The following is a 141,899-nucleotide window of genomic DNA, read 5'->3' as shown; positions in this document are numbered from 1 at the left end:
GTGTGAGCTGGTCCTTTCCAGCTTTGGGTCCACACTGGCGGTATCAGTCTTCCTTTGAGGCCAAAACAAGCGCCCATATGATTTATTGAGTATCTACTAAGTGCCCTGCACTGTGCGTTCTTCAGTCCTCACAACCGCTATGCCACACGGAGGCCACAATCCCATTTCCATCCCACAGACAGGAAAGCACTTTAAATGAGTCCTCTGCAAAATTGCCAAGCTCAGAGAGCTCCCACAGAGCAGATTTTCCTCCAGAGGGGTGCTCGGAGATCAGGACTGTGGCTGGGGTCCTGGCCGCCCCCTTCCCTCCTTAGATCTCTCCACGTGTCCCTCTCCCTCTCTCAGGGCCCCATTCCCGGGTGTCCCCCTGAAGGGCTGCAGCCAGATACGGAACTCCCTTCCAGCAACAGCAGTTACTGCAGCGGAAGTTAGTTCCCACCAAGTGCCAGAATGCAGTAGGGTTTTAAAAACAAGCCCGGATGCCAGGAGAAATTAAGGAAGACATCCATGGATGGAGCGACACACCATGCTCCTGGACTGGGAGACTCCATTACAGGTAGTGCCGATCCTCCCCAAAAGGATCTGTAGATTCAGCAGGAGCCCAGTCAAAGGCCCAGCAGGTGTCTGTGGAAATCAACAAGCCTACTGCAAAAGGCATATGACAATGCAAAAGATCTAAAATGACCAAGACAGTCATGAAGGAGAAAGAACAAAGATGAACAGCTTAAGCTACCTGATTTTAAAACTTTCTATAAAGCTATGGCGATTAAGACACTGTGATATCCGGGGCGCCTGGGTGGCTCAGTCGCTTAAGCGTCCAACTTCGGCTCAGGTCATGATCACACGGCTTGTGAGTTCGAGCCCCATGTCAGGTTCTGTGCTGACAGAGCAGAGCCTGGAGCCTGCTTCAGAATCTGTGTCTCCCTCTCTCGTTGCGCCTCCCCTGCTCACGCTCTGTCTCTCTCAAAAATAAACATTAAGACACTGTGATATTGGTTTAAGGGTAGACAAATAGACTAATTTAATAGAATCCAAAAATAGACCCACACATACATACATGGTCAACTGATTTATGACAAGGGCACCGAAGGGGAGTAGAATACATGACCCCAAAATATGCCACTTCGGCATGCAGATGATAATGAGCTGGAGCAATCAAGACACCGCAGACTCAGGAAAAGCTTTCACCTCTCTCTTAACTACCTGAAAGAATTTCATAGGGGGCCTGGCTCAGACAGAGAGCTATGACCAGAGATAACTTTCATCTGAAGGACCTATCTACATGGCAGGGTAAACATCTAATTGCCAAACACCTGCTTTTCTTATTGCCCTTATTACCCTCCTTCCCTCTGAAGCCTCAGGCCCCAATCCCATTCCTCAGCTCGGGATGGCATATAAGCCTCAAATGCTCGACTTGTCCTCAGGTCTTATATTTTTATAAGCCTCCTGCCCGTACAAGATTTAATTTGTTTTTTCTCTTGTTAATCTGTCCTATGTCAATTTCGTGTTCGAACGTGAAGCAGTGAGGAGCTTGGAGGGAGCTTCATCTCGGGGTTCACCCCGCACCTGCACAGCCTCAAGAGGGAGCGCCACCTTCAGTCCTGTGCCCAGGAGTCTATCTGAGCCCCTCTGGGTCACTCTAGTCCCAGCAAAGTCCTGGGCAAAGAGCAGGTTCAAAGTCAAGTAGAATTTAGATGCGTGACGGAGTCCCAGCCCAGCCAGAGCAGAAACTCCCAAGGTACTGCCCCTGAGAAATGATTCTGTCAACGAGGTGTCTGAGGGGCACTTAGCACAATGATGTACAGCGTGGCCTAATCACTGCTGTTGGGGGTCCGGGGGAGAGACCGAGGGCAGATGGACACCAGCACACATAAACACCGCATTACTACCTGTGGACAGTGTCCTGAAGGGAAGGGTGGCGTGGTCTCCAGGGGCGTTACCAGAATCAGGACCCCCTCTCCCAGGAGGTGAGGTTTAGGCTGGCCAGCCCCTCAGTGGCCTGGAACCTAGCACTGGTCTCCCTCACTTTCTAAATTTTCATAACCAGGCTGCTTCCTTTGTTCCTCTAGCCCTGGGCGTGGTAGCTACTCTGTGTCATTATTAACCCACAATACCTTTTTAATTGACCGTTCTTTACATTCTCTCTGTTGAAAAAGAAAAATTCTTTAGACTAGCTAAAGACTCTACAAGGGTAGAAAGAAAATTCTTCCTCCCCAATAACACCATTGCAATTCAGTGGAGAAAGGACTGTCTTTTCAATAAGTGGTAGACCAGTTGGATCAATTGGATCAAGGGGGTTGTGGGGGAAGTTCGACTCCTACCTCATACTATAAGCAAAAATTAATTCTAAATGGATCATAGATCTAAATGTGAACAGCAAAACAATAAAGCTTCTAGGCAAAAATATGAGAATACTTGCATGACCTTGGGATAGGCAAAGATTTCTTACACATAACACAAAAACACTAACTAGAAAAGAAACAATGGGTTTCATTGAAATTTGAAACATCTGTTCATCAAAAGACAACCATTAGGAGAGTGAAAAGGCAAGCTGCAGAGTGGAAGAAGCTACCTATGCACACATATATCTGACAAAGAACTCACATCCCAGGATGTATAAAGAGTTCCTACAAATCAAAAAAAAAAAAGACAACCCAGTTAAAAATGGGCAAAAGACTCTACTAGATACTTCACAAACAAGCTATCCCAAATATTCAGTAAACTACAACAAAATGTTCAACATCATGAATCACCAGGAAAATGTGAATTAAAACCAAAACGAGGGGTGCCTGGGTGGCTCAATCCATTAAGCATCTGACTTTGGCTCAGGTCATGATCTCATGGTTCACAAGTTCGAGCCCACGTTGGGCTCTGTGCGGACACCTTGGAGCCTGGAACCTGCTTCAGATTCTGTGTCTTCCTCTCTCTCTCTGCCCCTCCACTGCTTAAGCTCTCTCTCTCAAAGTAAATAAACATTAAAATTTTTTTTAAAAAACACGCAAGGGGAGCCTGCGTGGCTCAGTCAATTGAGTATCCAACTCTTGATTTTGGCTCAGGTCGTGATTCTGGGGTCATGGGATCAACCCTGCATAGAGCTCTGCACTGAGTATGGAGCCTGCTTACGATTCCCTCTCTCTCCCTCTGACCCTCTCCCCCACTCACGCTCTCTCACTCTCTCTTTCTAAAATAAAAAAATAAAAACAAAGACAAAACGAGATGCCACCATAACCCACCAGAATGGCTAAGAGGAAGGGGAAAAAAAAAAACCCAACACACCTGACAATACAAGCATTGTTGAGGCCGCGGAACAACTGGACCCAGTACACTTACACTTCCCAGTACACCGCTGGGAAGGATGGAAATCAGTACAGCCACTTTGGAAAACCATTTGGCCCCATCTCCTAAACCTAAGCATGTATCAAACCTAAGACCCAAAAGTTCCATTCTGAAGCATTTACTACAGAAAACTAAAAACATGTTTCCCAAAAGACACCTGCAAGAATGTTCATGGCAGCTTTATCCAGAACGACCCAAATCTGGAAAGAACTTACATGGGCATCCAAGAGAGGAAGAATAAACAGTTGTGGTATAACCATTTGATGGAGTACTACTTGGCAATGAAAAGGAACAAACTCCTGCTGTCTATGACAACACGGATGGAGCTCTCAGATATCGTACGGCTGAAATAACGCAGACACAAAAGAGTGCATCTACTGTACGATTCCATTCATTTGAAGTTCAAAGCCAAACAAAAGCAATCTAGGGTAACAGAATAACAGAGGTTAGTTATTGGCTAGGAGGGCACGTGAGGGACCCCTCTGAAGTTCTGGAAATGTTCTATATCTCGATTTGAATAATGGTGACATGGGCATATACATGTGTAAAAATTCATCAGGCTGTAGACTTAATCTTTGTGCGCTTGACTGTTAAGTTTGTTTTACGGCAATTTAAAAAAAATAATAAAAAGAAAAGCCAAGGATGCTGGGGCTATCTGGGGCTCAGGCTGTCTCCCCATCAGGGCCTCAATGCCCAGGAAGGCTAGAGACCCCAGGAAATCCAAAAGGGGGTGAAGCGTATGCCTTTGATGAGCTGAGTCCTTGGCCCCGCCGCTGGGCCTTCTTCAGGCCACCTCTCATGCCCGACCCATAAAAAATGGTGGAAAACTTTGAAATGAGAGGAAGACCCCTCAGTGTCCTGTCTACTGCACAGCCCGGGCCCTCTGACTTACACCCACCTTGGGGCAGTTTGTACAACTCTGTAAGTTGTACAAAACTGATGGTAAAGCAAATGATTCTGTTCCATAGAAATGCAAGTGACTTTTGTCTGGTAGGGGTACCAATGATTACTAATCTATGGCTATTGACCAGTTTCTCAACTATTTGTAAACTCATTTCCTGGTGTCCCATATATGGATCTGCTCTTTGGACCCTCCTTGGAAGCACTTGTAACATCTTACTGATTTCTACTAAATGTTTCATACGTGTTTATTTTTTATTTATATGAAAGCTGTGATTTATTTATTTATTTATTTGCTTACTTATTTTTAAATTTTGTTTGAGAGAGAGAGAGAGAGAGAGAGAGAGTGAGCGAGCAGGGGAGAGGGGAAGAGGGAGAGAAAGAGAGAATCTTAAGCAGGCTTTACGCTCAGTGTGGAGCCTGATGCAGGCCTGGATCCCACGGCCCTGGGATCACGACCTGAACGATGAATCAAGTCAGACACTCAACTGACTAAGCCACCTAGGCGGCCCTGAAAGCCATGATGTTTTAATGTCCTCTTGCCCCAATTCCCTCTCTACCACCCTCTCCTCTTGGTGAAACACCTTGGTTTCTCTCTATCTCCCACATAAGTTCAAGCCTGGGCTCCCCGGAACCTCTGGTTTTTCAAATCCATCCACATTTATTAAGCACTTGGTGTTTGCTGGGCTCTGCAGACATGTAAGGGAGGGATACCCAGTTCTACCTTCCCAGGCCAGGAGGGAAGACCTAACCAGTTTGCGAGTTCCCTGGGTCTTATTTGATCCTTGTAATGACCTTTCAAGGCAGCAATCGTTATTACTAAAGTGCTATTCACATCTCCACTTTACTGGTAGAAAAACTGAGACACAGAGAAGTGAACCAGCTCACTCAAGGGTGGACCCAGGACTCAAAGCCAGGACCTCAAATTCCATTGGAACCCTGAGTGCTTAAATATCTATTTCACATAGGCCAGCAACTCCCCAGTCCTCCACTGGAAACCACTGAGAGCCCTCTGCCCCTCTGCCCACCTCAATACCTTTGTCCCTCCAAACAGCATGGTCCCATGATGGGCACCAGAGGGAAGAAGAGAGCTGGAAAGGGGGTGACCAGGGCAGGGGCTGGGGGGACTCACCCAGATTTTGGTGAGAAGGGCTGTGTGTATGTGTGTGTGTGTGTGTGTGTGTGTGTGTGTGTAAAGGGGCTGACCTTCCTGTTGAGGCTAGGTCCAGAGGGCCCACTTGCTGAGTTAAAGGCCTGAGGGAGCTCTAGCCAGCTTGGGGGGCCCCTGAGACCTGAACAGCTTTCTGACCCTTCAAAGGCACTTTTCTTCCCGAAAGGAAACCGGGTTGTTACCATGCCAGGCTGAGCCACACAAAATCAGTGGTGCTTGCTAATAAGGAGCCAGTGCCACCAGGGGTCCTGACCTGAGCACCACAGATCCCCCCCGTTCCAGATTCTGTTTTGTCCAAAACCCAGGCCAGCCCCCCGATCCTGCCTCCTAGTCTCACCCACCCACTAAGGCTCTCTTTGGAGACCAAAGCAAAGCAAGAGGCTTCAGAGGCAGCAAGACAGCTTGAGGGCAGAAATGAGGGAACGGGGACATCTGGGTGGCTTAGTCGGTTAAGGGTCCAACTCTTGAGTTAGGCTCAGGCCATGATCTCATGGTGCATGAGTTTGAGCCCCACATCGGGCTCTATGCTGACAATGAGGAGGCTGCTTGGGATTCTCTCTTTCCCTCTCTCTCTGCCCCACCCACAGGTATGCTCGCTCTCTCTCTCTCTCTCTCTCTCTCTCAAAATAAATAAATAAACTTAAAAAGAAAAAAAAAAAAGAAATGAGGGAACACAGCAGCTGAAGGTCTGGGAGACCAGAGGCTGGCAAGTAGCCATGGACTTGGTAACAAGAGGTGACCTCTGTGCCCACCCAGGTGTCCTAATCCCCAAAGACTAGAACACAGAAAGAAACCATGAGGGACTTTTGCAGGAGGCCAGGTGCTCAGGGGCTGGGGCAGAGGACCCAGGGGAAAGGAGAGACAGGGCTGGGGGCAGGCCCCCCCCCTCCTATAAAACCGTGGCATAAGGTTTGAAGAATAAAAGCTGACACTTCTTGAAGACTCACTGGGTGCCACCCCTGTTCTAAAACTTCCTATATTTGAATCATTTAACCCCTACAACAGCACTATGAGGTCAGTACAATTATTATCTTCATTTAACAGATTAACTGACGCACAGAGGTGTTGGCTAACATTCCCAAGACCACACAGTAGTTACGTGGAGAAGACAGGATTCAGACCCAAGTTGCCAAACCAGTCTATTCTCCAATTTCCAGCATGGTAGTGGGTGGGTCCCTCTTTCATCGTTGAATAGTCAACAAATATTAAAAGGCACACCAGTGTCAGCAGGGCATCAGGCCACAGTATACAGCAGACAAAGCTCCTGCCCTTACATAGATCACAGTACAGGGGGCTCCCCAATGCCGGGGGGGGGGGGGCTGTCTCCCATCATGTGTATAAAAACATGCACAGCATGTCTCCCCAAAGCAGCTCAAGGTTGAAAATATATTTCTCTGCCATCACCAGCATGGTTCCTCCTCCTCCTCCTCACCCTCACCCCAATCTTGCACGGAAGGTATGAGCATTGCCCTTACAGAGGAGGAAATGAAGGAGGACCAGACGGGGAAGTGATCTGCCCAAGGTCTCAGGGCCAGAGGGGACAAGCGGAATTTGAACCCCACGCAGGATGCAGCCTCTCAGAGGCCAGGCTGTGGGGTTCCGAAGGCTGTGCAACGATCACAGCCGGCTGAGCAGGTAGTGGTGGGTTGAAATCAAGTTTTGAGGTGCAGTTCAATCTATAAATCAGCCGCCTCCCTCACACACACACACGTGCGAGGTTGCGTGGTAGGTGTAGGTGAGCTAACCAGCGCTGAGTGTGGACGAGGGCCACGACAACAACGGGGGTGGGGCCTGGGCGCTGGAAGGTAGGGGAGCAGAGAGGCCAGCTGGAGCCTAGCTGGGCGCGGCGGCTTCCCTGGTCTCCATGGCGATGCGGGGGCAGAGTGGGGGAGGAGGAGGGGGGCCTCTGCGCATTGATCTCGCTCCAGTCAGATTCAATCCCCGGTGAAAATGGATTTTTTAATGCGTCTATTAGCTGCTTTGAAAACGCAAATTGAGTTCAGGAGAGATGGAGGCCGCCATCAGAAAACAATTTGGCGTCCGAGGCCCTGGGGGATCAGGAGCGCCCCAGCATGGGGTCCCCCCAAGCCTGAGCGTAGCCTCGATGGGGGAGGGGGTACTTTGGGCTCTTTACTCCTCTCCAGCCCCCAGCGTGACACGGGGATTTAGCGGGAGCTGTGGGGCCAGCTTTTCTCTAGAAACTAGCAAATTGCGGCCCCGGAGGAAAGCCAGTTTCTGGGAAGGGCACAATCCAGGAAGGCTTCCTGGATGAGGCAGGATTCTAAGGGGCCTTTGAAGAGGCACATTCAGCATATCCCTGCTCAGGTAAAAAATAATGCCCAGCAAGCTTTGACCCAGCGCTTTGCAATGTATAAAGCGCTCCCTCGCTGTCTTTTAGTGGAGTCGTAGTAAAGACTGCAGACAGCATTTTGAAGTTAAGGAACTCTGGGTTTGGGAAGCACGTTGCCAAGATCATTCAAGCAGGGCCAAAGCCAGACTTGTTTTGTGAGACGTACCTCTCTGGGAGGGAAAGGAGCTGCAGGAGCCGGCCTGGGCCAGGGGACTTGCAGGGCAGGGATCCGGATTGGCTGGGCTGCCTGCTGGCAGGTGATCAGCTTTCTAGAGAAGACTAAGTATGGGGCTGGAGGAGGCAGAAGCGGTAGGGAGAGATTGGGGTGGGGGGGAGTTCAGGTACACAATTATTTCTCTCCGTTGTCATTTGCTGTTTAGGCAGCCTTCTTTGCATATGTAAATGAGTTCATCCTCCTGCAATTACACAGTAATCAGGAGCAAATTACCTTCTTGCTGTTTACTTTCAGCGTCCTTAATTAATCTGGTTATTAGACGATTAATGAAGCTTGTTTGGTGAGAAATTCATAGCAAGAATAGAGAAGGGTGTGTGTGTGTGTGTGTGTGTGTGTGTGTGTGTGTAGGGGTAGGAGACATTGCATTTATCCAGGAATAGAGTCAGTCCCTGGGTTTCCCCTCAACCTTCTCAGCCTCTCTCCTGCGCTCCGTGGGGAGGGGGGGGGGTGGCTGCACACACCCCAGACCCACTCCTCCCCTATCTTCCTTCACCAAACCTTTGTGGTTTGGGAAGATGGTCCCAGTGTCCTCCAGAGTCCTTTAAGGACACTGGCCCCAAAATAGGCCTAGAGGTGGGCAGTCAGTTCCCAGAGCCCCTCCAGATACTCCCAACTCATACATACTCTCCTGTTCACTGCCCTCCCCAGACCTGCCCCAGCAGTGTTCCAAAAGTGGCCCTTTCCCCTCTCAAGGCAGAGGTAACCTCCAAGCTTCTGCCCAGAGTTTACTGAGTGCACCCCCCACATTACACCCACACATTGGGCTGTGCAACCATGAACCCCTGGCTAAGGGGCCATTGAGATTATATTTCTTTTAATATTTTAACCCCTACCAGATCCTGGGGCAGCACTCAGGCATTCCTCCTGAGGTACCCTTTCCTAGGTAATCCCTGGGCATCCCAAGGACAAGTGTTCACGTGCCACAGTTCCATCGTTCCATCCTGGGGCCATCTGTGATCTGACTTCTCCTATCTGGCTGCTGTTAAGGACTTCTCTTTGGATTTCTGCAGTTTCACTACAATGTTTCAAGGTGGATCTCCTTACTCTGCTTGAATTCTTCATGCTTCCTTCCCAGCATGTGTCTTTCTTTATCATTTCTGGAAAATTCCTTATCACCATATTGTTAAATATCGCCTCCCCCAATTCTCTCAACTATCTCCTCAGGAATTCCTAGATGACATTTGTTAAATTCCTCATTCTGTCTCCCATGTCTTTTTCCCTCTTGTTAATAGTTTTCTGTGTGCTGCATTATGGCTAGTGATTTCTTCAAATCTATTTTCCAGTTCACTAACCATCTCTTCAACTATATCTAATCTGTTGTTTAACCCATCCATTGAGTTTTAAATTTCGTCATTTTTATTTTCATTTTTTAGTCTTTGTTCACGTGCATATTTGCCTGGTTTTCCTGGTAGCATCTTTATTTCCCTAAACATTTTACACAAGCTATTTTTTTTTTTAATATTCTGGATCTGATCATCCCAATATCTTAACTCTCGAGGACTAATTAACTCTAGCATTTGCTGTTTTCTAACTCACTCATGATTATTTCCTTGTGTACTCTGTAATTTTGTATTGTAAACCCAAGCTCGGTTGAGCTCTATCCATCAGAATCCTGTACAGCAGGAGTTGAGGGTATGTCCCTCCCAGGAGACTTTGCTTTTGCTTCTGCTAGGTGCTCCGGGTACTACTAACATACTTGGAGTTAATTTCACCACTTGGAGTTTCCTGCAACCCATAGGTAATGCAAATGTTTACCCTAAACCCCTGTGTGGGTAGCCATGTGGTTACAAATTTAAAGGCTTTTCTTTCTACCTGAGCACATGCTGAAATAGACAACATTTCTTACCCTTTCTCTTTGCCACAGGATGGATTTTTTTCCCCTCTATCCTTTCACCAAAAGTGCAGTCTTTCAAAGCCCTGGTTTTTGTAGAGGGTCTCAATTACAACTCCCCACCTTGAGTGGTCACAGTCCATTTCCTTCCTCCTCTAAGCCTTTATTTCTGGACTTGGACAACTTTGTTTCCCAGGAGACATTTCTGGTTGTCACAACTGGAAGAGGGAGTTGCTATTGGTATCTGTTGGGTAGAGGCCAAGGTTGCTGCCAAACATCCTACAGGATGCCCGACATCCTACATCCTATAGGACAGCTCCCATCCCAACAAAAATTAATACAGCCCAAAATGTCAACAGCACTGCTATTGAGAAACACTGATCTAGGTCATGGAGATGTGTGTGCAAATGACCTGAGGTCTCCCTGCAGCTTTGGAGCTCCCTAACACCCAGGCTTCCAGCATTCTCTTTATGTTTGACATTCTAAAGATTTTCCTTGCATTTATTCATTCATTCTATACGCACGGCCATGCATTTCAAAGAATAGTTTGTCTATTTTATGGAGCATCTCTGGGTGTCTCATATATTCACTTGTCACTCCTGCCTGCATCCACCTCTCTAACATCTGCTGCTCTGGCTCACCTCTCATTGTCTGTTAGCCGCCCCTCTGTTTCACCCCTTCTCCCTGCTCCTGTGTGCACCTGGCTTGGGAGACAATCAAAAGAGTCATGAGAAGGGGCGCCTGGGTGGCTCAGTCGGTTAAGCGTCCAACTTCGGCTCAGGTCACGATCTCGCAGTCCGTGAGTTCAAGCCCCGTGTCGGGCTCTGGGCTGATGGCTCAGAGCCTGGAGCCTGCTTCCAATTCTGTGTCTCCCTCTCTCTCTGCCCCTCCCCCGTTCATGCTCTGTCTCTCTCTGTCTCGAAAATAAATAAACGTTAAAAAAAAATTTTAAAAAAAAAGAGTCATGAGAAGGCGTGACATGCCCACCAGCAGCAGTGATGATTGGGGTTCACAGACCCCTAAATCCTACCCCCGTGGCCTGACTCCGTGAGGCCGAGGCCCGATTCCTACAACCTCCCCCTCCCCAGATCTCCAGGTCTCTTCACCTCCCTGACCCACAGCCTCAGAGAGTGTCCTTTCTTCCCCCCAGCCCAAGGCCCAAGTGATTGCCACAGAAGGAATATTCATCCTGTCCTTGGAGTCTGTGTTGGTCTTGTCCACTCTGGTGTCTGGCCCACAGGAGATGCTCGGTATGGACTCCTCAAATGGATGGATGAATGAATGAATGAATAAATGAATAATGGATGAGGCCTGGTTTTGGGGCCCACCAACGCCATCATAGCAACTGAGCATAGATTTCCCATAGTTTGGATTATTCTATTCAAAGTGACACTGTGTTGGGACAACCATAGTTCAGCCTAGTTCCCTAAACACACATTTAGGGAAAAGGTGTCTCTAATGCTTCAAGGGCACAGCCAGGCTAGAAACACTCCCAATTTATACAACTTAGCACACTTAACCTCATAAACTGCAACAGCCACACCCCAATTTGTGGTGACATTATTGTTTCCTTTGAGAACAAATATGGGTGAGCTCTTGCTTGTTTGTCAGCACAGGGCCCAGCCTGGGATGAGGAGAAAGCAAAGGCAGACCAAAGCTGTTAGTTTTTACCTCCCGAAACCCAAACTGCCCCCAACCGGCCTCATCCTGGATAAAACAAAATGAGGTCTCTGTTGCCCTAGCAGTCCCTGGAATTTCAAGGTCATTCACTCCATTCACTCAGTAAATATTTCTACAACGTCTTCCATGTGCTGGGCACTGTTTTTGGCATCAGATGTTTAGCAGAAAAAAAGGGGCACCTGGGTGGCTCAGTCGGTTAAGTATCCGACTTCGGCTCAGGTCATGAGCTCGTGGTTCGTGGGTTGAAGCCTCGTGTCGGGCTCTGTGCTGACAGCTCAGAGCCTGGAGCCTGTTTCAGATTCTGTGTCTCCCTCTCTCTCTCTCTCTCTGCCCCTCCCCCACTCATTCTCTCTCTCTCTCTCTCTCTCTCTCTCAAAAATAAACATAAATAAATAAATAAATAAATAAGTTTAGTAGACAACAGAATAAAGTCCCTGCCCACTCAGCGCTTTTGTTCTCCTGGGGAGAGACACAATTAAATGTGTTATGTGATGCCGGAGTATGATGAGGTCCATGAGGAGAAATAAAGTGGGGGTGGTGAGTAGTGATGGGTGTGCTGTTGAGGGGCAATCCAGAAACACTTCTCTGTGAGGACAACTTAGTTCAGTGAAGCTCACCAGCATTAGGAGAGAGAAGGTTCCATGGTGGAACAGCAGTACCTGAATCATGGGCAAGATCGGGGAGCCCCACCGGGTGACTGTGAGAGAGAAGGAGGGAGGGAGGGAGTGAGGGAGGGAGGAAGGAAGGAAGGAAGGAAGGAAGGAAGGAAGGAAGGAAATGAGGCAGGAGAAATACCGAGGGCCCACCCCGAATCTCCCCCGACTTAGCTAGAGATCTGAGGGGGAAACCCAGAGGGTTTTAAGCAGGCGTGTAAAAGAATCCGATGTACGTTTTCCCCAAAGCCCTCTGAGGTTTGGGGAACTGAGTAAGAGGGCAGGAGCTGAAGCTGAGGGCCGCTTAGGAGGGCATCTAAATAACCCAAGCTAAGGATAATGGTTTGCACCCAGCAAGAAGAAGCAGTTGGATTCTGAGACATCCTCAAGGCCAGCCAACAGGATTTGCTGACACGTTGTGTGAAGGGTAGGGGTTAGGGGTCAAGGTTGAGCCCAAAGTTTCTGACTGTGAGGAGGGGGGGGTCTTTTATTGAGAGGGGAGAGGAAAGAGGAACAGGGTGATGAGTATGCAAAAGTCTGGATCTGCTCACGCTAAGGTGGAGGTACCCAGTAACGGGGTTCAGGACACGCTACCCCCAAATATGGCACCTTGGCGTATTGAATATTTTAAACTTGAATGTGTTTGAGAAAACGGCTTTCTCCCCTGAAACAAGTCATGAAACTCTTGTGGGAGAGACACCCTTCCCATACCCGGAGGAAAGGGGCCTCCTTATCTCTGAAGACAAAGCAGGGACCAGAAGAACCCCAACGAATAGATCAGCTAAGTTCCCATGGCTCCCCTGGCAGTCTCTAACCCGTATTTCTACAGGACTGCCTACTTCATCAAACCTAGCATAAAAATACCCAGTTCTGTTTCTTTGGGTCTCCATTTCCTTATGAAGGCTCCTGTATCGTGTAAAACTCGCATTACATCAACCTGTATGCTTTTCTTCTGTTAATACGTCTCTGTTTTAATTTTCAGACCCAGCCAGGGATCCTAAGAGGGTGAAGGAAAACTGCTCTCCCCTATACTGGCAGAGCTGAGGAGTACCCAGGGGGACACATGGATTGAGTTCTGGTGCAAGAACAGGGCTAAAGATACACATCTGGGAGTCAAAGCTACAGGACCTGATGAGAACCCCTGGCGTGAAAACAGTTGGAGAAGCAAAGGAGGAAGGAAGGGAGCACCTGAGCACTGGGCGTACAAACATTTCAGAAGTCATTAAAGGCACAGGTCAGGCCCTATCGTGCTTAAAGCTTTCCAGAGGCCTGCTGACTGCATGCTACAAGGTCCTGGGTGATGACGCCTTTGGGCCTCTCTGTCCCCACCTCCCTCACAGTCCCCACAAATCACTGCACCAGACTCAGCCTCCTTAGTGTCTTAAACCTGCTAGACCCTTTCCCACCTCTGTGTCTTTGCACATGCCGTTCCCTTTGCCTAAGAAGTTCTTCCCCTGCCCTCATCCCCTGACTTCCTCTTTCTTTGGGTCTCATCTCAAAGTCAGCCCCCTCAGAGAGGACTTCCCTGACTCCCCATTCTCATATAGACAGACAGACAGACACACACACACACACACACACACACACACCATTATTCTCTTTCGTGGGATCCCATTCTTTGCTGGGAGAGCACTTACTACAAACTGTAATTATATATATATGAGGGTGTTGATTAGAGAAATGTCTGTCCCTCTTCCCCCACTTGCCCATAACTCCATGAGACAAGGAACATTACCTGTCTTTTGCCACTGTATAGAGTGAAATACGTGTTGAATGATGAATGCCTAAGGAGTAAAAACAAACACTGGTTGATCATTGGACTACATTCTCAATACTGAACCAGACCTTTTACATCACTGACTGTGGCAGATGTCACCACTGCTAACCAATATTTCCAGTTCTCTTCTTCTAGGCACAGGGTTACAAATCCTCATCCCCTTGGAGTCATATGGGTTTGTAGCATTTTTTTTTTAGTTTATTTATTTTGAGAGAGACAGAGTGCAAGCAGGGGAGGGGCAGAGAGAGAAGGAGTGAGAGAATCCCAAGCAGGCTCCACATGTGGTCAGCGTGCAGAGCTGGATGTGGGGCTCGAACCCATGAAACCATGAGATCATGACCTGAGCTGAAACCAAGAGTCAGTCGCTTGACCAACTGAGCCACCCGGGGGCCCCTATAGCAACTTTTTCTTAAATTTTAAGTAGGCTCCATGCCCAACATGGGTCTTGAACTCATGACCATGAGATCTAGAGTCACATGCTCTAGGGGCACCTGGATGGCTCAGTCGGTTGAGCATCCGACTTCGGCTCAGGTCATGATCTCACAGTTTGTGGGTTCGAGCCCTGCGTTGGGCTCTGGGCTGACAGCTCGGAGCCTGGAGCCTGCTTCGGAATCTGTGTCTCTCCGTCTCTTGGCCCCTCCCCTGCTCATGCTCTGTGTCTCTCTGTCTCTCAATAATGAATAAATGTTAAAAAAAAAAAATTTGGAGTCACGTGCTCTACCAACTGAGCCAGTCAGGCACCAGTTATAGGGGTTATAGACCCTGCTGTGGCCAATGCAATATGAGCGGAAAGGATTGTGTCACTTTCAGATGGAAGCACTTAAGGGCTGTTACGTAATTCTGCCCGTGCTCTTCCCCTGCCAAGAAAAACTTGTGTGGAGGTGATGACATCATAAGATGGAGAACCTCCATCATCTGCAGTCCCCGAGTAACTATGATATGAGCAGTGCCCATTTGCCCTGACCTGCAAGCAACGTACAAAATCTTTGTGGTTTTAAGCCCCTGAGAAATTGTGGTCATTTGTTACACAGCGTAACCTAGCCCACCTGACTAATACAGTGAGATCACTGAATTCTCCTAAGAGCCCCACCATGTGCTCTCTACGCCCACTCCTCAGAATCATTCAACCATCACGTATTGGTTGAGTCCCCACTGGAAGAGGGCGTTGGCCACATGCAGAGGAATGAGTCATGGCCAGCCCCTGAGAAACCTGTGGCCTTAGATACAGAAGTGGTCAAGAAAATACAAGTGGAGCGGAGTGGAGGCACAGCAGGACTTGTCCCAGAGGAAGAAATACAAGCTAGAATCTTCACCTGATCATGCCCATTGTCCAAGCAAGTGCAGGGAGAGGTAGCAGAAGGGATGGCATCCCTGGTTATAGGGACCAACTTAGGCAAAGGTTAAGACAAGGGTAGAAAAGTCAAAACAGCATGCTGGAGAGTCAGCAGAATATAGGTGCACTCATTCAAGAATATGTAAGCTGCTGTTATAGAAACAGCAAAATATAATGGTTTGAAAATAGAAGTTGAGTTCTCCCGTGCCTAAGAGCCCAGAGCTGGGTGCCCCTAGGCTACAATGTGGTTCTGCCATCCCTTAAACTTGACTCCAATCTCTGAGTTCAGAGTGGCTGCTCCAGCTCCTGCCATCACATCTGCCTCCCAGCCATAGGGAAGAGGAAAGCATTAAATGGAGTGCATGTCCACTCCTTCTAGAGATATAACTAGGAAACACAAGTCGTCATTCTTCCCTTCCAGCAGCTCCACCAACCAGTCATCCCAGCCAGCCTCAGTCCCAACTCTTTCCCCTCTGCATCTAACCAAGTCTCTCCTCTCCAGCTCCTCACCTTTCTCCAGGTCCTCATCTCTTGCCAGGCCCAAGGCAGTGGCCTCCTAACAGGTCTCCCAGGCTCCAGGCCAGGCCCTCCAAATCATCCCCCCTAAAATGGCCATCCCAATTTGCAGTTCTGACCAGGCCACTCGGCAGACCCTACAAGGCCCTCCTCCCCTCACCCCTGCCCACCTCTCCAGATCCCTCTCTAATTCCTGGAGTGTTCATCTCCATCTTCCCAATGCCCCTCCTTGGCTCCTCCTCCCAAATGTCATGTTATTTATCACCTCTGTCTCTTTGTTCATCCCTGAGATAGCCTTTCCTGTTTCCAGCTTGCAGATCTCACATCCTTCTGGGGGGGGTGGGGGGCTCAGGTATTACTTCTTCAGGAAATGGACTCAGAGCCCCTGAGCTCCAGGCCGTGGACCTAGTCTCCACTTCCCCATTATTTCACAGTTGTTTCTTCAGTTGCTCTGCCTCTTAGTAATCAGCAGTGAACCTGGGCACATAGCAGTGCTTGAGAAGCAACTGAATGGAGAAATGAATGGTGGGCTAGTTGGGGCATCTTGGAGAGGCAATGCAGATGGGGGGCTAAGGGCGAGCACAGGAGCTAACCGCCTGGGTTCAAATCCCAGCTCCACTGCTTCCTGGCTGTGCACACCTGAGCAAGTTACTTAACCTCTCTGGGGTTCAGTGTCTCCGTCTGTAAAATGAGACTAAAGCTAGTACTCCCTTCATCCAGTTGTGGTAAAGATGAAACAAGCCAATACATGTTGAACTTGGAGTGGTGCCTGGCGCTGAGTTAGCCCTTCTCGTTATGAGGCCAACCTCACGGGGGAACCTCTGATAAAAATGAGCAGGAAACAGCCTGAGCGTGGTTGCAGCTTGGAAAGACAGGAAGACACCTCCACTTCCGGCCAAAATGAAGTAGCAGGGACCAGATTTACCTTCCTGTCTGAAACAACAACAAAATGCATGAAATACACGAACCCAGGATTCTCCAACACTGGACATTAAGCAACAAATGACAGTGCTTCCCGAGACATGAGAAACAAAGGAGGGGAGCCCTACAATTGCCATGCGTATGCCCAGAGACAGCTTCCAGGCTCTGGCACAAGAGAGGGGACCCAGCCAAGAGCCTGGAGTCTCCCATGCTAGGGCAGACAGAGCTGGGGTCCAGAGAGACCAAAGCGGGTAGAGTTTGCCAGTCAGAGGCCAGAGAAGAGACAGCTATGCAGAGAGAATCCCAAGGAATCTTCCCTCGAGAGCCCAGCTGCATAGCAATCAGGTTCCAGCAGGAAGCAAGCGGAAGCTGCTTAGAGGGCACGGATCACCAGGATTACACATGACCCACCAACCAGAGGAGAAAGCCTAGAGGTTTCGCTTTGCCAGTGGGGCGAAATGAGCCCTCACTAAATGCTGCTCTGGCCCCACCTAACAAAGCTTGAAAGCAAGACCTGAAAGGATTGAACCGTTTCCAAGTAACTTAACCACATTCCAGACAAAGCTCAAGAACCTTTATATGTATACAAAAATAACCAGCACCCTGTGCAGTGGAATTCACAATATCAGGCATCCAATAAGAAATGATCAGGTCACGCAGAGGAAGGATATGCAGCTCATAATGAGAAGATCAATCAATCAATTGAAACCAGCCGGGAAATGACATGGCATGAGTGAGCGAGGGTATTCAAACAGTTATTGTAACTGTATTCCACACGTTCAAGAAGCTGGAGGAAAACAAACGCTTAACTAGAGCCATGGAAGGTATGAGAAAGACCCACTTGAGCCTCTAGAGATGAAAGTTACAGTGCTGAGATGAAAAATGCACTGGAAACAATTAACAGCAGTTGGAAACCACAGAGGGGGAAAAAAGGTTAGGGAACCTCAAAACATAGTAATAAAACGTACACAAAATGAAACACAAAGAGGAAACAGACCCAAAATGAAAGAGTAGAGCATCACTGAGTTATTGGGCAACTTTGAGGCCAGATACATGTGTGCAGAGGTCCCTGAAGGAGAGAAGATAGAGGGGAGGACAGAAACAGTTTCGAAGAAATAATGGCCAAAAGCTTTCCAAATATGAGAACAGTAAACCCCCAGATCCCACAAGCTCCACAAAACCCAAGTGCAAGAAACATGAAGAAATGTCACACTGAGGCACGTCATAATCAAATTGCTTAAAACCGGCGATAAAGAGAAAACCTTAAAAGCAGCCAGAGAAAAGGGAGGTTATATACATTAGGACAAAGATCAGGATGACGACAGATTTCTCGCGGGAAAGACACAAGCCAGAAGGCAGGGAGCAGCATGTTTAAGGAACCCAGATGAAGACTGGAAGCTTGGGGGAAGGGCGGGGGGCGGGGGGGGGGCAGAGGGGGGGGGCCAGAGCCCACCGTCCAGGGCGACAGGTGGTGACGGCATGAAACCCAGGGATGGCAGAGAGAGCGGCGGAGACTTAGCCACCGCCCTGGGGTGCGAAGCGCAGTGTAGGGGAAGCTGTGGGTTCTGGCTCAGGTGGCTGCCGATCACCAAAACGGGGGACGTGGGAGAGGAACACATTTAGGAGACGCTGTGGCTTTCACCACGGATGATTCTGAGTAACTAGCAGGGTGCACGGAAGGAGGTTTGGAGGCTGGGAGAGATACATAAATTTGGCACTTGTCTGATGATAGATTAGTCAGAATAGGAAAAGCTGTAACTCAGAAACAAATAAATCCTGAAATCTCAGCATCTTAACAAAAAAGCTTCTTATTCACACAAAGTTCACAGCGGGTTGGCAGAGGAGGTGCTGGGGCCAGTGATTCGGGGACCCACCAGCCCTCCATCTTTTATGCCAACTAAACCCGCGAGAGGAGGGGCCTGGCGGAGGAACACCATAGGCCCCGGCGAGAAGTGATGGGCGTGGTCGCTCCCCACAGCTCATTGGCCAGAAATGTCACGTGGCCTCTAGCCGCCTGCAAGGGAGGCTGGGAAACGAAGGGGGAGGACGCGGAACTTTGGGAAAGCGCTGAGGCCGTGAGTTTAGGTGGGAGAGAGCCCCCGGAACTTTTGAGGTAGAAGAAAAGAACTAAAGGGCATGGGCCAGGAGCCCCAGAGGGAGCTCTAGCCTTTGAGGAGTGGGGGGGAAGAAAAGTCCTAAACCACAGAGGAGGGCGAGCCGGGTGGAGGAAGAAGAGAAGGGCACACACACACTGTCCTGGAGGGTAGGGCTCCAGGGCAGGTGCAAGACCTATCCTGACCTGCCCGTGTGTCCTTTGGAGTCTTGACATCGTCTTCAGGAGATAGTATTATCTCTGTTTCACAGATGCAGAAAGCGAGGTTCCGAGGGCTGAGTGACTCAGGTGCCTGAGTCACAGTGACCTGGCAGAGACCAAAGCCAGGGTTCTTCCCCCCAAGCTCTGCTCCCTGCTTTCCCAAGTGCACCCTCGGAAGGGACAGTGCTTACCAGGGAGAGCTCTTACTGGGATCCTCTGAAAACCGTGCTTCTCTGATTTTCTAGGTTGATCGGGATGGTGGTGGGGAGGGTCTTTCTGGGGCCTCTCAAATCCTCACCAGCTTCTCGGCCCCCCCGGACCTCAGGTTCCTCCACCACCTCCGTTGACCTGCACCCCGAGCACCACACTGTGGTAAGAGTGCAGGGCTGGCCGGCCCACCTGGACTGGTCCTGCCCCAAACAACCCACACCCCTTCTCCGTCTTCTCCCCCTGCCCCACAGTATTAACAAAACCTCCTCCCGTCACAGATCACAGACAGACAACCGGGACTGGGGATGCCAAAGCAAGGGCCTCATTTGCATAGGCAAGCTCCTCCCCCACCCCTTGATGTGTGCACAGTTGCCATAGCAACATGCCCCCAAAGACTCTTCTTCCCAGTCACCTCCCCTTCCTGTGCTGCTTGGAATGCTGGCTCCCTACCCAGGCTGCGAGGGCTCAGAACTCAATCCCTCATTTTATGGATGAAGAAACTGAGGCCCAGAGAGGGAAAGCAACTTGCCCAAGGGCACACCGCGAGTCAGCAGCAGGTCCTTACCTAGAATCCGGGTCCCCTGATACCAACTCCAGGGTGTCTCTCACCCTGGGGGGGGGGGGGGGGGGGGGGGGGATCAGCTCCCTTTCTAATCACCAGCTTGCTACATTCAGGCTCACCTTGGGCCTCTAGGGAAGACCTTGGGCAGCTACAATGAAGAAGTGACCACTGGGCTTTGGGCAGAGACTCAGGGTCAGAGCCAAGCACGGGGCATTGTGGAGGTGCGGATACAGCTAAATAGGCCCCTCTGGGTCTCCAGCCCAGACCCTCCCCCACAACTCACTCATTCCACAAATATTTATTATATGCCTGCTGTGTGTCAGGTGCTGTTCTAGGCCCCCGGGGTTCAGCTGTGATCAAAGTGACAAAACCCCCTGCCCTACGGGGCTGACATCCTTGTGGGAGCAGGAAGATGATGTGCAAACCACGTGGACGTAATATGATGTTGGGGTGAGGTGGTGTTCAGAAAGGGGTAGAGGGACACTTGCTACTCGAGTTAAGGTAATCTGCGTGTTCTTTCACAGCTTACCTGTCCCCTGTCCCACACCCCAGGGCAGCTGGTATCTTCATACCAGACTCCGATATGATTGCCAAGCAATTGATGTGTTTTGGGCGAACGCACCTTGGCCCAGGAGACTGAGGCTTTACCGGTAGAATTTTAAGTAGCACAGGTGGCAGCTGGGAAGATGTTTGGGGGCAGCGGGCTCCCTGAAACGCTGCGGGCAGCTGCCCTTCCTGTTCCTAGCATGGCCTGCAGGCTCAAAAAAATCTGCTATCAGAGGCCCAGCAAAGATCACCTACCACCACGCTCCAGCATCAAAATACTAGACTGCAGTATAGTTCCTGCAGAAAGACGGCCCTTCACCTCATAGTGAGAAAGAACAGCAAGTCACAAGTGCCCCTGGAAGCGGACTCCAGATGCCAGGCTCTGTTAGCAGACCCCTCCCTGGGAGGGGGGTTTTATTCCACTTCCCGTGGAAATCTTCAAACATGTAAGTGGAGAGTAGTATAAAGAAACTCCCAGGTGCCTGTGTGCAGCTCAAGAAACAGCAACTCGAGGCTACTCGGGTTTTCACCCGACCCCCTTCCTGCCCACTGGAACAGCAAACTGAGACTGGTTTTATAAGGAAAGGGAAGAGCAGGAAGTCCCTCCCACCCCAACCTGGAAGAGGAGGGCTCTCCAGAAGTTCCAACAAGGCAAGCCAACAAAGAGGCATTCTTGGGCAGGGAGTGCCCAGGGCAGACCCTGAAGCTGAGGGAGCCCTGGGGAGCCACAGCCAGGATGGGGGCTCCTGGGCCAGCTGATGGGGTAGAGGAGCCTGGCTAAGGGAGCCAAGCCCCATTTCCTGCCCCAATTTCACCTCTTTGTTTTCTTTCCCTCCTCTCTCTTCCCCCCTCCCTTGCAATAAAAACATAATTATGGGCTTTATAAAAAAAAAAAAAAAAGGCAAATTATGGTGACATGCTTTAATTATCTGCCGAGCAATGGCGGGCTGAATTACACAGGCAGGGCCTTGGAGGTTACCTAAAAATAAAGCAAGAAGCCTCATTAAATGCTAATTGCTGCTTTTGCCAACTGAAGTGAGATTTGGGCACCATGTGCCATTCAGTGCCAGGCTGTCTTCAGGGAGGTCCAAGCCCTGGGAGGCTCCGAGTGCCAGGGCCAAGCTCTGCTGGGCACCCAGGGCAGTGCAGGGCAGGCGGTGGGGGCAGAGAGAAGCTCAGATGTCAGGGAGAGTGCCTCAGTCTCCTCTCGCTGTTGAGTGGGCAGATGGAAACCCCAGGCTGGGAGGAGGAAGCTGCAGGCCTTAGTAAGAGCCTCTAAAACAAAGGGCCTGTGGCCTGTCCTCTGGCCAGAGAGGAGCCACATGGCCTCCTGAAAGGTCAGCATCTTTCTGTGGGCTCCCAAGGACCCCTCCCTGGGCCTGGAAGCTGAGATGGTGTGGGGGCACCTGGCATGGTGTTCACAGGCCACTTCCTGGTCCTTTTTGCCTCTGCCACCAGGGCCTGAGAAGGCAGGACAGGAGAAACAGACTAGGAGACACTGGAACTTCGCATCTGCGCTGGAAGGGACACAAGCTTGTATACTGCCTCTGAAGCTGAGTCCCCAGGGACCTAGGAGTTCCACAAAGGTGTCCTGTGTGCCCCGCTGGCTTGGTAGCTTGGTGGGCTTCTGCCCAGGGCCAGTAGTTGCCTAGCCTTGGCTTTGGGCCTCCACGAGCTCTCAAGTGGGCGTTGTTCCCTCTTGTCTGCAGAACCCCAAGGTCCAGTGCCACATCCACCTCATTCATTACTGCACACCCGCAGCCTGGCCCGTAGTAGGTACTTAGTACCTGTGGATTGGATGCGTAAAGAACCAGGTCTGGGTGGGGCCCATTATTTGCTTTTCTAACAAGTTCCCGGGGATGCTGCTGCTGATTTAAAGGAAAGGTTCTGCCATTGGAACAGCTTGAAAACCACCGAGTTCCCTGGCCCACTGGGCTGCATAGCAGACACCTGGGGAGATTGTAAAATGTATTGTCACCAACCCCACCCACAAAGGAGGAGGCTGCAGCCCTGGGGCCTCTGGGCCTCCCCCTGGGAGCTTGTGGACACCCCATCACCCTGCTTACCGAGCAAAGGTCTCTGGGGGCCACCATCCCTCTCTCCAGGGAACCAGGGACACTGCAAAGCCAACCCCCATCTTTTTGAAGTGTAAAATTCCAAAGGCACTGCTCATCTCTCTGCCTCTCTTGGGTGTCCCACATGAGCCCGGGGAATTAACAGCATGGCAGAGGGAGCAAAGGTGAGCAGCCACCGGGCTTTTCCACCCATGCATCAGAGCACATCCCAGTGGGGCCCACCTGTGGGATCCCAGGCCCGGCTTCACCGGCTGTGCCTTCCAGGTGATGCATGGCACCCACCCTCCCACACCCCTGCGCCGGGTCTGCCTCCCGGAAGTGCTGGGGAGACTAGTCCCTCCTCTCCACCCCTGACCCATGGAGCCACACACTTCTCCATTTCCCGGACACGGCTCCTTGGAATTCACACCCCACCCAAGGCTTCCCCTACCTACCCCACCCTATTCCTATAACTATGTTCCTTTGGGATATTCGGCATTTCTAGGCTGTAGAAATGCTGAGGCCTAGATCTTCCCCATCAGACGGGAAGCTCCCTGAGGGAGAGGCTGTGTTTCGCCCCTCAGACAGGGCAGTCCCTGAAGGTGGGGCTATGTCTCCTCCATCTGGCACCCCCCTGAGGCCGGGGCCTGGGTGCCTCCTTTCCACCTGCCCCTTCACAGAGTCCTAGGCAGGCTGGACTAGGCCGTCTCAGGAATGCCTGACGGGTCTAAGGCCCACCAAGAGCCCACCCCTGGCTCTGGGCGCTGAGGGGAGCAGAGTGGGCAGCACCCCACTTGGAAAGAAGTTGATTCTCCCCAGTGGAACCTAGAAGAGGGGCTCCACAGATATGGGGGGCTCCACAGATGTGGGGAGGGCGCCTGGGAAAGGCCTGTGCTGAGCATCAAATCCTGCACCTAGCCTTGGGCTTCAACACCGCAGTCGCCTTGGGAGGGAAACAGACCAGAGAGGGGACAAGGTGCCCGGGCTGGAGATGTCATTGGAGGACTGGCTGCACTCCCCTTCATCCAAACCGCCCCCACCACAGGCACGCGCTCACACACCCCGCCCTGGGAGCTTCTGGCAAACACCCTTGGTCTGACCACCTAGTTTTGCCTGATTAGGCTAGAGCACTGGGTAGAATCTATTCTGGGGCGCAGGAACCATCCTGCGAAAGCAAGACAATCAGTGACAGACACCCTCTTTGCCCTTCCTTTCCTTACAAATACTGAGCATAAAGTAGGTGCTCTACACACACACACACACACACACTCTCTCTCTCTCCCAGGCCCTCCAAGGGAACAGATTGCCTGAGCAGAGATGGGCGTGACACCAGCCCTCCCGAAGGAGTTAGATGGGCTTACTTACATAGGGGGCACTGCCCAGGGCACCATTTAATGCACCAGCCTCACCTTTACACACCCAGTCCCTGCCTGGCCCCCACTGGGGTCCTTCCAGGCCCTTGGCCCTCACGCCCCACACTTCAGCCAGCCAAGGAGGTAGGAGGGGGTGTGGGGCCTGGGGCGGGCCAGAAAGGGGCGGCACAGGAAGCCTGGGCTTCAGCTGCCGCTGTGGCCTCATTGTGTCGCTGGCTCTGTAATTTACCCCAGGCAGGGCCCAGCCCCTAAGCTGCTTCCCGCTCCCTCCCGCCCAACCTGCCAACGAAGCCAGCTGCTGTGAACATGCACACTTGCCGCTGGCCAGGGACAAGCATCGTCACAATGTGGGTGCAATGTGGTTTTACCCCCACTTGGGCCTAAACAGACACACTAGACAGACAAGCATGCATATGGAGGTACCAAGAGCACACACAGACGTGCAGCCAAAACAGACACACACACAGGGCTGGGGGAGCCACACGCACATACCTGTGCCACACACCTGGCCCACGCGGACACACGCCACACTCCAATCTCTAGGACAGAGACACACATCATCCTAGCACCTGTCACCTGGAGACAGGACAGGCGGGAGGGCAGGGCTGTGGGTGCTGGGAGCCCTGGAAGCCAATTTCTCAAGAGGAGAGTTTCCGGGCTAGATGCAGGAGATGAAGAAGCTCGTTATGGGGCGGGGATCGGAGGCCAAGGTGTAAGGACTGTGAGAGGAGAGGAAGGGCCAAAATGGTACCTTCCTTAGGGGCTGGAGGGCCAGGGACAGGAATAGAACATCCCCCTTAGGGGACCGCCAGTGGCTGATTTCTGGAATCTGCTGCAAAGTCCTGGTCCCTCCCTGCCCAAGGCCTCTCCATGCTCCCACTCGATGCCAGGCCCGGAGGCAGCCTCCATCGCCCACAATCCCTAGGGTCCATGACCCACTTGCTCCTTGCCTCTAATTCCAGGCTCTCTGGCTGCAGGTTGAGACCGGGGTCCCCCTGCAGGGCCCTCAGTGGATGTGGAGCCAGGGTGCAAAACCATGTGTTTATTTTTATTAGAAATGTTCTTGGTATAAAAACAATCATGCGCTACACATTGTCATCAATAACCATCACCAAACACCCAGGCACTGAACTCCGTGTCATCAGCAGGACGGGCAGGCGGGCAGGCGGGCAGGACACACAGCAGACGGGAGGGGGCAGGCGGGCAGGCTGCGGGCCACAGGGACACACACAGAGGCCACCAGGAGGACGCGGCACTTTGCAACACACGCGAGATTCGTTTTTGTTTTGGCTTTTTTGTGTTTGGAATTTTTTTGAGCTTTTTCTCTTTTGCGACATGTACGGTTTGGTGAGTTGGGAGGTGGTGACGGGGAGAGAGCAAAGGCGGGATGCGATGAAGGTGAGGAGGGGGCGAGGACAGGGAAGAAAAATGCACGAGACCTGGGTGGAGCACAAGAGAAAAACCTGGAGAGACCTGGAGACAGAGAATGCATCAGGGAGAGGAGGCAGAGGCCGAAAGAAAGAAGATAAGAGCAGAGCACACAGGTGAAGACACAGAGAGAAAAGGCAGTGATAAAATAAAGACAGGGATGGAGACAGACTCGGACGGTCACCAGTGGGACAGGCAGAGACGAAGGGAGAGAGAGAAAACCAACACTGGGGCCCACACAGCCTGGGCCCCTGTGATTTGGGGCCAGGAGGGGCCGTGGTCCAAGATGCAGGCTCTTGGGGTGGCCTGAAGCTTCCCCAGCCCCTTGTCCTCCTCCTGTCACCTGCCCGGCTTGCCCAGGCTGCCCAGCAGTGACCGCCGGGGGCTCTGCTGTCCTCAGCACCAAGCCACATCCGTGGGCGCCCACGGGCAGGCAAGACATCAGCTGGGCCCCTGGGAGTGGCCCTGGCCCGACGCATCAGCCACAAGGGTCTTGGATCCTCCTCTTGTTCGGCTCTGGCGGCCTAGCTAGATTGCATGGTTGGTGTAGGTGACGTAGGTCTGTTTGGTGGCCAGTGCTGGAAGGAGAGAGACCGGGGGTACCCAGGCATCAGGGGCTGGCTTCTTCAAACCCCCCCTTCCACTCAGGCATTGCCCTGCCCACGGCATCAAGTCCAGACCCCTGAACCAAGCAGTTCACAGCCCCCAAACCGCATGGTGGCCCCACCCCACCCATCCCATCGCTTGCCCCCCCTTTCCTTCCACCACCCTGCACCCCCCACCCCACCTCACTGGACTCGCCCAGTCTCTGAACATCCTTCCCACCTCCACATCTTTGCTGGGGCCAGGCTGCTTGCCTGGAGTGCCCTGCCCTCCCCACACAGTTGTTTTAGTTAAGACCCCTCCTTAGAACACTCCTGCCCAACCCCCCCCCCCGACAAAGCCCCTGCCACCTCCCGACTCCACCACACTTGAAGAGAATTGTTTTTATTTGTAATATAATTGTATAGCCTTAAAGTATTATCAACAGAAGTTTTCAGGTCAACAGCACACGTTCTAGAAGAACACATGCAAAGAACAGACATTAGACATAGCCTGGCAGCCTAGGGGACGGGAGTGGCAAGTTGGGACGGAGGAAATAAATGATGGAACCGGAGCAGGGGGGGCTCATGAGGCTAGAAACTGACAAGCTGACCAGTTGGCCCCCGTGCCACACCCAAGGGAAGTGGAAGGCCTCCAGGTCCCCTTGGGCCTTTGTCCGGCTACCCTTCCCATTTCTAGGTGTCCCTGTCTCACCTCAGCCTCGAGGCCTCCTTATCCGCACCCATGGCTCTGGCCCTCCCTCAGCCACTCCTGGGGCCCTCCCCATCACTCACAGCTGGGTGACAACATCAGCTTTTCGGGGCAGCACGAGCCTCCCCCTGCCTCTGCCCGGCCAGGGTTCAGACCTCACGGCAGCCTAGTGAGGAGGCTAGGTAAATGCCACCCTCATGTGAAAAATGAGGCACTGGGGTGAGGACCCTGGCCAGATCCTTGGTTCTGTCCTGTCCGGATCCAGGGTCTCCCTCCACGGCCTGGGACAGCTCAATGGAGAGTAATCAAGGTCAGCCTTGCCGCTTGGGGTGGGAGTTGTATGCTGGTGCCCAGAGGAGGCTGGATGGGAGACAATCAGAGGGCCCTTGTTCGCAAAGCTGCCCTGACACCCCATCAGGGTCCTGTCTTCTCGGGAAAGGAGTGCATGGCTAAGGCATCTGGCCTGGGGCAGAGGACACTGAGGGGAGCAGTGCGGTGGGCTGCCCACGGTACCCCCCAATCCTCTCTACCCCGTTTTCCCAGGGCCCATGACTGCCAAGTAAAGACTACATTTCCTGAGCTCCCTGCTTAATGGCGTTCCTGCGAATGACACGTGAGGGTCGTGAGGGCTGTGTGTGACTTGCGTGTCATTTGATTAAAACAGATGGTTTCTCCTGTACTTCCTCTCTTCTGCTTTCCACGGGCAGAACAGACACTGAGGGCAACTAGCCTCAGCACAGTCCTCTGGGAGCCAACAGAGCCAGATGGAAGAAACCCGGGTCCCCATTTCTGCCCATCTACCACACCAGTGTAGCTGGAAGCCCACTGACATGGGCCAGATTGCTGGGTCCAACTCTCAGAGGGCCCATCAAGTGTGGCAAGAAGCAAACTCGTTGGGGGTGGGGTGAGCAGAGGACAGCACCGTAGGACCAGTGGGGAGGCACGCGGGGTAGAGGGCAGGTGAATGAAAGGAAAGGAAGAACTTTCTCCCGGCCAGAGCTGAGTGGAGAGGATGGCCTTATGTGGTCGTGGAAATATTCAAGCAGAACATGAACAATCACTTGGCTGGGCAGTAGCCAGGAAGTTTTGAGTTTTAGGTGCCACCGGGACAGGTGACGGGGCCCATGACTTCAGGAAGAGAGTAAGAACACAGCACCTTACAGTGTGCCAAGACTTGCCACCTTCGTTTCTAAAATGACCCACCCATATGCCTCCTGACCGGCGCCGGCTGACCATGAGAGAAGAAGGACCATGGACAGCACCCGTGAGGCGCCTGGCTGGGCATACTTGGGGAAGGAACCCGCCATGAGGCCAGAGGTGCTGAGAGGGAGGTATGAGGGTGCACAGATCTAGGGACAGGAGCCTCTAATTGCCCCCTCTGTGACTTCCGGAAGCTCTTCCCCCACCCTGCTAGGCCTCAGTTTCCCTACCTGTTACATAAGAGCGGTGGCCCTTTTGCCCCAACTGCTTGTCCTGAGGGGCTCCCCCAGCCCCAGGCTCCACCCTCCGCTATCCAGCACTGTCAGAAAATGAGCCGGCAGCTTAATCACGAGCTGCAGGCCAGGCCGATGAGAATCAGTTCCCCAGGGCTCCATCACCCCCTGGGTGAACTGATAAAATTGAGTTTCCAAACCTGTAAACCCGTCAGCAGCCATGGCTCAGGGGTGAAGGAAAACTGCAGCAGCAGCAGCAGCAGCAGCAAAACCACCAACCGTAGGGAAATGGGCGCCTGAGGGCGGCCGTGGGGGCACCGAGGCGGGTGAGAGGGGAGCAGGTGGTGGGGGAGGTGAGGGACAGTTGGGCCCTGCTGTCCCTCTAAGACCAGAGCTGTCTCCAATAGAAAATCCAGTCCTTGGGTTCCAGAACCTGGAAGCGCATTCGGCCCTCAGCTACAAGCCAGGGGCCCCAGAGTCCTTCAGCGGAGCTTCGGTCTCACCATCTGGAAAATGGGAGCAGTGAGTCTGCCCGGGCTCCCGGGAGCTAACTGTGAGGCTCAAAGGGAAGCGCTCTGGCCAGGAGTCAGGAGACTTTGGGTCCAGTCCTGCCCTCCCCAGGACAGGGGATCTCAGCACCTGCCAAGGAGCGCTTCCAACAACTTGAACCTCTCGAGTCTCAAGTCCCTCATCTGTAAAATGGAATAATAAACCCTTGGCTGGCTCTCAGCCACAGGGTGGATGGAAATCCTCTTTAAACCCTGCAAAGGGACAGGGCTGAAATAACTATAGCAATGAGGACAGGGCGGGGAGAGCGACACTCCAGGGGCATCCTCAGCATGAAGGGAGGGACGGGGTGAGGGGTGTGCACAAAGGTCCCCAAACCCATCCCTTGCCGATGACAGGCTGTTGCTGCTGGTTTTCGGTCCCTGCCACCTCAGATAACAATTAGCTGGGCAATGGCAAGCACGAGCTGACAGCCCCCATTTGTTGCCCCATGTCTCTGTGCCCAATCTGCCCACAATCAGGCCCCTGAATTATTTATTCTGTTGTTTGTTTAAAGATACGTGGCCTGCCAGTGACAGAGTGAAAAATGTCCCTGTTTCACAGGAGTGACATCTCCCCACTTTTCCCGCTCATGCCCCCTCGGTCTGGCATCCCCAGAATTAATCACCTGGCTCCCACCCAACACGTCTACAGCCCCTGCTGTCACCGAGCTAAGGGGTAGTGGGGGCAAGGGGCCCCGGCCTCTGGCTTCTACAGCAGCTCTCACCCTTCCCCTGCAGGAAGCAGGGGGCTGGGAACACTGTATGTCCCCTCGCCAAGCCTCCGCTCCCCTCCTTGTCTGGTGGGGGGTGGGGTGGGAAGGGGTAGTAATTGTACCCTGTCCCCATGTGACCAACCTGAAGAGAGGCAGAAGGAACAATGTCTATCACAACTGTCAGGGAAGGTCCCACACTCTGCTTCCCTCCTTTGGAGTCGGGGTGTTAGCTCTAGTTAACCGCCCATGGTCCCTGGAGGGTTAATGCCCCACTCTGATGAGCCCGGGGGCCGGAGCTCGTTTGACAGACCTGCTCCTGCCCCAGCAGAGTAAGGTATGAGGGATGGAACCCGGGAAGGGTAAATCTCCATGGGAAGGAGGAAAACAGAAGTCAGGAGTGGGGGGTGGGGAGCAGTGAGGGGTCCCTGCTCGGGACAGAAGGGCCTGGCTAGGGGCCGCACGTGGGGTTTCTGCAGATCTAGACACGAAAGGCCAGAGGGGGGGAGTTCTAGGAGGACAGTGTCCCTTCCCATCTCAGAGTGGAGGGCCCACGTGGCACCTGAAGGGAGGGCTGTAGGTCCCAGGGAAGCTGGTGTTCTGGGAGGAAGAGCAAGATTGAAAAGAACCAGAGGTCATTTGGCAAAAGATGGCGGGGGGGGGGGGGGGGCAACACAGAGTCATCAGGATGTCAGTGAAAGGGGTGTGCCAGAAGCCAGGTATACTGCTCTGCCCGGAGAATGGAGACCCAGAGATAGGGAGGCCATGTGAAGTCAGGGTCAAGGGAAAGACACTGTGTGGGGCCAGCCAGCCACCACCATGCTGTGTGATCTCAGGAGAATCCCTCACCCTCTCTGGGCCTCGGCTGCGAATCAAACCTCTAGTGCTACCCAGGCCTCACAGGCCTCCTGTCGAGATCACGGAACAGGGGAGAGGGCTTTGGGAGTAAAAAGTCCTGTTTGCATGTAGGAAGGGACTCTCCTTCTTTCCACAGGTGGCAGTCACTCAACAGGTGGAAGCCGTGCCCAGAAAGGAAGGGAGGATGCTTCACCCGGAGCCACAGGTGGGGAGCCTGTGAGAGGCGCTGCCCCGGCCAAAACACACCAGGGAGGCCAGGTCTCCTATTTCTCCTGACCTACTTGCGGATGACAAAGGGCCTCCTCTCCGGAGCCTGTGCTCCAGACCCTCCTGGAGTCTAGCCCATATCCCTCCTGCTGCCATGGCCGATGTCCATTTGGGGCCTCTGCCCCAGGACTAGAGGCAAGAAGCTGAGTGTTAACTCCCAGGTCCCTCTGGGACTGAAAGTCTCCTGGGCGGGCGGGGGGGGGGGGCTCTGCTCCTCCTTCCCCACCAAAGGGAGCCCCCCAGGACTCTCAGAGAGCAGGGGAGGCAGGAGATGCTACCATTTAAACTATTTGGGCACTTGCAGGATGTCCGGGGAGGGAGCCAGCATCTCAGGGGGGCAGGGTGACCATAGCAACCCCTCTATCTCTCACCCCACAGGTGGGAGACCCCACGGCTCACCTCCCAGGGCAGAGGCCTCCGTCCTTCTGAGAAGGGAGCAGTGATACTACCGTGGAGGTCAAGTCCAGGCCGGGCGCCTGCGGGCTGCGTGACTTGGGTGAGTCCCTAATCTTTCTGAGCCTCCCTTTACTCTTCAGTATTACACAGATGATAAAAATACCTGCCTTTCAAGGCTGCTGTGAAGACGAAAACTGGTACATGGTAGGTGTGATACACAATCAGGGTTTAGGAAATGGTCACCACTATTACAGGTGCCCCCAAGGTCTAACATGTCCCTCACACGCTCTGCCTCTCTCTCCTCTCAATCTCTTCTCACAGAGGGCTGCTGCAGGGGGACCAGAAAAGTTGCCAAAGATGGTGGCCTTGCTCCCTCCCATGTACAGTCCTGCCCAGGCCGAGACCTTGGGCCTGCCCCTTAGATGCCAAGGTCCCTGTGTCCTTCTCTCTCCCCATCCCCCTCTACTGCCGAGGTCTCCTTGGACAATCCCTTGGGAACACCCTACTACCTGAGAACTGAGGCCTCTGAAGGCCTTCTGTCCAACTCACTCCTTCCCTTACCCTTCCTGGGGACCCACATCCTGAGGTCCCACACCCTCAGGGCCCTGGTAGAAGGTGGCCAGGCTGGCACCAGAGCCTCTGTGCCCAGGTTACTTAAGGGCCAGAAGGCAAGGGCCCTCGAGACAACCCCTTGACCAGAGAAATCCCAGAGTCCCCCATCGTTCTGCATGAACCACATTCCCCCATGGCCTCACCACAGGTGGGCAGATATCCCTGGAAGGGTGTAGCCAGGGCTAGGTGGTGGGGGGGACCTTGAGGTTCTCTCCTGGTTACTAGGATGGGGTGGGGCAGGGGGGCACTAACCTGGTGCGTCAGGGTTCTCCCCAAGTTCCCACTCACCTGTGGCTTCGGGGCTCTCCCAGTACCCACTGAGGACCCAGCTCAGGGAGGGGCGTGGCCTGGGTCCCGGGGGGGGGGGGGGGGGGGGGGGGACGGGCCTTGTTGAAGGAGGAGACTGGCCTGGGCGGGCTCAGAGGGAAAGGAGCGGGGCTGGGCACTCACCTGGGGTCTCCAGGTTCTCGCAGAGCTCAGACTTGGCCTCACCATTGGGCCGGAAGCTGCCCTTCTGCGTGAACTTGTTGGACATGGTGGCGGCGGTGACGACGGCTTTGAGGCTGCGCTTGCGCTTGGGCACATTCTGCTCCGGGTGGAAGAGGATGATGTAGACCTTGGGCATGTAGAGCATCCCCAGGGACACCGAGGCGCTCAGACTCACCGAGACGGTCAGCGTCGTTGTCTGGATGTACAGCTGGAGGGGGGCCAGGGGGACGGCGTCAGAGAAGGCTCCGCCTGGCGCCTCAGGGGCCCTGACCCCAGAGACAGACACACGGAGGACAGACCCCAGGAGCCCTGTGTCCCACTGACATTGGGCAAAAGGGAGTCAAGGTATAGAGCCGGGACTTTAGACCAGACCAAATCCTGGCTTTACCACTTCTAGCTATGTGACCTTGGACAAGTCCCACCTTGTGCCTCAGTTTCCTCACGTATAACACTGGCATGATATGATAGCACTTACTTCATAGGGTGGCTGTAAGGGTGAAATGACTTGACAAACAGTGAATGGACGTAGAACGGTGAATGCTACGTGCACGGAAGGGTTCCCCACTCCTACGTGCTATAGGGAGGTAGGGCCCTCAGGGGACCACAGCTGAGCCTCCCAGGAGCAGTCCCCTGCGCGGGGCCAGGAAGGAGAGGAACATCTGTTGGTGCAGTAACTCCCAGTGGGTGTGCCACAGCCCCTTGACCAAGCGTCCATTCAGTGACGCCCCCCCACACACACACACACGCCACCCTGTGCAGAGCACTGGCACGGGAGCCACAGCGCCTGGCAAGATATGGCGATGGCAGCATTGGTCAAAGCTCATTTCACGCTTACTCGCCAGCACTAACGGTGACAGATGTTTAGCAAAATGAAAGTCCATTAATCTGGGTGTCGGCTAATCCATTCTTCAATAGTGGGGCCTTCCAGGCAGGGCCTGACAATTCCCACCACCTACGCCTGGGGTCCCCTCCCTGCCTCCTCCTTCCTTCCCAGTCCTCCAAGCCTCAGGTGTCCTTCTAGCCGCCCCCTCAGCCTGGGTGGGGCCAGAGGAGGCCGAGGTTGTGGCCCCCAGGTCTGGACATAGGGAAGGCAGGAAATGTTCTGCCCCCTAAATCTGCTGTTTCTAGGCCTGGGTCCCCTCCCCTAGGGCCTGGCTGATGTGCCACCTCCTCTAGGAAGCTCTCCCTGACCCCTGGCTTTATCCGACCCCCCCCCCCCCCATGACACCCATTCTCATATCCCACCCCATCTCCTGCCCTTCTCCAGAAATGCCTCATGACCTGGGTCTAAAGGCTATTGTTCCAGCTCCCCTAGGGAGAGAGGCTGGAGAAGCTCTAGGGTCTGAAAGGAGGGAGGGGTGTGACCCTGAGGAAGTCTCAACCCCTCTCTGGCCCTCAGTTTTCTCATCAGTGCCATGGGATGAGAGCATCTACCTCTCCCAACCCACAGGGCCACCCAAACACAGACCGAAGCTGTGTGATCTTGCACAGAAGCGTGGGGAAGGAGGATGGGAGTGTGGAGAAGCTGTTTCATTGTCACCGTTCAGGAAATTCACAGGCCCAGGGGAATAACAGCCTAGTCCCCAGGGAGCACACACCTCTCTGGACACAGTCATCCCCACTCTACCCTACCCCTGCCCTTACACTCCCACCCTCCGGTGACAGCGTTACCTCCAAGCATGACTAGCCAGTGGGAGGGTGCTGGCTACCTCTTCTATCTGCTGAGGTGGCCTGGTGGCTGGGGCGGGGGGGGGGGAAGGGGACAGGCTTCACACCACTGGAGACAGCAATGAAGGTCTGGGCTAATCAATATCTTCACCATTGGACTGGATGAGGGTATGTCTCCCTCATTAGATTGGGGGCTCCCTGAGGGCAAGGGAAGTCTTGCCTCTCACACTGGGGGTTCTTGGACATAAGGGTCATGTTTCCAAGTCAGATACACCCTCTGCTCCACCTTGTTGATTGGGTGGGGTTAGGAGGGTGCAGTTGGGCCCATGTGGAGCTGGTGGGACCAGGGACAGAAGCCCCTCTCTGAGCCCTGCAGTGGACACAGCCCTGTGCTGGGGACCAGAGGCCTGGGGGCCAGACTCCACTCTGCCCTGACCCACTATGGGATGCTAGGCCCCTCCAGTATCCCAGGCAGAGTCAGCTCCATGGGTATACACACTTGGTTTCATGCCCTACTGCCACCATCTTGAATGCTGAATCATTTTTGAACAAGGGGCTTTCCCCTTCTTTTTTCACAGAGCCCTGAAAACCATGGAGCCAGCCCTGAGCAGGCGGGGGGGGGGGGGTTGTGGGGGGGGAAGAGCACAATCCTTGGTGTTCTATTTTCTATTTTGCTCTTCAGCCTAGGAGCCTTTCTGCAAACAAAATACAAGATACAGTGTAAACAGATCAAAGCTAAGCAAAGCTGCTCCCATCTGCTGGGGGCCCACCCTCCCAGCCTGGGCCCTGGGGGCTCTTCTGGCCATGCAGGCTGGGAGTGGCCCCCTCTGTGTAAGCAGAAGTGGGGCTGCACGCCCCCAGTCCCTTTCCTTGCCCCAGCGTCTGGAATGCCCACCCCACCCCCAGATCAGGCACCATTCTGGGGCCTCCTGTGTGAAGGTGCACGTAGCATGCTGATTCTCTCAAAGAAGCAGTGGTCCTCTAGAACCTCTAGAACCCAGCAGGCACCCCCAGAGGGCAGGGGCCCAGGCACAGATGCAGCTCTCAAAGGCAGATGGGGTGAGAGGCAACCTCCGGGATGTGCTTTCTTCTCCCACTCGCCCATCTCCCAGACAGAGGTACCTGAACTCCTGCTCCCCTCTCCGGTCGGGCCCTTGCCACACTCTGTCCTCTGCAAGAAGTCCTGCCTTAGCCTCACAAGTGACCGCTCCCCAGAGTGCAGGCTGGGTTTGATGGGTGTCGACAGAGGTCACCCTGGGGGTGGGGCAAAGGACACAGAAAGGAGCTGCCTGGAGGTTGACGATGTGTTTTCCTGTTTCTGTGCTAGGCCTGGGGGGCATATGGTACAGGGGGCTCTGCTGGGGGCACTGAGGAGTTCTGCCTGCTCCGTGCTTCTGCCCAAGCCGACCCTAGTGGCTACTGAGATCCCCAGGATCTGTTCAGGCCAGATCGATGAACTTCCCCACAACCTGGCCAGCCCCTGGGGCCAGGTCCCGCCCAAGGCTGACTGAGCAGTAACCCCACGCGGTAGAGAAAGCACACTCCAGACGGCTCAGTCATGCCACACAGCTGCAGTGATAACCCCTGGAAATCCGGGCTAATGCTGGGAAATCCGTCCGCCTGCTCATCGGAGCAGCACTGACAGCTTCACTCTGCGCCCGCACCTGCACGTGGGGGAAAACGGGCACCTGCTGGGCACCTGCAGGCGTGTGTGCACACGCACCTGGGCACACACCCGTGCCCGCAAACGTACACACCCATACACACACGCATCTCTGCATTCACATGCACACACACCTGAACTCACCCCTGTACACTCATGCCTGACTCAGACCCCTGCCTGGGCGCGTACACACACACACACACACACACACACAGCAGCCAAGCCTACAGCTTCCACTGGGGCACCTTGTAGTGCTGACAAAACACAGCACAGATACAGCCCCAGGACTGCCTATGCCTCTAGGAGGTCTGGTGGTCTGAACCCGCAGGGACTTCAGAGCTCCCCTCCCCTTCCTCATTCAGAAGCCCAGAGGGGAGGGTCGTGTCCCCTGTCCCACCCCTCAGGTGCAGAGCAGGGTCTTAGGCCACAAGTTGGTGTGAGGCCAGCCTGCTGTGTGACCCCAGGCAAGTAAGTCCCTGCCCCTCTCTGGGCCTCAGAAAAGATCATTTCAGAGGCTCCTTTTCATAATCAATACTGAGGGGAGCCTCCTAAAAAGGGAAAAAAGAGAGGCAGGCAGGGTGGCCTAGAGAGATGTGGGAGCTGAGAGAGGGGGCTGGGCCTTGGCCGCTGGAGGGTCTGACACCCCGGGAGGGTGTGGACCCTACGGGGGAGCACTGTGCTGGCAAGCAGCCAGAGGAACCTACGGGAAGTCAGAATAAGGGGCTCACCCACCGAGTTGTCTGCCTTCCAGCCCTGTACCGTTACTCCCTGAGGAGGCAAGGGAAGGAGCCTCCTGGTAATGCCGAAGGTCATTTCTCAAGCCGCCAGCTTCCTGGAGTGGGGCGTGGCTTCCCCTGCTGGCTCTGGAGTCCCCTTGGGCACTGCAGGGCAAGGGGCTTCTGTCTGCACCTGCATCCCGCAGGCCAGTGGGGGGGCTGGATACCTGACTCACAGCGTGAGCCGGGCCCAGTGGCCGCTTTGACTCAGGTCAGAGTGCAGGGTGACCTGGAGCCAAACCGGAGGGCTCTGACCTCAGGGCACTGACGTCTGCTTCTCAGGACCCCTCAGCCCACAGCCGCCATAGGAAGACAGGCCACAGGCCTCCCTGGGCCAGGCCATGGGTTTCAGAATGGAGGGCACAGCTCCTGCCCTCGAGGAACCGTTGGAGAAGTGGTACGTGCCAAAGTAGCCCCAGGGCAGGGAGGTGTCCCGGGGCTGCAGGGGGCAGCATGGACTGGGCTCCTGAGTTAGGCGGAGCAGGGTCAAGTTCAGCCATGCCACTTACTGGCTGTGTGATCTCAGACAAATCACTTCACGTCTCTGTGCCTCTGCGTCCTCATCTGTAAATTGGGATGGTGACATCTACCCTAGCCTGCTTCTGTGGAGCCTGCTGGCCATTAGGCAGAGTGTTTGGCACATGACAAGCACCCCATCCATGGCAGCTTTCACAGCAGCCTCACCGAAAGCCAAGCATCCCTAGGAGTTCACACCTGGGCGGGCTCATGGCTTCAAACGCCATCCATGGGCTGACGACTCCCCCGGCTACATCTCCAGCCCAGCCCTCAGCCCCGAACCCCGGACTTGTAGCATATTCAACTTTTGGCTCAACGGAGGCACTTGGCCCTCTAACAGGCATCCCAAACTTAGCACATCCAAAGGACTGCCCGATCTCTGCCCCCAAGCAGGCTCCTCTGCCGTCAGATTCCCCACCTTAGGGCTGGACATCCCTTCCTTCCGATGATCCGCACACCGAAAACTACAGAGCCATCCTTGATTTTCCTCTGCACTTCTTGCCCCACATGCAGTCCATCCAAAATCCAGCCAGCTCCACCTGCGGGAGCCCCCGCTTCCCATCACCCCTGCTGCCAGCAGCCCCTTGTTGAGATCACTGCAGTTACCCCCACGTTGGCCCCGTTCCTGGCTCACTTCCTCAGGGCTCTGCCCAGCAGCAGGAGGGATCCTTCTAAATCTGAACTATGTTCCATTCCTCACCGCTCAGAACCCCACTGTGGCTCCCTTCTCGCTGACGGTAGAAGCCAGCATCCTTCCCACAGCCTCCAGGTCCTCCGCCATCTGCCCTGTCATCTTTCTGACCCTGTCCCCATCACCCTCCTCCGGGTTCCTCAGCCCCAGCCTCCCCCCCCGCACAGTGGGTAAACTGCCTTCACACCCATCATGCCATGTGACTTACAACACCTTAAGGACCGCAAGAGAAGGATCATGGCCCCAATCTACTGATGAAGAAACTGAGGCAGAGAGGCCAGCTGGCTTGCCCAGGATCCCAGACATGGAGCTCAGACCAGGAGCTGGGGTCCTCGGTCCCCACAATCCCCCCTGTCTCTGGCCTCTGGCTTCAGTGACTCCCAATCCTTTAAGATAAAACCCCACAGAAGCCAGGCAGTGCTGGGGCCGGGTTGTGGGCAAAGTACACAGGGTCCTAGGGTGAGTCCAGGCCCACAGGATGGCATGACAGAGCCAGCAGGACACAACCTCTCTGCAGCTCTGGATGTTGGAGGGGATGACATCCCCGGCTCCCGGGGCATTGGAGGCTTGGGGACCAGGAAAGAAGGAGTGAGTGCCTGATCCCTCCCTCCCTCACCTAGGGATCTGTGGGGATCCCGTGAAGGCAGAAAGAGGGGCAGACAGAGGAGAAGGAAGAGAGGAGTGGAAGGCAGGGAAGATGGGGCTGGGTAGGGACAGAGGTGAGGGAGAGTCTAGAAGAGAATGAAGGTTGACAGAGGGTCAGCGTCCAGGGCTGACAGAGAGGAGAGAGGGAGGCGATGGGAGGAAGAGAGCAAAGAGGGAAAGAGCTGAGGAAGACAGGAGGGAGAGGAGATAGGAGGGAAGGAGATGCAGGAGAAGAGAAAGGGTGGGAGACAGGAGAGACAACCTGGAGGCTGGAGAACAGACTGGAGACAGAGAAGGCAGCGGGGAGTGGAAGAAGGCATCTCCAGAGCAGGGTGAGAGGCCGGGGAGCCCCCGGAGGCTGCCCCCGGGCTCACGGCCTCTCACCCACCCGCACCCTCCCACCCCCGGGGGGCTCCGCCACTCACCTTGTCTGCCGACTGCGAGGTGCCGAAGAAGATGGGGATGAAGGCGAGCCAGACGATGCAGGTGGTGTACATGGTGAAGCCAATGGGCTTGGCCTCGTTGAAGGTCTCCGGGACACCGCGTGTCTTGATGGCGTACACGGTGCACGTGACCATGAGCAGCATGCTGTAGCCCAGCAGGCAGATGAGCGACAGGTCCGAGATGTCGCACTTGAGCACGCCCCTGGCGAAGCGGGGGTCGAGCGTCCGCTGGTCCTGGAAGTCCACCACCGAGTGGGAGGGGTCCACCACAAACCACACGCAGATGCCAAGCAGCTGCAGCGAGATGAGGCTGAAGGTGATGGCCAGCTGCGAGGCCGGGCTGATAAAGCGCGGGGCGCTGACCGACCGCTTGCCCTGCTCGAAGATGCGGTAGATGCGGTTGGTCTTGGTGAGCAGGGCCGCGTAGCTGATGCTCATGCCCAGCCCCAGGAAGATTCGGCGCAGAGAGCAGGTCCCCAGGTCAGGCTCGGCAATCATGAGGAAGGTGGTGGCGTAGCACAGGAAGATGCCAGCCAGCAGCACGTAGCTCAGCTCGCGGCCCGAGGCCTTGACGATGGGCGTGTCGTTGTAGCGCACAAAGGTGACCACCACAAAGAGCGTGGCAGCGATGCCCACCACGGCCAGGAAAAGGGGCAGCACGGCCCAGGGCGAGTCCCACTCGAGCTTGATGATGGGGATGGGTCGGCAGCCCGTGCGGTTCTCTGTGGGCCGCATGTCATACGGACAGGTCTTACAGGTGTAGCGATCCACCTGGTACTGGTACCCCGTGCAGGGCTCACAGTGCCAGCAGCAGGGCATGCCCTTCACGGTCTTCTTCCGCTCGCCCGGCTGGCAGGGCAGGCTGCAGATGGAGCGGGGCAGCTGCTGCCCACTCCCCGGCCACTGCATCCGCTCTATCTGCCAACGACAGCACAGGGGAGCCGGCCTCAGGATATGCCGCCCGGTGCCCCGGGCCACCCCACTGGCCCCACGCCTCGATCACCCAGTTAAATGGGGAAAATGCAGCCGCCCAGCCCCACCAGGACCCGCCGGATCCAACAGCTCGGTTTAAATAAGCCCCACCGCGTGATTCAGACATAGCTGACCTGTGGGGAATCCTAAACTCTCAAGGACCGTATGGAGACACGGAGCCCAGAGAACAGAAGTGACAACCTAGAGTCACCCAGGGAAGCAGAGAGAGCTCAAGAGTTCTGACCCCCAGCCCCTTATGCCCTTGCTGGTCCCCAGACCAGCAGCAGCAGCATCACCCAGGAGCTTGCTAGAAATGCGACATTTTGGCCCACCCCAGACCTACTGTCTTAGGATCTGAGTTTTAACCAGACCCCTCAGGTGACTTATGTGCATGCTGAGAGATGCGCTGCCTCATGGCTTAGCCCAAGGGGCCTCCTCTGGGCGGCTCAGGAAGCTGAGTTCAGCAGAGAGCAATGAACAGAAGTTTTCCCAGAGGATATGTAATATGTGCCCAGGGGTTAGCGTTTCTTTACATCTTGCTCTAAATTCGTGCAAGTCACTGTCATATGTCCCCGAAGACACAATTGCTGTGAGCAAAGGAGCCACAGGCGTGTTGGCACACCCTACTGAACTCAGGGTTACAAAAGTCTGGAAAGTAGGGGAGAGGCCCAGAAGAACTCTAGGCCCTGAGCAGAGGGAGTCTGACTACACTTGGGAGCCATATTCAAAGCATCTGTTCCAGGGGTGCCTGGGTGGCTAAGACAGTTGAGCATCCAATACTTGATTTCAGCTCAGGTCATGATGGAAGAGCTCCCAGGGTTGTGGGATCAAGGAGATCCCAGGGTTGTGGGATCGTGCCCCGCGTCGGGCTCCGTGCTGAGTGTGGAGCCTGCTTAAGATTATCTGTCTCTCTCTCTCTCCCTCTGTCCCTCTCGCCCACTTGCACTCTCTCTTTTTCTCTAAAAAATAAAAAAACAACAACAACAAAGCCTCTATTCCAAATAAAGTGGCCCTTAGGAAGAGTTCACACTTGGAGAGCAGCACGCCTGGCCAGATAGGTGCTCCTTTGGGCTGGGTACTCGCTCCCAGGGAAAGATTAACTGGTTGGTCGGGCGAAGGGAGGGTTTCAGAGTTGAGGAAAAGGTCGGGGGGGGGTGTCAAAAGATGGCCTCATGGGAGGCAAGAAGGAAACCTCAGGGGAGCAGCTTGTCCTGTGGCTCTGGGCATGACAGGGCCACGTGGTCCTAAAAGCCCAAGAGCACAGCAACAACCCGGTGCCACCGTCCCGCAGGAACAATGAGGCAGGACAACCCCTGTGCACTGGAGCTGTGAGACCTCAGGGGGACACAGGGCAACACTGGCTGTGCCAAAAAACTCTGGCTCCGGTGGAAAGAGCAACGAACGTGGGTGAATCCTGGGACCACAGGTGTATTGCTAGCCAGTCATGAGCCCGGCAGCAAACACCTCAACCTCTCGGAGCCTTTGTTTCCCCACCTGATCCAATGATAGCAAATATAAGGCCACTTTGCCCTTTGTTACTTATTGTGGCTTCCATCTGGGAGTCATAATGAAATTCTTAAATCTCCCCAGAACATCAGTGCCATGGGCTTTGCGTCTGTTCCCTGCGGCACAGCCAGCCCCCAGCACGGAGCTGGCACACAGGGGGCGCCCAGGGAATCTCTGCGGACTCTGTCACAGAAGAAGTGAGGTCCGGGCACTGGCCACGAGAGGCCGCCTCACTTTCAGACCCTGGGGGGGAAGACAGTGGCAGGCAGGGTGAAGTCTTTTCCTCCTTTTCCTTTCCCCACAGCACAGACCAAACTGAGCACTGGACAAAGTGGGGAAGATGAGACGGTTGAGGTCCCCTTCCCCCTAACGTTCCCCCCCCCCAACCCTGGCCCCAACTCCATGCTGGTGGAGGGGCCCTGTATCATCCGGGACGAGTCCACGGACCCCCCACACCGCGGCCCTGCCTTCACTTACCACGTCTGTGGAATAGGATAAAAATAGTACCCGCCTCACGGGGCTGCCATCCCAACAGCCAGGTCGCGGGTTTACAACAGGAGCTGTACACAGCAGGTGCTCAGCAAGGATTAGCTGCTGTCGCTGCTGCTGCTGAACTGAATCACTGGCCCCCACTGCTCCTCCCACTGCACCCAAATGAGACACGCCCCCATTTGGGGTATTGTCCCACTTTGCCAAGTGCCCCCACCTGCCCTGTTCTGTCTGTCTCCATTCACCAACCCAAGGAGCATTGCTGTAGGAATGGGCTCTGCCCCCCGCCCTGCTGTGTGGCCTTTGGAACATCCCTCAGGCTGGGTTTCCAGAGATATTTTCTCTGGCTTAGAAGATTGTCAGAGCTAAATGGAATCACAGGCAGAAAGTGCTTTGAGGAGCTCAAGGGGCTCATCGCTGGAAGATTCTTACACGAGGGGACAGCAGGGGCACGATGCAACTTGCCCAGGGTCTGGTACAAAGATAGCTGAGGCCAGACATGGGCTTCCTGCGCCTCTCTGGTCCATCTGACTGTCACACCGTGCCCACCCTGAGCACGTCTCACCCCTTCACCCTGCAAGGGAGGGGCCAAGTCTACAGGCATTTCCTTGGGGGATGAACCACAAGTCCTCTCTCTCCAAAAACATGGCTCCATTCTCAGCCAGGTACACTGAAGGCCAGAGGGGGAAAGCCACCAAATCCCTGGGACAATCACGAGCCGGGAAAATGTATTTAGGAGGACCCAGAAGACCCCCACCCCCAGCCGCCCATAACACCCAGAAAAATGACGACCTTCTAGTGCAGTATGATAGCCGTAGGAAATGCTCTCAAACAGCTTTCTACCCACCACCAGAAACCCCATCTGACTGCGCCCTCTGCCTTATGCCACTGTCCTCCTTTGTCCCAACGCAGCCCTCCCCCTCCTCATCTCCCTTCCCCACAGCAGCCCAGCCCTTGAGCCATTTCACTCCGGGGTCTTTCTCTGCCAGCAGGTGGAAGGCAGGATGGCCCGAGGCCAAGGGAAAGGACAGGGGTCCAGCCACCAGAAGTCCAGCTGTCCTGTTCCTCCAACTTCAGGCTGGGGTGGCACTCAGGGCTCTCTGAGGCCTGGAAAGGGGCACAGAAGGAAGCCCCCACTTGGCAGCAGCAAACCCTGGGGTCAGGACTGGTCGGGGCTCCACAGTGGCTGCCTCCCCCTGCTCTTCTCTCCTGGGGCCCCTCCCTGCCCTTGCCAGGCGCTTACTCTGAGGTGTAGGTGGTCGGTCCAGGAGCCGATGACCTTGTACTCAGCTGAGCCATTGTGCAACTGGTACTGGTAAATGTCGTAGCGCCCGGGGGCATCTCCATTCTCATTGAAGGTCACGGGGTTCCCGGCGATGCCTGTAGGGGCCAGGGAGTGTTACGCACTCAGTGTCTTGGCTGAGCTTTTACTAAGAAGCAGGGAGGATCACGAGCCTAGGGCAGAGACACCTCTGGGGAGGCCCCTGTGTGGAACATCTTGAGAGGTTACACCCCCTGGAAACATCTGAGGAGACACCCCCCCCCACTCTCCTACCCCCACAGAACCCTGGGAGCCCTTCCCCTGGCTGCATGGCCCAGGACACCCACCTGAGAAGTTGACGTTGCGGATGTACTTGAGCAGCTGGGTGCCGTCCACGGGATCCATGCGTGGGCAGAGCCCCACGCGGCCCGGACACAGGTCACGGTGCATGGCGTGCAGCGCGTGGCCCATGGCATACACAGCATCAATTACAAACTGCACCTTCCCCTCCTGCTCATATGCCGAGTCCTGCCCAATGCGCTCTCGGTCTGCAACGGGACAGCCAGAGTGGGGGCGTCCGTGAGGCCCACCATCCTCACAGACCATGTGGTGGGAACCAGAGCGGCTCCCCGGGGCCAACAGAGGTGACGCAGCCCTTCCCTGCACACCTAGGCCTCCTGGCTCCTAGCCCAGCGCTTGCTCTGTCACCCAAGAGATGGTCTTATGGAAGCACCTGGGGGACGATCCCAAAAAGTGAAGGGGAGGGTCCACTGCCCTCACCACCGTACTGCCAGACCGTGCGCCCTGACGCCCCAGGACAGCCAGGACAGGCCCGCACGTCCTGATCGCCCTCAGAAAGCAGTCAGCCAGGGGGTCTCCCTGTGGCTGCGGAGCCTGCCTGACATCCCCCAGCCTGGCCTAGACTAATCACGCCAGCAGCTGGCCCTCGCCCAAGCTGGGAATCGCCAGAACAAAAGCTATGACAGTGAGGGCAGCTCACCCATGGACAGCCACTCCAGCCAGGGGACGCTGCCCCTGGCACAGGATACAGATGGGAAAACTGAAGCCCAGAAAACATGAGAGCCTGGCTACAGATCCCTCAGGGTTCGGGACCCAGGCCACCTGGTGCCCCCTCAATGGCTTCCAGTGGCCCCAGACACCAAAAGTCACCATCATCCCTCCCCAGGGCACCGTGGCCGTAGGGCTCCAGTCTCCCATCCTCACCCCCTAGGCCCTGGGCCCTGTGCAAGCTCCTTGGCTGCCTGAGGCTTCAGTGTCCTTTCAGTACAAAGGGGATCATAATCCTGCCCCACAGAAGCTTATATGAGATGAGGCACGGAAAACACTTGGCACTGAGTAGGTGACTAATCCACATTATCATTGTGCTAAATTGTCAGAATGGGGGGCGGGGGGGGGTGGTTCTGAGGTGGGCAACAGAGGACCTTAGGCCAGAGCAGGCCAAGAAGGCTTTCTGGAGGAGGAGGCGCTTCCTAGCCTGGGCCAGGGTCACAATCAGACGATCCTAATCACTTCTAGTGAGCATCTGCTCTGTGCTAGGCATTGTTCTAAGCTCTTTATGCATAATAACTCACCAAATTCTCACAAGGGGGCTATGAGGTGAGTAATTATCCCCATGGTTCCCCACAGGAAAGCCCAGCAACATCCCAGAACCACAAAGTGCTGAACCTGAACTCAGTTACTCTAGCTCCAAGCCTGCGCACCACTCTCGGCCTGACAGATTGTTAAGAGCGGCATCAGGGGGACAGGAAAGCAGGGAGGGGAGAGGAGGGGGCTGGAGGATGCAGAGTGGAGGCAGGGAGAGGATGGGCAGAATGCTAGAGAAGGTTGGCTTCCGCTCCTGAGGCCACAGCCCCTGCCCGCATCACGGCCTGCGACTTCCTCCCTGGAGACCAGGACAGAGACATTAACCCTTGCAAGCCACGCCCCCCATCCCCTGCCACATACACCCCTGCCTCCCTGCTAGCGGGCCTCCCATGGGCATCACTTGCAGAGGTGATTCCCCAGTGGCAGAAGTGGCTGCACCCCAGCCTAGCCCCACGGGCCACAGCTTGGGCCTCCCATGTCTATTGTGCGGGGGGCCAGGTAGGGCTGGGGCAGCGCCAGGCCCTGCTCCCCTGGGAACTCCAGGGGTCCCCACGTCCATCCCTCCGCCTTAGACACCTCAGAGACAGACACAGGGTACAGAGAAACCCACTGCTGTCCCCGTGGGCTCTCCACCATCTAATCCCCTCCCACCCAGAGGACAGTCGCTGCCCCACCAGGATGTGGGGATGACCGGGCTGTGCTTCTGTGCCCCCTCAATTGGCCGGACCAGGTGGCTGGGACCCCACCCCATCCTCAGCCTAGCTCAGGGCTGATATTCCCCACCTGCTGAGTGGATGACAGAAATCATGGGATCCCAATGCTAGGAATGGCAGGACCAAAGGGGTCGTCTGCTCCAATTCTGTCATTTTACAGATGGGAAAACTGAGGCCTTGAGAGGAAAGGCCCAGGTCACATGGCCAGTGGGCCAGGCCTCGTGATGATAAGATGAGTGTCCCCAGCTACAGCCCCTCTCCCCCGCTCCCTCCATTCCAGACTGCATTCGACCTGAGGCCTCAGGAGTCCCCAGCTAACCCCTTGGGTTCCTGCATTTTTAGCCAGTAGACGGTCACTGTGCCCTACCTGCCCAGGGCTCCCACAGAGCTGGTGGCACATTTCATATCCCTGCCTCGGCCACCAAGACCCTGTGACCAAGGGCAGAACCTGATTCCAGTTACCCCAACCACAGGGTCAGAGATCAAGAGTCACCAGTACTCAGACTGGACAGTTTGAGGGCAGATGCCCAGTTGACTCTGGGGACACTGTTCAGTCCTGACAGGCCCACAGCTCCTACAGTGTGGCCTCGAGACTGGGGGCAGGGTGTACCTCGAAGCTGCCTCCCTGGCTCTCTCCTGGTCAGCTAAGGCCCTCACTGTCCGCTGTCACTGCCCTGCATTTGCAGGAGACTGGACTCGAAGTCCAGACCATCTGGGCTAGAACCTTAGCTCTCAGACTTCAGTTCCCTCATCTGCAAAATGAGGATAATGATGGTATTTACCTCAGAGGGTCAGGATAGGGTCCCTATGAGAATTAGCAGGCTAATACTCACAAGACCTAAAGAGAGGCCTGGTGTTTTGCCAAGTGCTACAGAGGTTTGCCAAACACCGGAGGACACAAAGAGGTGTAAGTCCGTCCCTGCCTCGGAGCTCCTGGGCCAGCAGAGTTTTGCTAATAGACGACATTATTTCTAGGCCAAGGCACAAACAGACGGGAATAAACACGAAAGACAAATTCTCCAGCTTCACCAGCCTGCCCTCTTGTCCGAGCGTCTGATCACAAAGTTCTGAAGACCAGGAGAGACGCAGAAGGGACAATCCTGTCCCGAAAGGGCAATAGAGGGAGGGGGCTGGGGCAGGGTTGCATGGAAAGCCCCAGCCCTGGACCCCACCCAGCCCCAGGTCCTGCTCCCCTCGGCCTGAGGAATGGAAAACATAAAACACCACTCAACAAACCCGCGCTCCCATCACACCCTCATTTCTTATGGGTGAGAGACTGAATTATTAACCACGATGGAGGGGAGGCTGTGGCTGCTGCAGAGAGCAGGCAGCTCTCTCCCAAAGTCAAGGACACACTGGGCCGAGGGACCCCGGCTGCACCTCCCCACCTGAGCTACCCTCAGCCTCTCCTCTCTCCTCCTCCAGGGGCCCCTCCTCACTGGGAGGGGGAGGAATGAAGTATCCATTCCTGGGCCTCTTGGGTCCAGGACCAAGTGCTCTCGCTGGGATCACGAGCCACCTGCACGGACACCAGACTGGGGAAGACCCTCCCCAGGAGAGTCCGCCTCTGCCTGGGGAAGCTTCTGCGGGAAGGGGTCTGGGGTCCTGTGGGCTCTCAGGAGCCCATCAGTGCTGCCCCTCCAGAATCTCCACCCCAGAGTTGTCAAAGGGCCAGCCATGCACTTCCAGAGACTTCTCCACACACTTCCGTCACATCCTTGACTTTTATCTCAAATCCAGCCCCAATTACAGATGAGAAAACAGGTCCGGCAAGGACCTTTATTCACAAGGGTACACCAGGCCTTGAGCGCATCCTCTACGACACCTCTCGAACCCCAAGGGCCCTTCTCCTGAGCTCCTCAGGAAGCAACAATGACAGAGCCTAAGTGGTTCACAGTGCTGGGGGCGGGGGGTGGACAGGAATCATACATACAAGTTAAACAAGGACAAGTGCTCTGTCCTGAATGTTTGACACTGTGCCCGTAACCAGCACGGCTCCCCGCACCTCCTGATTCCTCAGCAAATAACCCTACGGCATGGCTGGTGCTCACCGAGAGCCTTCACACGCCTGGCATTTTCTCTTCCCCGAGGGAGGCAGGCGGAACTGGCCCCCTCACAGAGGACGTAACTGAGGCTTGCAAGTGGTCAAGCGATGTATCCAGAATCTTACAGGAATCCTGGCAACTAGCACATGGGCATACACACCTGGGGACTGGCCTGGCTGGTAAGCGGCAGAGCTAGGATTTGAACCTGGATCTCTCTAGCTCCATAGGGGTTTCCTCCACCCTGAACAGTGCCTCCCCTTCTTCTCCCTCCATCCAGTCCCTGGTCTGCCTCCTTCCTTCCCTATGGGGAGGGGCCCAGAGGTCAAGGATCCCTGTCTCCAGGGCTAGAGGAGGTAGTGGCCATGGAGAGAAGGGGGAGTCAGGAAATCCCCTCACGGATAGGCGGGACCCCCAGGCCCAGGCAGTTCCAGAAGGAAGCATGACACACATTTCTGAGAGCTATCGGAAGAGACAAATCCCAGACACATGGTGGCAATGACAGCAGCAACAGTTTGAAGATGTCCTAATTGTGTCCCCGGGTACAGTGAGCCAGAGATGCGTTTGGCTCTGCCACGGGTGACAGCCAGCCGGGAAAGCATCGGGAGAGGATTTTCTCCGTCAAAACCCTGCAGCGATGGTTACTACGGTGACTGCAGCCTTTGTCTGCAGGTTGTAAATTGTAATTGAAATGAGTTTTCAAGGTTGAAATAATCAGAGTTCCTCCTCATCTCCCCCATCACCTCCCCACAACTCACCCCACCTAACTGCAACCCTCCTGAGTTCCTCCCTCACTCGCGTGCCACGCATTCTTGAAGCAGCTCCCTCACGTAAAGGAATGCAAAATCAATTACGTGTATACTCGTGCATGTACACGTCTATGCATGCACCTGCATGCATTGATACACAAGGTCTATACACACACCCGTGTTCAAACACATATAAGCACAGGTAACATATATATCGCGTGGCACTCATCCAGAGTCACCAACGGATTCACCCACTGTTGGGCCAAGAAGCCCGCAAGTGTTTTCTTTGGGAGGTGACACCCAGAAGCACCAGCAGGGGGTAGGAACCAGAAATGGGGAAGGGAGGCAGCTGATACCGGGTGGGCTCAACCCCGCTGGGGACCGCCAGGACACTGCGTCACAGACACAGTGTTGCCCATCTGAGGAGACACTCTAGCTCCTGCCAATCTTGGTCCAAGGGCTGCTCCCAGGGGCATTAATTAACTCCACTGGCAGAGACAGGGTGGGGGAGCACCGAGGGGACTGGGGGGGGAGGGGCTGGCACGTCCACAGTCACAGCCACGTGTAATCCAGCAAGGTGCGTGGGCACAACACACACATCTACACGTAGAAGCCTGAATTTACATACAAATATGCAAACATACACACCAGTGTTCATCCCTTGGGCAGACTTCCAGGGAGAAGCGTAAGAGGGTCCCAGGATCCGCCCAGCGGGGCCTGTCTCCTGGCTCCGCCATGGACCAGCTCTATGACCTAGGTCAAGTAAGATCTCCATTCCTCAAATATAAATTCGAGGTACTCATACTGACCTTGAGGGGCCAGCGGGAGGATGAAGGGGGCACAGACATAACACACAGCATCATACCTTATATACAGAAGGGCTTTGTAAACCTGTTTCCTGTCCTCCTGGGCCCTCCTCCCCCGGGCAGCATCCCACAGCCAGGGGCCTCTCCCCAAGCCCGGGCACCCCTTCTGTCCTGCCTACAGCCTGGCACAGGCTGGCTTTCCTTCCCTCCAGTTGAGATAAGCGTGGGGTGCCCACCCCAGGAAGACAGGGGCCCAGGTCAGCCCGCCCGCTGATACGCAGATGGGGAGACAAAGCTGCCACACTGTGCTTTCTGGCCATCCCCCTCTTTCCTGACCGCCTGTGGTTGAGGCATTCTCCCTGTCACTTCCCTGAAACACACAGGTTTCTCTGAGGGTCCCCTGAGTCCTGCTCCTGAGGCTGGGCTCCACGCTCCCCAGTCCTGCCCGCCGTGCCCCAAAATCACATGACAGACTGTCCCTTGTCCAGGGTCCCATTCCTATTCTTCAGCCTCATACCCTGGTTCCTGCTGAGCCCTGCCCTCCATCAAGACACCTGCTTTCCAGTCTGAGGTATCTCTAACTCAGCCTGGTCCCCTCTGTCCCTCAGCCTGTTTCCCCAAACCCAGCATCCACTCTCCCCTCTCTGTCCCAGGGAACCACCTCAGGTGTCTCCGGGATTACCGGTTGGGGCAGATGGGGATCACCACCTCAGTGGCACGAGATAAGGTGACCTGGCCAGTCGAGGAGGACTCCTGTCTCCCAGGTGTTCTCTCTGGCTCTGTGGTGGTACAGCCCAGCTGCAGGCCCCTTTCGAAGGTAAACGATTCTTGCGGACCCGCAAGAATATGACCCCAGGATGAAAATATTGACATTGGAAGTTGGTGGTCCCAGCTGTGACAGAGACTTCCAATTGCAGATGACCACAGCAGTGGAGAAGCTCTGTCTCTGAAATTGGTAAACATACCTTCTGGATGGCCGCTGCATGAAAAAGCAAAGTTCAAGTCTCGTCCTGGAACTCCTAGGTCCCTGAGAGTCTGACTTCAAGCACATGTCTCCAGATGTTCACAGATCCCCAGTTCGAGAAACAGGATATGTGTGTCGGGGCCAGATGGGAGCAGCCTGAACCTCCCCTCCCCCGTTCGGCCTCTTGCAGTCCTGGTGAGTTGCTTAGCATCTCTGAGTTCTGGTCCCCTGGTCTGTGAAAGGCACCCGGCACCCAGGACCACTAGACAAGAGTAATACCTGGAGAAGAGCAAGCAAGGCCGTTCTCTGCCCCTTGCCGATTCTAAGGCCTGTGCACCTCTGCCCAGGAGGAGAGCCTGGGCTTAACTCTCTTGGACAGGGTAGGACGGGACCGGGGGCAAAGGGGAGGCAGCTCCAGGGACAGGAAACACAGTAGCCCCACACGGTCGCCTCCTTTCCCCCATCACCCAGTCATGTTCCTTCCTCTTCCGGCAGAACCTGGCTTTCCCTCCAGTGGATCTTTCCCATCGGCGTGGAGATATGCTGTCATTCCCCCCATTTAAACAAACAAAAACCCTCTCTTGACCCACACACCCCGCCCCCAGCTAGCATCCCTCTTTCTCTGTGTACAATGGAACTTCTCCAAAGCATTGTTCCTACCCACCATCGTCAATTTCTCTCCCTTGTCTTCCTGATCAACTCCAATCCTGGTCTGGCACCCATCTCTCCAAGGAGTCTCCCCACGCTGCCAAATCCCCTCACCCGTTCTCCGTCCCATCTCACCTGCAGCGTGACAGTGCATGATGGGGACCGAGCTCTGGTCTCCACTCCTGTGCCGGCTCCTCTCCCCACCCCTTGACATCTCAGTGTCCAGGGCTCAGTGCAGGGACCCCAACGACACTCCCTCCCTTGGTGTCCCCAGCCAGCCCCATCCATGTGCTGACAACTCCCCAAATCCCAAGGCCAGCCAGGCTTCTACACCCACATCCAACAGGCATCTCAGGCCTAAACTGGGCTCCTGGCTCCCCCCCCCCAGCCCAACCTTCCTCCACCCATCTCGTGCACGCCCAAGAACCATGCAGCCACCCTTGATTTCCTGTCCTCTTTCTCTCACCTCAAATCCTCCAGTGAACTCCATGGCCACTCTGCCAAACGGACAAAGAAATCTGACCCCTTCCCACCTCCAGGGCCACCACCTGCTCCAGGCCCCATTACCTCCTGCCCAGGCTACAGCACTGGCCTCTGAACTGGTCTCCCACTCTACCCTCACCCCACCTCCTCTCCAGGCCGCAGAGTGAGCTTGTGAGAACAGGAATCGGATCACATCAATCCTCTTTTCAAACCCCGCAATGGCTTTGTCTCATTCTGCATAAAAGACTAAATCCCGACAAACTGCCTACAAGGCCCACTGGGATGGGCCAGCCAGCCCCGCGTCTCTAACCTCACCTCCTTCCTGTTAATACTCTCCGCTTCAACCACTGGGCCCTCCTCACTGCTCCCCAGGCCTGCCAGGTGTGAGCCTGCCTCCAGACCTTTGCACGCACTGTGCCCTCCGCCTGGCAAGCTCGTTCCCGGGTCTCCACACGGCTGGCTCTCTCACTACCTTTGGGTCTTGGCTCAAGCATCACCTTCTCTGCAAGAACGTCTGACCTCATGATTTAAAAGTGCAACCTCCCTGATCCCCCAGAACTTTCCATTTCCTTCCAAGTGACTTCCTGAGTCTGCTCTCTCCAGGCTCACGGTTCGGCCCTCCCTGGAGACCCGTGGCACTGACTGCTGAGGCTATCCTACCCACCGTCACCTTGTCTGAAAAGCTGTATTGTCTCCCAGCTGCAGTGGGAGCTCCCCGGGCAGGCCAGTGCCCCTTACAGAGCCCAGCACGGGGGTGGCATGCAATCAGCCTCCGTGAAAGCCGCTGGAACCAGTGAGAAGCAGCACTGGGGGCCGGGGGGTGGCAGGGAGCCCTCCGGCCACCAAGTGGCTGATGGCTTGAGTAAAGATGAATTGCTCTAATGGGTGGCATGGGCTGGCACCCACTGGAGATAATGGGTAATCCCAAATGTTGGTCTTCCCTCCTTCCCCCAGGAAGGAGGCTTTCTTGGGTTCCTTTGGGAACGTGCGAATAGGAAGATCCTTCAAAGCCAGGCTTGGAATAGCCAGGAAGGCCCCGGGGCTAGGACATCAGCTGCTCTGAGGCGGGATATTTGTGGAGCTAGACTGGCCAGGTTCAAATCCCAGCCTCTGCTACTCATGATCTTGTGACTTTGGGCAAGTCTTTAGCCTCTCTGTGCCTCAGTTTCCTCATCTGTAAAAGAGGTTGCCAGGAAGATTAAAAGCAAACCACTAGAACAGAGCTTGACAAGTAACAAATGCTATCTAACGACTAGCTGTTGTTACCATTGGTGGTGGTGTTGTGGCTGTTAGCGCGGTCTGCGTGACAGGAGTCTCCCCACACATCCCAGCTGCCATGAGGCCACCCTCCCTCTCGGAGTTCCCAGCCCCTGGGAACAGCAGGCAGTAAATTTCTCCTGTTTCCTCATAAACCGGGCCTTCCTCTGCTCAGCCATCACCTGGCTGGCAGGCTGTCAAAAAGATAGATGCTACATCTGCCTTGTTTACGGCTTTAATTCCCGAACCCTCTCTGCGTGCTCCCAGGGAGGGGCCCGGGAGATGGGGAGGGCTCCCCTGGGCCTTGACAGCTGCAAAGACTCGCCACTCAGGGACCCCTACCTGGCTCAGGTGCAGGGTGGTCCCTGGGCAATTTGCAAGCGCTCCCCACAGATCACTTCCATCCCTTCCCTGGGAAAAGGGGAGCGAGACAGCTCTGCTGGGACGGGGATGGCCATGGGTACCGTGATTCCCGTTTTACAGGTGAGGAAACCGAGGCCTCAAGAGGTAAAACGCCCTGCCAAGGTCCCACAGCTAGGAAGCGGCCGCACCAGGCCTCACACCCAGGTCTGCTCTCACCCTTACCATTTGGAGACATACCAGCCCGATCTCCAAATGCCAATATCTGCTGCTCTTTTGAGACTATGTCCGGTCACAGCCGTTCTCTCCCCAGCCATTCGGCACGCAGGCTGGAGGTGCTGGGGAAGTGGCGCCCTCCAGGAGCGGCATGTGGGACTGAAACAGGCAGAGGCCAACTGCGGAATCTGTTCGCATCAAGGGGACCAGAGTGGGCCAATAGGAGGCCACCAAGTGCTGAGGGCCAGGCGTCCTGGAAGAAGTAAGTGGGAAGCCAGACTCTGGAGACAGACTGGGGGTACGTAGAGAACAGAGAGCCTGCCTGGGCTGGCGGGGGCGGGGGTGGGGGGGAGCGGCAAGACTGAGGGGGCCTGGAGAAGTGGGAAGGAAGGACACAGGAGAGACAGCAGCACCAGCCCTAGGGCCGGGCTGCCTGGGTATAAATCCAGTTCTGCCAATTTTCTAGTGCTATGATGTTCTCAAATGGCCTCAGTAGCCTCTTCCCTAAAATGGGTGCTGCACCTGTGCCTTTACCAACTGTCCTCTTGCATCCGGGATCCTACAGCTGACGGAATTGGTACCAACAGACTTGGAAATCCCCCTCTCCCACTCACCCTCCATATCAACAACCATGGTACCAACACTGATCATACACATCACTTTGCAGCTAGCCTCTTCGTGCACGGTATCCCCCTGCCCCCATCCTCACCACAGCCCACAGAGATGGGCAGTGACTCCCCTGCCTTCTCTGACAATCGGAGAGGTGAAATGACCTGTCCAAGGTCTCACAGCAGGGAGGACACAGAGTTCAGATCCAGACCCGGGGATGAGTCCTTCCCCTGCCCTCCCCGCCCCCACCACCAGCTGTCCCGGGGCAGAGCAGTACTCCGTGGGTGTCACCCGGGCCCCCGGGCCTAAGATATTCTCCTAAGGGAGCGGCTCAGCTCAAACCTGGGTGGGGCCATGGGAAGCCAGAGCCGCCTCCCCCTCACCCAGGGTGGGTCTCAGGCCCCACGAACCAACATTCCTGGCTGTAGCCCTGCTCCTCACGTAGCCCGAGATAGACAGGCTCACCGTGCCTGACCTGGGGCCACGCCGGGACTCTTGCCAGCCTCTCCCGGGGCTTCAGCTACAGCAGGAGGGCTCAGGGTCAGCTGTATCATGCTGTCCTTCTCCTCACCACCTGTGTTCATGCCAGCCTCAGCTCTTTTGTTCATGCCTTCCCCCAATCTGCAGGTCTGGGGTGCAAGCCGTCCTCCCTCCCATCACCACCTCTCCCTCTGAGCCAGGGGCTGCCACATTTTACTGCACAGTAGAACCACTGGGGGACTTTTTTTTTTTTTTTAATTTTTTTTTTCAACGTTTTTTATTTATTTTTGGGACAGAGAGAGACAGAGCATGAACGGGGGAGGGGCAGAGAGAGAGGGAGACACAGAATCGGAAACAGGCTCCAGGCTCCGAGCCATCAGCCCAGAGCCTGACGCGGGGCTCGAACTCACGGACCGCGAGATCGTGACCCGGCCGAAGTCGGACGCTTAACCGACTGCGCCACCCAGGCGCCCCCGGGGGACTTTTTAAAAAAATCCCGATGCCCAGGTTGCACCCAGAACCAATTCCCTCAGAATGTCTGGGGGTGGGAGTCAGGCATCGGTAGCTTTAAAAGCTCCCACGGAAATTCACCGTGAACAAGGCTGTCCCCACCCCGGTTCCCAACCCTAGGTACACATAAAATCACCTGGGGGAGCTCTCCCAAAACCCGTAGGCCAGGCCCCACCCCTCAGGTTCTGATGTAATGGGTCTGGGGTGGTGCTGGTATAGTTTTAAAAGCTCCCAGGTGATTCTGATGCACAGTCGGGCCTGAGAGCCACCATTTCCCAATTCATCAAGTTCTTCCATTAATACTTTGTCACTTCCACCCCGAGATACTCTCTGACCCGGTTCACCATCAATCCCATTTCTCAGATAAGAAAGCAAAGGCCCAGAGAGGTCACAGAGCGTGCCTCAGGCTCGCAGGGAAGCTCTACACTCTTCTGGATTCTGCTCTAGGCCTCCTTCCTCCACCTGCTCCTACAGCCCAAACATCTCCCTCGGGGCTGCGGAGATGTACCCCTCTCCCCAGTTCACCAGCGCGGCGGCGGGAGACGTTTGCGAATCCTGACCCGAGACCTGGGCGTCTGGGTAGAGCCTACGGGGGCTGACCAAGGCCCTCTCCCTCCCGCCCCTCCCAGACCAAGAGGTGACTCCAGAAAGCCCCTCGCCTTTGGCAGGCTAGACACGGGAGGCCCCAGATACCCATCTTGCCCCCAGCTCCAGTCTCACCTATTCCCATCCTCGAGTCAGGCCTGGTGACCTATAATCAGGGTGAACTCACCATTTTCCAACGCCACTTAGGCGCTTTTAAGAGTAAAAGGGATGTGTTCAAACATTATACCAGGAGAAAAGGAGTGAACAAGAAGCTCGGTCACCCTACCCATGAAGGTTCAGTCTCCTGTGCTCAGGCATGTTTGTACTTCTTAAACCTCCTCCGTGATTGCTGCCTGATGAAGGCATTTGCTGTGCAGCCTTTGGCAAGTTGCTTGGCCTCTCTGACTCCCCATAGTATCCTGTATAATACGGGGATCACAAAAGTCCCTAGAGCTGTTTTAAGAGTGAAATGAGATAATGTCTGTAAAGTATCTGGAACACAACAGATACTTAACACACAGTGGTATTTATGGTTATTAGCTCATCCAGGAACATAAGCCCCCACATAAGACAAATACACACATACCCCTTCTCCCTTAGACATACCAACTCATGCACATACACAATCACACACACCCGTGTGTGCACACACACACTGCCACATACACCCGCACATGAGCTTGCCTGCTGGGCCCCAGGGGATACCCATGGTCCTAAGTGGCCAATATTCCTGATTCCCAGAGGGCCCTGGCCACCAGAGGGCAGCATCCACCTCACCTGCCCACCAACCTAATCACGCTTCCTCCTCCCCCAGCCCTGGCGATCTCCCCACTGCCTAACATTCCATGCAGCATGTCCCTGCACCCAGTCAGGTGGCCCTGTGCTCATCTGGCCCTCCTCCCAAGCTACACAGAATAGCCCAGAAGGGTACAAGAGGGACTTCACCATCCTCACATAGGTACCACTCATGTTGAAGACACCCGGAGCCCCCTCAAAGTCACTGAGGCAGGATCCTGCTACAGGACTGCCCAGACCAAGAGCACACAAGGACCCACACCTGAATGTATACAAATGTGAACACACCATGATGGCTACCCTAGGGGACTTAGGGCCTAGAGCTCAGACCTGAGTTCAAATCCTGCTCAACCACCCTCCATCTATGAGAACTCAGGTCCCTTTACTTACCTTCTCTAAGCCTCTTTTCCAATCTGTAAAACGGACCCATTGTCCCATCCTCCTGGGGCTCATTCCCTATCCTTTTCAGGACTATGCCCGAATGCTACCTTTACAGGAAGGCCATCTCTCTTTTTTTGGTTTGTTTTGTTTTGTTTCTACTGCACATTTTCTTTCTGACATATTCTATAGTTGATTTATTTATCTCGATTAAACGTTTTCCTATTAGGATAAAAATTCCAAGAGATTTTTGACTCTTTCATTCGGTGCTATATCCACAGCGCTTAGAACAGGGCCAGGCACACCCTGAGAATCAAACTGGCGTTCGTTGAATGGCTGAGGGAACCGAGAGGTTTCTGCACAATGCTCACACCGGTGAGCTTCTGGACTCCCACACAGGGCAGCTGGGGTCAATTCTGTGGGCTCGTCCTAGGGACATCCAGATGGACCCCGAGGGCTCGTCCTAGGGACATCCAGATGGACCCCGAGGTGGCCACAGGCCGGAGGGAAACTCTGCCGAGATCCAGGAGCCCCTTCCCCCCACCATCCCCAGCAGCATCAAGTATGCATGAGAGCATTTTCGTGTTTCTCGGATTCTGAGCCCTCCCACACCCAAGCCCTCCATCCAGAATGGCCCCGAACCGCCCCCTCAAACCCCGCCCCCAGGCTCCACCCCCCCCACGGCCCGCCCCACTCCTGCGGTAGGCCCACCCCCCACCCCCCAGGCCCAGCCTGGCCCCGCCCCGCGCGTGCTCACTGGTGCACTTCTTGACGTGGCTGCCCTTCTTGAGCGCGTGGCGGCTGAGCTTGCAATGGAAGTTGTCCTCCCAGAACTCGGCAAACCAGATGTTGCGCCGGTTGTTGTCCAGCGTGCGGCTGGAGAAGTAGCGGTCGAAGCCTGGCAGGGAACCAACCAAGACGTCAGGGCCTCGCGCCCCCCTTCCCCACCTGCCCCCAGCCCTTGCCGCCTCCACTACCCAGAGATTTAGGGATGCCCCAAGCAGAGGGAGGGAGGAAGGGAAGAGCATAGCCTCTGATCCAGGGCCCGGCCGGGGAAAAAAACAAAATGTGGAGCTTTTCATTTCATTCAAGATGAAAAGAGCTGTATTAAGTCCCAGGGGGAGCACGTGTAATCTTACAACTGCTGCCTTTATGGAAGAGAAGTGCCCGGTGAGGTGCTTTGCCTTTTAACCACCAGAATGCTAATATCGGGCCTCTGTGAGAAGGAGCCACCTGGGCGTCCTGCGATCAGAACAGAGAGTCTGGTGGGGGCTGACCAAAGCTGGGGGCACCTAAGCTCTCTGGTTCTGAAAAGACCAGACAAGAGAGGGGAGGGGATGACCCAGGTCACACAGCAAGACCAGGGCCTAGATCTTCTGCCTTCAAGTCCAGAACTGCCCCATCATTGACAGACACGGCTTCCTCCTTCAGATGTTCCAAAGAGGACTCACCAACACAGCTCTAAGCCCAGAACCAGCCCCCACCCCCCCCCCCCCCGGGGTGGGCAGGCTGGCGGGTGAAGAATGCCTCGGCTCTCCTCCCAGTGCCCCTTCTGTATTGATGACTGTTCCAGGTAATGTGCCCAGTTGACTGAGCTCTTTGGGGTGGGCCAAAAGTTCCAGAAGTTCAGTAGGGTCCACACCATGTGGTGAGCTTCCTGTCTAGGGCCGGGTTCAAGTGGAGGCTCAGTGGCTGTAGGAGCCAGCTGCTGGAGAAAAGCTGACATCGGTGAGGGACTGGGCTAGGATAGGGCCTCCCAGCCTTGGTGCTCTGGACACTTGGGGCCCCATCATTCTCTGTTGTGGGGGACTGTCCTGTGCAGTGCAGGATGTGAACAGCATCCCTAGACTCCACCCACTCGATGCCCGTAGCATCACCGCCTCCCCCCGCCCCAGTTGTGACAACCAAAAATGTCTCCAGACATTGCCAAAGGGCGTTTGGGGGTCAAATCACCCCCAGGTGAGAACCACTGCTCAAAGTCTTCTCTAATATCCCAGAGAGGAAAGGGACTTTGTCAAGCAAGTTCTGGGGTTCTAATCCCAGCTATGCGACTTAATAGCCACTATATGTCACTTAATCTCTCTGAGCCTTAATGCATTCATTTACTAAATGTGGATAAAAGTGTCCTGTGGGGTTGCTGAGAAGACTAAATGAGATGTCTACCAATAGCCAGAGTTACTGTTATTTTGTATTTACTATGGTTCGAGGCTGAGAAGGGTAATGTGGAAACTTCTGTGGCCTGTACTCCCTCTGCCTCAGGGCAAAGAGAGAACACTGCTGTGTGACCTTGAGCAAGTGCCTCCCATGCTCCGGCCTTGGTGTCTTGGAAAGTTCGGTAGAGACAGATGTCTGCAGGCCTTCCCAGCTCCATCAGTGCTGCATTCTATTTAACGAAGCAAGAGCAGGGGAGAAGGCTCTGGGAGTCTGCCTCCCCTGTGGTGAGGACAGTGAGATCCCTGCCAAATTGAGCCATTAATGGGAACTTCACGCCTCACTCACAGCGAGGTTCTGGCCAGGGCAGCCCATCCCTGCCCAGGGTAATTGTGGGTTCTGCCCCAAGAAGAAGGGATGCCGGGCAGGACAGGCCCAACCCCAACACCACCCAGGGCTTGCCAGACCCAGGCAGCCCTGCAGGGAGAACCCTGCCCCCCCCCCCAGCACAGCACCCTCTTCTTGTCACCTGCTGGGAGCTCCCAGCCCCTTCTGACAGAGGACTTGCCCCAGGCAGGGCGAGGGCCTTGCCTCTTCGTCCCAGATGAGAGAAGTGTTTGGGGATGAAGGAAAGTCCTTGATAAATAAGCTTCCTGTATGTGCCACACGTGCCCCATGTTCCCCACACCCAAAAATATCTGAGAAGGGAGAAGAAAGGTCCTGAATCTGGATTTGAATCCCAGCGGGGCTGAGTGTAGCCAGAAAGGCCGCGCAGCCTAGAACATCAGCACAAAGAAGGTGTGGGCCAAGGTGGAGGAAAGAGGCGGGAAGCGGGAAGATGAGGATTGGGCGAGGAATGGAGGAGGGGGACGGAAGGAGGAACAGCTGAGGATGACCCCGACAGTGGTGGCAGGCAAGAGCGGCGGCACGCGGCCCCCGCGGCTGCCGGGCCTACCTCGCACAGACATCCTCTTGGGGAGGATGGTGACAGCGCCCTCCGCCACCTCCTCCAGGTGCAGCACAGGTGCGCTCTTGGAGCCCCAGCTGTCCGAGCCCATCCAGAAGAAGTGGCCTGTCTGATTAGCCTTCCGTGCTGCCTCCAGCACATGCCTGTGGGAACACACGCCAGCCCAGCCCAGCCGTGTCTGCCCGTGCAACTGCCCCACCCTGGCCACACCTGCTTGGGGGCCCTTGGCTTACCCTGCCCAGACACACACCTGTCCCCCCAGGCCCATCGTTCCCCCTGCCCCACACCTGCCTACAGGCCCATGGCCGCCCCCCTCTCAATCCATACCTGTTCCTGTAGCCCCTGCCTGTCCCTTGGGCCCACCCCTGCCCACAGGCCTAGCATGCTCCCCCAGACCCACTCCTGCCCCCAGGGCCACGTCTGTCCCTGCACCGTACGTGCCCCGTATCTGACTCAGGCCCCTGGAACTACATCTACCCAGCCTGGATCTTCTCGGGTTCGTGTCACCTGGCCCTAATCCCACGACCACATCTCTTGGATCCTTTTCACATGTATATGTGTGCACATGCGGACACACACATACACACACACACACACACACACACACTTTACACCCTTACTCCTCTGCACTTGGGGCTTCCCTGCCAGCAGAGCCCTCTCCATCCCACCTCTTCCAGTGCCAAAAGCCCAGGGCCTCCAAAGAGCTGCTTTCCACACCCTCCTGGATGGAGGGTGTCACAGTCCTACTGTGACATTGGTCGTAATCAAATCAGGGACCCTAGAGCCCAGCACAGGGCACAGCCCACAGGAGATGCTCAGGGATGAGAAAACCAAGAAGGACTGGGAAGAATTCCCCCAACCCAGTGCTTCCCATGGGGGGCGGGGGGGGGGGGGGGGGGGGGACGGGGAGACTGGAGAACAGAGGAGGCAAGCAACTTGCTCGGGATTGCACAGCAAGTAAGAGGCTATGATGCTGGAAACGGGGACACAGCCACCAGGGCTTGAGAGTGGCTGCTGGGCCTGTGCAGGAGGCAGCCAGCTGGGGTGGGACAGCCTGGGGCTGCCAGGGACAAACATGTTTCCAGGCCACAGAGCCCATACCTTCCCTCCTTCAGCATCTCCCAACTCTCGATATTCCCGGTCCCCCAAATTTGCTGCAGCCCCCCACCCGCCAGGGCACATTAATCTAGCGGGGGGTGGGGGCTGCTCAGAAGCCACACCCACAGCCCTATTAATACCCACTTGCATTTGGCCAGCCAGAGATGACCAGAGCTCCCAGGCCTCCATCCCTGCAAAGTCACCTGGGTTTATTTTTACTTCTGTTTGCTTCTGAAAATACATGTGGATTTCCAGAAATGCCTCTGCACCCCCCACCCCACACTTCCTGCTACCGGTCCTTCTGGAGTCAGCCCTCCCCTCTGTGGGATACATGGCCCAGTGCCTTCATCTCTCCCTCCCAGCACATGGGTCCATCTGAGCTAAGCAGGGGGTCTAGAGCGGGGTGCACCCCTGGGTGGGGTATGGGATCTGAGCGCCAGGCTTTGGGGTGGGGGCGGGGACAGGAATGCAGGGACCAGTGATTTAAGTGAGGCAAAGGACCTCTGAAGGGGCCCTCCTGCCCCAGGAGCTGGCAGACCTGTGGGTAACAGGAATGTCCTGGGGCAGAATTTAAGGGGCTTTCAAGCCTTTCAAGGCTTTCAAGCCTTGAGGGGGGCAGGAGCAACTTCCGGGCTCAGCAGCCTGACTCCCCCTTCCCAGCCTTTCACTGCCTGAGATACCTCCCCCTTAGAGCTGGTCTTTTGGCTTTTGAGGCCTTGATGATCTTCCAGAACTTCCCCCTCCTTCCTTGCAGGGACCTGGCAGTGACTCCTGGGGGAAGTCTGTTTTGCTGCAACTCAGGAGTCCAGGATGGGGTCCTTACCGAGTGGGGAAAGTGTCGGAGGGAACAGGACCCAGATGGACACTGGGTAGCAACAGGGTAGGAGGCGCATGGGGGCAGGGGTGGACAGGGGGCCTTGGCCGGGCTGGAGGGCAGGGGAGGCCTGAGGGCACAGCACGCTATGACGCCTCAGGCCAGCTATCTGAGGGAGGAGGTCTGGGGAGAATCACTCCTACCGTCTCATCCTCCTCTACAAATGCAGGGCCATGCCTCCCCCACCAGACTCTGAGCTGCGTCTCCCCCTCAGGCTGAGGCTCCCTGAGGGCAGGGCTGTGTCTCCCCTCCCCAGACTGGGGCTCCCCGAGCTCAGAGCTTGTGTCTCTCCCCCTCAGGAGAATCGCGGAGGTCTGGCCCCCGCCTTGGCCTTGATATCAGTCTGAGAGGTAGTAGCAGGGGGAAAGGCAGGAAGAAGGGAAGTGGGTTAATAGGGGTGGATACTCAGGGGTCATCTTTGAAGTGCTCCCGAGATTCTGACTCAGGACGAGAGGCAGACGTGCAGACAGGTGAGCTGACCCAGCATTTATACTGTGTGGTCCTCACACCCAAAGCCCACCCATTTCCTCTGCAAATGCTCAGTGAGGGGACTGAGGCTCAGGGGTGAGTGTGTACCCAAGCAGGACTAGAACCGCAGCCCAGGCCTCTTCCCACTGCTCCAAGCTTTGTCCAGGAAAGGAGGCAGGGGCTCCCCACACACTGGGCACCTGCTAGGCAGGACTCTGCTCTAAGCCCTTTATGTACATTCTTGCATTCAGTTCTCAAACCTCAGGCAGGCATCATTAACCCCCCACCTTTTTTTAAGCAATAAAGAGGCACAGAGAGGTTGAGAAGTTTGCCTCAGGTCACACTGCTAGGAGAAGGGAGAGCAGGATTAGAACCTAAGTGCTTTGGCTCAAAGCCCAGGACCTTAACTCCTCTGTTAAAGTACCGGCTTACCCCAGTTGGCAGAACGGATGTAAGAAACAGAGTAGGGGAGGCGGGAGGGGTACCCATTAGCAGTAGCCTGCGCCCCAGCCTGAGGGGTCTCCCAGCTCACACACTTACCCACCCCACCTCTCCGGATCCTAGGTGGGGTCAGGCTTGTCTAGCAAGGTCTCTAGCAGGACCTGCCGCTCTCCCCATGACTGGCTCCCGACCCCCACCCCGCGGCCACCTGCCCTCACCTGATGTCATCCTCATTGGCAAAGATGACAACCGCCCTGGCATTTGAGGTCTCCAGGAGGCGCCGGATGATCTTGTCAAATTCCCCAGGCTTGGGCTCCCGTGGTATCTTCACCGACTGAGCAATGCACACGCCCCCTGTGGGAAGGGCACCAGTCAGCCTGGGTGGGGGAGGGGGGGCAAGGCAGCATAGGTCTGTCCCTTCTTCACCCCACCCCCTCGGACACACACTCACTCCAGGAGACAGAGGCCAGGGGCTGCCCTTGGTCCCCCAGCTGGACCCCTAACTCCAAAGTCCTGATTTCTAGGCACAGGCTGTGTGGTTAGAACAGCCACAGTACAGGGGACCTGGGTGGTTCAGTTGGTTAAGCGTCCGACTGTGGCTCAGGTCATCATCTCCCGGTTCACAGGTTCGAGCCCTGCAGCCGGCTCTGTGCTGACAGCTCGGAGCCTAGAGCCTGCTTCAGATTCTGTGTGTGTGTGTGTGTGTGTGTGTGTGTGTGTGTGTCTGCCCCTCCCCCACTAGTGCTCTTTCAAAAAATAAATACAGTGTTAAAAAATTTTTTTACAACGGCCACACTACAAAGTTCGGTTCCACCACTCACCAGCTGGATGACCCTGGACATGTCACTTAAGTTCTCTGTGCCTCAGTTCCCCCATATATAAACAGGCTGCTAGCAAGAGACGATACAGCAGTGTTGAGGAGCTGGGCCGCCTAGGTGTCAACCTCAGCTCTGCTGCTTACTACTTACTGTGTGACGTCAGGGTGGTTACTGAACCTCTCTGTGCCTCAAATACATCATCTACAAAGTGAAGACATTCCTACTACTTACTTTACAGGGTTGTTACAAAGCTAAGTGAGTTAGTGCACATATTATCAACAGGCCCCCTCGGCAAGAGCACCGTGTGGCTGCTGGCTCGTACCCGTACATCCTGCGTATGTACGAGCCGGGAAAACCGGGTACATCCCGGGCACATCCCGGGCCGGCCGGCCATCCAGGTCTTCCCAAGCTCCTCTCCGGGCACTCACAGACTCCTCCGTAGGTAGGCTCCCCAGCTCCCACTCCACTCCTTGGCCCTGCAGGGTGCCTCTCCCCATCTTATTCGTGAGCAAATTCCCAGCTGGGAGTTCAAGAGCCATTCCAACAGAGTGCTTCAGGAGGAGCTCGGAAGGGGTCAGGGAGTCTTTGGGAGCCCCCCTGTCTCTCCTTCTTCCCTGGCCCACTGCCTGCCTGCCTGGGTCCTGGGTGGGGGTGCGGGGGGCGTGGGGGAGACAAGACGCCAGGGCCTGCCTATCTCCTGAGCTCATTCCCCTACAAGAAGCCCAGCCCCATGCCTGCGGGAGCATCCGGGAGGCAGCGTCAATCTGAGGGCCAGGTTCACAGAATCTGTGAGGCTCACAGAAACCCTGGGAGCACTTTAGATTTCCCCAGCCAGTCCCCAGCCTTAGACATGTCTCTCCAGGGCTGGCGGGAGACAGGTGTCATTCATGCATCCAAATCCCACCTGAGCTGGCACAAAAGCACTTGTGGACCACTGTTTCTGGTATCAACGGCACCTGACAGACGAGGAACCTAAGGCTCAGAGAAAAGAAGTAGCTTGCCCAGGGCCACACGGTTCCCTGCCCCTGCTGGGATACGGAGCAGGGGAGCCCCCAGGGATTAAGAACCCCAGGGCCCCGGGTGGCAGAGTCAGGGCTCAGCGGATAGAAAAGTGTGGAGGGTTATTCTTAATGAAGCAGATCCTTTATCGAAGACTGTCGGCCTCCTCTGGGTTCTGCTCAAGGGTCTCAGCCCAGCTCCACCCCAAACAGGATCCCTTGGGGACCCAGCAATGCCTCAAACCATCTACCTTGGTTGGGCACCCGGCTGCTGCTACCCCTGGGCTTCCAAATGGCCTCTCTGCCCATGCCAAGGCCACCTGATGCTTCTGCACAGGTTCCACGCACCTCTGTGTGGGGGCCTGCGCTGCGAGGGGCCCACAGTCCTGGGACACACACCCTACCCCACCAGGAAAAGTATCAAAACCCAAGCCCCACCACCCAGGAAGGGCTTCTACCCTTGGGCAGGGAGGGAGGTGGCAAGCAGGAAGGGCTGCCCAAAGGCAGTGACCCTGAGCTGAGTCTGAGGGAGGAGGCGTAAGCAGTCAGATGTGGGACACTCTGGGGAGAAACAAGGTACCCTCGCTACAAGAGGGGTTGCTCTGCGCCAGGCACCTGCCAGGCCTGGGGCCACACGACACACGGGCACTCTCACATCCCTGTCCCCAGGAAGTAGACCCCCTGGTTCTCCGCAGCAGGCAAAGCAGCCCTCTGCCCCTACCCACTGACCAGAACCCCCCTCCCTTACTTTCTGCCTCTTTGGGGCCGGCGGAGCTCCTGAGGTCTCTCCTTAGGCACCAAAGAAATCCCAAGCGCTACAGAAGACCATGGTCATCAGAGCTCATGGGAAAGAGAGAGGAGGAGAGAAGGAGGGAGGGTGCCTGGGTAGGACTGGTCCCTCCAGTCCCGGGTCCTGCAGAGAGAGCCAAAGGGAGCCAATCTGCTGCCCACAGCGCTGGCCCCGCACTAATGGCGGCTGGGTAGACCCTCTGCTCCCAGCTAAACCCTCCATATGGTTCCTTTCCAGTTAGAAAGTGGGCCAATTGTGACATTTCCCCCCCATCTGGAGAGACAGATGGACAAGGGGAGGCGGCTGGACGGGGGGGTAAGAAAGAGCCACCTGGCTCCAGGAGGGAGGAGGAGGGTCAGGGCAGAAGGGAGGGAAGCAGGGAATGGGAGCGAATTGTTCTCAAACAGGGAGGAACTCACAGATTAGGTGGTCTTTCTGGGCCATGCCCCCCCTCCCCCAGGAGGATCCATGGGATGGTCCTACCTGACACCCCAGGGCGTATCTTGCACGCTTCATTTTGCTGGTGAGAGAAGAATTAAGTGACCACAGCTCCGTCAGCTAGAACGTGAGCCACAAGGTGCCTGAGATGGGAGTATGGTCTGAGCAGGATACTCTTACAACCCCAAGGGAGGGAGGGGATTGGAGGGGAAGTTTGGGGGGTTACGCAGAGCTCAACAACAATCGTGAACATTTATGAAGCGTCTGACGCACGGTGAATATTATTCGGCAAATTTTACAAGGATTCATTCATCTGGGGTGTCGTCGGCACATCGCCAATTTCTAGATGAAGAAACTGAAGCACAGAGAGGTTAAGTGGCTTCCCGAGGTCACACAGACAGTCAGTGGCGAGGTAGGGGTTGAAACGCAAGCCATCTGTCTCCGGCAACCACCCCTTCTGCCAGTCCAACGTGTCATGGCTTGGGCCACGTGGACAATGGGTTGGGGTACAAGGTCAAGGGTACATCCTGCGGGCCACAGACATGGGCATGTCTGAGCACACTGCCTGCTCTGGAGTAAGCGCCCTCTGGTGTCACTGTCCCAGGGTGAGAAACCAAGTACCCACAGGGTCCCTTTGCGTGGCTGCCCAATTGTCAGCACGGCTGCTCCAGGGACCCCCGAATGGGGGATTAAGTGGCTGGCTCACCAGGGGCTCTGCTGACATGAGGCAAGCTGTCAGTAGTGAGTGGCACTGAGGACCAGAGTAGCCTCAGAGGGACCAGCATTTACTGAAACACGCACTGCAGGCCTGGCGCGCAACGAGTCCTCACACACCCTGGGGCGGGTGCTCATAGCCCCATCTTACAGAGGAGGACTGAGGCTCGGAGGTGCTAGGTAGCTGATGGAGCTGACACGGCCAGTAAGTGGGACTGCAATCTGGGTCTGTGTCCAAACCCTCTCTTAGGCTGAGAAAGAAAAGGCCTGGGTCACTGGGTCTCTGTTGACCCCTACCTCCTGCCACCCCTCCCCGGCCCCAGAAAGACTCCAAGTCAGACACCAAGCCTGCCAGCCCTCTGTCCCCTCTGTCCCCTGTGCTGTCCCCGAAGCTGCAGCTCCATCACCATCACCATGGGGACCATGGCCAACGCTCCCTGGGATGCCCTCTTCAAACCTCTCTATCAGGGACAGTGCACTTGTCTGCACCCCCTGCTCCTCTCCCCATGGCCTCTCTCAATGGATAAAGTAATAATCCAAGGGTCCATACGGAGAGCACATATAATTGAATTAAACCTAAGTGGCAAAAAACACTCTCTGATCAGAGGCTGGAGCCTCCTACCTCTCCCAGACTCCAGGCGCAGGATCATAAGAAGGAAGGGGACACGCAGGAATCTGGGTATGGCCCCTTAAGCCCCCCTTGGCAAGCCCCTCACTCCACACCGCAACCTCCCAGCCCCCGGCAAGCACCCCAGCTGCCAGCTACAGGCTCTGATGCCCGCCAAGTCAGTGCCTCCGCTCACAGGGCCAGGGGCAGGAAGCCACAAGCACTTGCCAAGAACATCTGAGCACATGCGGGCGTGGGGACCTCAGAGACCTCCTGGCCCAAGCTGGACAGGGAGCGAGGAGGATGAGGCCAGAGAGGAGCAGCGCTTTGCCCGGGGGCACACAGCAGCTGGGGCAGACCCCACCTCCCGATGAGGCTCTCACCACTGCACCAAGGGGGTTAAAACCCAGGCCAGCCCTCTCACTGCTTCCCGCCTGCTTTGTCACAGCGTAACAGCCCAGACTAAACCCACAGTGAAGGCTGAGGCATCCCCTCACCTCCCTGGGCCCCCGCCAGCCCCCTCACCCCTCCAAGCTCCCTCCTGCAGTGAGTGCCCAGCACACCCCCAGCTAAGGTAGCACAGAGCCTGCCCTATCTCCACACCTTCCCCTCGTCCTATGCCGTCCCACCTGCCAAAACGGACTTGTCCTTGGTCCCGTCCCTCCAGGCCCTGCCTCTAGTCTGAGAAAGCTGGACAGTTCCACGAGGGAGTGTCCAAGGAACACTTTGGAGACCACAGGGCGACATCCGGTAAAGTGAAGTGTGCGGATTGCCTACAAGCCAGCCCGCCCCCTTCTGCGTTCCTCCCCAGAAACGCACACATGGGGACGGGGAGCCGGCCAGACATGTACCACAGCGCCGTTCGCAATAGCAAACAAACGGAAATGACCTAAATATTTTACAACAGAAGATCGGAGAAATGGGTGTTTGCCCAATGGAAAGAAAACAGCTCTCGTGTGTCGGCCCAACAAAATCCTGGGAGGACACAAAGTCGCTCGAAAAGGCAAATCGCAACCTGATCTGTCCCATTTGTGAGGGATTTAAAGACCGCATATAATAAAACAAGATGCGGTCTGTATGGAGACGCACGTACCTCTGAACAAAAGCTGTGTGAAGGCAGGAGCTTCTGTCTGCTAGATTCGTCGCGTGCTTGGTAAACGTGGACCCCAGGACCCAAGCAAGACAAACCTTCCAGGCACAAGTGGCAGTGAGGGCGTTCCAGTCCTCACGTGTGCAGCCTGATGGAGAACATGCCAGGGCACACCCCAGCCTCCCTATTTCATCTGTGAAATGGAGCTGCTCAGCACTCGCAGCCCAGTGGCATCCACAGTGCACCGGAGGGGAGGGGTGGGGGGTGCCTGTCTGGGACCGCCCTTCTCCTGCCAGCCTTCTGGCTCCCGAAATCCGCTCTTCCCCTGAGAACAGGCCATGAGCTGGCCAGCTGTCCCCTGTGACTCCCCCGGGCTCCAGGCACCTGCCCCGACTTGAATGTGACATAGAGACTCCACTAGCAAAACTTGATATCAGTTGCCTGTTGTATTTTGTGGTCTCTGAGCCCTTTCCATTTGCGGCCTGGTGACCTTTCCCGGTGTTCTCCAGGCCCAGCCAAGGTATCTGTGTCGGTGTCTGCCTCCAACTACACTCCCCAAGGGCGAGGCCGGGCCTGTGCATTTGTTCGTTTGTTCATTCACTCATCCATCCATCCGCATTCATTCATGCATGCATGCATTCACTCGAGAATTGCCCCGCTCCGTTCCTGGCACAATCAGATGTTGAGAAGTGATAACAAGTAAACTCCCTACTTTGGAGCTCACAGTCTAGCTGGGAAAGAAAGCAAGACCAGCAAAGACAGCAATGAGCCCGAGGGAAAATGCAAAAGGACCGGCCCTCCTGGCCAGCAGGAGCACATGGCAGAAGGCCCACCGGTGCCAGGCCCGCTGCCGGCTCGTCCACGCTTCACACTGCATTCAACAACACACTGTGCCCACATGCTACCACGATTTTCCCTTCACTGAGTCTACAGATGTTTACCGAGCTTGTTAGGTACCGGGGAGGTTTTCGAGGCTAGGATACAGCCGTGAGGAGGACAGAGCCCCCCACCCTCATACAGCCCACTCACAGTGGCAGAAAACATCTCAGAGGCAGGGCAGAGGAAGAGATGAGTAAGTAGGGTGATGTGAGGGCGGGAAGTGGGGGCCGCATCCCCTCATTCCGCCCGGTTTTGACCTAGAGGACGGGGAAGTTCAGGCCAGGCCGTGCAGCTTAAGAGGCACAGATTTGGACTCTGCTTTGACTTTTCCCTAGGAGCTGCTGCCTTGCCTGACAGCCAGGAACTCAAAACACTTTGGACTTGTAGATCCCATCCTCAAGTGAGAGCTCGCTGTTGAAATGACCTCATTTCTCTGTCCTCCACTGCCTGGGGTTGTACGCGCTTGTTTGAGGCTGGGGACGTGGAAAGCCACGGGCACTAAGGGATGCTCAGGGGGAGTCAGCCAGCCGGATTTCCTGCCTGGAGGGGTCTCCCTAATGCCCCCGTGGACTTAGGTTCACACACACTGCACCTGTGCCCACTTTTTCCTCCTCCCCACACCTCCCTGTCCCCTGCCACATGGCTCTCCCCACTCAACCTGTCTGAATAAGCATCCCCGCGATCCTGCCACCCCCCAAGCAACCCCCAGATCTCCTCCCTCCGCAGCACCCCCACTTACGGGCTGGGCCCACCCTGGAAGCCAGGGCAGGCAGAGAGCGAAGGCCCTCCCACCAAGGCAGCCTGCTTTCCCCCAAGCCCACGAGGTGGGGCAGTCAGGGGACCTAGGCTCCCTGGTTCCTCCCCAGAGGCCTCAGCCACATCCTCCAGGCTTGGGCATCTGTTTCGTCCTCCAAATCTCATTCCCTCCCTCACCAGGCCCTGAGAAAGGAGCTAAGCGGCCAGCACACAGGCAGAGGGGTGGGCAGAGTGGCCAGGATGGGGCACCCCAATCCATAGCACTCCCTGTCCTGGGAGGACTCCACATCCACTCTGTCTTTCTCCAGCGCCCAGAGCCCTGGGATCACACTCTGCAACCCAGGATGTCCACTTGGCCTAAACAGCACTGGGGGGCTGGGCTCCAGACTAGGGAGGAGAAATTTCCCCACGGCTGAACCCACCCTTCCCCTCACGGTACAAGCTGGCCACTGCAGGAGGCCAGCACAGACATGAGCTCCTCTCCTCTTTCTCTTTCCCTTTCTCTTTTCCTTGCTTTTTCCCCCCCTTTTAAATTTAAAAAGAGAGAAAAACAATGAAAAGACAAATCCTGGGAAATCAAGTGGAAAAATCTACATTATGGCAAAATGTGAAGGCAGCAAATTGCAACATGGAGAGAAAGGTGGGGGGAGTTGCACAACCCGAGGGGGGCCCCCAGGTTCCTGGAGGTTCCTAGCAGAGAGGGAGGTGGGGGAAGGCATGAGGGAGGCTGGGAGTCACCCCGAACCATACGGACACCCACACGCACGCGCGCGTGGCCCTGCTCTCCTTCCTCCCACTCCAAGAGCCAGGCCCTCTCCCCAAATGCGCTTTCAGGAAAGGAAGGTACTCAGAGGGTCAGTGATGAATCCAGAGCTACTTTTGTTTTCAGGCAGCAGAGCCGGGACTGGAGGGTGTTTTGAGGTCAGGAAGATGCCCAGGCCCTGGGAGAAGGCCCCTGGCCCGTGGCTGTTCCAGGGTGAGTAGGGCTGTGGGAGACGGTGAGGGGTGGGCCCGCACTGGGCCCAGTCTGACCAGCTCTGGCTTCAGCTGGGCCTGGGGCTCCACAGGGGGCTTGAGGCCTCTGGGGGTGGGGGGGTGGGGGGGTGGCAGCTCAGGCCGGGTTCACGGCCACTGTCTCTTTCTGCTCCTGTTCCCAGACCTACTCCCCACCCTCTAGCCTCCACTCTAGCCTCCGTCTGACACATGGCTCCTTCCCTACAACCCTCAGTGGCTCCATGCATGCGTGTGTGGGTGTGTGTGTGTGTGTGAGAGAGAGAGAGAGAGAGACAGAGACAGAGACAGAGACTTGAGGTCTCACCTCCTCCTCAGATCTGCAACATCCAGCCTTACTCAGGTCCCTACCAGAATCTGCCATCCGACCACAACTGCTGCCCCCACAGGCCTCTGCTCCCTCAGCCAGGGGGCTCCCACCCTTGCAGCCCTTCCCTCACTGGGCCTTGGTTACCTGCATCTCTAGTCAGAGCCCCAAGGGGTCCCGCGGTCATGCTGCACCTGCTCGGGAGACAGGCACTGATTCACGCTTGCCGGATGAACGAGCCACTGAGTGCCGGACTGACGGGGACGGAAGGGACAGGGGGGCAGGAGCCATCAACACGGGTGTAGGGGCAGAGGCTCTGCAGGAGTCCAAGGTGAGCACCTGTACCTGCACAAACCCTTCTAGCTCCTCTGGGAGCTCCTGACCCCTGCAGCCCACTGTGACCTCCCCTCTGAGCCACCACCTGGTCAGGCCGAGCGCCCGGACATCTGTGCGCACAGGCACTGGGCACCCGCTCTGTGCCTGGAACCTACTTCATGCCAGGCTACAAAGACAAGCTGTGCACAGCATCTGCCCTTGTAAGATTCACTCGTGAGCTCCATGCACACACCTCACACACACCTGGACATCTCTCTCAGTCCTGCCTTGTCTTGAGATTTTATTTCTCCACCTAAATGCAAATTCCTCGCTATGGGTGCTTAGGAAACACACAGGCAAAAAAAGAACAAGCAAAGGGGCACCTGGCTGGCTCAGTTGGTAGAGCATGAGACTCTTGATCTTGGGGTCGTGAGTTCAAGTCCCACACTGGGGGTAGAGTTGACATTAGAAGAAGAAGGAGGAGGAGGAGGAGAAGGAGGGAAGAAAAGTATAAGATAGCCATGCAAACTGGCAGGTCCTCCGATTCTGGAAGACAGCAGGGCCAGTAGAGAAGGGCATGAAATAGAGTATCTACCCTCCCCACTGTGGCCAGGATGACTCCAGCCCTAGGGAGGTAGTGGCCCCACTGTGAGATATTTGGCTGGAGCCAGAAAGGGACCAGGTACCAAGGGACAATGAGGATAAGACAGTCATCCAGTATCCCGCCTGGAGGTGCCTCCTTAATGTACCCCCAAGGTTTGTGCAAAGGATGAACACTGCACCTGCATTCAGCTTCCTCCGCGCCTCCAGCTCGAGGCAAAGGATGCAGGCTCCACGGCTTACTCACTGTGTGACTTTGGACAAGTTACTCAGCCTCTCTGAGCATCAGACTTTCCATCTGCAAAATGGGAAAGGACTTAAAGAAACTGTACCTGGTGGAGTAGGAGGGAGGCTCAAATGCAATGGAGTTTGTGAAGGCCTGCGTCTTCCTACTGGAGCCAATGCCTCCGGGGAGTCGGTGAGGCCAGTGGGGGTAGGGGCTGCCCCAGGAGGAGGGCAGGAGCAGGGAAGGCAGAGACCTCATTACCCAGCTTGGGCCAGGACCCAGGGCTAGTGAGAGAAGCCCTGGGGACCAGGGGCACCGTGATAAAGCAAGAACTGTCCCCGGACACAGGGTGCTGGGAAGAACCCACGACCAAAGCTTAGAAGCCCAGGGACTGTCCAGGGCAGAACATACATGCTTCCTTTCCTGAACAATCTCAGCCCCTGCCACCACTCCCAGCCACCCCCCTACACACACACATGCACTCATGGCAACTCACCAAGCAGCTTCGGTGGCCCCTCCAGTGAGGCAAATCCTATGTTTCTTCTGAAACCCTCTCCCTCTGCCTCCACTCTCATCCAGCCCTGCCCGTGTGGAGAACCGGGCTGGCTCTGGGGGTGCAGGGGACACGGGCATCAGAGAGCTGGCCTGGTGTGACACAGGAGGCTGAGTCTGGGCACAGCAGGGCCCATGTCCCATTTCAACCAGCTACTTGCTTCGTGATAAAAGCTACTTTGCCCAACCTCTCTGAACATCCATTTCTGCATCTGTAAAACAGGATGGCATTACCCCCACCCCAGACACGCAGGGTCATTGTGAAGATTGCCGGGATCACCTGTGGACAGGCCGGGCCTCAGAGGGGACAGGTGGGGGAGGGGAGGGGCAGGTCCGGGGGGGACTAATCAAGGCAGCTGTGGGGCTCAGTGCCTCTGAGCCGAGCGTGGCTGTCCCCTCCCCAGAGGCTGCTGGGCAGTGGCAGCGTTGTTCAGAGCTGCATTATTCATGGTGCTCAGCTCTGAGCAGAGGGAAATTTGCTGAGTGATCGACCTAATATCTTAACACAAACCCATTTAGGCAAAACACCTTTGAAGCGAGAAAGGCAGAAAAAAATAAATAAAAAAGGAAGCAAAGAGGTTTGGAGGCAGGTGGTGGCGACGGGGTGCAAGGCACAGAGAGATGGCTGGTTCCTACCTGTCCCTGCCCACTGTCCCCCCCCCCCCGCCGCCGCAGGAGACCCCTGCCCTAACCCAGTCCCCAGGCCCCGCCTTCCCCCCCACTCTCAGTGGCCATGCCGGCATCCTTTGATTGAGGGAATCCCCACCCATTTCTCAGATTTGGCTCAGAGTAGGGAAGAGTCTGCCCAAGGCTCACACAGCAAGTCAGGGGGCAGCCGGACACAGGATCACCGAGTGTGAGCTCAGAGTCCTCTGCCGAGGGGCCCCTCACACAACAGGACCCCCGGGTCCCTTGACACCCGCTTCCTCAGCCTCAAACTCCACACTTTACCACAAGAGGACCTCTTTCTCCAACGCAACTCAGCCTTTCCCACCCTCAGCGTCTGCTGGTCCCTTTGCCAGAAATACCCTTCCTGCTCTTTATCCGCCCAACACCCCACAGGGGCTCATTTTCTCCTCCTCTTCCCCTTGGAAACCTCCCAGATCTCTGCCCCAGCCGGAACTCACCACTGTCTACTTGGGCTCTCGTTACACCCTCTCCATAGGCACGTGCCATCCTTTGCCTGTGCTGTGACCCATTTTGTAGCTCTCGTGCTTTGAGGCGTGAGGGCTCCCAGCCACTTCTTAGCTGGGTGACTTTGGACACGTTACTTCCCTCTCTGGGCCTAATACATGTAAGGCGCTCTGCGCACGGCCTGGCACAGAAGCACTCAGTAAGCGTTTGCTATTATAATGTGATTGTCGGCTTCCTCCATCAGTCCATAAGCCCATTTATGCGAAGACCGTGTCTTTCTCGTTTCTAACTCCCCAGTTTCCAGCGGAGTGCCAGGCACACAGTAGGTGCTAATCAACATCGGCTGAACTGAGCCTAACTGCCAGCAGTGTGGTCTGCCTGGCCTCTACACCCCTGACCCCTTGAGGAGAGGGGCCAGTGATGGGCTGGTGGCGGGGACCCTGCATGGGGCAGGGGCGTGAAGAATCTGACCTCTGGCCAGCTCTACCCCATAGCAGGAACTGACAAAGCTCAGTTGGGCAGGGAGGGGCCGGGGTTGGGGGCCGGCCGCTGGGCCTGTGGTTTGGCCAGGGAGGAACAGGCAGCTGCAGGCCGGGATGAAATATTTAGGAGCCCACATCCCCAGGAAGTGGAAACTGACAAGCAAAATGAAATGTTGAGATGTAATTACCCAGGCAGGCCAAGCATGTCTCCCCGCCGGCGGCGGGCTCAGCACCCGCCCCCCCCCCCCCCCCCCCCCACAAGCAGGCACTGGGTAATGAAGTCCTCCCGGACCCTTTCTCGCGCCAGTCCTCGCCCCCTCCTCTTCAGGCCAGGCCAGGGGGAGAGGTGGCACAAGAGCAGAGCACGCAGCAAACGGGGGGCCCAGCCCCGGCACCCATCTATGCAGGCAATCCCCTCACCCCACTGGGCCTCAGCTACCTCGGCCAGAAAATGGGGCTGTTGACCCATGCCAGGGAGGGAGGACCCAGACGGTGAATGTGCGCGTGCTTCATTAACTGGCATTGGCAGAGGACGGTGGCAAGGACAGCAGTGAGGACAGCGGCGGACACCAGCCTGACCCAGCACGCCATGAGAGGCTTTCTGGAGGTAATGGGCTGCCCAGGACTCAGGTGAGTAGGAAATGATGGACAAAGGTCTGGGGCTGAGGTCCAGATGTGGGCCCTGAGCTGCCCGGTGCTCACCTAACCCCAACAAGCTTCCCCAGGCTCTCCCAACACTGTTGGGCCACAGCTAGGAGCACAGAGACAGAGACCCGGACAGGGGCTCCAGGCCTAAACCCTGGGAACAGCCTTGAGTGGGTCTCCGGAGGGCATCCTGGAGCAAGGGAGCTGGAAACGGATACTCAGCTGACCCTCATCCTGCACACCAGAACTGGGGGAGGCAGCACTCCTTTCTGACTGAAACCAGGGCCCAGAGAAGGGCCGTGATCGGCCCAAGGCAGCCCAGCATGTGCTACTCACACACATGCTGCCCCGGCCCCTCTCCAGGCTGGCTCAGCGCTCCTGGGGCAGGTCTGGCTTCACCCGGAAGCAGCCAGCTGACCCCTCAGCTCTAACCCACTGTGCACCCCGACTCCCATCAACACCGTCTTACCAGACCAGAGTCCCACACCTACACAGCCCGGCCCGGCCCCCTAACTCTCCACCAAAACTCCAATCCCACTCCACCACTCCCTTCCCTCAGTGGCTCTCACCTCTCTCAGGGCCAAGTCCAAGTCCTGAGGCCCTGCACCCTCATCATCCACCTCTCCCTACCTCCAACAGCACCTACAGTTGCCAACACACACCAAAGTGTCCCTCTCTTCCTGCTTTTGCTCAGACTGTTCCTCTGCCTTTGTGCCCAACTCCCCTCCCCAGACTCCTCCTTCAAGTCAGCACCTGTCCACTCTTAAGGGTTCAGCACATGGCCCACTCCTCCAGAAAGCCTTCGTGGGTATCCCCAGGCTCCTTCTCCCTTGGGCGCCCTTAACGATCCCAACATCTCAATCACTGCGCTTAGCACAGTGAATGAAAATTATGAGAGATGGCCACTGCCAGACTCGAGCATTCACTGATTCAGCAACAACTTATGAAGCACCTACCCACACACCCCACCCCCCCCCCCCCCAGTACCAGGCACTGTCCTTGACACTGTGGGTACAGCTATTCATAGGACAAACCAGAGTCCTGCCCTCACGGAGCTGATAGCTATCTACGAAGTAGATAACAGATGCTGAGGAATGAAAGAATGAACTAATTAATGAAGAGTTGGCCTAGGGGCGCCTGCGTGGTTCATTCGGTTAAGCGTCTGACTCTTGATTTTGGCCCAGATGTCACGGTTGGTGAGAACCAGCCCCGAATCGGGCTCTCCCTCCCTCCCTCTCTCTCTCTCCTTCTCTCTCCTGCACATACACACACTCCTCCATTCCACAGCCCTCAAGTTCATGCAGTGCTCACACATTCTCTCATTAATTCCTCCCAATCAACCCATGGCTTAGGTGACCATTTTACGGATAAAGAAACCAAGTCCCATGAGCCAGAGCTTCGGTCTGGCTGCCTCCCCCTTTCCTTTCTCCAGCTGATCTTCCCCCTCTCTTCTGCCTTTCTACCTCTCTCTCCCACCTTCTGGGGTGACTGGCAAGTTGCCTCCTCTCTCTAAGCCCATTTCCCTATCTGTAAAATGGGGCAGGCAAGGCACCCCTCCCATTCCCCCCACGGCAGCCCCAACTGTGTCCCTATCCATCTTTGTTCTTCTCCCTCCCTCCCCTCTCCTCTCGCTTGTCACTTTGTCCTGCTTCCTCCCCCCATCCCAAAGCCTCCCTTGGGTCCCAAGATGTCTACCAAATGGTCGTTAGCTTTCCTTCTGGCTCATTAAAAATGAGAATTTGCATAGAATATCCATATGATCATTCTGTCTACAGGAAAATGGGACACGGATATAAGGCATGGATATAATGTAAGTTGGGGAGAAAGGGGAGGACAGTCACAATGCAAGGGGGAGAAACCCCACCAGGAAGAGACCAAGTGCTCACCACTGGCGGCTCAGACCTCAAAGACAGCCCCCCCTCAAGCCCTTCAGCCCTCTCTTGGCCTTTCCGATGGCTAATTCACCTGTTTTTGTCATTCTTACAATAACCAGCAAAGTAGGGATTGCGATTATCCCCATTTTACAGATGGAGAAACTGAGAGCCAAAGAGGAATGGTGGCCTATCCAAAGACACACAGCAAGTCTGTGGCATTCCTGGGGGGGGGGGGGACAGTGGCCTCTGCCATGGGCCAGACTCCCCCAAACCCACATAGGCCTGCTGTTCTCCCAGGAATGCTGTCCCTCCTCACTCTCAGAAGGAAGACGTCACCAAGTACTGCATGAGTCAGGCAGTTCTTCTACCCAGAATACCCTTCTGCTCTTCTGGGACAGGCCCACCCACTCTTTAAGGCTCCCCTCCCATCACCCCTCCTCAAGGAGGTTCCCCCTCCCCAAACAACTGTTTAGCCAGATGCAGGGATTTTTGGAGACAAATGCTTCCAGACCTCTTCTCTCAGTTATATACAGTTGACCCTTGAACAACACTGGTTTGAACTGTGCAGATCCACTTATATGTGGATTTTTCTTGATACAGTACAGTCCTGTAAATGTATTTTCTCTTCCTTGTGATTTTATGAATAACATTTCCTTTTTCTTAGCTTCCTTTTTTATAACACTATATAATACATGTAACATACAAAATAAGTGTTAATCAACTATTTATGTTATCAGTGAAGTTTCTAGTCAACCTGACTATTCATAGTTAAGTTCTGAGAGAGTCAAAACTTATATGTAGATTTTCAACTGCATAGAGGTTGGCACCCCCACCCCCGGGACTGTTCAAAGATCAACTGTAATTGCATTTACACCTGCCTCATCCCAAAAAGAATTCGCAGCAGTGCCCAGAAATAAATATGTTTGGCTAAAAAAAAAAAAAAATTAATGACAGAATTGAAGGGAAGAGACCTGCACTTTAAAGATGAGGCTTTGCTCAGCAGCCAAAGACTGGCAGAGAACTGGCAGTTTGTTGGGACCAAAGCCAACCAGGGATTCCCCAAAGGTCTGGCCTTGGGGTGGTTGCCGCTATCCGTGGTGCTGAACCCAGGAGTTGCCTGAGCGACCTCCAGTCCACATGCGATCTAGGAGCAAGTCCTGTGGGCTTGAGCTTCAAAATACACCCTCAGGACGCCTGAGTGGCTCAGTCAGTTGAGCATCTGACTCTTGATTTCGGCTCACATCATGATTCCAGGGCCGTGGGATCAAGCCCTGCGTCAGGACCCACACTTAAGATTCTCTCTCTCCCCTTCTGCCCCTCTCCCTGCTCCTGTTCTGTCTAAAATTTAACAAAAAAATTTAAGACCCTAAATCAGTCCGTTCTCATCATCCCCACTCCCAGTCTAAGCCATCATCGCTTTTCACCTGGATGATGGCAGTGGCCTCCTCAGTGGCATTCCTGCCTCAGTCACCTCAGCCTTCACAGTCTGTTCCCTACACGACAGCCAGAAAGATCCTATTAAACCCAAGTCTGTTAACGTCCCTTCTCTGCTCACAACACTCCAATAGTTCCCATCTCATTTAGAAGCTAAAGTCTTCCCAGTGGCCAACTAAGCCCCCACGTGATCAGCCCATCCTCTTCTACATCCTTCCACCTGACTCACTCTGCTCCTGCCTCCTCTTGGCTATTCTCCAAGAAATGCCAGGCAGGCTCCCACCTCAGGGCCTTTGCACTTGCTCGTTCCTCTGCCTGGGGCACTCTTCCCAGAGATCACAAACCTCACTCCCTTACTGCATTTGGGGCCCTGCCCAAATGCCACCTCTGCAGAAAGGCCTTCTCTGACCACCTTATATGAGATTGTCTCCCCTACTTGGCCCTCTCTGCCAGATGCTTTATTCTTCTCCATAGCATGCCATCAGCTCCTCCCTGAAATTGTAGGAGGGAGATACCTGAAATTGTATTATATAGTGATGCATTTACTTGTTTACTGTAAGCTGCCTCTGGCCCTCTCCCCAAATGTGAGTTCACAAGGCCAAGGATCTTCATCTGTTTGGTCCATTGCCATGTCCCTAGTGTCCTGGTTCAATGCCTGGCACACAGTAGGTGCTCAATAAATATTTATTCAGCAAATGAATGACTTACCATGCAGAGGCGATGGATGAGAGGCTAAAGAGGAAAAGAAATGCCCCACTCTCCTCCTCACCAGCTGCATCCTATGGAGCAGGCTCTATGTGACTTAGAGGCCTGGACTCCATCTTTCTGAGTCCCTGAAAGCCCCAGGAGCATGAAGGGAGCAAGCACTGAAGAAGTGACCACCAAGGAATATGACCCTCCCTACCTCTGGGGCCTTTTTTTTTTTAATTTTTTTTAATGTGTATTTATTTTTGAGAGACAGAGAGACAGAGCATGAGTGGGGGAGGGGCAGAGAGAGAGGGAGACACAGAATCCAAAGCAGGCTCCAGGCTCTGAACTGTCAGCACAGAGCCTGATGCAGGGCTCAAACTCACGAACTGTGAGATCATGACCTGAGCCAAAGTCAGTTGCTTAAGTGACTGAGCCACCCAGGCACCCCACTCTGGGGCCTTTTAGACAAGGCCTGTTGGGGCTCAAAAACACTGGGAAGAAGGCTGGTGGACACAGAATAACAAGGCAAAAATGGCTACGAGCAGCCCTCAGTTGTGTCCACATGCATGAGCCCATCAGAGAAGGTACCCAGCCCCTTGCTGGTCTTACTGATGAAGAACTGGAGGCTCAGGGGAGGGGGGGGGGGGAAGTGACTTGCCTAAGGTCACACAGGAGTAGAGGATGAGGCTAAGACCCCACCCAGGACGTTCAGCAGCCCCATACAGGCCTGAAGCAGGAAGCCTCAGAGTGGAGAGGAAAGAAAATGGTGAGCTCACAGGATCTTTCCAGAGCTTCAGAGAAAAGGCAGTATGGGGCTTGCTTTAGCTAGCTACATCTCCAAGGAGCTCAGAGTGGGGGTACTGACGACCCTATCTCAGATAGGAAAACAGGCTGAAGTCCAATAGTCAGCAAACAGGTGTAGAGGGTTCCTGGAGGTCCCAAACCTGAGCAGGGGAAGGTCACTGGCTTTCTCCAATTGCTCTTTAACAAAGGGGAAAAAATCAGAAGGATCAGGTTGCTCTGTGCATGGCTACTCTGTGGGCTTAAGTCTGGGCCCAAGAACGACAGACATACCGGAAGCTGGAGCCAACCCTATGGTACCTGGACTTCCATGTGGTGAGGACAGACAGAAAAGCCAAGAGCAGTGGGTGAGCATGCAAAGATGCATGTTGGGGGACCTCCGAAGTCCCCTAACCCATCGCCTTCATCTTGGTCATCAAGCTGACACTCAGAGAAAGTGAACAGCCCAGCGTTACACAGCCACCCAGAGACTGAAGCAGAACTAGAAGTGGGCCCAGCTCCCCCACTCTGATTAGTAATGGTGACAACTGACACCTTTGGCAGCCTGGTGTTTTTACAGGGCCCAGACTATCGCTTCTCGGCCTTTTGGCTAAGATCAAGTGTACAGGGCCCAGACTATCCTAAGCACTTTATACACATTAACTCACTTACTGCTCACAGCAACCTAAAAGGCGGTGAGGGGAGGCTACTATTAATATCCTCCTTTCACAAGGTGGAAACTGAGGCCCAGAGACCATAAGGGACTGCTCGATGTGGTACAGCTCATGGTGACAGAGCCAGCATCTGGGCTCTTACCCACTCCACTCTACCGCGGCATCCAGAGGACAGGGTTCAGAAGGTCAAAGCCACAAAGGGGCTGCAACCAACAAAGGGAAGTTTTTTTAAACCCCAAAGAAATCTTCAAACACGTTCCACAAAGAAGACCAGTGAAAGAAAATGCTGCTTCCTGTCCAGGAGGCAAGGGATGCAAATTCAGGGCAAGAAGGGCTTGGCATCTAATATCTTCTTCTTCCTGTCATCCCCGTCAAGCTTAGAGGCAAACCCAGATCAGTGCACATCCCTGCTGTGATAGGTCAGGGGAAGCACATCAGAGACGAATTGGAGAGAGCAGGAAAAGTGACCCAATGACACCCAACCCAGGGGACTCACAAAATCAAGAGGTGTCAGCACCCTGCCAAAGGCCAGAGTGGCAGAGAAATCAGAGTGGACAGGCTAAGTCCCCAAGGCGGGCCAGGCAAGCTCGGGGTTCATCTTCACAGCAGTACGAAGATTGACCTGGCAATCACCGAGCAGTCACATCGATGCCAACACCTTGCCAATCTCCAAGCGCTGTCCAGGAGACCCAGCTGGCGCGTGGTAGGCCTCGTGGCTTGGGAGGGGGTGCCCGTGCCAGGTCCACTTAATCTCCACCTACGGTGGAGTGATGGGCAGCAGAACAAGGGAGCAGGAGACGTGATGGGTCTCAAGTTTTTGGCGGCCTGGCTGCTAAGCTAGAATGGTGAGGACCGGCTGCGAGGTAGGGCCCACTTCCCCCTCCACATCCTTGGAGAATGTGTGGCCAATGGCCAGGGCATACTGGGCCTGTGCTGTGACTCCCGGAAGCAGCCGGGGGGAGGGGGGCCCAGAGGTCTCCCCCGAAGAAGATGCTACAAAGTACCTCACTCTCACATACACCAAGCTAAATCCAGTGGTAGGACCCCTCCTGCTTCCAGCTCCCCAGCTCCTTGGCTAATTTCAACCACATTTCATCTGATTAGGGGTGAGAAGATTTGCATGCTCTAGGCTCTGTCCCCATGCAATTGGCCCCAATAATCCCTGAACCAAAAGACCAAACTCTGAAGTGTCATCATTTGACATTCACGCCTTTAGGTCTTGAGAGATGTCTTCTTTTCCAGCGCTCCTCGGAGAGCCTTTGCTTATGGAGAAAAATGCCTGGAGCCAGGGGCCATGGACTGTGAGGACACAGCCTGTAGGGGGCAGAGCTAGATGCAGGAGATGAGCTGATGTTCCCGCACCTGTTACGGATGAGCAAGAAGGAGGCCCCAGAAGGGCAGTGATGGACCCAAGGACACAGGGCTGGTCATCTGTTTGCTCACGTGTTCGTTCTATAAACATCCACTGAGGCCCTGCTGGGTGCAAGGGAGCGTGAGGAGCACAGAGCCAAGAGAGCCCTATCCCTCCCCAGCCTCAAGGAGCCCAGCCAGAGTCAAACAGCAGAGGCCCAGGGAAAGTTCGATAGGCACTGGGGCAGGTGTGCTTGAGGTCTCCCAGGTGGTGAGCCCTGGGGAAGGTCTTCCTCCCTTCAGGTGAGCATCTCCACCTGGGAGGAGAGCAGTTTAGGGAGGGAAGCCCGCAGAGAGGCGGAGCCTTGGCCTGAGCCTTAAGGGCAGAGGGCCCCCCCCACCCCCCGCCACTCAGGGCTCTGAGCAAGCAGGCGACACAGCAGGTAGAGCTGGGTTGTGCTAATACACTCCCTTGGGTAAGCAGACATGACCCCAACTGCCAGAAAATTTTAAAACACAGGACTGGCTTTAAAACACTCTGCTCAGCTCCATCTCGCATCGGTCCCCATCCCACGGCCAGGCCCCTCGGCCAGGTCCCTTCTGCCTGACTCGCTCCTCCCTTCAGCCTCCTTCTCATGCTGTTCCCCCACCTGGCATGCCCTTCCCTTCCTCTTCACGTGTCTAAGCCGGTCTGGCTGGGCCGAGTCCCCCGCAGTGTATCTCTTGCTTTAACAGACGCATCATCCCAGCCCTTGGTTCTCATTCAGGCAAACTCTGCTAAGCACCTGCTGCAGGCAGGGCGGGGTGTTGGGTCTGGTGGTGCACTGCTCCTCCCGTGCGCACCGAGAGCCGGCTCCTTCCTCTCCTCACACAGGGGCTGCATACACAGAGAGTGTGAAGCCCAGGCCAGCTGGGAAACTCAAGTGAGTCCGGAAGACTGAGCCTCTTCCCCTTCCTGCCCTCCAGCGCAGGCTGCATCTCAGGAGGAAGCGTCCCAAGACAGGCACTGTGGCGAAGAATGACAGGAGGCTGAGCCCTACATCCCAGCCTGGCGCAGCTGCAGAGCAGCCCTGCGTTCTCATACCCCTGCTCTGCCTCCAGGAAAGGATGCTGTCCTCAGTGAGTCTCGAGAGGGTCGGGGCCAGCCAGCAAGCTTGGTGCGGGGAGGAAGCTGGGGTCCCGGGACAGCTTAACCTAGCCCTCTGTGCCTCAGTCTGCCCTTCTGCAGGCCAGGAGAGCAGCCTCAGGCCCCTGAGTGGGAGAAGGGCCAAAGAAGTGAGTCGCTGGGGGCTGGATTTTGTGACCCATTCCACAAACATTTACTAAGCAGCTACTATGTGCCAGGGAGACACATAGCGGAGAACAAAACGGGCAAAAAATCTCTGCCCTCGTGGACCATAAACAAATACACATTTACTTGTCAAGTGCTGTAAGAAAAACAGAGCGGGGAACAGGGAACAGAGAGTGATGGCCCGGGGGAGGGTCTATTTCAGATACTGTGGTCAGAAAGGCCTCTCTGAAGAGGGGACAGCTGAGAAGACACCCAAATGCACCGAGGATGTGGGCCACATGGATACTCAGGGAAAGACAGTTCCAGGCAGAGGGACCCACCAGTGCAAAGGCCCTGAGGTGGGCTTATGCCTGGAGTGCTAGAGGAGCAGTGAAGAGGCTGGTGTGGCTGCAGCAGAGAAATGGAGAGGAGAGTGGAAGGAGAAAAGACCAGGGGGGCAGCAGGAAAGGAAGCAGCCCTCTCTTAGGGGGCCTCTGGATCTGGGGGGGGGGGGGGGGGGCCTGGGGCAAACCTCTCTGGTTTCCCAGATATATGAGGAGTGTCAGCACCCCCCCCCACCCCCGTGGCACAAATCTTTCTGGCTGGCCAAGCTCTTCCCCCTTCACCTCGGAGCCTCCAGAAGGCAAGTGTCCCTCACAGCAAGAGAAGCTGAGTCCAGAGATGTCACAGAGCCGTGGGATGAGGAGGCGCCCCGGCCTTGAGCCTTGGCTGCCGGTCACCACCCTTGCCGCTGCACTGACTGAGGCCATCTAAATGCAAGTCTGATGCTCAGCCCTGGGAGTTGGAGCTGGAGGTCAGACCAGCAACAGCTTGACTCACCAGCATCTCTGGAATATCAATAGGGGACACAGGGACACAGCGGGGAGATGAGGCTTTGGAACTTCTCGCCATGCAAGGGACAGGACGTCCTCCAAGGAGCAGGCCTGACCCACCCGCCCCCTCCCCTTCTTGTCACCACCAGAGAGGCCATGGCGTTCCCACCCTAGAGGCACGGGCCTGGATGTGCCCAGCGTGCTGGAACCACCTACCGGAGAGGACCAGAACCAAATTCCCCAGGTGACCCCCTGGAGAGACCCCTGCCAGGAACTGACCTGTGTCCTTCCTGCCACATTCACCAGAAGTGGGGGAGCCTTCTGCTGGATTCAAATTCCACTCCTGCTATTTTCCAGCTGGGTGGCCTCAGGGGAGTTACTTAACCTCTCTGAGCCTCAGTTTTGCCATCCATATAATGGAGCTGTCTTGAGGGCTAGATGAGTTAACACGAACCAAGTGTGTAAAACAAGACCTGGTCCACGGGAGGTTTCCATAAATACTGCCTCCTAATATCATCCATTCTCCTGTCGCCCACACAGGGAGCCTGGGCTGCTACTCCACACTTCCGTTTGACCTTAAGCAGGCCCCTTAACTTCCCTGAGCCTTCCTCTTCCTCATCCGTGAAATGGAGCACTGCTGCAAGTAAACCGAGGCTCACAGGGGGGCCCATGGGCAGAGAAAGGCTGTGACGCTATAAAAGCTTACACCCCAGAGCCCCACCCTGAGAGGGCCCAGGACGGTGGTGGGAGGCACCGAGGGCAGGGCCACGTCTGTACCACCCCCTCAAGCCTGTCTCTCCCTCCCTAGGTGACTCACTCGGCATTATCTCGGGAGCCCAGGTGGGGCCGGCGCTGCATGCCTAATCCCAGCACTGGTTGTACTCTGCCTTTCGGCCTTCCCCTCCGCAGCCGCAGCCTGGCAAGGAGGAGGGAGCCCTGGCGTTCAAAGCGGGGGAAATGCACAAGCGTGCACACGCACACGGGCCTGTCCCCAGACACCCCTACTGAGGCAGGCCTGCCGGTCACGAGCCCAGAAAATCACATATGTGCGCCCCTCACTCCCACACGTGTCCTGCCCTAGCTGCCTTGGGAGCTCACCTCGCTGCCCTGTCACCACGAGACCTGCTGTCCTGTAAGGCCCAGGCTGGCCTGGGCTCCTGTGGTTTTATCATTAGCCCTGCCTCAGAACGTGGCCTGCAGCTTCAGTCAGGGCCCCCACAGACCTTCCAGCTCGCCCCAGGCCTCCCTAAGAATGGTCAGGGAGCAGGGAGGGCCATAGCCCAGGCAGCCAGACCCCTGATAATAAACCTCTGGTGTGTGTCCCAGAGCTCCCACAGCCATGGGCCAGAAGCACGTTTCGTTCTGGTTTACCCCCATTTCACAGAAGAGAAAACCAAAACTGAGCAGCGGAATGACTTTCCAGGGCTCTCACGGCCAAGAAGTGGCCAAGCCGGAGCCTGGGTCTGTCCTCCAGAGCTGGCCCGTTAACCACATGCTGCCACCCCTGTGATCCAGGCTGGGAGAGACGGACAGCATGGGGTTGAAGGGCCTGGGTCTGACCGCCTGGCTCCAAGTCCTGCTCCAGCACCTCACTGTGTGAGCCTGGGCAAGCCACCTCACCCCTTTGAGCCTTAGTTCCCCCATCTGTAAAATGGGAACACAAACACCAGGCCCTCAGGGTCATCACCAGGATTCATGATTGTGGAGGGAGGGTGCCTGGCACGGGGCAGGGCTCAGTCAAGGGCCACAGGATGGCCCAGGGAGAGCACGGTGCTAATGGGGGCTGGGAAATTCGGGGCCAGGGCTTTCTTTATGCCCTGTGCCAGTGGCCCAGTCAGCGCTGGGTGCTATGCGAGAGCTCCCCACCCCGAGGACAGAGCTGGGTTCCATCCCTGGTCCTCCACATCCTGGTTACGTGGCCTTGGGAAAATGACCTACTCTCTCTGGCCTCAGTTTCTCCATCTCTAAATTGGACACAGTTATGTTCCCCTGTAGGACCCCAAGTCCATACAGCAGGCACCCAGGACTTGCTGGCCAAGCTCCCCTCAGCTCTGATGTGCATCCTCAGCCTGGCAGGTGTGCCCTCCCCTCTACACCGCTGACACTTCTCTGAGCAACTCACAGATGATTTATACTTCAGAGGACGAATCAATACAATATACGGCCAAAGACATCTTTAATCTTTCACAGGGATTAGGCTACAAGGTACAGCGGCCTCTTTCTACAGGCCGCTCAATTCTGATTTCAATTTGGCCAGCCGGAGCATGGCTTTCTCTCTCCTTTTCTTTTCATCCACCTAAAGACGTTCCTCCAAATCAAATTTCATTTAGCAGGATGAGGGGAGACCTAGCTACCCAAACACGAGGGCAGGCCCAGCCAGGGCCCTGGGGCTGCAAGGCGAGACAGCAGGAGGGTCTGAGGAGGTGGGAGGTCAGGCCAGGCAGGAGACCAGCCCCTTGGCGACGGGATGGAGCACAGGGGTGCTGTGATGGGCACCTGTGCCAGGCCAGGAGGGCCCCTGAGCCGCAGGCCCTGGCAGAACAGCTAGTTCTCTTATTTTTCTAGAATTCCTTTTAGAAAATCTTGAGCAGACTTCATATTTTCTAACTACCAAATGACTGATTATATGCTTGTGGCAAATTCAAACAGTAGTCTGAGTTTCAGCCAAAACACAACACCTAGACTTCACCCCAGTGGGATCTGTGTGTGTGCATGCATGCACGTGTATGTAACTGTCTGTCATGCCCCCATCCATGGGAAAGAGGGGCAGAAGATGGAGTGATGAATACAAAAGCAGTTACGACGTCTGGTCCTGGAGCCAGACAGCCTGGGTTCAAATCCCTTCTCCACCTCTCACTTGTATGACCCGGTGCCAGCTATTATTTGGCCCCTCCAAGCCTCAGTTTCCTCCCCTATAAAAGAGGGGTAGGGAGGATCACCCAGGACAACAGGTGCTCGGCGTGTGCCAGGCACATAGGGAGAGCTTTGTGAGTACCAGGAGTGGCTTCTAGAACCTTATGGCAGGGACTGAACACAACCGAATATGAAAATTCTAGACCTTCTGTCCCTGCCCCCATCTAGTACCTCTGTCCCCAAATCCTGACGCCCACCTTAAAGAGACAGGCGGTGGGCTAGTGTGGGAAAGGATTCAAGCCACTGGGGACAGGCACCGCCAGAGCAGGGTGGGCAGGGCCTGACCAGAGAGAGGCACCTGTGTCTGAGCAAAGCAGGGAAGCACATGTGGGCAGCCACAGGCAGGGGGCTGGGGCACCAGGGGCCTGATGCTACCAGGGGGCCCCCAGGGAGCTGCCGCCCACCTGCCTGGAGGTGAGAGCAGGGCCCATCTACCCCATGCCCCCCTCTGCCTGGCCAGCTGCCAGAGCGGGGAGTGGCCTGGAGACGCAGCCATCGGTCAGCGCCGCCCCACTTCCGTCCTCTCCGCCAGGTTACAGGCACCCGAGCTGTGCTGGCTGTACAATTAAAGGGGCTTATCTGAGATTTATAGCAGGATTATGCCCGCAGGGTGTTACTAATGCCAGCCTCTGGATACTCTGTGGTCCTTAGGAAAAGCAATTAGAGTCCCGGGGTTATACGGGTATAAATATACAGATGCCATCCTCCAAGGTCGAGGGCGCCACAGTGAGCTATTTAGAGAAAGAGCCTTGGGAGAGGCCAGGGGCCCCTCTGCCAGGAGCTGGGTCTGTCGGGAGGGGGAAGAGCCTCTCTGCTTCCCCCACACCCTATCCTCTCTGAACTATCCCTCTTATCAAGGCTCACCCAACCCAGCTGGAGCCCTCAGCCCAGGGGCCTGACTGCTGATCCGGATCCCCACCACCATAGCCCCATGCAGGCCACCCTCCCTCAGCCGGGCCATGGGGCCATCAGAACCAAGTGGCCCAGGCTTCAGACTTGGCAGAGCGTTAACCCTTGCTGTGCCTGCCTCTTACTGCTTGCTGATACCTAAAAGCTTTATCCTTGGAGCTTTTGAGGACAATTAAGGGAATGCAGCAAGCTTAATGGGGAGAAGGGTGCCCGGTGGTGAATGGGGGAGACCTTTAGGAGAGCACATCACCTTCGCAGGTCCTCACATCCCACCCAGGGGCACCTCCTTCCCTGCAGCCACAAGGAAGAAGCACAGCCCCGCCTGCCCCATGTAAGACACGGCCCCTTCTCTCACCCCACACCTCCCCTCCACACACACAGCTCAATTCCTCAAACAATTCTTTCTCCAAGAACCTGCTGGCTATCTCCCAGCTCCTGGGTCCCTGAGACCCGCCCCTAAACAAGACCACCTCCGTCCCCACCCCCTTCCCCTTCTCTCTCTGTCTGAGAACAGCAGCTGTCCCACTGGATCCCGCGCCCGGAATACTGGCAGTCCCTCTGTCTGCCTGGCCACGTCTCTAGAAGTCATTCCGTCCACCCCCTGCCCCTGGAAGTCACCCAGCAGGCCGGCAAGGCCACAGACTGTGCCCCAGTGCTCCCGGGAGAGACTGAGGCCCACGAGGGAATGGCCTGGGGCAGGACCCAGAGAGTGGCTCTCAGGCGGCGCTTGGCCACTGTGCCCTGACATCCCCCTGTTCCCAAGCATGACTCACCATCCTCCCGGGACTTCTGGATGAAGGCCTCCACGCCGCTCTCGCCGTAGCTGCCCTCCGAGGCCAGCGTGGACACGTAGTTCCACTTGAGGGCGCGAACGATGTCCACCATGGCCTGGGCCTGGTACGTGTCCGAGGGCACCACTCGGGAGAAGAAGTCGTAGCGGCTGTTGTCACTCAGGTCGGGGGCTGTGGAGGCGTAGCTGATCTGGGGTATCTGGGGGCGAGAGGGGCCGCTGATGGGGGCTGCTGGCACCCCCACCATCCCCAGCCAGCACCACACCACTACTCACCACCTCCTTTCGTCCCCACCGCCTTGGGAAGGGTCAGGGCACTGCCTCCTCTTGTCTTGGGCGAGACCCTGTGTTATGGGTTGGACCACACACACACACACACACCCTGGAATCATACAGGATTACATACATAAACACACAGCAGAGCCTCTGGGTGCCTCCATTTACATAAAGACTGAGAGTCCTTTTGCCCATCAACTCCCCCCAGGCAGCCACTCATGTCACCACCCAGCAGACCCTGTCCCCATGGCTCCTTTGTCCTGCGCAGGTCAGAGAAGACAGGGCCCCACCCACCCCACAGGTAGAATTACAGGAGGACAGAGTGGACAGGGAACCCACCCCGGGGAAGTCCCTCTCTGCAGCCTGGGATACAGGGCCCAACAGCAGACTCCTGCCCCAGCTCTCCACAGAGCACCTTTCTGCACCCACAGACCCCCACCTGGGCCCTCCCCAGGCAAAAGTGAGATGCAGAGCCCTTAAGCTGTCCTTCTTCCTGTGGTTGACATCCAACCATTCCCAAAGGACAAAAACCTCACAGCCAGCCTGTGGCAACTGAGAGTGGGAAATGTTCCGGGGGCAGCAGGATTTGGGGCACACCCTGGACAAGAGGTTGCCCACTTGGACTGTGCCTTGGGTGTCCCTATCCCCAGGGACACTGGAGGTCTGCCTTCCAATGAGGATGCCCATTAGGAAAAGAACATGGCCCAGCCCAGCCCCTGTGATGCCCCCCCAAGGCGGGCCCCAGCAAGCCCCTCATTGCCTCCCCTCACTGAGCTCATCCAAGAAAAAGGAAAGGATGAGGTGGGAAAAACAGATGTTTGGTTGTCTGGATTTGCTGAGCAACTAAGGGTTAACCCCCAAACCCTCTCATTGTAGTTCTTGTGATCTTTATAAGATGGCATACGCTACGTTAACCACTGTGGCACTGTTTCTAATAGCAAATCTCTGGAGGCTACGGCCACACAGGAATACTATTTGGCCGTGAAAAAGAACCAAGCAGCTTTCCATGCACTGCTCTGCATAGCTCTCCAAGACCCACAGAGGAAAGAAAGAAACGAGGCACAGTTCCGCGTGTGAACAGCATCCCCATTATCACGTGAGGGGGCAGGACAGACTCTCGCCGCCCTGAAACGAAACAGCTAAGTTGCCTCCAGAAGAGGGAACCAGGTGGCTAGGGGACAGGGTTGGGAGGACACCTTCCCCCTCATACCCCGTGTATGTTTCGCATGTAGAATCATGCAAACATACCTCCCGCCTAGAATCTTCCTGAGCCGAAGCATCCGCCCCCTTTCCTACCTGTGTCAACAGCCTCTGAAAACTAGCCCGGTCCTCCTTGCCTTGGAGAGCGCAGAGCACGAAAACAACACCCCCAAGAATGTGGACTCTGGCCAGATAGCTGATGGTTAATTGTAAACGTCTGTTATGTTTAAGGCCCACTAAGGGTATCACAGCCGCAGGGGTTGGTCGGGTGTTTAAGAGTCCGTCATTCGGAACAGTCTCCCAGCTTCAGCACTATTAATGCTTTGGGGGTATAATTCTTTGTTGGGGGGCTGTTCTGTGCACTGAGGTATGTTGAGCAGCAACCCCAGCCTCTACCCACTAGATCCCAGAAGCCCCTGCCTTCCGCAGTTGTAACAATCAAAAACGTCTCTAGACGCAGCCAAGTGCCTCCCGGGGAGCAGAGCAGAACTGTCCCCGGTTGAGACCTGCGGTTTTAGAGATATGTACTGAAATATTGAAGGATGCAGGGATCTGAGGAGGTCTGGGGTTTGTTTCCAAAGCATCACAGTGACAGCACACCCAAGAAGAAAGAATAATGGCCAAGAACGGACAACTCTGAGTCACATGTACGTGGGGGCTCACCACCCTATTTGTTCTGAACATATCTGAAATGTCCATATTTAACCAATTTTTAACAATAAAACAAAACAGACAGCACCCCTGAATCATCCCCCTGAACAGAAGTGCCCTGAATTTGGAGCTGGAGCAGGTGGTGGGGACTGGGGGGCCAGGGCCTGCCCTACCAGCCTGCCGTCCCAGCAGGTCCCCGAGAGAAGACAGGTTGTCTGTCAGCTTCCGGGGTGTTTGTCAGCTTCCGCCTGGGCCTGGGCCTCAGCGAGGAGTGCTAATCACAGGCCCAGGAACCCGCTCTCTTCCTAATTAGAAGAAGCTTGTCTCCTGCTTCTGATGTTTCCACCCAACACAGCGCTTGTGTCAAAAGGGACTGTGCCCAGCAGAGGGGCAGGAAGCCCAGGGAGGTCTCGGGGTCCCTCCCACAGGCAACTTCTCACTCATCCTTCATTCCTCCTTCCAAGCCACCTCCCTGCCTCCCCTCCGGTTCAGGCATTCTGCATGGGCAGGGACGGCAGCCGGACAGACGGACGTCCGGGGATCAGGACCCAGGCCCCCATCCCACCACGAGCCCCCATTCCCACAAAGGGTGGGAGGGCCAAGCATGGGGTTCCCACAGGGTACATGTTAGTCAGCCTGCCGGGGTGCCCCGGTCTCGGATTTTGGGAGCCCAGGAGGGGCCCCTGATCTGCCCCCAACAATTCCTGAGACCCTGGAACAGGGATCCAGCCCTGAGGTGGCTGGGAGGGAGGGGACAGCTTCCTGAGCAGGGTCAGGGGATAATCCCTGGCCAGCTCCTCCTCCCCGTCCGAAGGCTCCTCAGTTCCAGGCCACCCAAGTTTCCTAGCGGGGTGGTTTCAGCAGAGATTTGGAAGCTAAACTGCTCAGGTTCAAATCCCAGCTCAGCCACCCACCAACTGGGAAGCCTCCAGAAAGTTGCTTCACCTCTCAGGCCTCAGTTTTCTCAGCTGCCAAATGGGAGGTCGTGAGGGTCACATGAGGGAATTTTCGGGAACTGCGGGCAGGCAGTAAGCACTCAAAAGGTTAGCCCAAAGGTGGGCTATGATCCCTCCTGCTACACCTCCCTTAGCCCTCTATCCCCATGCCCCCCCACCGGGTCCTTCCCCCAGCTCTCTCCCAGTGCTGTTACTACTGTGCTCCTGGGGCCTCCTGGGGGGCCTCCTCCTGGAATGCTGACCCGCAGGCTCTCCAAGGCCCTCCTCCCCCCTGGCCCCACCCAGGCCTGCAGTGCATGGGGAGACGCAGGGACCCCCCCCTCACCGGACACCCGGGACAGGGTGACTGGGACAACCTGGCCCAAGGGCGCTCTGACTGATGCCTCCTCAGCTCTGTCTCAGCAGCACAGCTGAAGCCAGAGGGGCATTTGATTAACATTCTCCTCAGAGAAGTCCTCTCCTCTCTCAACAGCAGCACGACAGGGGAGGGGGCGGCCACGCCCCTGCCAATGCCGGCACAAGGGTCAGCCACAACCTGGATTCCAGCAGCCCCTGACCAACCACGGCTGGCCTACTCTCGGTCCATCTGCCTGGCTCCTTCTGCCCACAGGGCCCCTGTCACCTCTTCCAGGCAGCCCTCCCTGAGCTCCAGAGAGCCTGCTCAGACCTCCCCCAGCACAGAGTAGGGCTGCTCCAGGGGCACCAGGCACGTCCTCCTGGGGTGAAGATGCCTGGTCTTGTCAACTCAGCAGGCATTTTAAGACGCCCCCATCATGCTGGGCAGGGCTACTTGTGGAAACGCAGAGAAAAGTGGACTGCTCCCAACACCCACTGCACCCCTGGAAGGAGCAGGTGGGGGCACCCCAGAGTGACGCACAGTGTGTCTGGAGCTGGCACCCGGCAGAACCTCCCGCTTGCAGAAGGGATGAGTGACTGAGGGGAGAGAGGGAGGCGGTGAAAAAAATCTCTCTCTCCCTCTCTCTGTCTGTCTGTCTCTCTCTCTCTCTCAGGCTTCTAGAGTGACAAGGAGGTCCACGCCACGTGGGGAAAGACAAAAGCTGCTTCCGGGCTTGAGCAACAATGAAGATGAATGCCAAGTGCATCTGTGTGTGTGTGTGTGTGTGTGTGTGTGTGTGTGTGCGCGTGTGCACCCACGTGTGCGTGCACGTGCTGGGGCATGTGCCCCGAGCACACGAGCGCACAGTACATTCATTCATTCCTCCCACCAATAGTCACTGAGCACCGCCAGCCTGCCAGGCATAGTTCTGAGTGCTGGCGATGGACAGGTGGACAATCTGTCCTCGTGGGGCTCCCAGTCGAGACACAGGCAGGCAATGGAAAGGGGATACCAAGCTGTTAGACGGGAATAAGGGCCCATGAGAAAAAGGAAGAACAGGACAGGGGACTGTTAGAGGGGCCAGAGGAAGTCTCTCTGATAAGGTGACATCTGAGCCAAGACCCCAAGGAGGTGAAGGAAGGAGCCATGTGGGTAATTGGAGGGAGGGCATTTCAGGCAGAGGGAAGAGCCAGTGCAAAGGCCCGTGCGCATATGTGTGCTGAGAGCCTGAACTTGCTCTCAGGCTGCCCCCGGGCCAGGTCAGCAGCCCCGCATACCTGCCTACATGTGACAAAACAGCCAGACACGCAGGCAGTGCCCCAGGGTGCCCACAGCACAGACTCGGGGTCACTGGCTCCCAGTCTAGCAGAATCTAGGGACTCCCTGAGAGTGGCTGGTCCACGTCCCACACCGTCCAGAGGAGAAGGGGGTAGGAGGTGGGACACCCCCAGCACGTAACAGCCAACCAGAGCGCAGTCCGCTGAAAGCCGATACTTCATTCAAGGCTGTTTATAGAACAGTCAGGGATGAAGCCTCTACCTTGACCTCAGCAAGGCCTGCAGCACCCTGAGTCACGCAGCCAGGGGCCCATGGCCATCACCATGGATACCCCAGGGCCACACCACAATAACCCCAACCCTCTTCCTGTGAGCTTTAGTGTTTAAAGGCACCTCCCCTTTCTGCCTCTTCCCTAATGCTTTGGGCAGCACAGCATCGGCTCCAGCTTTGGCTCTAGCACACTACGGAGCCAGCCTGCGCATGCGCAGGGCTGTGTTATGACCCAGCCTTGTCATCCAGCTTTGTGACCTTAGCAAGCAAGCGGCCTCTCTGGGCCTCAGTTTCCTCCCCTATAAAGAAGTCACAGTAACAACAGAAGGGACTGCACGAGCAAGTACTTGCAAAGTGCTTCAAACACGTGGGCGCTGCTGGGTATTATCCTTGGAGAAGGAGGCAAGGCTAGGACCAACGTGCCCATTTTGCAGATGACAAAACTGAGGCTCGGGGAGAGGAAAGTACCCTCTGAACATCACAGCCAGGAGACATCAGAAAGAAGGCACCGATTCAGCTGCTCTGCTTTCTGTTCACTATCCCCGAGTCCTGGCCCCAAGCCCTGCCCACCGTCCCAGCTGACTCTGCTCTTTCTGCCCCACCCACAAGCCAGACCAGGCAGCCACAGATTGAAGCTGGGACCCTGGGGCCACCTCCGGCTGCCGGCCAGGCCAGGCTCCAGGCAGACCTCGGGGCCCCCACGTGGCTGGATGCAGCCCCTCTCACCAGGGAAGCAGGGAGACCCCGCATTGGGCCAGGCAGACCCCGGATTGGCTGCCTGCTCCCCGCCCTTCTGATCCTGGCTGCTTGAGGCCTCGACAGCCCGGCTCTCAGCATCAGCTATTTTCCTCACAGATGAAAGGCAGCCAGGCTTTTAGGGACATGAAAGCTGCACGGGGAGGAATGTGTAGTTCAGAGGGCCTGTGAGAGGAGAGAACGCCAGCTTCCAAAGGCCTGGCCTGCACGGTCAGGCCTGAGGGACCCTGTCCCCCGCCCCCGCCCCCTTCAGCCACCTGAGCCGTGCACCATCGTCTCCCAGGGGGTTCCTGCTGCAGACACAGTGCCCAGCGAGGAGACACTGCCAGCCTCCCCTTCCTCCCTCGATGGGGCCTCGGGAGGGGCGGGGAGGAGGTGGGCACACAGCAGGCACTTCACACACTCTCACGTGGCACCAAGCCCCTCCTCTCAGCCAGGTGCTCAGGGCCCATTTAAATAACCCACCTTCAGAGAACTAGCCTGGTGGGGGCTGGGAAAGGCGGTCTCGGGGTAACATGCATCTGGGCTGACAAGCCAGGTTTGGGGCGACAAGAGATTCACTGGGGGTCTCGCAGGGGGGCTGTGGAGAGGGAAAATGCTGGCAGTGTGGGGATGAGGGCTTGGACAGACTGAAGGGGTACAAAGACAGGGGTGCAGGGTCGAGGGGGGTTCAAAGCAGCTGGGCAGGGCCGTGGCAGCGAGAGAGCAGGGATATGGCGGGGGGGTGCAGGGACACACGAGAGGAGCAGTACGGGGGGACCCAGCACATGGAGGGGGCACGGATGGCCCCTGCCCTTGACCCTGACCAGGACCCCGGGGTTTAAGAGCAGAGGATAAGAGTGACCCTACAGCTTAGGACAGCCACGAGGAGGCCTCACACACCCATTCCCCACGGAGATGCCCCCCCACCAATTACTAAGGAACAGAGAAGCAGAGGTCCAAGGCCTGGGAAGCAGGAGGTGGGCAGACACCCTGGCCAGGGGGCTGACCCTGCATCCGGGTGATCTTTGGAAGGACGAGGATAGACCCCGGGTAGGAAGACTGTCTACCACCCACCCCGGGGCCTCCTCTCGGCCCACAAGCTGAGGGCCTCCCCCCTCCACACTCAGTAGGTCATTTGGGGGCCGCTGGCCACTTCCCCGCTCACTTCAGGACGCCCTCATTAATCAGATCTCACTACCCTGTTCTACTGACACGGATCCGCCACCAACCGCCAGCCCCACGCATCCCGTCACTCGGGGGCCTCGCCACGCACCCCTGCCTGGCCCAGGGCTGGCCTGTGCCCCAGTGCAGTCAGTCAGTCACTCAGCCCCCGTCTGGGGGCTGCATCCACAGTCTCCAATCTGCGTCTAGGTACCCAGGGCACTCAGCCTCCCTGGCTCCGCCCCCCGCCCCGCCCCCACCCAGGCCTGGAGACTGGGTGACCCTGCCCTCCGCTGCCTTCACACAGGCCCCCTCTTCTTCTCACACCATGGCCTGCAGCACCTCCTCACCGTGACTGAGAAGTGGACAGCAGACTCTCCCCAGGAGGCAAATGCTATCTTCAAAGACAGTAAAATTTGCCCACAAGGCCCCTGTGGTCCCTTTGCCTCAGCTGCTCCCGAGGCCCCCAGCCTTTCCCTCCCACCCCCCCCCCCCCGCCCACCCACACACACCCCGGAGACTCTGATGATTCGTTCATTCATCCACCGGGTAATGGTTCACGGAGTGCTTACTGGGTGCCTTGCACACTCTTTGGCACTGGGGTGAACACACAGAGACAAAAATCCCTGCCTTCAGGGAACAGACATTCTAGTGAGAGAGATAATCAATAACAAACGGAGGCGCACACAATTGATGTTGTCCTTAGAGCGGCTGGGGACACTTGCAGCTCCCTGCCTTCCTGGCACGTGGTAAAATTCAACCCTCTGACCCCGGTGGTTGGCTGGGGCCTTGTGACGTATGCTGGCCAATGAGGCGGGAGCAGAAAATGCCCTTCCTTCGGGGCCAGAGCGTTTCATTGCCATTGTGAGACCCTACAGGGTACCTGCTCCCTCTGCCACCGTGACCAGCACATCGATGTCCCAGGCCAGCCTGGGTGCCTAGGAGATGAGACAGGACACTCAGCCCTCCCGCGTAGACATGTGGGGTAGTAAGCACTTAGTTTATGTATTTTAGACCACGGAGATCTGAGGACGGTTCGTTCTCACGACCTAACCTCACCAAGGCTGACGGACGCCGGAGGCGTAAGCATTACGCTCTAGCTCCGGGACAGCCAGGAAAGTGTCTTATTATTCATCTCCAACTCACGAGCCTGGAGGTGTCAGGTTCACATTTGGCACAGGCTGGTTGGGGCTGAATTGAATCACATTCTCACACGCACACACACACACACACACACACACACGCAATCATCATCATCATGAGAATTAGCATTTACTGAGTGTTTACTATGTGCCAAGAACAGTCCTAAGTGGTTACAAATGCCTGAACGCCTTTGATCTTACAATAACCATAGGAAGTAGACCCTCTTATTCTTCCCATGTTCCCCAAAACTGAGGTACAGAGAAGTTAAGACACTTGTCCAAGGTCACACAGCTAGTAAGTGGCCGAGGCAGGATTTGAACCCAGAGGGACAGGCTCCAGAGCCCATGCTACTAACTGCCACATAAAACCCCAGCCTCCCCCTTGTACAAGAGGGTCTACACGGACGTGTGCAGGCACACACGCACACACACGCAGAATCTCCTGTGGGGCAGTGTCCTTAGGGCAGCAGCAGAGGAAGCCAGCCCTACTATCCCTCCCACCCGCCTCCACCGAGCTCGGCGCCCCCCTCCACTCCTGGCTGTCACACTCTGGGGTGAAGTGGCCCATCTGTCTCCAACACAAAGGATCAGGCAGGGGTGGGGGCCAGAGGCCCCAGAGGGGTTGTGTAAATGGCTCTGCTTTGAGCAACAGCTAATTTCTAAACATAATTATTAATTTCATGCTTATCATATGCAAACCTCTGTCTCCCAGACGAGATGAAATTGATTTAATTAGAAATTCCACCATCAAGCCTTTTGGATCCAAGCTTTTAATTAGGATCACCAACCCCACCCAAGGCTGCCAGAAAGTGGGCTCCTGGCCCCTGCTTCTCTTCCCAAGGCCCCAGGCAGAGCCAGGATGTGTGGGCACTCCAGTGTCACCAGAGCTCCACTGGCCAGGCCAGGGTCCCTTGCTGGGACCACTACCCATGTCCCACCCCACACAGGGTGACACGGCCCCACAGCCACAAGTGGCCTCCTTCTCCTGGCATCATAATGGGGAGACAGCTTGGAGACAACTCATATCATCTCATAGCAGGAAGGACTGGGGTGTTTTTTTTTTTCAAATTTTTTTTTTTATTTTTTTTAACGTTTTTATTTATTTTTGAGACAGAGACAGAGCATGAAGGGGGGAGGGGCAGAGAGAGAAGGAGACACAGAATCGGAAGCAGGCTCCAGGCTCTGAGCCATCAGCCCAGAGCCTGACGCGGGGCTCGAACTCACGGACCACGAGATCCGTGAGATCGTGACCTGAGCTGAAGTCGGACGCTTAACCGACTGCGCCACCCAGGCGCCCCAGGACTGGGGTGTTTAAGGTGGGAAGGAGACAGGAGAAATAACAGACCTCCCCCCCCTCACGCAAAATTCGCATGCCAGCTTCCCTTTGGGAGACCCTGCCAGGTGCTAATAAAATGCCTTTTACAGCTCAGCTCAGGGCAGTCTGTCAAAATCATCCATAGTACCTGGCATTGTAACAAAGCATCTCCACACATTACCTCTGACCTCACCTCCGGCCACTCCCAGCTTGACGGCATTCACTGGCTCTGGTCACACCAGTCTCCTTGCCGAACCCTGAACATTCTAGGCACACTCTGCCTCAGGGCCTCCGCACTGGCTGTTCCCCCCTGCCTGAATGCTCTTCCCCCAGATCTGTATGTGGCCCCTCCCTCACAGACAGACTGCTCAAGGAAGGCCTTCCCCAACCACCAATCCTACTTCCCTACCCTGCACCCCATTTCCACTTTCCTTGCTTTGATTTTCCTCAGAACAATGATCGCTTTCTAACGTGCTCAACATTTGTTTACTTTTCCACTTAATATCCACCTCTTCCTAAAACGGCAGCTCCATGAATCCAGGGACCTTTCCTTCATTCCCCACAGGACGCCCGGCACAGATTTGGCACAGGGCAGGTGCCCAATAAGCAAAGGGGCCACTTCATTCTTGCCACACAAGCAGCCCGAGGACACGCTCCACGGGGTCGTAAGCACCTTAGACGAGGTGAGGAGACCAAAGCTCAGAGCCCTAGGCTTTGCCAAGGTCACGGAGCTGGTCAGTGGCCGAGTTCCCATGCTTGCACGGTCTGCCGCTTTGCCTGGGGAAGCTGGCCACTCCACAGCAGTGCCTGCCACACAGATGCTGCTCTGAGGTCTCCCACCTCCTTCCCCAGGGCTCAGTGGGGTGTCCCTCACCTCCAGGGCCTGCTGTGCCCGCCCCTCCCAACCCCCACCCCGAGTTCACAGCAGCACCCTCGAAGGCAATCATTGTGGGGCTGTCCCACACCCACCTCTGTCTCCCCTTCCCCGGGGCCCACCCAGCCTCTTATCAGGAGGCAAGCGGACACTTGGATTAATTTCCAGGACTGTTCTGAATTATGTTTTCCAGGAGAGAACAGACAGATGAGGCAACAGGACTTTGAAAAAATATTTCCCGAGAAAGTGCTTTATTCAGTCCCTTGTCTCACTCTTTTAAACATTATATGTTTTCTTAGGAGCCCGGGAAAAAACGGGGCACGATAAGGCACGGAGGCTGGAGAAGAACAGAGGGCGCAGAGTGGAGGGCCTCGGCCGGCTGACAAAGGAGCCGCTCGGATGCAGACTCCAAGGAATTACCGCCGATAAGAGCACAGGCAGGGGAGCGCGCGGTGCAAGGGCGAGAGCAAACAAGATCCTCAATCAGCACTTGTCCTATTTCATAAGCAAAATGTAGATCAATAAATTACACTCACTTGTGCAGGTTTTACATGCTGACTCCGTAACCTTGTCAAGAGTGATACATATGGGCGGGGGAGGCTAGGGGACGAAGGAGCCCAGAGGCCTAGAGAGGATGGGCCAAAGGACCCGGCGGGGGCCCTGCGGCCACAAGGCCTGCACCCCTTTTTCCAAGAGGGGCTCAAAGCCCAAGATCCCGGAGGTGAGAAGCAGCCCCCTGCCTCGCTGTGCGGCCTGTGGGAAGTCACCTCCCGTGAGCCTCTGTCTCCTCGTCTGTCAAATGGGCACAGTGTAAACCTTACTTTGAGGCTCCTGTGGGAAGATGGATATTAAATTTTAGAAAGAGAGCAGCTAGGAGTCATGACGATACCCCTGGCACACACCCCCGGGGGCAGCAGTCAGCTGACACGGGCTCTCCCTGTGTTAATTCTCACCGCAGCCCCGAGACAGGAAACTGTAGCCCTATTTTAACGAGAAGCTGTGGCTGCGGCTCAGAGGGCTGAGGAGTCCCAGGGTCACCCAGGCCCAAGCTGGCCTTCCTCCCTGTGAGCCAGGGAGCTGGGCAGCACTGGGCGCTAGGCTACACCCAAATGCCCAAGCAGGTAAGGGCAGGGCTCCAGACTCGCCCAGGGAGCCAACCTTCAAGTGTTCTGGGCACGTATAACGGGCTTGGTGGGGACGAGACATGAGGGCCGGGGCTGGCGGGGGGGGGGAGGTGCAGCAGGCGAGAGGCTGCTTAGGTGTTGGTCGTCATCATAACAGGCGTGGTAGTTGTGGTTTAATGAGCACCCGGCCCATGATGGGCACCTCCCAGGGATTATCTCATTTAATCCCCACACAGTAACCCCACGAAGTGAATGCTCTTTATTACCTTCGTTTTTTAGAAGAGGAAACAGAGGCCCTAGAACATCCGGAAATAAAATCACAACAAGTGGCAAAGTGGGACTTGAACCCAGGTCTACCTGACTCCAGCCCCTGAGGGCCTGCTGCACCTGGCACGCGCTCCACGTTCACTCCCGGCTCCTGCCCTTTGTCCACACCATCCCCCCACCCCGCGAAGCAGCCAGGATGGGGAGTCAAGAGTCCCCTCTCCAGGTCTCTCCCCTCCACGTCTGGTGAGCACACCGCTTCCCATGTCTGAGCCTCAGTTTCCACATCTGTTCGGGGGGAGGGGGGGCTTAATGACCTCTGCCTACTGGACTCACGAGGTAAGGACAGAGGGAGGGGCCTCCACAGCACAGGAGTGACATCTGCCCCCCAAGCTGCGGGAAGTGGAGGCAAGGCTGGGACAACCTCAGTGAGTGGGGCACGCCTGAGGGGTCCGTAACTACACCTGCTGTCCTCCTCATGCACACTGAGTGCCGATGGGGGCACAGCCAGGCGGAGGGAAAATTAACCACAGCGTCTGCCCAAGTGTTCTCCCAAGTTAACGTGCTGCACCCATGTGTAATATACGGCTCTGTATTACTATAATATGATATAATGGGATGTATTAACATTATTGAACACATAGGCCGATAAAAGTCACATCACCATCACTCCATGTGATTTATATCACTGCCTGGGCCACAGCCAGGCTGGCAGGGGAGGGGGGGAGGCCCCACAGAGACTCTAGGGCTCTCGCTGGGGACAGGGGCCAGAACCCCGGGTAGGGGAGGGGGGCCCAGACCAGAGCAAAAGGAACGTGCGACCGAGCAGGCAAAGCCAGGCGATCCTCGGGCCACGGTGCCAAGCTGTGGTTTGGGGGCTCTCGGCCTGAGCCCTCCAGCCAGTTCTCACACTACTTGACCCCACAGCGACATCTGACCGTGCAGTCCCTCCACCTGGCTGCCTGGCACCTTGCTCCCTGGTGCCCTCCTCCCTCTAAGACAGCCCCTCTTCAGCCTCCACGGCTGGTCCTGAACGCTGGCCACCCCGGACTCGGTCCTCCACCCTCTCTCTCCACTCACTCCCAGGCCACCCCATAACCTGATAACACACCCCCAAACTCCAGGCTCCCACCCACTACCTGCTCCCCATGGCCATCTAGGGGGTCCCCCAGAACCTCCCGAAGTCCTTCCTAGCCAGGTAATTACTGCTCAGGCCACAGTATCGAATACATCCTTGATTCCTCTTTCTCTCAGCAAATGCTGCTGGCTCTACCTTGAAAATAAATCCAGAACCCAACCACGGCTCAACTCCGTCGCCACTACCACCCTGGGCCTTGGCTCCAGCATCTCTGGCCTGGACTATCCCAGCAGCCTCCTCGCTGGCCCCCCACCTCCCACACCCCCACATCCCATCACAGAGTCCAGTCCCCAGCCGGCAGCCCAAGGGACCCATCTAAAACCCAAGTTAGATCATGTCCCTCCTCTCTTCAAGAGGCTCCCATCTCAGCCAGAGTGAAAGCCAACATCTTTCAATGGCTCACTAGGCCCTACGCAATCTGCCCCCTTAGCCTCCTGCCCTCACCGCCCACTTACCCTCTCCCTCACTTGCTCTGCTCCAGCCACCTGGGCCACACGCTCTTCCTCCCAACACACCAGGCAGGAGCCCGCCCCAGGACCTTTGCACAGGGTGTGCACTCACCACCGCCTGTGACACTACACATTTCATCCACGCGTCCTCCTGATCATCTACCTCCCCACTGGAGTGTCGGTCCCACGGGGACAGGGGCTTTTGTCTGCCTTGCTCATTGCCATAGCCCCAGGACTTAGGACCGTGCCTGGCACCAAAGCCCTGATTTTCCAGGTTCTGCAAATAAATATGAATGACCAATGAACAAGCAGATGAACTAGAGCAGCAGTCTGCTTCTACCTAATTTTCATAAGTGAGTTTCTCTACATGATTCTGTTGGTGAAATGTATCTGCTTCTAAAGAGTTTGAAAACCACTGGCCTGGTCCAGATGAGGAAACTGAAGAATGGACAGGCCAAGTAGCAATGATTTAGCCAAGACCACGGGGGGGGGGGGGCGCTGGCTGGCCACTGACAGGGCTCATCCCTCCCCTGCCCACCCCACTGACCCAGCACTGCCTCCAGTGGGGCCCTGGGGTGAACAGACTGCTGAGCACCCAGTCTGTGGGGGGTGTCATCACCCTCCCACAGATTCTCTGATCCCTGGATGCCCCCACCGTTGTCCCCAGCAGCCCCTCAATCTGAGCCATCATCTTCTATTGGCCCCTCAGGAAGGGGCCCACATGCGGGTATACTCTGGGTGGTGTTCCACCCCAGGGTGCCCTCTTGGGGGATGTTTGTTGTGGAAGCCCCACATCAGCCTGCGACATGAGGGCTTTGGCCCCTGGCAAAGGTGGAGGTGATATGGGCCTCCCACCCCATCATGCATTCAGGCAAAATATGTTGACTGAGCACTCGCGATGTGTCTGGCACCATGACAGACACCAGGGATGCCATAGTGAACATCGAATATCTGTCCTCATGGAGCTGAGTCCAACAGGAGAAATGGTCTCTAACCAGATACACACATACATAATCACGTCAGATGTGCCGGAAGAGGCAAGGGGACTGTGACAGCCTGGAATAAAGGCCTGGATCTGGTCAGGGCACCCGAGGAGGCTTCCTGAGGACAGGCCGTAAACTGACACCTGAAAGATGGATAGACAATACCCAGGTGAAGAGGGAAAAGGAAAGAGCATCTTGGACAGGAGGGAGCAGCAAGTGCAAAGGCCCTGTGGCCAAGAGCCCACAGCATTTTCAAGGAAAGGCAAAAAATCACACAGAAGATGGGAGAATAGAACACAAGCTGCACCTGTATAGAAAACAGGCCTGGGGGCAAGATGGGGACCCAAGAGAGCAGTGGGGAGGCCACTGCACTAGTCCAGGTGAGAGGTGAGGGCAGCTGGGCCAGGGGCTTCCTGTGGAGATGGAGACAAGTGTGACCTCCCCACAAGCCCTCCCAAGTATCTCTTTCCTTGTGACACTTCGTGAGCCCTGCCCTAAACCCTAAGCTCTCCAAAAAACCAAAGGAGCCAGAAGACAGGCAAATAAGGTCTCCAGGTGCCTGCTTCCCCTCCGACCCCAGCCCGTCCCTTCAAGATAAGCAGGCTCCCGGGGGATTCTCCAGCTGTCCCAGTGACATAGGCAGGGTGAGGAGGCGGCCAGGGACGAGGCCCAGAGCAGGAAAAGGCCACCCCTGCATCTCACCTCCATTGCCCTCTGCAGCTCTGTGAGCTTGCCACGATGGAAAGAACCTGAATTCTGGTCTGTCACCAACTCACCACGCGGCCTCACACTAGACGCTCTTCCATCCTGTGCTCCAGGTTTCTCGTCTAAGAGTCATAACTACAGTAATAGGTCACACCTACTGAGCACTTACTACGTGCCAGGCTCTGTTCTTAGCATTAATTTGTTTAGTCCTCACCAGAATCCCGTCATAGACAGAGATACCAGCATTTCGCCCATTTTACAGATGGGGGAACTGAGGCCCAGAGAAGTCAAACTACTTGCCCAAAGACAGGCGTCTGGTAGGTGGCCAAGCAGGGATTTGCGCCCTTACAGCTGAGCTGTCCTACCTCCCCATGGAAATAAGGACTGGACTGAAGCGCCTCGGAGACCCTCCAAGCTCTGCTGTGGCTGCCTCCTGCAATTCTCGGCCCGGAGATTCAGCCTCCAGCCTGGAAGGCCCCAGCTTCTCCAGAAGGAAAGCAGGTGCGATTTGGGGTGGGTCTGTCCCCAGACCCTTCTATTTCCACCTTCCGCAGAAACCTCCAAATGTGCCATTGAGTCCCGCGACCACATTCCTCCTGCCCACAATGTGCCAGGTATTAGATGCGGTGGGGGATAACATGGTCCCTGCCTGGTACCAAGGGCCTGCTCTAGGCAGTGTCCCAGCAGTCCCCAGTGGCCTGGGCCCTGGCCACCCACTGAGCAAACCTGTTCTTTAAGATACCTGTACTGGCTCCTTCCCTTCTTCTCATTCCTCCTCCATCACTGGTCACAAGGTCACCTCCAGCAGACTGACCCCAGACAGTGCTATCATTACCTCCCTTCATTTACTCCTAACAAAACCCTTTGAGGTAGACATTATTATCTGAATTTTTTAGGCAAAACTTGGAGACTGGGAGAGAAGTCATCCTCCCTCAATCGCTCTGCTTACTGATTGAAACCCAGGCCCCTCAATGCCAGAGACAGAGCCCACGGCAGGAACCAGCAGCACGTCTGGGTCCTGTCTAGACAATGAGGGGACAGGCAGGAGATGTCCACAGGCCCTTCCTGTCCCAGCCCGATGCATCCAGTTTCCAGCAACTGGTAATCTGAGCTGACACCGCTCTCTGAAAGGGAAGCCCTGAGTGGATCTTGGCCCCTTCCACTCTGTCTCACCCACTCAGACCCCTGCCCCAGAATGCCCAGGCTTGACAAAGCTCTGCCCATTAACCCAGGCCTCAGCAGGTCCCACTGGGGGAGCCTCGGGTAGCAGAGCCTGGAGGAGGGTCCTGCCACCATCACAGCGGGGAACGCCGGGTCCCCCCTCGGTGCCAGCAGACAGCGGGCATCCATAGGGTAAATTGAGAGGAGCACAAAGCTCAGCCCGAGTTCCCCAAGCATCTCCCAACACCTGCTAACAGGGGCCAGAATCCCCATCGCTGGGATCAAAGTGAGTTCTTTCAAAGCCACCCATGTTACCTGGAAGAGGGAGCCTTTAACCAGAGACTCTTAGATGAGGAGGGTGGGACTGCCCCCTCCAGTGCCCCTGATAGGGGTCTGTGCTTACCCACCTCCTAGGGCAGGCAGCTCACCACTTCACAAGGTAGCCCGTCCCAGCTCCAGTATCTGCCAGGCTTCTCGAGACCCTGAATTGAAATCTGTCTCTCTGTCCTTTCATGTGCTCCTGTGTGGTTCTCTGGAACCACAGAGACCCAGCCTGTGCCCCCAGATGGAAGGCCTCCCAGGGCTCCTTGAATCTACGACATTTACACCCCTACCCAGAGCCCTGCTTGGCCATCTGGCTTGTTCTTCGTTTGGTGGTCTAGGTCCACACACTGTGCACACACGCACACACAGGGGGCACAGCAGGGCACACCCAGGCAGGACCACCACTTAAAACAGGAGTCAGGCCACACCATTCTCTACCCAACTCCCTCCCCCAGCCCCGGCCTCCCGCTTGGGAGGAAATCCCAAGCCCTGTGTGGGTGCTGCCCTGCTAACCTCCACTCTTACCGCCGCCCCCCCGCCCCAACTGCCCTCCTTAAACAGTCCCTGAGCATCCAAGCGCAGCCCAGCCTCTCAGCCATTGTACCAGCGTGTCCTCTGCCTAGCTGGTTTATCCCCACAGAGCCACAGAGCATGCTCTTTCACTCCATCAACGCCTCCGACCAAATGTCACTGCTCAGAGACGCTGTCACCGGACAGCTCGCCTAAAGCAGCCCCACCCCGTGCCCCGTCCCCTCCCCCGTGGCCCTTATCCCCTTTGCCCTTATCTCTCTTTGCCTCAATCTTCTGGCTGTGCCTCACAGGATGGGCAGCCCCGACAGCCTGTGAGCCTCACAGGCCAAGGCCCCCAGGGCTGGAGACAGAGGTGCTGCCCCTCCCCTGGCCCATCCCACCAGCTCCCACCTGGAGATGGGGGAGACAGCAGGAAGGCCCTCCAGGGTGGGCTGGGGGTGTGGAGAGTCGGGAGCCTGCAGGAAATGGCCCCTCTCCAGGGGAACCCTGTGCCCCACAGGCTGCAAGGAGCCAAGTAGAGGCAGGCTTCTCTTCGATCACCCTTGGGGCTGCCATGGCCAGGTGGACGGCTCGGGACAGTCCAATCTCATGCTCCAGAGTATCAGCTGATGGTGGCAGGGGCCAGGAAGGAGGAAACACACATACAGATGGACATACACACCAGAACTCAGCCCTGCCAGGGCCCAGCGGGCTCAGAGTCAGCCCATCCAAATGGAAGGACCTGCACACATGTGCGTGCCACAGGGATATCCCAGAAAGGCTCAGTCATTCACACGCACGCACACTCAAGTGCTCACCCACGCCCCCTCCACATACACCCACGTATACACACACACACATACACACACACTTTGGTACAGTCAAAATGGCAGAGTCAGCATTCACAGTACATTTGGGGAACACAAAAGAGTGTTCATAACCACCCCCCCAAAAGTCACTGCCCTGCCCAGGTGCCCATCAAGCAGCTGGAACTCTTAACTGCCCACGGGTGAGCAGGAAAAGTGCTGACCTGCTATCCCCCATTAACACCCGGCAGGTGGCAGTTTTTCTGCAGGACTGGATGGAGCCAGTGGGAGATCCAGCCTGGCAGGGGCAGAGCTCAAGGTGGGCGAGAGCGGATGGGCCGGGAAAGGGTCTGAACAGGCAGTGGCCAGGGGGCCATGGGGGTGGAGCAGGACTGAGAGACTGGGCACCAGCATGGGGCAGCCCAGAAGCTGTGTGCCCGCCTACTCTACTTGCCCACCTGGCCTGCTCCCACGGATACCAGGGGTGGGCCCTGGGGCTGGCAGGCCCCCCGCCCCCACCCCAGGCACCAACCTTCCCCGGGTCACTGGCTCTGCTGCAGGGAGGGTGTCCTGGCCAGCACCCCCATGCTGCTTTTCCTGATTGTCCAGATCTTCCATGAGGCTGTGGGGACACGAAAACCCCAACAAGAAATAGGGGGGCCTTGCCCAGAGACCCTGAGGTGGGAAGGTCTCCTCCCTCACCCCAAGTTGCACCTTATGTATAACTATAGTGGAAAGTGGGGTGGGGGGGAGCAGGATCACTCCCTGCAAGCCAAGCCCCACTCCAGCCTAGGGAGGAGAGAGCAGTATCTGTAATTTGTTTTAATAATCCTGCTGAACTGGGAGAAAATTAACAAACGAGAAACCAGCTCGAAATTAATCAAACTTCTCCCTGTCCATCCCCCCACCTTCCATCTTAATGAAGGTTATTTATCCAACGAGCAATAAAACACGGAATTAAATTAAACAGGCCTTTTCTTTTCGTCCTCTCCCCCGCCCCAGGGAGGAGGTGTCTCCCGCTTACAGCTCTATAAGCTGTGCCTCTGGGAGGATGGCTGGGAGGACGACTGGGAGGACCGCGGCAGATCCATGATTCCCGGATGCCAATCACAGGGGTTTCCCCAGAAGGAACCCCTCAATTAGCGCACTCCCAGTTTGGGTCTCACTGCCAGCCCTCTGCCAAAAATATGAATGGCAGTTAACTCAACCACCCTCCAGAGATGGGACAGAGGGAGGTTCCTATGGTTGGGTGGGAGACTCCCCAGTTTCCCTGAGAGGGAGAGAAGGGCCTCGGTGTGGAAGGTGGGGACCATGAGCATCCCCTCACCCAAATGAGGATACCTTGATACCCATGGTTCCAGCTGGAAACGCCATCCTGGCCACAACGCCTTGGGAGGAAGGAGCTGGAGGGGGCGCAGGGCACAGGGCGAGCTGAGGAAGGACTTCCCATGTTGGGGAAGAAGCACCACAGGTCACTGCACTGCCCTTGGGCCAAGAACGCGCCCCACACCCTCGACTTCTGCTGGCAGTTTGTTGGGCAGCTGCCTCCCCAGATTTCTCTTCATTGCAGCTTTTGAATCCACTTCTGCTTGTGCCAGGCCACCTTTTAGAGTCACAGGCTCCTAAATAACTACACTCAGGGACCTCCCTCGACCACTCTCTTTGGTCTTTCCCTCTGGCTTTGAAAACTGTAAGAATAATTGCCTTCCATTTACAGCTTCCACATACATTCTCCCATTTAAACCTCACATCAACCGGGTGAGGGAGGTATTTGTCACTGGTGCTCACTTTATAGGGGGAGACAAGCTGAGGCTCAGAGAGGACCCTGGGCGCATCTAGCTGTGGCTGAGGGTCTCTGTGCTGGTGGGCTGGGATTTGGGGCCCAGGGGGGCAGGGCAGGGCTCATGGGAATTGCCAGGTTCCCGGGAAGCCACCTCAGGGCTTTCTGTGGAGGAGCACTGGGCGTTGATTGTCTCCCTGGGAGGAGGGGAGAAGAGGGGGGAGAAGAACGGAGGAGAGAGGGACGGAAGAGGGTGGAGGGTTATTACAAACTCCTCCGTGCCTGCCTGCCACTGCCCATGCTGCAAATCCAGTCTATACAGGGCAACCAAAGGGTGCCTCAGAGCCTTTGCACTGGCTGTGCCCTCCACCCAAACACCATCCAGTCACCTGGCTCCCTTCCTTACTTTCCTGGGTCTATGTTCAAACACACTCAACCTGACCACGTGTTTAAAAGAGCCCTTCCTGCACCCCCCCCCCCCCCCCCCCCACAGGTGGCTCAGCAAGCTAAGCATCCGACTCTTGATTTTGGCTCAGGTCACGATCTCACAGTTCATGGGGTCAAGCCCTGCACGGAATTCTGCACTGGTGGCGTGGAGCCTGCTTGGGATTCTGTCTCTCCCTCTCTCTGCCCCTCCCCTGCTTGTGCTCTCTCCCTCAAAATAAATAAATAAATTTAAAAACAAAAACAAAAACAAAAAACAAGAAAAGAGCCCTTCCTCTCTTCCGTCACTCTCAAAACTCCGACCCTATGCAATTTTCCTCCCCAGCGCCTGTCACCACTTGAATTATTGCTTATCTTGTTTACTATCTTTCTCCCCCTGTAGAAGGTCAGCTCCATGTGGGCAAGGACTGTATGTGTTTTCCTTCACTGCTGTATTCCAGCCTAGCCCAACATCTGGCTCACTAATCTGGTGAATGAATGAATGAATGAATGAATGACATTATGCCCAAGGCCACCATTCGGGCCACCATTGCCTCTAATCTGAACTGTTTCATTGGTCTCCCAATCACTCTCTCAGACTAAGTCCTCAGCCTACAACCAACCCTCCACTCCACACCCAAAGGAATATTTCTAATCCCCAAATCTAGCCAGGGCACTGTTCTACAGGATCAAGTCCACACCCTTGGCCTAAGCCCCCAGTTCATCCGAGCCGTCTCCACTCATCCACCACCCAACCTTCCCGCCCTCATGCCACAAGCCTTACTGCTTCCATACCAGACACACCCGAAGTTCCAGCTACACCTGCCCTTTCCACTTAGAGTACTATCATGGCTCCTTTTCTGCCTGCAGGACACTGACCACCTCCTCCAGGCAGCCACCGCATGCGTGCCCTGTCCAAAGCGAGTTCTCCCTCCTGAGGCCCCACAGACCCTCACCTGCACCTCCACCATAGCCCTCCTACACCCCAACTTGAGCTATGACAAAATCTCATGTATGTCACACCTCCCCATCCAGGAAGGACCCAGATTAATTCACTCTGGCAATCTCTCCCGTTCCTACCACCTGCTCCAGTATCTTGCATAAACTTGGAGCTCCATAAATATTTGCTGAATCAAATGGAACCAGTTCAAACACAGCCCAGGGAGAGTGCCCATTAAGAGGCGCCTTTCCTCCAGTTTGCTGGCATTTCAGGCCAGTCTGAGGACAAACGGACCTTTAAGTGCCACTTAATCGTGACACACAGGAGCAGTTGGCCCCACATTCCACTAACCTCTCCTTGGGGGGTGCCTGGGAGGAAACCAATTCACCAGGGTTGAGAGGTGGCCAGGGCCCTGTTAAAATGGTCCAGCCCATAATAGCAGCTCCTGGCCCAGCCCGGCAGCCTGCACGTATGAGCACGAGCGTGGCCACCCCCATGGGTGAGGACAGCAGGCACAACACAACCACTGCTGAATTATTTATTCCGTACATTGTTAGCGCAGTAGAGAGAGCAACCGTGTCTCCAGGCTTCAATTAAAATATCAAGGCACCCGCACCGTCTGCCCGGCCACATGCCCAGCTCCCACCAAAACTGGCAGGATAGCACCTCCTGGGAAGCCATAAGCGCCCATAAGGCCAACACTGCTTCCCTCCCTCACCTCCCCACACCCAAGTCCTGTTTCAGCACCACGGACAGTGCCCCCTCCTCTAAGCCTCCGCTGTGACCTTTAACCCGGAGCTGCCCCTGAGACACTTGGCAAAACTTCCAGGGCTCTAAAAAACCATTTAGTAAATCGATGACCTAAAAGAGCCTTTCTGGTTTCCCAAAGCAGCCCTGGGACAAGCCTGGCTGGGTTTTGAGCTGAACTCCGATTCTCTATCAGCTCCCAGCACACCCTGCCACACTTTACAGCACATGGCCGGAAGGCAAGAGTTCAAGGCTCCCCCCGGCTCTTCTCCAAGCAACACGGTAAACTCTGGGCACATCACACCACCTCCCTGGGCTCTGTTCTTCTCAGTCAGAAAATGCAAATGATGATGCCCAGGCTGTGATCTCCAGGGAGTGTCACAATCAATGAAGAGGGGCTTTGAAAAGGTAAAAATGAGATATGAATGTTGGCCCTACTAAGAGAGGGCTTTAATTTCATTTGAGTGGGTTTCTGCAGCCTTACCACCCATACCCCAGCCTGAAATTCCCTGCTTCTGGGGCACAGACTCAGGATGAAGACAGAGCTGGCGGATCCTCCAAGAGCTGGCTGGGTCACAAGCTAACTAGGTCACCCACGAGATTTACTTCAACAACCCCCGGACTAGAATATGAGGCCGAGTGAAATCAAAGTGGGCGAGCTGAAAAAGAGCAAGAAATTGCAAACACATGCCGCCAGGAACTGTGGAATGAGCGCAGGCTTCGGGGAAAGGCGGTGCTGCGGGCCTCTGCTGCTTCCTGGACAAGCCTGTCTCCTCACCTGTAGAATTTCCCGGCTGGTCACTTACCTTAGATAATCTATGTGAGGCTCTGACACAGTGCCAGGCACATAAATTCAACCACGGGTGTTATTAAGCACCCACTATGTTCCTGGCCAGGAGGCAGAGCAGTAAAGAAGCGAGACACAATCCTGCCTTGTAGAGCTGACACCTGAATGATGGGTGTTGTTATCCATCAAGATGACGGGCAAGGTAGCATTTGAGACGGACCTAGAAGCCCAGGTGGAATTTCCAAAGCAAAAAAAGATGGCGAGAAGGCATAACCCTTTTGGGGAAAAATGTTTGGCAGATGCCTCATTAAGCTAATCATTCATGTAGCCAATGAGCCAGCAATTTGTGTGTGTGTGTGTGTGCGTGCGCGTGTATGTGGTATGTGTGTTCACATATACGCAAAATGAGTGCTTGTGTCCACTCAAAGACACGTATACAAATATTCAGAGTAGCTTTATTCATAATAGCCAATCACCAGATTCAGCCCAGACGTCCAACGGAAGCAGAGTGGAGATACGTAAATTACGAACTAAGCACACGACGGAATAGTACAGAGCAATGAAAAACAGGAATATAGTCAAGCGCATGGATGAATCTCCCAGATCACGTGAAAGATGCCAGCCACGAAAGGCTTACTGTATGATTCTGTTTATACAAGCTCAAAGCCAGATGCAAATAATCCATGCTGTTAGAAGTTGGGCTAGTGATTAGCCTTGGGGAAGCTAGGATATTGACTAAGAGAGGCTCAAGGGAACGTTCTAGGGTACTGCAAATGTTCTCTGGCTTGATGTTCATACACATAAACGCATTTATAAATGCTCATCAAGTAGTACATCTGAAATGTGTGCACGTTACTACATATAAGTTATACTTCAATTCTTTTTAATGTAGAGGAAAGGAAAGGTGGACAAAGGAAAGACCGGAAAGAGAAACCAGCAGACGGGATCTTGGGAGGCTGAAGGAGAGGAACCGGAGCAGAAGTGGCAGCAGCCAGAGGGAAGGACTGGGGTGCAGGTAGGCCGGATGGCCTGTAGAGACAATGCCACCGTGGGAACCCAGGGGCTGCTACCTCCTTCTCCAGGCACCCCCTGCCATGCGTCCCACCTGTCCACAGCAAATGGTATAGATGAGGTCATTTCCCCTCCCTGCCAAGCCTGGCCCCCTGCCCACCACCTCCCCTTCAGCCACCGCCCTGGATTGGAATCCCTGAGTTTAATTTCTGGAGCACCGGTGGTGGGCGGGGGGGGGGGGGGGTCTTTCACCCAGGGCAGGAATAAAGTGAAACCACAATCTCTCAGCCCCACACCGGTAGTTCAGCTGAGCATGTCTCTCCAGGCCCCCATGTCCCACGCCCACAGCATCACTGAGGACACCTGGCTCTGCCTCCCACATTCCACCTGCTATGTCCACCTTCCCGTCCGCCCTTTCAGGGAGCTCACCTGAGCACCTGTCTCTCCCAGGATTACCAGTCCAATTAGGCAGGACCCTCCCACCTCCTGCTTCCCACCTACCCAGAACCCAAGCCTTCACGGTCACATCCCCCCATGGAGGGAGAGTCCACTGCAAATGCCCAGACACGGTGAGGAAGCAGCCCAGAAACTCCACACCCCACCAGCCACCAGAGAGATGTGACACATAAAAGATGATAGGGCCCCCTGATGGGGGGTTGTGTAGCCATCACCCACCATGTTTCAGAGACTATTTAAGGATGGTGGAAAATGCTCCCAACCGCAGCCTGGTGGGCAAAAGCTGGCTACAGAACCACATAGATGTTATGGTCGCAGCGTCATAAATTATACACAGGAAAGGCTAGAAGGAAATACACAAACGTTTCAAGTTTGTCACTCTGGATGGCGGGATGAGTGGGCAATTTCCATTTGCTTCTTTATGCTCTTCTGTTTTCTGCAATGAACATGTTGCTTTTATAACAACACCAACAGGAAGGAGTGTGGAGGCATAAGCCACACTCACACATAGGGGCCCAAGGCTGACTCTCCCGCGCTCCGTGGGGCAGAGGGAAGACCGACATGCTTCCAGCCTGCAAGTCATCTTCACCACCACCCATGGACTCACACTAAGAGCTGGTGGCCTCAAAGGATCTGCCTGTGACATCCAGGTGTGTGTAGAGGGCAAGCACTGGGCTGGAAGTCTGGGACCCCTGTTCCAAGCCCAGCTCTGATTCTGACTCACTAGGTGGTCTCCCACACAGTAACTTCTCTGGGTCTCATTCTCCTCAAGTAAAGTCAGGGCATCTGTCCGGACCACTTTGTAGGGCCGTCGTGTGGAATGACCAAGAAGCAACTGTGAAAGATCGTCACCTGCCGATGGTTGTGAGTGACCCTGCCTCCCCTATTCCCATTTATCACTGGGCCCTAAGGCCGTACCACGGTTTCCAAGAAATGCTCAGAAGCTGCCTACAGCAGGTGTCTGAAAGTCCCCAAAATCATGGGCCATACTCCTACGCTGACTCACAAGCTGTACATAAAACATACGTATTTTTAATTAAACTGGAAACCAAACAAAAGCTAAGGAAAACTCCACTTCTTCCTTCAAAACGTTACCAAAGACCACTGTACAGATTGTAGCAAAACCCACTCATCGGACCTCTCATGAAAGGTCATTGGGAAATGAACCTGGGAAAGTTCATTGTCAAATCAAGTACCAGCTGCCGAACTTCCAGGAGGCTCTGTGCCTGATTCCTTTGAGGAACAGAGATTTTTGTTCTTCACATTGACAGCTTTCTGTTAAAAATATTTTTTGACTCATCCCTCCAGATTCTGTGGGGACCCACAAAAGAAACGGGTGACATCGTCCCTAACCTCAGGGTCTCTCGGTGGAGAGACCAGAGGGAATGAAAGCTCAGGGGCCAGCACTGACTAAGGGAATTGGTCCAGGTGGGGACTGGTTTGGGCGGGAAGGGTCTCAGGGGAGGAGGACATTTGAAGCTGGACGTGCAGAATGGGAAAGAGAGTTTTCAATAAGGGAAGCCACATCTCTTTCAAAGAGAGTTCGGTGAATTATGCAAAATTAATATAATAAATATGTACAATGTGCTCCAGGTGACAAGGCTCTTTGCTCATCTCACTGTGTACCTTGGGGTAGGAGGAAGGAGGCAGCGGATTCCTTGGTGCCTCCGAGGAGGTATTGCATGGAAAATTCACATGGAAAACAAGAACAGTTTCAAGTCCCCCAAAAGAAGAGTTTTGAGGCCCTCCGGGAAGAAGTGGGGAATCTCCTGCCTCACTACCCTCAGAAAGTATTCAGTAAAATTGGATCTGGGTGCATCGTGCGGATGGGAAAATGGAGAGGCCAGACAGTCTAAGTGATTTTGCCAAGGGCCCAAGGCTGGTTAGAACAGAAGGGGGGCCCTCCCGGCAGCGGGCAGTGAGAAGTGTTTAAACCGAGATGCGGACGGACGGATGAGCCTTACCTGCGGACCTGGGACAGAAGCACTCCTTGAGGAGCCAGGGAGGCAAGGGACCAGCCAAACTCCACCCCCGAGCCGCTGCAGGACCCAAGGAGTCACCGCCCCTCAGAGCTGCATCTGTTAAATGGACACACAAGGCAGCCATGGGGCCCAAAGACAGCAGAATGTGGGCACAGAAGCAGTTCTGCTGGGAGCAATCACACCTGAATGATGCGGGGGCGGAGGGAAGGGTGGGCAGACAACCGAGCCAGGCCAGCGATGGTCATCCACCTTGCCGGTTCTCAGCACCTTCTCAGAGCATGTGTGGGATGGAGACCCAGGAGCCCAGGGCCTCCAGCTCCCGCTAGACCCCCGCAGAGGCCCGGAGCTGCCCCCTGCCCCTGCCCCTGCCTCCACCCCCACACAGACTCACAGTGAAGTGGGGCCCACTCACTCTTCTGGGCAGCTCTTGCATCAAGGACCGGGGTCCCTGCTCCCCACGATCTGCTGCACAAGGCTGGCGGCACAGGGCCCGGGTCAGCATCAGCCGCAGGGCCTCCTCCCGGCCCCGCCCGGCTGACAGCAGAGGTGGAGACCCAGCCACAGGAAGTGCGGCCCCCACCCCTGGCCGGCAGGAGGGCAAGAGATTACGAATACGCTGGTCCTGTGACCCGGCGCTCTGTAGGAATTCTCCCGACAGAGACACGCAACGTGGCCGACGCACGAAGTCAGCCGCACAAGGGGTGTTCTCAAACGCACGAGGTTGGGAAGCACCTGGTGTCTGCCACGAGGAGACTGGGAGCGGGGAGTACTCTGTGGCCGGACAAAGGCCGAGGTCCTTCCTGGCTGATGAGCAATCCCCACGGCCACCAGGCAGGTGCTGCGGCGTGTGAAAAAAGCGGAGGAGAATGTATGCGTGCACACATCCCCACCCCCCACCCCGCACCCCAGATTCAGTGAACGGTCAACAGTGAATGGCGCCCCCGGAGTTTGCAACACCACAGCCCCGAGTCCAGACCACAGCCCTCTTTGGAAGGTCACACGGGGAGCAGCGGCTGCCTCCACGGTAGGGCTGGGGTATGTCCTTTGGTATGTTTGAAAGCCCATGGGAATGTATCACGCGCTTAAAAAATAATGCTGTAAATAGCAATGATAGTGATAATAATATTAACGGTAATACTGTAGGCCTAGGGGGCTCCAGGGCCCCTGGATAAAAGGCACATTCAGAAGAGAAGAGCATCTTTAAAGGAGACCCTCTCAGGCACTTCCACATACAACCCCTCTCTCTGCCTCCCGTCCCTACCCCTCCAGACACCCCTTCCTCTCCCTCCACCCCACAAAACACTTGAGCGAGAAGGCACGACTCAAGGCCAGGAGGGCCCAGCGCAGAGGCTGGGGGCTCCCCAGCCCGATGCTGGAGGTGAAAGTAGGGGTCCTGGTGCGGGCTGATGGGCCAGGGCCAGAGCCAGGCCGAGGTGGGCGTGGGGGAGGGGGCTACTCTCCCCTCATTAGGTTTGTTGTACTTTCCTAATTGATTTTGTGTCTGTGTCCCCGGGATACTTAGGACCATCTTAGAAACCACTTAAGCAATTTAAAATAATCAAAGTACTTATAAGGCACTTAACATTTCCTCACACTTCAGGCTTCCCATAAACCCCCTTCCAGCTGCAATCTGAGGCCTCAGTCAGAGGCAACCGCTGCCAGGAGGTAGATGCCTGTGTCACCGGGAGCCTCAGCAGTCCTGAAGCGAGACGGCCAACCCCCACACAAGCACCAGGCTCGCTCCCACTCTCCCTCTCCTCTCTCACCACCAGGCCTTTGGCCTCCTGGGTCCCTCCACCTGGAATGCCCTCCCCCACTGGCCAGCACAGCCCTCCACCTACCTCACTGTATGCTGGCTGTTGAATCTCAGCTAGTTGTCCTCCTACAGGAAGCCTTCCCTGACACCCCACCCCCCAACCAGGCCTCATCCACCTCCGTGAAAGCCCTCATCTCACTGTCATGGAATTACTGACCGTTGACTTCTGACATCAGAGTCCTTGGACCATACTCCAGGTCTCTAAAACATGGCATGGCCTGCACGGGGCAGTCGTCCATCATGCTTGTTGACCAACACAACGAACCCAAAACCGACTTCACAGACAGAGTCAAGGAGGTACATTGCTCCTCTGGATGACACAAGAGCCCGGTCAGGCTGTGGCAACCCTGGGTACATCACAGACCTCAAAAGCACCAAGCCAACCCCCAGAGGAGGCAAGGGCCAACCCTGACTGAGTCCTCACCATTATCATCATCCCCATTTTATAGAGGAGGACACTCAGGCTCAGAGAGATCCAGCAACTTGCTCAAAGTTGCACAGCAAGTGACTGGCAGATCCAGGCAAGGCACCTCCAAATGTAGGTCCATGAAGCCCCCAGGAGCTTATGAAACAAGACTTCGCACGCAAAGAGTCCCCGTTGCAGGGCCACGTAGGCCCAGGCATCTGGTGAAAACTTGTGTTTTAACAAGCCCCAGGGGGTTCCAATGGGGAGACAGGTTTGGAAACCAGCACCCTGCATCAAAGGTAGAGAGCAACACGGCAGCCTCTGGGGAAGTTCAGGAGGCATATTCTCCACGAGTCTGCAATTCCGCTCCTGAGTGCGACCCACAAGAAAACTCTCCCAAGAACACAAAGAGACACGGGCAAGGATGGTCGGGCAGCACCCCTGGGACGAGCCAGGAAGATCATCAGGGGACTTGCCCAGGTGACCCCAAGAAATGAACGAGTAAATGCACAGGGCGCTATTCCAGTGAGGAACCACACGGCCAAGAAAAGGAACGGGACAAGCTGAGCAAACGCAGCCAGCCCCAGGACACCCAACATGATCCAATTTTTTATCAAGCTTAAAACACACAAAACTAGAGGCACCTGGTTGGCTCAGTCAGTTAAGCGTCCGACTTCAGCTCAGATCATGATCTCAAGGCTCGTGAGTTCGAACCCCACGTTGGGCTCTGTGCTGACAGCTCGGAGCCTGGAGCCCGCTTCAGAGTCTGTGTCTCCCTCTCTCTCTGCCCCTCCCCTACTCATGCTCTGTCTCTCTCACTCTCAAAAATGAATAAAACACACAAAACTATTTTTAAGTGCACAGTCATTAAAAGAACTAAAAACAATCCGCACAGGACAGGGCGGTGGCGGCCTCCGAGGAGGAAGAGGCGGAGCACAAGGACGCTCACACGGGCCCTCTGATGACGTTTACAATGTTTTCTTCCTTAGCATGAAAACAAACATTGATACCAGTAGGGCAAAATATCAATATTTGATCAAGCCAGGTGATGAGTCTAGGACAGTTTATTCGTCTCTATAATTCTCCATGTGCTTGAAGTTTGGAGGGTAATAGAATACATGATGCCTTGTGAGAGTGAGAGAGAGAGAGAGAGAGAGAGAGAGAGACCCTTTTCTGTCAAGCCCACCTAGAAGATACCACTCATCTTTGATAAAAGGCTCCTTTGTGAAAGCTGTGTGCACCCCATATCCCCATCTCCCCTCAGAACAGACCTGGTCCTGGAAGCCACACCCCTCACACACCCGGCCCCCCAGTCCTAAGCCTCAAATGTCCCCCCTGGTGGGGGAGGGGGGTTGCCACCCAAATTCGTTCCTAAGGGTCCAGCTTTGCCCTCTTCCTGCTGCTCTGACGAGGGGGCCACACTGGACTCCCTGACAGCAATCAGGGCCTGAACTTGGAGGGAGACAGGGAGGCAGCAGCCCTGAACACAAATACCACCCCCCACACACACACCCTGCAGGACCTCCCACTGAACCACAGCCCCAGGGGCTGGAGAATGAGCTAAGTGTCGCCTCTCTGCTCCTCAGCCCCGGCCAGAGATGCCCAGACACCCAAGGACCCTTAGGGCCCCCCTATGCTCCTGCCCCGCATGGGGTGGTGCTCAGCGGGCTCCCTCCCTCTCTCCCTCCAGCATATTTCAGCCCTAATGAGTTTTAAATTACCCTAGGCCCCCGGGGATGGCTAGAGAGCCGGCAGCCAGGCCGGTCCATCTTCGTGGTACCTGTGCCTCATGCCTCCTGGGTCATCCCAGGGAACTTCTCAGTGGCCCCAGGAAAAACAGAAGCCTGGGGAGGACTCAGGTCCAGGAATGAAGGAACGAAGAAAGAAAGGAACAGGGAGAAGAATATAGCCTCCCCCTCACATGAGCACGCGTTACAACAGCTACTGTTCCTCGAACTGGGCCATGTGCCACTTTTCATTGTCCCGTTTAATACAACCATCCTACCCATCTTATAGATCTGGAAACTGGGCTCAGAGGTCATGTGACCCGCCCAAGGATCACACAGGCAGGAGTGGCAGGGCCAGGATTGGCCCCTTTTGAAACAGCTTCACACCCCTGAGACCAACCCCGTCTGTCCACCACCCGGGGACGCATGCAGAGCCCGCTCACGGTCACCCCACAGGCGAGGAAAACAGCCCCGAGCAGCATCTGCCCACAGCCAGGCCACATCTTCAATCAAGGGGAAATTTCTGGAGCTATGTTGGGGGGGGAGAGGACCATCTGAGAACGGAAAGGGGACCTGGAGGGGTTGGGTGCCCACCAGAAAGTGCTCAGCACATTAGGGTACCAATGGCCCTAATCAAGGTGTGAAGCGGGCAGGTGGCCAGAGTGGCCACGAGGCGGGAGCATACCTGTCCAGAAACAGGTGAGCTTGTGGGCCACTCCTACCTCTTGGCCTTAACCATGGATAAGGCCACCCCACATGACCCAGAGAGAGGCCCAGGCAGAGCCAGAGAGGGTATAAAAGGAGGCAGGAAGGAGAGAGATGGGGGAGAACAGAAGAGGAAAGCAGAGAAATCCACAGAGTCCCAAAGGAGGAGGCAGGGGCTGGGGACCAAGGGGGGCTCTGATTCCCCCGCCTCCCTGCCCCCCAAAACGTGGCTCCAGGATACAACTCTCCACAGCAGCCCAGAGCCTGGAGGCGGGGGCATGCATCTCCTCACCTCACCCCAGCCCGGGCCCCCAAGTAAGTGGCAAGCGTAAAGGTCAATTGGAATATAAAGCAGAATGTGCCGCCTTTTCATTTCCAACATGTCTGGGTCATAAAAATGCAAGTTTAATAAACTGGGAGGAAGTGGAAAAGCACACAGCTCATTTAGGACTAGGCAGGGGGAGGTACTATGAGCTTAACCCTCTGACAGAGACAGGCAGAGGCATGGGCCACACCCCTGCCCCAGGCACAGCTCCCACACAGGGGTTGCTTTGGTGGGGGGAGGGGGGTTGCGGGGTTGCTCGGTTTTCCCAAGGCTGACAGACAGGGCCAGGGGCACTGAGGGCAAGGGGAAGACCCAGGCCCAGGTCCCTGGGTCCCAGGGAGGCCCAGTCCTGCCCTCCACAAGCCCATGGACGTCAGGGAGACCCACAAGAGCCACACAAAGGACCCCACGTACCCCAGGAACAGCTCAGCCCTTCACGGGTCAGGAGAGTCTTGGAGTTTGAGTCAGGGTTTGAAGAAGGAGTCTGACTCTGCCAGTCAGGCATCAGGAAGGAAGTTCCAGGAGGAGCACACGGCCAGGAAAATCCCCGAGGCAGGTTTTGGAAAGCATAGCACACACTCAGAATATACAGGGTCGAGGCAGGCTGGACTACACTGGAGAGGCCACGAGAAAGGCCACTGGGGCCATGGCAATACCGCGGTAACCTGACCGCTGGGGAGTAGGCTCAGTGCTCCTTCTCCAGGAGAGGCCACCAGGTAGAGGAGTGGGCTTGGCCCACCTGATCCGATGCCCTCATTTTACAGAACAGCCGACCCACCCAAGGTCACAGCGCGTTGTCAGCAGAGCCAGACCCAGAACACAGGTCCCTGAGCTATGGGAGGCTTCAGTGGTAAGGGGACCCACAGCCCTCCCCTGAGTGGAGAGCCAGAGATCACCCAGCATCCCCACACCTCACAGTGAGTGCCTGGAGAGCCCCAGGACCAACACACTGGGGGGAACTCAGCTACACTCACCCATCATCCCTCTGCCAAAAGCCAGTGATCTGCCCCTCCATATTGCCCAGCTCCCCAGCCTGCATGGCTCAGATCACTCCCCCTCCCCCCTTGAACCCCCCTTCAATGCTCTGCCTGCACGTGATGAGGACTAACATTACTGAGCCCTACAGTGCACCCACACCACCAGCTCCTCACTACATTATCCTACATCCTTACCCTGAGAGGTACACGTGATTCTACCCATTTCACAGATGAGATGAGCAAGGTCCAGACAGGGTGAGGGATCTGGGGCCAAGATCTGAGCCACCTACCATGTGGCTGCCTCCAAAGCCAGTGAGTGCTCTGGGCTGCCCGCCGCAACCAGGCACTCGGCCGATATCCCCAGTCTACATGCCAGGTGCTGGTCTGAGCACTTTCCGTGTATTCACTTAATCTTTACCGTGCCCTGTGAGGTGGGGAGCATTTTACAGACAAGGAAACTGAGGCACAGAGAGGTACTCCCAGGTGATAAATGGCAGAGCAGGGGTTTGAGGACAGGCCATCTGGCCCCGGAGCCCATGCCTTAACCATCGCATGCCTCTTGGGGCTCCCCATCTGGCTGGCCCTGCCTCGCTCCTGTCTCGAGCTCTCCTTCCTCAGGCCAGGGAGATGCGGTGGAAGAGGGACAAGGGGCCAGGGGTGGGAGGAGGCCAGCAGAGTGGGAGCGGAGGGAAAGAGTGAGCCTCTCCCACAGGCTCCACCCTTATATCTCCTCCCCCACCCACCCATCACCTCTGTGGTTTCACGAGGACTGTTCAGGGACCATTTGCATATTTAACAGGTGAGGAAACTAAGGTCCTGAGAGGCCCAGTGATTGCCCAAGGTCCCCAGACTCCTGCTGACCCCTCCCCCCCACAACACCCTTGGCAGCAACAAGGGTCAGGATGTAGGTTTGGGCACTCCCTTGGTCCCCCTCTCCCATCCCCAGAGCTGTCTTGGTCCTCCCTCTTGAGTCCCTAGGTCAACAATCAAGCAAAGTCCTGCCCCAGGGCCTTTGTATTTGCTGTTCTCTCTACCTAGAACACTCTCCAGATATCCAATGGGCAAGTCCCTTTGTTCTATTTGAGCTTATGCAGAAATAATCCCTCTTCAGTGAAGCCATCCCCAACCATCCTGTCTACATTGGCACCCCTCTGCCATGCCTCAGCTTTGTTCTGCAGGGAACTGCCCCCCCCCATTAGGTATTATACAGTTTACCTGTTCACTGCCTGCTTTCCCCCCCTAACATAGAAGCCCACCGGGACAAGGCCTTACTCCGTTTTGTTTCCTGCCTTACAAAGTTGCTTAGAGCGGTGGTTCTCCACCTGGGCCGGCACATGGATATCACCTGGGGAACCCAAGCCCCATCTCAGACCAATTAATCTGAATTCCTGGGGTGGGGCTTGGGTACTAGGATTTTTTTAAACTCCCTGGGTGATTCCAAGGTGCAGCCAGATGGAGAACACTCCTCTAGCAGTGCTAGGCACAGAGAAGATGTTCTATATGGAGTCCGTGAGTGGAATGAGTGAATGAATTCTTGCCCCGGGGCCCTGTCATCTCCAACCTGGACTCCAGGAGCGCACCAGGCCTCCCTCCAGGGCATTTCTGGGAAGCGGCGCCAGAGGCCCCTCTGCCTCCTTGAAATTTCACAATCATGAGTCTGTTTGCCAATCCAGTCACCAGAGCTGAACCCAGGCTTCCAGCCCCAAACCTCCTGTATTCAGAGCTGGGTCTGCAACCCCAGGGTGCACCTGCGAGGCAGCTGGCTCGAGAGGGCTGCAGCGGGGGCAGGGTCCTCCCTGGAGAGCCTGGTGGGATGGGAATACTAGGCCAACTCAGACCACACGGTCTGGTGGCCAACCAAGCCTCCTGGCAGGTGTCCAACCACAGGCCCGGCCCCCAGGCCTCATCCGCCTGCTGGAGCTTGAGGAATCCGATGTTCTAGTAAACTCCCCAGGTGACTGTGATGAGGTGCCAGGCTTGAGAACCACCAAGGCAACGCAACGTCTCCCCCAGCAGCCCTACCCACCCATCCTTCCCCCTGCCTTGCATCCCCGGTATCCGACTATATTGGGGGGGGGGGGGGGGGGCCCCCCCCCCCCGGGGGCCCACAACGGGGGGGGGGGGCAGGGGGAAGAGGGGGGAGGGAAACCGCCGGGGGGGGGGGGGGGGGGGGGCTCTGGCCCCCGGGCCCCCTCCCCCCCCCCCCCCCACTGCACCTCCCTCCCCTCTCTCTGCAGGCTCCAGCCTGACCCTGACGTCTTGACGTCCCCCTTCCCGGGCTCTCACCAGAGGGACACCTGGTGCTTGGGGGAAAGAGGGACGCTGTAAAAGCATGGGCTATGCACTTCTCACCCGAGAACAGCCCCTGAGAGTCACCCTCAGCAAGACCTACTTCCCCCACCTCTTCCCCTCCTTCCCCACCCCTTCGGCCGCCTAGCCCCTCACAAACGCTATCAAAACTATTCTACCAATATCAAAACTGTTCCGGTAACACCCGCGTCCCCAAAGCACCTACGAAGGGTTTTGCCCACATTATCACCTCTGCCGGGTGAGTGCCATCGTGTCCGCGCTGCAGACGATCCACTGAGTCTCAGAAAAGCCACGCAGTATTAGGCCAGGTCTCAAACCCGAGTCTATCGGATGGCCAAGAGTTAGGAGAGCAGAGTGGCAAAATGGGTAGATTCGGGCCCGCACAGTTTGCATGCTGGCTCCACCACGCTAGCTGTGGGACCTTGGTCAAGTTGCTTGGCTTCTCTGTGCCTCAGTTGCCCACTTGTACAATGGGGATAACAACTGCCCACCGCGGGCTGCTGTGAGGGTTGAGACGAACCCTGGCACAGGATATGTGTCGTGCAAACGTAGTGATAATTCTACCTCAGACACCTCTTCTGGAGGGTCCCTCATTCACCCCCAAATATCTATTGAGGAAGCTTTGTTGGGACAAATCTCTAATAACAGCCTAAAATGGTGCATGGGGTTACCCTCGAACAGGGAAAAAGGTGTAGGTGAAGGGAATTCCAATTCCATAAGTCAGGGAGGCGCTGGAGGTGTTTGGGAGGGTGGAAACACATCCAAGTGGTCCTGGAGTTCACCAGAGTGATGGGCACTGGTTGGCACTGGTTTGACCCAATGGTTCGATGGGCCGGGCTGCACTCATCCCCACGGCCAGGGGCGTCTGCAGGGTGGTGCAGACCATGGCATCCCTGCTGGTATCAAAGAGTTTGGGGGGACATGGGGGAGCAGACGCTTCACTCTCCATGACACCATTCAGCCAAGACTCCTGAGAGCCTACTGCGGGCCTGGCACCAGCCGGGGGTCCTACGGGTGCTGCTGAGGGTCAACTGGTCTCATCTGCTCAGTCCCCAGGCGGTAGTTCAAGAGTAGCCCTATACCTGGCTGGCTGGGTCGGTAGAGTGTGCAACTCTTGATCTCAGTGTTGTGAGTTTGAGCCCCATGTTGGGTACAGAGATTACTTAAAAAATAAAATCATTTTGGGGCCCCTGGCCGGCTCAGTCGGTTAAGCATCCGACTTCGGCTCAGGTCACGATCTCGCGGTTCGTGAGTTCGAGCCCCACGTCGGGCTCTGTGCTCACAGCTCGGAGCCTGGAGCCTGTTTCGGATTCTGTGTCTCCCTCTCTCTGCCCCTTCCCCAGCTCACACTCTGTCTCTCTGTCTCCAAAAGAAATAAACATTAAAAAAAATAAAATCTTTTTTTAAAAAAAGTATCCCTGTAGGGCACCTGGGTGGCTCAGTCAGTTAACCATCTGATTTCAGCTCAGGTCATGATCTCACAGTTTGTGAATTCGAGCCCCACTTCAGATGAGCCCCACTTCTCTCTCTCTCTGCCCCTCATGGGATTTTTCTCTCTCTCTGCCCCTTGCTCACTTGCACCGCAGTCCCCCTCAAAAAATAAATAAATAAATAGATAAAAATTTTAAAAATAGCCCTAGACAATACACAAATGTAGGTCTTATGTATACCCACAAAACTTCATCGCTGGGCACTGAAATTTGAATTTCATGTGATCTTCCTGTGTTGTGGATATATTATTCTTTTGATTCTTTTTCTTCAACCACTTAAATACCAAGACCATTCTTAGTTCGTGGGCCAAAAACAAGTGGTGGGCCAGATTTGGCTCATGGGCCATAGTTTGCTAACCCCTAGTCTAGAAGGGGGAAGCCAGCAGCAAAAAGGAAAACAAGCAAATATGGGCATAAGTACAAACTGTGATGAGTGCCATAAAGGGAAAGATGAGGAAACAAGATAGAATAACTGGGGGGGGGGGGGGAGGCAGAGGGGAGGGAGTCCATTTAAGCTTAAGGTTGAATGAGAAGGATCTAGCCTCATAGAGTCAGGAGAGAACATTCCATACAGAGGGGAACGCAGGTGCAAAGGCCCTGTGGTGGGGAAAATAGCACAGTGTCATGACGGACCATAAGGAAAATAGAGTGACTGTGTGGATTGCACCCAGGAGACACAACAGACGTGGTTGGGCACCAAGTAGCACAGAGCTTCTGAAACAGGCAAGGGTTTGGAAGTTTGCATTTTAATCTAAAAGCAATCAAAGGTTTAACAGAGGTGAGTAGATTCAATTCGGCTTTTAGAAAGATCTCCCTGGCCACTGAGCAGAAGTCTGGCTGTGGTAGGCCCATTTAGAAGCAGGGGGAAAAAAAAGAAGCAGGCAGAAGAAGAGAAGGTTTCTGCAATGGTCTGGTTGAGAGGCCCCAGAGGTGGGAGGCCCCAGAGGACACATTCTGAAAGGAAAGCCTGTAGGGTTTCCTTGTAGAAAAAGGGTGGTCAAAACTGTTGCCAGGTTTTTGGCTTGGGTGCTGGAAGGATGAAGTGGTCTTCAAGGGAGAAGGGCATGCTGCAGGGGCGGGGGGGGAGGGGGCAGTGTAGATGGACTCTCTCCAAAGCTCCTCCTGGTTGTGCAATGAAAACACTTTGAAGACACAAAGCCATATCCTCAACAGAACATCTTGCGTTATCTAAGCCACAAAGTCTCCCCAGGAGTCCTGGGCCAGGCACGGAGGAGCTTAGACAAGCCAAGCACCAAGCAGGCAGCTTTCTCCAGAAACAAGCCACAAACCGTTACAGCACTTACAGCCCCACGTGGGTCAAGAGCATCACACAGCCAGGCGGGGGGGGGGGGGGGGGGGTGCCCAGAAGGGCTAGTATGCCTCACCACTGGCCCCGGGCCGGCCTCTCTCAGGAACCTGGGGCACCTGCCCACCTCCACCCTCTCCCCTGCTCACCAGTGTCCCCTCCACCCCCTTTCCTGCCTTCCCCCTTCTGCCCTCCCTCCACTCCACCCAGCTTTTTCCTCCCACATGCCACTGTTGTGACAGCGAAACAAAGCTCGTTATCTGAAAGTTGAGTTGGCTGCTCAGTCTTCAGGAAGACACAAGAGGCCCAGCAGATGGTGGGGCCTCTCCAGGATCGGCCTCAAAGGTCACCGTCTGTCACTGCCCACCCGCTCCAGCCTCTTCCACATCAATGGAGTCTCTCGTGCTGGTTTCAGGTCCAGCCACAAGCTGTGCAATGACATTTCCTGTGGGCTGACTGTGTGCCAGGCACTGTGCTAGGCCCTCCCTGGACATTAACTCCTAATTCTCTCACCTGGCCTAGGAGACCATTATCATCCCCATTTAACAAGCGAGGAAATACACAGAGGCACAAACAAGCTAAACAATTAGCCAAGGTGGCAAGGACTGGCTAGCCTCCCCTTCTTCAAGCCTCAGCTTTTTTGCCTGCTGCAAATGAGGGAGGGACTCTGTGCAATGACTTCTGGATCCTTCTAGCCCTCACAAGTCTGCGATTTGAAAACTGCTTTCTTCCGAAGGCACTTAACATGTTCCTTCTCCCCCCAACAACAGCTGCTCTCAAGAAAAGATCTTATTGGCTTATTCACACTTTGGTGCAAATGCCCTATATGGTGAGTGAACTCTGGGGGCATGAAGATTCAAACCCAGGCCTAACTGGCGCCCAAATCTGGGCTGTCCCAACATAGCACTACATAGGCCACATCCTCAGGCTTTAGGATGTCTTCCAAAAGGTATGCTTTACACCTATCAGTATTCCCTGTCTCCGGAAGAGAGCCAAAACGAGGATGAAGGGACAGGAAGTAAGGGATATAAGCTATCAAGTCAGATCCAAGACTACTCAGAGTCAGGGCTTCTGGTCCCCACAAAGGCCTGAGTCTCACTTCCAACCCAGTTTATTTGGACAGGCAGTCTGGAAGGAGTCAGGCCTGGGAGCTGGGGACCTGCCTTCTAGCTCCGCCCTGTCACTTAACAGGGGTCAGATTCCACCTCTATACGAAGGGGAGTTGGCCCTTCCAGCTCCAGTAGCTGGGAGGTTTGCTCACCCCCTGGCCCCGACTGCACCCCATTAGCTTTTCGCCAGGCAGGAAATCACCTCTAGTGTCCCCAAGCCCAGAGCTCCTCTCTGAACTGTGCACAGGAAATTCACCTCTTAGAGGAAGGGGAGCTATAATCACAGACTCTGGTGGAAGCTCCCAGCAGGCCCCACTTATTGGCCTTGGCAGAGCAGGGCTGCAGTGGTGCCCTTTGAAATAGACACCTGACACAGCTGCTGTCCCTGCCTGGGTGCCCCTCCCTCATGCTCACCAGCCTGGGGCCTCCGCTCCCTTTGCCTCTGTAAATGGTTTCTAAGTTTCTCACCCAGCCTCTCATTTCTATCAGTTTAATTATTGAGGAGCCCTCTTGTCGCCAGCCTGGAACATTAACGCTGTTAAAAGGAACCCAGGGAATGCAGACCACAGATGACTGACTCCTTCTGGCTCAGTCCCCATCTCCGTGCCCTCCCCCTCCCTTCCCTTTCCCAACATGTCCCCTCTGTCCCCCATTCCTTCTCTCCTCCCAGGTCTCTACCCCCGCCCCTGTCCGGTCTCTCTTTCTGAGCAGCCAGGGAGACTCCTGACCGTCTGCCCCAACCCATTCATCTCTCTGTAATTGGAGGAGGCACAGATAAAACTGAGGCCTGGGCCATGTTCACAGGTGACCAGATGGGCAGGGAAAATGAAACACTTGTGAGCCCCTGGCTGGTGATGCACTTTGGCCCAGGCACCCTCACCCCACCAGAGACCTTTCTCCAACCAAAGAGGGGTGAGCACAGAGGTCACAGCGCATTCCCATGTGGGGTCACTGGATGCCTCATCCCAAAATATCCATGTTTCCAAGAACATGCTCACCATTCTTGGAGCCTTTACCCTGTGTCACGTGACACCTCTCCACTCCTTTGATCCTCTCTACCTCCCTATAAAGTGGGCACTGGCTTGCCCCTGGGAGATGGCAGGGAGGCACTCACCGAGGTCATAGCCCCCAGGGCCCCATCAGGCTGTTTTCTAAAACATCCAGAGTAGGGGCGCCTGGATGGCTCAGTCGGTTGAGCATCCGACTTCAGCTCAGATCATGATCTCATGGATCATGGATTCGAACCCTGTGTTAGGGTCTGTGCTGACAGCTCAGAGCCTGAAGCCTGCTTCTGATTCTGTGTCTCCCTCTCTCTCTGCCCCTCCGCCACTCACACTCTGTCTCCGTCTCTCAAAAATAAACATTAAAAAAAATTAAAACATCCAGAGTCACCAAAAGTGTTTAATAAAAAGCTCCAATAAGGAAACTGCAGCAGCCCCATCTGTGGTCTGGCCTTCTCCAAGGCTGGGGGTCTAGGCCCCATCCAGACAGACTGACAAGGAGTCTGGGGCTTGTCCCCTCTGCTGATGGCCAAAGTAGCCTCACCTCTCAGGCCTGGGGCAGGCAGGCTGAAGTGATGACTCAGCTAGCCCAAGCCATCACCATCATCAGGCCCTGGCCTGAGCAGCTGAGCCCGGCTTCCTCCTCCGCTCTGGGTCTCCACTCCTCAATGCAAAACAGGGCAGGTGGGAAGGCTGGACCAGGCTACCCATTCCCAAACCATCTACCAGGAATGACCTCAGGCAGCACAGCCCCCCAGAGGTTGTTCAGATTATCTATTGCAAAATTTCCTTCATCTTAATTCTGCATTCTTCATAATGCATCCATTTGTTGGAAAATTAAGATAGTGTTCCTAGACAGTGTTTCATAAAACCACCAAGTAAAACCAACACTCCAGAAAGAAGGCCTATAGGTGAGACAGCACAGCACATGGCCCCACAAAGTTCCAACCCCCACTCCACACTGTGACGGGACAACTCTAGCTTCCTTTCTTTACCACTCGTCCCCACCCCCATCCCCAACATGGTGACCTTCCACACCATTCACCCCCACTTCTATCCACGCTCCCCAAAATGCCCCCAAGTACGGATGCATCATGGGACTGGGCGAATTGACTCCAGGAAAGGTCCAGGTGAGAGAGCTTCAGCCTCAGACTTCCCACTCTGCATGGGCCCAGACAGCCTCTCTCAGCCCACTGCACCTAACTCTGGAGACTCTGAGGAGAGAAGGGGCCATCTCCAAAGGCTGAGAGCCTAACACCAGGGTGAAGGAGGGACCCAGCAGCTTCCTCTGGGCTTTTCTTCCTCCTCTTTCCTCACATTCTCCCTCCCTCTCTCTCTCCCTCCTCCCCCTCCTTACACACACACACACACACACACACACACACACACACAGTCACACGCACACACACAAACACACAGAGCAAACAAGGCAGGCTCCAAGAGCAGAGCGGCTCATAATTATTGGTAAAATGCTTGTAATGTTTTTCTCTCTACCCGGTAGCTTTCAGTTGTTTTAGCAGCTTAGCGAAGCACTTGGCTCCAATTGAATTGCAAATCAGCAGCTCTTGCCCCAGGAAGAGAGGAAGGGAGGTAGCAAGGAGGGGGCAGGGAAGGATTCCAGAAGGAAAGGGAGAAAGGTGTGCAAGGAAGAAGGGCAGGAGGAAGGAAATGAGCAAGGGAAGCCTAGTTCAGGGCCAAGGGCAACAGAAACAGAGACTGCCTGCTCCTTCCAGGCCCTTTCCCTGTCCTCATCCATTCTCTATGGGTTCCGTAGCCCAATGCCCCATCCAAAATATCAAGACACATTTTCTAACCATAATCTTGGGGTGGAGTAGGAGGGCCACACAGGGCTCTCTCAGCTACTAGAAGAAAAACATATCTTTCTTGGGAATTGCAATTATTTGAAAACAATGTCAAAACAAAAGTCTTGCTTTTTCTCCCTGGCAATCTCCAACATTTGTATTTCGATTCTATCTATCTCTCTCTCTATCTTTTACTCTCTTTACCTTTCTATCTACCTATATTTCCATGTATCCATCTTTCTGTCTTTATATATACATACATGTGTCCTCCTAGCTCCTCCTCCCTTCTGTTGTTCAGCACTTCCTTTTCCCCTCTTGGTTCAGCATTCCCCACTGAGGAGTACAGTTGATCAGGCCGCGTGTGCTGTTTCAGCACCATGGTCAGCACCACAGCACTGGGTCCCTCCCTGACACCTCCACTCTGCTGAGCCTAGGCTTTGACCATAGGACTGCCCCCAAATTCTCATATACTGCTCCCTGGGAAACATACTCTCTTCCCCAGAGTCCAGGAAGGAACAGGAGAAAGAAGCTGGCCAGGCCTGGCACCCTGGGTGTGGAGGGCTGGGGCTGTTGGTAGAAACACACATCTGGGGCCAACCAGCCAGGCACTAACCTTGAAGAGACGGAGGATGTTGGCCACCATGATGGAGACCGAGCTCCCTGAAGCACCGATGACACCCACCACACGTTCAGGTTTGGTGATGATGGGTGGGCCGCCACTGCCACAGCGGACCTCCGTGCCATCCTTCTCGATGAGCGCCTGCACAAAGGTCAGCGACTGCTCGAGGGCATGGGTGTCCCTCGAGCAGGTGTCCAGAATGCGGGCGCCCAGCGTGATGTTGGGCAGCAGGTCCGGGTCATTGTTGATGCGATCCAGGGCAAAGAGCATGGCCTCCAGTCGGTGGATGCCCTTTTCCTTCTTAAGTTCTCCACAAGCCTTGCCCTCTGAGCCCCGGCCGTGCACAGGGAACAGGCCTCCCAGTGTGATGTCCCCATCTATGCGGATGGAATTCATGTGGGGGTGGCCCTTGGGCTTCCCCAGGGAGGAAGGCATCCAGGGGCCATAAAGGCTAAGGAGCAGGCAAAGAGGCAGCCGGGCCCACCACCAGCCCCAGCCTGTCTTCCCAGGCATCTCGGAAATCCCTAGAGACCCATGAATGGCGGGCCCCACTCCTAGCCTTGGCAGGCCCCTAGCCCCGCAGCCTGGGTGAGCATGGGCAGGGCAGCCCCCACAAGTCTCTCTGGGGCAGCTTCAGCAGCAGGGTGGCCAAGGACGGCCAACAGGGTAACCCATGCTGGTGCTCCTCGCCACTCAGGCAGTGCTCAGTTGCCGACACAGGCCATGCCCATGGGCGACAGGGAGTAGCCAGGGAGCAGCAGAGCTCCAGTCTTGGTCCCCACGTCCTGCAGGCCTGTTCTTGATGGATGAATGTGAAAACAGGAGAGTGCTCCTAGCTTGATGTATCTTGGCATCAAGGAGAAAACAGCTCCAATGCTCTCCTCCTATCAACCTTAGAAGGGAGAAAGAGAGAGAGAGAGAGAGAGAGAGAGAGAGAGAGAATCAAACAGAAGCCCAAAGAAGACATTAGCTATTCTGATCGCTCATCAGGAGCTTGAGAGAAGGAGACGCTGGAGGTTATCACCACAGGCTCCACAACTCTGAACTTGGCTCTTGGAGCTGCTGCTCAACTTTGGTTCAAGTGGGAGAGCCCGAGGCAGAAATTAGGTCATGTTTGAAGACTTCTTAAGGCCTGTACCCACTGCCATCAGAAACCCAGGCATCAGAGAGCGCAATTCCCAGGAACAGCCTGGAACTGGCTTGGGCAGAAGAGAGGTCTTGCTCACCCACATGAAGGAGTAGCAAGAAACCAGTTTTGCAGGGCCCAACCCCATTTTAGAGATGAGGAAACTGAGGCCCAGAGCAAGAGAGCATTTTGCCCAAGTCACACAGGTAGTGAGAAGCAAAACACTGTGTAGAGCCCAGCTTCCCAGCTGCCAGCTCTGGAACCAGAGACACTCAGGCTCCTTGGGGACTCGGAGAGAGACCAGGAAAGCCAGCAAGGCCCCCTGCAGAAGAAATCAGGCTGAGAGCTGCTAACTCTGAAGGCCAGGGAGAAGGTGGGGCTGTCGGTTCCCGGTTTCTCCTCCTGGAACAATGCAAATTTCACATTGCCACCCCAGGCAGAGGGCAACCCCAGGGGCTCCCAGCTCAAGAGGCAAGCCTCCTTGTCATGTGCTTGGCCTCCTTCCCCCACCCTCTTTCTGCTGGTCTTTATCTCTCCCATTTCTCTGCTGCTCCTTCTCTCTCCCCCACTTCCTCCCTCTGAGAGTGGGGCTCAGGTTACGGCCTGAGCTACTGCACATTATCATGATCATTGTCATTATTATTGTTGTTGTGATTAAATATTTATCTGCAAGGGTAGAAGAGACAACACCAGCTCTTCCTCATTCTCGCTGCTAATTTGGGCTAATTTCCCCTGGGGTTCCTTCCTTGGCCCCAGCCTCCCTCTCAAAGCCAGCAACCTCCCTCCCCTCAACTGAGAAGGCCACAGGGAGAAGAGCTAGAAGCTGAGTCAGGGATTGGCCAGGGGCCTCACTCTAAGGACCCCCGGCCCCAAGGGGTTTGTCAGATGAAGACTAGCAAGCCACTTCTACACCTCAGTTTCCCTAGCCATCTGGAAGAAGGGCTTGTGTTTGGATCAGGAGGTTTTCCTAGCCATGTGGTCCCTGCATCAAGGCCAAGCGGGGTCTCGGAGCCACCCGTCCCCCACTTGTAGTTCCCCCCACACAGGAATTACTGACTGTTCCGGTTCTGGGGAAAGGAGAGGAGCGAAGAGGGTACAGCACCCAAGGGTCCAGCCTCAATTCCTGGGCTTCTCTGGCAAGTGCCCTCTGGATCCTCACCTCACATCTGTCCCCTCATCAAAATGCTCCCTCACCCATTAGCTCCTCAGAGGCCAAGAACACAACTATTAATTCTCACTCTGCAGGTGAACCGATAGCCCGGAGGCATCACATAACTCTCCCAAAGTCACACAGCAAGATGGGTCAGGACTCAAAGCCAGCACCAGTCATACTGGGAGACCTGGGGAAGCCTGCAAGAAATCTTCCTAATAACCACCCTCACCCATGAAGCTAGGATCCAGTGACTGAACACTGGGGGTCAGTGCTCGGAGGAAGGCTTAAGAGTGAAAGCTGTTAAAATGCGGGGAGGGGACGGCTACACCTGTACGGACCTGTCCTCCTCACCTACACCTTCATGTGGGTGAATTTAACAGCTCGCTTTCCTGGAGGGCCATGTGGGCACTAGCTGCTGATGCCAGGACTGGGCAATTCAGAAAAGAGAAACTGGAGAAGGCTTCAAGAGCACCCACAGTCCTGCCATCCCCTAGAGGTTCTCAATTTCAAAATCTCTAAAATGGAAGGCTTGGGGCGCCTGGGTGGCTCAGTCGTTAAGCGTCCGACTTTGGCCCAGGTCATGATCTCACGGTTTGTGAGCTCAAGCCCCATGTGGGGCTCTGTGCTGACAGCCTGGAGCCTGGAGCCTGCTTCGGATTCTGTGTCTCCTTCTCTCTCTGCCCCTCCCCAACTTGTGCTCTGTCTCTCTATGTCTCTCAAAAAATAAATAAGTGTAAAAAAAAATTTTTTTTAATAAAATAAAATAAAATGGAAGGCTTGGAGTAGGATGCAGTCTAGTGGCCATACTGCCCCTGCAGGCCATTCTCAGTTGTGACAATGATGGGAAGGAGTCACCTCCGGGCCTGCATCCATCCCCTGGGTGGGACAGCCCGCACAATGAAACACTGTCTTGTCCAAGTGCTCTGATGCCCACGGAGAGATAACTTCAAATGACATCATACTGCCAAGTGCCAGGCGCTACACTAAGGGCCTCGCTTACGTTTTCTCAGGTGGCGCTCACGCCTCCGGGAGCTGGGCGGTATTCCTATCCCCACCACACAGACGAGGAAGCCGAGGCTCCGAACCTCAGATAATGGCCCACGGCCCAGGCACACAGCGCCGCGCGGGCCCCTGCCCCCAACCCCCCACCACGCCGGCCCAGAGGGGCTCTCGGGCCCTGCCCAGTCTCACAGCCTACAAGTTCAGGCTTGGTTTGCCTGAATTCAAAGTGGAAGGATTTTTGGCATCATGACAGGCTGTGTGCCGAGGCCACAGCAGGGCAGATTCAGGCTGGGAAACCAATGAACAGCAGCTTCTGACGGTCAGGCCCTGCTCAGGCTTCCAGATTCTTCGTGAGGGCTTCTCCTTGAAGCCCCAGCCCCTCCGGACTGAGTGATGTGCATACACAGGCACATGTACACACACACACACACACACACACACACACACACACACACACCGGAAACCACAGACAGACACACATACACGATGGGGAAGGGCGGAGGCTGCATGGAGGAAGGAGCCCTCATCGAGGAGAAAAACAAATACTTGCAGGGTTAGAATCAAGACCCCAAGGCCCCAGGCCCTGCCCCAGGCTGGCCAGACTGCCCTCCGGCTTCCCTCCACCAGCACTGGGCCTGGCCCCTGCCTAGTGGGCCCCTCTCCACCCCTCAGCCCTGCCAGGTCTGCCTTTTCTGAACATTTCCAAAGAGCTGGGCAAACCACCGCCTCTTTTAGCCTCCCCTCCTTCCTTTGATCCTGTAACAGGAACAAGGGAAAAGTAAAAATACTCTGAGAGTGAAAGGAGCCACCAAGAGCAGAGGCTGGGGGTAGGGCGGGGGGGGGGGAGCGAGGCGTCCTTCCATACCCCACAGGGCGGCTCCATCTTGGGGAAGGGGGGCCACATCAGGGGAGGCTTGGAGTCCTCAGACCACACCCCGAATTCTAAAAGAGCCAGGAAAGCTCATACCTCGGACATTTTGGGGGGAGGGGATCTATCACTCCCCAAATGAAGTCACCAAGAAGGCGGCAGGTCTATGCCAGTGTGCCCACCCACTCCCAGTGGGGCCTCTTATTCTATCCTTCCCCACCTCTCTCCACCAACCCCTGTATTCCCTTCCCCTCTGCCTCCTGCCAGATTTCTGGCCCCAGGCAGGCAGGGAGGGATGAGGAGTGGAGGGAAGAACACGCGGTCATCTCCGCACACAACAGTTCACTGGCCAACTGCATTTTTCGGAACATTCTCTTCAGGGAAAGGGGATGTGAGGAGAGCCGGGGAGTGGCTGCAGTGGACCCTTCCCCCCCCCCAACCCAGCCACCCCACCATCTGAGGGCCTCTCTGCTATCTGTGGGCCTGCAGGGAGAAACTCCACCAACCTGCCTCAGTGACCCCTTCCAAGTCCTAACAAGCAGGACCCCATGCTTCCTCACGTCTAACCTAAATCCTTCCTCCCACAACCAGGGCCTGAGCCAGGAAGAACCACAAACCACGGAACAATGACCAGATCCAAAGAGACGCACCGTGATTTACTCTGATTTACTTTTCACGAAGCTGCTTTGTATTCTCCCAAAACTAAGGAAATAGAATTCTCCCAAACACCAAAGTAAAGGGCAGAGTCAGAGGGACTGATCCTGCACTTTGCTTGGGCCGGGGGGGGGGGGGGGGACACCTCCAGAGCGACCCATTCCTGCTTTCAGCCTTTGAGGGGACCCTCAAGCTGTGGCTCTTCACCCCTCCAGGCTCAGCCGGGAGACCCAGGCCCCCTGTCCTCTGCCTTCCTTTGAGCCATGCCTCCAGAGCTGCTGGCAGCCCCTTCCCCTCAGCCTTTCCATGGTCCCTCCAGCACGTTTTTTTTATCTCTATTCACCTTTGCCTCAGAGGGGCCCAGCCCAGCCCAGGTGCTCAGAAAAGCTGGGGCATTGGGAATGGATGAGTATCTCACATTTCCACAGGAGGGTCTGGCAGCTCCGGTCCCCAGCCGGAAAAGGTGAGGGGGAACCGGAGGCCTCCCCGATCCTTCCTGTACCACCCCGTGCCCACAGGAGCCCATGAGGACCCGAGACGCCAGATGGCAAGCCACCTCTGCGGCCACCTCTCTCCTATCCCCCTTGGGACCCCGCACTGGCCACACAGAGGTGTGCTTTGCTGGATGGTCTCCTCCCATATGGACAAGGCTTAGACCCAAGGAGCAGGTAATAGGAAGCTGCACCCCCCTTCCTCCCCCTCCAATTGCACCAGCAACAGGCCCCGTGGTTTGATATCCGCCCATGTGACTCCCAGTCTGTGGGGAAAGGTGGATGGTCAATGAGCTCCCTCAAACCCCCACAGCCCAACCCTCTCCCCACAGGGACCACAACTGGAGGGGATCGTGTTGTACTCGTCTTGACATCTCTGCACCCCAGCCTGGCACAGTGGAAGTTTGTGAAAGTGAATGAATGATGTGATGGGAGTGAATGATTCTGGGCTCTTCCCACCCCCTCTCCCGGGTCATCAATTTCAATATTAATAGAAACAGCAGCCCTTCTCCTAGATACTCCCTGAGCCAGGCCGCGTTCTAAGAGCAAGGAAGAGGGCACAGTGGGCGTCTGGGCCCCCTGCCCCCTTCCTTCCATGTCCCCCAGCAGTTCCAGCCCACCAGCCTGCATCAGGAACCCTCCCAAGTACAGAAACCCCAGATCTCACTCCACAGGCCATCCCTTCCCTGTTCCACCAAAACAGCAAGGGCCAGATTCAGAAGTGACTGGAGACAGTGGAGAAATATGTGTGGAAGGTAAGAAGAAAAGGAAGACAGGACGGAAGAGGAAGCATTTCCTTAGCTTCATGCCGACAGAAACTAAGGAGGAGAAAACTTCAAATCCATTGCCCATGCTTCCCCCACTCTATGATTCCCTCCCTGTGACTCTCACCCTTCAGGTATCAACTGAGACCCTTCCTCCTCCAGGAAGCCTGCCCTGATTAGCCAAGTTCCTGTTTCTTCCTTCTTCCACATTAACACCTCTCTCTCTCTCTGTTGCTATTTGGCAATGATGAGCCTGGAAGATTTTAAGGGCCTGCATGGACGACCACCCTCATCTCTGTATCCCCTGTGCCTAGCCCAAGGCTCAGAACACAGGAAATTCTCAATAAACAACAAGACACAGCCGGGTCCCTGCCCAGAGCCAGCAGGCAGCCCAGTGTAGAGGGGCTGCAGTGGATGCAGAGTAGGACTCAGACCTTGCACTGAATTCTTATAACCCCCTTGTGTGGTCAGGCATAGAATACAATCTGTCGTGCCATGACCCCTCAGTTATTCAACATCACGTTCAGATATGTGCTGAGCACCTACTCAGGTGCTGAGCACCTGCTCTGGGCTCTGGGGAAACTCCTGGGAGTGACAGACACCAGCACCTGCCCTGGGGAGCCAACATCCCACGGGGCGTGGGGGGCGGTGGCACAGGAAAGACGATACACGTACTACACGAAAATGTGTGGCACTTCAGGGAATCAAGGGGTTGTGAAGAAAACTAAGACAGGTAAGGGGGGAGGTTAAGACCCAGGGGCTTTTTCAGAAAAAGAGAGTCAAGGAAGGCTTCTCTGAGAAGGTGGCACACGAGCAGAAACTCAAAAACAGTAAAGGTGTCAGCCATTTCCAGGAGAAAATTGCCCCAGGCAAAGAGCAGGGAGCCAGCGAGTGCAAAGGCCCTGAACCTGTGTTTAGCACTCATTGTTCAAGGAACTGCAAGGAAGCCAGCTTACTTGGACAGCAATGGGAAGGGGCAGAAGTAGGAGAGGAGGTCAGAGAGGGCACTGAATGTAAGATCAAGCAAAAACCATGGATGGAGAAATGGGGGCCCACTGAAGGGTCGTGAGCCCAGTGATAGGCAAGGATTCATGACCAGAGAAACCTGAGGCTCAAAAGGCAGCCGCCTGCCAAGGCCACAGCAGCTCACGTCATTTGGAGGGCAAAGCCAGGCTATCTCATCAGACCTTCGTCCCACCGGCTCAGCCCAGGAAATGCCCAACCCTGACCTTCCCCCTCTCCCAGAACCAGAGCCCAAATCTCCTCCACCCACCAGATCCCACTTCCATGCAGCCCCTAGGCCTCTCCTTCCTGCCCCAACTTGCCCCACCCCCACCTACCACCACCCTCCCCAGGCTTCTGGCACAATCCAAGTGGGCAAGTGTCTTTGTTTGCAGCTGTTGCTATTGTGGGTTTCATGGCTAATGCGGTTTCTTCCTCTCTCCTCCTCCTTCCTGTCCCCCCTCCTTAAATCAGAGCTCCCCCCCACCCCACTCCAGCACTGCCCTGGAAGGCTGGGTCCCATTGGCTTAGCAAGTCAAAGCCCAAACTCTACCGTCTTGCACAGCCATGAACCACGGCTGTGGGCGAGACTTCCATCCCTAGGCCACACTGAGGCCGGGCACAGAGAAGGGGCAGTGACACCCACGAAGTAATCACTCACTAGAAACAAGAAACCAAGTCAACTCCCCAGTCTTTATTTCTATATTCAAAATCTAAAACTCACCCTGTAGCAATGACAGTGTTTTTACTAGAAGTCACAGCCCCAACCAGCAAACAGGTCCGGGGGTTAGTTTCTGTCTCCCCAAGAAGCAGAGGGGCGAAAGGGCTAAGCTTAGGGGACAGCGCAGGACCCAACCTCCTGGTCCCCATTCTGGTGGCCCAGCCTGGGACCAGCAGCTGCCTGGGTTCTCCCAGGACTCCCAGCAACACAGCCAATGGGCAGCCAGTGCTTTTCTCCAGAACAGGGAGGCCTAACTAGACTCCACAGCCAGCTCGTCAGCGTGGCTCAGCCCAGAATGGCATGGGTTGTCATTATGGGCTGGCATTTCCCAATTACCGCAGATAATATCTACCTTAATTGAATGGGGTCCAGATAATGTCATTATGCACCGCGTTCCCCAATTTATTTAATATACGTGTGTACACATATATTTATGCCTCACTGCTGCCACGAGATTGCTAAACGGTGAGGTTAATAATAAAACATTTCGACGGGAGTCATCAGCTTTAATTTAAGGGGTGATTTTTACTATCCTTGTGGTGCTCGTTTTTCCAAGGAGCCAAGAGAAACATGGACAGGACGGTAGAGGCTCTCTCAGGCCTCCAGGCTAGGAGGCGGGGTGGGCAGGGCTGTGGGGTAGGCCCGTCTTTTCCGAGCCAGTTCTGCTGATACCCCTCCCTCTCAGAAGCAGGCTGGGGCAGGGGCGGGGGAGCAGGGAGGACCTGAGGCAGAAGTCAGAAGTCCAGGAGCTTGACTCGAGGACTGGCGGGGGAGGGGGAATGGTGGGGGGGGAGAAGGAAGGAAGCTTGTCTAGAATGCAGAGTTATGAGACTCCGATTGGGCCCAGAGGCAGCAGGGGGGGACACTGGGAGAGAGGCAGGGCAGAGAGGACGGACGGAGGCCGGAGACAGTGCACAGCCAAGAAAGAAACAGAGTTCCCAAGAGCCAGGGAAAAGGCAGGCTGCACTCTGCAAGGGCCAAAGGCAGTGAAATCTCTAAATTAATTTTTGATAGTCCCCTGCTAACTAGGGCAGAGTTGACACGAAAACAAGCCCTTCTTGCTCTCCCCAGGAGCCAGCACCAGGCTGGGTGGGACCAACAGAAAGCTGGCATCCTTGGCTCCAGGCCGGCTGCCCACCAAGGGAAGCCCCTCGGCCTCCTCCTCCCTCAGGTGGGCCTGGACAGCCAGCAGCTCTTATGCCAGCCCCAGTGAGCAGAGCCAGAGTCCAGATGCCAGCTCCCTGCCCCCCCCCCCCCCCACACACACACACCTTCCCCGGGCAGCAAAGGCAGCTTCCACTCTGCAGAAGTGAGATAACCTTCCAGCCAGCAGCCAGCGGGCCCATCTGCCCAGGCTGCCAGCGGGGCCTGCCCACCGCAAAGTTAGGTTCTCGGCCGAGCAGGGGAGGACAGCAGGGTGGGCAGATGTCGTGGGGTGGGTGGTAATTAGGGGCTGCCGGCTCCACACTCATCTAGGGGAGAGGATGCGTCTAAGGCTGTAATTATAAAGCTCAGAAACCCGTGGGTCCTGGTCCCATCCTTTCCTGCCAGCTGTCCCCCTGCAGCACGGTGGGTTCGGGTGTGGCCAAGCAACCTGGAAGCTGGGCTGGGGACCCTTCAGAGATTTTCTGGCCTGGGCCCATCCCCAACCCTGCCCACCAGGGTAGCTCGCTCGCTCGCTCGCTTGCTCGCTGGCTCCCTGTGCTCTCACCTACCTCAGGATGCCTGCCTGCCGCTGTGCGAGGCGCTCCTCCTGGGGACGTCACGCCTCCAACAGAATGAAGCCGCCCAGACGCAGGGTGGGGGAGGAGGGATAAGGGAGGAAGACAGGAGCGGCCTACGCTAGGCCACTGAGGCCGAGAAAGCAGCTCGACTCCTGACGTGCTCCCGCCTCGCCTCCTCCCCCTCAGCCTGCTCGGGACCTGTTCTCGGTGCCATGCTGTGTGCCCCACCCACCCCCCCTGCCATCCCAGACATCTCTCTCCGGAGAATCACCACCAGTAGAGCATTCTTTGGGATTAAGCACCGCCAACTCCCTCTCTGGGCCTCTCTTAAATGCAAATGTCTCAGGGAGGGGTAGCCCTTGGCAGTGACTACATCTCAGAGGGTTATAACTTTCTGGTCTTTTTGTCTCTGAGAGGTTGAAGGTGTTGACAGGTGGGGGAAAGTTTATGGCTAAAAGACAAAAAGTTGGAGGAAGGTGAAAACAGTGGTCACTTAATTCATTTGTGGGCAGGCATGCCCATCCAAGCTAAGCAGAGGCTTGGGGGCACCAACCCAGACCAAGAGCCCCCCACTCCAAGCCAAGGACAGGACTCTGACTCAAGGCTAGAGAGGCCCTCCCAGAAGTGGTCCTCTGGGGGCACCAGGGAGGGAGACCAGGGCTCTGACCCCCACTCTCCCCTGCAGACAGGCCCTCTTCAGGGGCCCTCACCACTGGCCCCCAGAGCCTGCCCAGGAAAGGTGACCACACCCAGGAGCTTCTGTAGGAATTCTCTCTGCTACCTCAGGAAAGGTCACCAGGAAAGACCTCCCGGGGATCCTCACCTCTTCATTGAAGTTCTCTCCCACCCAGGCCCTGAGGCCTCTGGGGCGCTCAGGACACAGACCCAGAGCCTGCGGCCCAGCTTTCCACGTGGATCTCAGGGGGGACAGTGGGGCAGACCCAGCACACATCCTGGGGGAGTGGGGAGATGGGAATTAGAACATCCTTCATTTCCACCATGAGCTGGCCCCAGGGATGTGAGGCTGAGGACCAGGCTGTGGAAAGGGGGTGTCCAGTATGGAGACTTAGAACACTGGCCGCCCTGCCTGCCCTGAGCCCCCACTGTCACCCCAGAATAGGGGACTACGATGGGAACACACACACACACACAGTACTCCCACCCCCCACCCCGCCATCACGGAGAGCTTTCTGACAGATGACAAAGGGTCAGAAAGACTAACCACCGCTCTAACAGACACGTGGATTCGGACCCCCCACTAGGCAAGCCCAGCCCAGTCCCGCAAAGCAGCTTTACCCGCACCCATGGGCAGGGATGGCGCTGAGAGGGGGTAAAGAGGCAAGGAGCCTCCTCTAAAAAGGACCTTAAGTCTAAAGGCAGGGGTGTCACTCGTGGCCTGGGGGCAGGGGGCGCTCGTACGTTCGGGCCTCAGGACTCCCTGCCGCCGCTACCGCCGCCCCATTTCAGCACAAACAGCCTCAGACCGCCCCTGTGCGGGGGCGCCACTCTCAGTCCGGGCCTCCACCTCCCAGCCCCGCCCCCGCGCGGGGAGGGGGCGCTTCCAGTTCCTGGGCGCCGGGGAAGCCCGACCCGGGAGGGGACCCCCCCCTAACACACACACACTCACACACACACACACACACGGCCTGGCCACCCGCCCCCGCCGGGGGTTCACCGGGGTCTCGGAGAGGGTCGGTGGGGAGTATCCGAGGAGAACCTGACCCTGAGGTCCCGGGGCCGCGGGGAGACCCCAGACCCTGGAGCGCCGTCCCAACCCGCCGCGGCCGCGAGCAAGCGGGGACTCGGCCGGTGGCGAAGGTGGCGCCGGGGCGGCCAGGGGAGCGGGACGCGGTGCACGGGAAAGGAGCCGAGGCGCGCGAGGCTGGCGCTGCCCTCCCGCCGGGAGACGGCGGGGAAGAGGTGCAAATAACACCCCGCGCCCCCGCCTGCCCTGCCCCTCCGCAGAGGGGGCGCGCTAATGCCGCCGCCCCCACCTGAGAGCTGGCACGACCCCCCCCCCATCCGGTAGAACCTGACAGAACACCCCTACACGGAGACACTTTCCCCCAGGCCCGCAAAAAAGCCGCTGCCCCATTCCCTCCCTCGGGGGCCTTCGGGGAGACCCTCCAGCCTCGGTCCCGCGCCCTCTCGCCCTGAGGGCTCAGATCCCCCGGCCCTCCTCCGGGCAGCCCTGAGCGCGGGAGCTCGTCAGAGGCCACCTCCCCGAGCCCCGATGTCCCCGCCGCAGCCCGCGCCCCAGAGGCCGGAGGGCACGGTCCCCTCTGCCGGTTTCCCGCGGGCCACAACTCACCGCGCGCGGGCGAGGTCTGAGCCGCGGCGAGGGGTCGGTTGCGCTCCCGCCTGCCCCGGGGGCGCAGAGAGGCGGCGGCGGCGGCTGGCTGCTCGCGCTGCCCAGAGCCGGGGCCGCGGCGGACGGCGCTGACGCTGCGGACCGAGCCGGGCGCGGAGCCGCCCGGAGTCCCGGACGCGGCGGGGATGAGCTGGCGGCTGCCCGGCCGGAGCCGCCTCCAAGCGCGCGGCGTTCTGCTGCCGCTCCGGCGAGAGCGAGCGAGCGAGCGAGCTAGGGAGCCGCGGCCAGCCCTGCTCCGGCTCCGCGGAGCCCGGCGTCCGAGCCGAAGGGAGCGGGCGAGGCGGCTCCGGGGAGCGGGGTGCAGCCGGGGGCTCCGGGAGGGGAAAGGAGTGGAGCGGGAGCCGACTGGCGAGCGCAGCCGGCCGAGATGCGGGCGCCTGGCGGCGCCGCGGCAGCGGCAGCAGCAGCAGCAGCAGGAAAAAATGAGAGCGAGCGAGAGAGCGCGCTGGAGAGCGAGCGAGAGACAGGGGGAGCGAGGAAGACGCTGAGAGGGGAGGCTGCGGGAGGGGGCGGGAGCGCCCGGGAGCACGAGGGGGCGAGGGGACCGCAGCCGCTCAGCCCCCGCGCCCACTGCCGCTGCCGCACTCGAGAAGGCGCGAGCCCAGCCCGGCAAGTTTGCGCTGCAAGTGCGGGCCAAGCGCGCGGCGCTTCCGCCGGCCTTTTAAAGAGAGAGCACCTGGGAGCCCACCTCCGACCCCGCACCTTCGCCGCGGGAAGGCCGGAGCTCTCCAAGCGCCCCTCCACCCCGCCACACCCGCCCCGCGGTCTTTCCCCGCTCCCACCACGCCCCACCGGCGCCCTCTCCCGGAAGCCCCCTTCCTTGCCCCCTCCCCCCACCCTGCGGGTGTCAGCTCAGCCACCCCAGGACGTGGCGGGCGGGGCCCTCCTGACTCCAAAGGTCGAGGGGCAGGCAACACAGCCTCCGACACACACCCTGAGAAGTACAGCAAAGCACTGCGATGCGAAGGGGTTGCGCTCCTCCCCACCCCCGTGCGTCACTAGAACCCCCACCCGCAGGGCCTCTTCTCACACATCCGCATGCACGTGGCGTGTGCCCCCATGTGGCATGTTCATTTGCACGCCCCACCGCTCCTGGTTCGAGCATACCACGCGGGGGGAAACTGAGGCTCAGTGAGGC

The 141,899-nt window shown here is 56.0% G+C and overlaps 1 protein-coding gene across 2 annotated transcripts; it reads right to left on the bottom strand.

The window, feature by feature from the left end:
- Positions 1-24,031: 24,031 nt before the first annotated feature.
- Positions 24,032-129,786, bottom strand: GRM4 (glutamate metabotropic receptor 4). Of its 2 annotated transcripts, none has more exons than XM_049653420.1 (10): positions 128,880-129,786; positions 87,488-87,704; positions 61,844-61,979; positions 58,733-58,887; positions 56,384-56,524; positions 42,774-42,974; positions 42,409-42,545; positions 38,181-39,116; positions 31,758-32,004; positions 24,032-25,768 (listed from the first exon to the last, which is right to left on the bottom strand). In XM_049653420.1, exons 1-10 carry the CDS (start codon positions 129,396-129,398, stop codon positions 25,719-25,721), a joined length of 2,739 nt encoding a protein of 912 aa, XP_049509377.1. In that variant the 5' UTR covers positions 129,399-129,786; the 3' UTR covers positions 24,032-25,718. The 2 variants fall into 2 exon arrangements, with proteins under 2 accessions (XP_049509377.1, XP_049509378.1); XM_049653421.1 differs by lacking the exon at positions 24,032-25,768 and adding an exon at positions 26,235-26,843.
- Positions 129,787-141,899: the final 12,113 nt, after the last annotated feature.

Source organism: Panthera uncia, assembly GCF_023721935.1.
Source record: "Panthera uncia isolate 11264 chromosome B2 unlocalized genomic scaffold, Puncia_PCG_1.0 HiC_scaffold_24, whole genome shotgun sequence".
Classification (NCBI taxonomy): Eukaryota; Metazoa; Chordata; class Mammalia; order Carnivora; family Felidae; genus Panthera; species Panthera uncia.
The sequence above is the reverse complement of the archived record's forward strand: the minus strand, read 5'-3'. Positions and strand labels throughout refer to the sequence as shown.

Coding starts and splice junctions, on each gene's coding strand:
- GRM4 (XM_049653421.1), bottom strand. CDS start 129,398: ATGCCTGGGAAGACAGGCTGGGGCTGGTGGTGGGCCCGGCTGCCTCTT. Junction 42,546..42,773: donor CCGCAACGTCAACTTCTCAG/GTGGGTGTCCTG, acceptor TGGCCCCTACAG/GCATCGCCGGGAACCCCGTG. Junction 26,844..31,757: donor CGAGAACCTGGAGACCCCAG/GTGAGTGCCCAG, acceptor TCTCCCATCCAG/CCTCCTCTGGGCACCAGCAT.